Source organism: Perognathus longimembris, chromosome 6, assembly GCF_023159225.1.
Source record: "Perognathus longimembris pacificus isolate PPM17 chromosome 6, ASM2315922v1, whole genome shotgun sequence".
Lineage (NCBI taxonomy): Eukaryota > Metazoa > Chordata > Mammalia > Rodentia > Heteromyidae > Perognathus > Perognathus longimembris.
This window is the reverse complement of record NC_063166.1, coordinates 907,397-1,029,292: the sequence shown is the minus strand read 5'-3', so window position 1 is coordinate 1,029,292 and position 121,896 is coordinate 907,397. Positions and strand designations below refer to the sequence as shown.

Sequence of the window (121,896 nt, the reverse complement as noted above, 5' to 3'; positions counted from 1 at the left end):
CCCTTAGCTTTTTCAAGGCTGACTGGCACTCTTCCATTTGAGCCACATGTCCACTCTGGCCTTTTGCCAGTTGACTGGGAATAACAATAACAGCTGGATTGGAACTAGGATTACAAGCATGAGCCACCGGCGCCCAGCCGCTATTTTATTTTTTAAAAGAAATCACATATTTTTCAATTTCTAGTTCTACATTGATGATACACATTACACATAATTCTACCTTAAAATGCATTTATTTTTGGATTGGCAATCTTCACTGAAATTTTAATCAAATAGTATATTTTAAATTAAGCTTGAGGGCATAACTACAACTGAATACAAATACAAGTGGCTCATGCAGTTTTACAAACACATTTATTCGTAATAAAAAATATAGATAGGGTTCAGTTTTTCATTTAATGCACAGTTTTTGTTTTTAAGATTCTGTTTACCAATATCCTACCATAGACCCTTCAAGGGAGAAGAAAGGAATGTGAGCTAGTAAATAGGTGAATCTTGGTCACGGGAGGGGGGGTTATGTTTGCAAATTCACATGTACGCTAGGTTTACAAGTTTTACGGGTAAGACTTTTATGAAGTATGGCAGGCACATGGGACAGTGAGTTGGGCCCAGTGGCCATCCACCCGGGCCCAGCCTCGCAGGGTTTCGGGGGAGGGTGCCCGGCGGCCCAGTGCCGCCCACTTGAGCGAGGCATGAGGCTCAAGATCTTCAGAGCAGACCCCAGTCCTCAGCCACAGGCTTGGGGGTTCATCTCACAAGTCCCCGACTCCTGCCTCTGGGCCACAACGCACAGTTGTGCACCCTCTTTTTGGTCATTTTGGCTTTATTTTGAAGTGCTACATAGGTGCTCAACTGGGGCAGTTAAAGGAAACCATTTAGCCTGAGTCTGTTGAGCTGTCTTGCTTTATTATGGGCTGTTTTGTATACTATTTAATTCATGGGCAGTGAACAAAGAAAGAAAACCCGAGGAACTTTGAGATGTGGCAATTATTCCATAGCTATAGCTATGCTTAAAAAAAAAAAAAAGTAGTGATAGCATCAAGTAGACCAGACACAAATGCACAATGCTCTGTGCTCTTTGGAAAAGTTTTTCTTTAGTATCTATAGTTACATTAGAAATTATAAAGTTATTTTAAAAGCTTGAGGATCAGAAAGGAAAAAAATAATTTGAATTTTGAAGGTTTTAGAATTTACTAAATTGAGAAACTAACATCACTTGTGACTGATTTTCAGACCTACTTAATGACTGGTTCGGTGTGAAATATCGCAAAGTAAAAGTTCGAATGTGTAACAAAAATCTCTATAGTTCTTAAAAAAAGAAAAAGATAAAACCAGGCACATAAAATTATATTTCAATTTTTAAGGGAACTGCAACCATCATCAGGGATTACATTTTTATAGAAAAGTAGCACATATTTTTACTCACATACATTTAATCATTATGAAATAGAGCAACATTACATAACAAATGACTTTCCTGCTAATAAAGGCTGTTAGATTATTTGCCACAAAATTCACTTTGTGCAGGCATTAAAGCAATTGTATTTCAATGGTGTAGAAAAGATGACTCGCTAGCAGGGGCCCATCACCAGGAGGTGTGTCGTTCCTCTCCTCTCCGCCCTCCCCCTCCCTCCCCACCACCAGCAATGGGAGTGGGAACAACTTGTGACAAAATAAATCTGTGTGCTACTCAGGAACAAGGTGCTGGACCATCGCGGTACCTCAAAGGAGCCATCTGTGCTCAATACCAAGGACAAACAGGGAATGCTGCTCTGTTCTCAACCTCCCTCTGGGCAAGAAGGTGAGGGTGGTACAGACAGGAGACTTACAGCAATAAGAAGATAAAACAAGGAAAATACAAAAACACTTGTATTTTAGTACAAAAATGTAAAGTGACATCTTGACATTTTCCAAGAAAACATGTTTTTACATATTTTGAAGTCTTGTAAAAATGAGAAGGTATCCATTACAAGATTCACTACACCTAACTACCTGTACCAGCCTCCGCAGTTGCCTTTGGAAGGCTGCTGTCCCAAGCCACATCAGCTGTGCCGACTGTGTGCGGCCCCTCCATCTTGGCCGCATCGTCAGCTGGACAGAGGGTCTTGCTGTGGCTCTGGTGGGGCCGCAGAGACCATCCTGGGCGATCATGGGATGGCAGCAGAGTTCCTGAGAAGTTGCTACACAGACCAAAGGCTGTAGAAATTCTTAAATGAGAAAATAGTGTACAAAAATGTGTGAAGAGAAGGGTGTTTTAGCATTGCAAGGCATTATAAAGTCCACAACTTGGATTAGGACTGAAGTTCATCTTTTGTGAACTTTCAAAAATGGCTACTATACTCTGAAAGTCTCCGGCTGGATTCTGCCAGCAGCAAATCGTGCGAGCCTCCCAGTACCCGGCCCTAGGCCTCCTTCCCAGGAGACGGCTGGGACCTGGCTGAGCTGGTGGGTGGCCCAAGCTCACGGCCCGCACCTCGGCACACAGGTTCTGCAGCCAGTGCCCATGGAGAAGCTGCAGCGGCTGCCTGCCCTGTCAGAGAAGAGAACTGCTTTTGAAGAAATTCTGAGAGTAAAGCACTTTAAGAATTGATTTTTTTTTTTTGGCCAAAAGCACTTTTTTTAAGTCCAAGCTCATTTTGTAAAATGTATGTCTAGAGTTTCTCATTTAAAAACAAAAAGACACAAGTAAATGATTTCATGAATGAATCTGAATCTGATTTCCTTACACTCTGCATGCGTTCGGTGTGTTGAGGCCCCGCTGGCAGCGTGCCTTCCTCCAGTCTCCGCTGCACCAGTGCTGCGCGAGAACACCAACGCCAGCTGGCAGGCCTCTCCCAAGCATTCAGGTTAAATACTATTTTCCAGAAAAGGAAGATGACTAATTTCAGAAAAAATGCTTACTGTCTTAAAATTGCTTATAATTAGGCATTCATGTTTTCCAGCATTAAAATTCAGCACAACCTGTTTTTGACATCTTTATAGCATTTTTTTTTCAAAAACAGGAGAAACTTCGTCTAAAGTAGAAATATGGAAATGAGCTCACGGGGCAGCGTTTCCACCACAGGACCCAACATGCCGAAGCACTGCAGAGCAGGGCTTAACTCTGAGCCGTCAGGGAGCCAGAGGGCAAAGGCTGCTACGATGCTTGTGAAATATGGCAGTGACTGCAGAGGTCTCTCAGTGAATTGCACAACATACTTCATCCTTGCTCCTCCTAGAACATCTTAGAGCATGCTACAGCTACTAAAGGGATTTCGGGATTTCTTGGTCCTCTGTTTGTTAGGTCTGAGATTGATGATGTCTCCGCCATTAAGAGTACTGGAATTCTGGCCCAAGTGACTTCCTCCAGATGTACCAAAGACACCTGTACAGACAAGGGAAAACAGACTGAGAGTGAAACACACCAGTTACATGTAGCATGCAGGTTATTAGTAGAACCAGAGATTTTCAAGTAACTCCATTCCACCGATCCCACCCCAGTCCCACCCTCAGCTTCTGGCAGCAATCCCAGTGCTTTGTCCTATTCTCTGCCTTTTTTCATTTTGCAGAATATATTCGATTCATTCGGGTTTTAGCGTGTTGTAGAAGTTCCTGAACTTCGTAAGAACAATATTTCATCGAGTGTACCATATTCTGTAGGTCCATTCATGTATCAATGGACTGTTCAGTACATTTCAAACTTGTTTTTGTCAGGTTTACTTTTTTCTTTCTTTTGGTGGTACTTGGAGTTAAAATTAGGGCTTAACACTTGGGATTTGTGACCCCCACCTTCCACAGTCAAGACTTTCCAAACTTCCTGGCTTGCCTTCAACTGTAATTCTTCTGTCTCCACCTCCAGAGTTGCTGGATTATAGGCATAAGCCACCACACCGAGCTCTTTCTTATTTTTAACAGTTACCACAAGACAAACATAGTGGCCAAGTGCCTGTAATCCCAGATACTCAGGAGACGGAGAAAGACACTAAGTTCAGGACCAGCCTCGGCAGCATAGTGAAGACCAAGTGAAGGTCAAGAATAAACGGATGCACTTTCTTTAGGTACCGAAGAGGTCACAGTGAAGTCTCCTTTTCACCAAATTTCCCCTGCCCCCCCCCCCCCCCGCGCCCCCGGGCAAGGCATCCTCCCAAAGGCAGGCACATTGCACATTTTCCTGTGTGTCTTCCAGGGACAAGTTCTGCACATGCAGGAAAATGCATCTTCACTCTTCCCCCTCCATTCCCACTCAAATCATGGGGTACCATACATTATGTTCTGTGGATTTCCAATAATCTACCTCGAGTTTTGGAATGTGTGTTTTTAATTACTTCTTTACATCATATAACCACCTCAAAATACTTGATTTATAGTAGACACAATAATATTTGTGACATTCTAGTGTTGCATATGCAAAAGCTGGCAGTATACGAGTTTTTCCTATTTAGTCTGAAACAATAAAAGTGATCTATGGGTAAAAGTGACTGATGAAAGTACTAAAAAATATATTGGTACTAAACATATCTAAAAATTTAATTATTTGAACGGTGCTGTTCACAAAATGTACTTTAATTTATGAACTATCTACCAAACACCATACATGGAACTCTAGGCAGAGACTACAAGGATACAATGATGTCTAGGGCCAATTCTTGCCCACACCGACATTTACAATCTAACAAGTGTGGTGAGACCTTCTATGTTGGATTTATAGGTAGGTCAAAGGAGGGACCAATGATAGTTATTTCCTACAACAGGAAACCCTATGTGGAGAGTGTGCAGTGGACTTCTGCTGGTGCCCTAGACTATGATTTCTGTCTGCCAGAAGAAAACACAAATGGCGGTAGAGTGTCAACATGCAAGTGAGAGACCCTGAGTTCAAACCTCAGTTCCTTCAAAAAAAGAAAGAAAAGGAAGTGTGGAGGCTGAGTCTTCCACTGGGTCTGTAGTCTGTAGCTGAGAGAACAGGAAGAATAAACACCCTGACACAAGATGGGCAAGTGTGTCTCCCACAGATGCACGTGTGCCCGTCAGCTAGCTCTGGGTCCATGTGGGAACCAGGAAACCAGATCTGTATGAAATAGTGGGGGTGAGGATGCACACAGGACAAAGACTTAAGTAAATACCAGAATGAAGAAGCCTTTTGGAGGACTCTGGGAAGTCAAGAGTGGCCCCAGAGAGAGCAGCAGGCAGAGGCTTACTGCACATGCTTTGTGTCTACAAAATACATGCAGCACAAGCTAAGGAGGAAAATCCACATAGACAATGAGTGTGCTTATGTACACACAGCAAGGGGGATGGGATGAAGATTTAAGTGCCCCAGAGAACACAGCCTCACAACCAGCAGCTTGGGCTCTTGAGTTCGTGAAGGCTGACGCACTGTGGCAGAGGTGCGTTTATCGTGTAGAAGCAAAGACTGGCCACAGAGAGGTGTGGACGAGCCTGCCTACAGCTCCTCCAGGTAAGGAGCAGGCCCTCATAACAGTACTTTGCTCTGTTTACAACAGCAAACACATGGAGGAAATTCAGTGGTAAGAAAACACTTAACTGGAAATACTGGTGCCAATCATCATAAGTCACATTTCTTAAGAGAAACGTACACATTCCATAAGAAAAAGCAAAGCAATGATATTGGAGAACAGGTAGCACTATTCTTTGTACTCACCGATTTTGTTACTACTTGAATGTATCAGTTCTGGGTCCTCGGGGACTTGTTTGAGTTTTTGAAGATATTTCTCAGCCAAATATTTAAAAACTAGAATAGACACAGTCAATTTGACTACAGTAAGTTATTTCATATTACTTGCACTATTTGTACTAACCCTTGCTTAAAAAAATTAAACTTCAAAAATTATTTAGCAATCATCTGATAAGTACTAAATAGTATTTAGTTAGTAAGGAAATGATACTTGTACACATTGTTAGAATAATGATTACCATTTAGCAATGCTAAATTGACTCACTTGAAAAAGTGTCTCTCTAGATTAGTTGAAGAAAACTATCCAAAATAAATACTCAAGTGACAATCTAGTTGCAATCCAATAAATGGCAGTTCTGAAGTGAGAAGTCACAGTCTACCTCCAATCTCATATAAAGAAGTTAATGTCATGACCACTACCTCATTGTTCACTGCTATGGAATACTGAAACAATGCAATCATGCTGAAGACATATGCATAGAAACATAGATGGAGTTCAAACTTGGAAAACTAAGACAAGCAAAAAGCCTAAAATCTGAAATCCTGCACGAATGCACATACACTCAACATGTTTTTGGAAACATTTTACCTTCTGTCACATTTAGGTCTTCTTTTACAGAGGTTCTGTAGAATCTCAACTTCAACCTCTTTGCCAGGGCCTCAGCTTCCTCCCTGCACAAGGATTCACACACACAGGCTCAGGAAGGATTTCTGACAGCTTGTTCTTCTTAACAGAGGAGGGCGGGGTGGTGAATAAGTTCCTCTTTTTTTTTTTTTTTTTGATGAATTAGACAAATTTTATTTCCAAGCTCTTCAAAGATTATTACTGAAAGTCTCCTTCTAAAAGTACCCCCAAACTAAATGAAAGGCACATCTTCCAAGTAAAACCCTTGTAACATGAAGAATTCCTTTGGTTGTATTATTTTCACATTACTTAGGTTTGTTTTTTTGTTTTTTTTTTTGGCCAGTCCTGGGCCTTGGACTCAGGGCCTGAGCACTGTCCCTGGCTTCCTTTTGCTCAAAGCTAGCACTCTGCCACTTGAGCCACAGCGCCACTTCTGGCCGTTTTCTGTATATGTGGTGCTGGGGAATCGAACCCAGGGCCTCATGTATACGAGGCAAGCTCTCTTGCCACTAGGCCATATCCCCAGCCCACATTACTTAGTTTTTAACCATTTGAAAAGTTCTGGTTGTTGGTAACAATTTAAGCATTTTTAAAGACAAAATAAGTATTGTTTTTTTTAGGTACCACCACAACTGTAAAGTATAAGAACTTAAGCCTTCATGTACAGATGGGGAAACTAATACACATCATTAACATTAATAATTTCAAGTTTACAGAGATACATCTCCCAAGTTTAGTGTTTAAAACAAATTACACTCTCATTTAAAAGTGAAAATCCTTTCATGTAAAGGAAAAAAGACTTTTTGGTTAGTAAAGCCTATTTATTCCTCTAAGTTCCTCATTTCTTTTGAAGGAAGCTTGATGTCCTATAGATTAAGATCTGCTAAAAGCTATGCTCTCATTTCATGCCTGAATGGAAACCTTAGGATTCACTATTCTTGGGGTAAGCACTGTCATACTGTTATACTGTAGTTATAAACACAGCACTGTTCTAGCCACAAAATATGTTAGTGTCAGTACATTTATGTGGTATTTTCTCTCTTTATGAACACTTGAATTCATTATACTCTGAAAAGTCTTATAATGAGAACTTAACTGACCACCAAACAACCTCGCTGTCAAAAGCCAAAGCTAGCCTATTACCAGCTGCGTCTACAAAGGCAGACTCTTAATGTTAGTTTCATTAGGAACCCTGATTGTAGTAGTCTTGCCTTGCTACAAAAGCGTGCCCCACCCCACCTCCCAATCAAGGCCGGTCTGTGTGTCCCACGGAGCACATGATTCCTAGCACATGGCAAGAAGCCTTGTCTTCGGCTTTGCTCTCCCGAGTCACCTCTCTGAGAGAAGTGCCATGCCACAGGAAGTCAAGCAGCGTTCCCACAGGACGCAGGGGCGAGGGCCTCCGGACTCTTCCACACTGTGTGGTGTAGCAGAGCACACCTATAATCCCAGCATTGGGGAGGCAGAGGCTAGTGTGAGAGTAGCCTGGGCTGTGTAGGTGAAACCCAATCTCATTTGAAAGAAAAAAAAGTGGGGCGAGAAGGGCGCTTTAGCAGCAGTCAGGGTTCAGCATCGCAACTGCAGCCTAAGTAGAGCCACCTGCCGAGCCACACCCAACTTTCCAGCTCTCAGAAACTGAAAAAAATGCTTTAAACTACTAGATTGTAGCCTAATTTGTTATGTACAACAGATAACAGAAGAACACATTTAAAAAATAAGGTAAAAACAAAGCCAAGAGCCAGATTAGGCACTGCTTAAACTTCAAATTTCAGATTTCAAACATACTAACTTGGTTCAAAAATAATATTTTCAATCCAGGCACTGGTGGCTCATGCCTGTAATCCTAGGTACTCAGGAGGCTGAGATCTGAGGACTGTGGTTTGAAGCCAGCCCAGGCAGGTAAGCCTGAGATTCTAGTCATCCATCAACCACTCAGAAAAATCCAGAAGTCGGGGCTGGTAATATGGCCTAGTGGCAAGCGTGCTTGCCTTGTATACATGAAGCCCTACGTTCGATTCCTTAGCACCACATATATAGAAAAGGCCAGAAGTGGTGCTGTGGCTTAAGTTGGCAGTGTGCTAGCCTTGAGCAAAAAAGAAGCCAGGGACAGTGCTCAGGTCCTGAGTTCAGCCCCAGGACTGGCAAAAAAAAAAAAAAAAGCCAGAAGTGCTGGGGTAGAATGCTAGCCTTGAGCAACAGAAGCTCAAAGATTATCCAGACCTTGAGTTGAAGCCCCAGGATTGGCAAAAAGAAAAAAAAGTGAAGGGTTTTGAAAACCAGTAAAGATATTAATAATGTAAAGAGTACATACTTTCAGATAAAAAGTATCTGGATGCTAAACTTTGTTCAATAGTTTTAAACTATAATGGTTCTGAATATACGAAACAAAATGGAGGCTGGGAATATGGCCTAGTGGCAAGAGAGCTCGCCTCACATACATGAAGCCCTGGGTTCAATTCCCCAGCACCACATATATAGAAAACAGCCAGAAGTGGCGCTATGGCTCGAGTGGCAGAGTGCTAGCCTTGAGCAAAAAGAAGCCAGGGACAGTGCTCAGGCCCCGAGTCCAAGGCCCAGGACTGGCCAAAACAAAAAAAACAAAACCAAAATGGACCCTAGTTCTTAAATTTGTGAACATAGGATAGCTACTTACTATGCATAGTAAAACAAAAACAAAAAGAAAAAACCTCTACCTTTGTAATATTTAAATCTGGCTAGACATTTCTAATGCCTGCCATGTCCATCGTTTCTTTAGGGTAAACACTGAATACACTTTCTTGTACCTTTCTGGAATGTAGTTAGGTACTGTGACTTGTTGCCTGCCACCCACTGTGCTCTGTCATCTAAACAAGTCACAGAAAATCTAAGTAATGCCTTTAAGAAAATAAAATCCTTACAAATGAAGTAAATATATTATAGCTTTCCTAAGTTTTGAAAGTCTAAGCACAATTTATAATGCTGCATTTGTATAGGACTGCAAACCCCCTACCCCTGAAAGTAGCTTACTTCTTTATACAAGAATCATCCAGGAGGTCGATCTTATTTTGTACGAGCACAGTTGGTATGTCTCCAACTTCAGCTACTACTTTTTCTCTCCAGCTGGAAACGGCTTCAAAAGACTCCCTGTCCACAGTGGAGAAGACAAGCACACAGGCCTGGGCTCCTGTAAGGACGAAACGAGCAGACTGAATATCAGTGCAGCAACCCTGCACCAGGCAGGGCAACTGTCTACCACGCACAACCTTCCTAGGACTCAACTCCACCTCTTGGTAACATTCGCTTGTATTTCAATATATAACCTTATTTTCAAAGTCAAAGAACCATTTTTTAGTAAGTGCTTTTCAAATGTAATGCATTAGATACATGTATAATATATACAATTATATTACATCTGCCTATAAAATACTATTATGCATATATGTTATCTATAATACATATATAAGGGGGTGTAGTTTTAGCTTGCTTAATGATACAATTCCCATACTATATTGACAATATTGAAATCATCAACTGTTATGTTGTGAATAATATCTAAGATTAAAAATAACTAGCAACGTCCACGAGACAGCTGTGTGTAAATCACTGCCTGTTGATTTAGCTGGTGTGTGTGGTGACAAGGGTGCACATGACAAAGCAGGAGGCCTTGCTAGGATCCAGGCGTGGTTTCTTCTTCAGAACCACCCAGACTAAAGCATGCCTGTACTACCTAAAATAAAAAAATCAGTTTGTTATTAATGTAAAAGCAGAAGTTTCTATAGGTAAATCCTTAGACAAGCTGTCAATGCATTAATTACACAAAATATAAACACACACAGAGGAGAATGAAAAGTAGAGAGGGAAGGAGAAAACTGATCCTCAGACCTCAAGATATAAGGAAAAATTAAACTGAAGATCACATATTAGTGTTTTGATAAATAAATGTATATTTACTTGAGTTCTAGTATTTAGCAAAACTACAAATAAGACAGTATAATCGTTTTAACTTAAATCATTTTATAATCATATCTTTATTATAGAACTCTATTTGTTATCCTGAACCTAAGAATTATAGATGCAATCAGCTGCCATTTAAAGTCAAGGGCCTAATACTACATTCTCTAGTGTATAAGATCTGACTCTGAAAAACAAAACAATCTTAGAGGATAGTTTAAGAATAAGACAAAGAATAAAAGAAAAAATATCTATAGTCGCTCCAATTATTTAGTAAAGAATGGAACGGGCAAAGAACAACAGGAATGACAGAGTGCTTGTCTGGAGAAGAGGAGAGTGTCATGTTGTCCACACACGCGTAAACAAGCAGGGGAAGTACACCATGTGCGGAGCCCGTGGACCAGTTCTTCCTGCAGACAGAACTTTCACAAACAAATGCTGCAGGGAATGCTCCACTTTTCTGCCCCCTGGTTTTTCCTGGGCTGCTCAGCGCATCCCTCAGGAGAACTGGTGCCTCCTGGGCCACGGCCTCCTGAGACATCTTTGCACCGTCCTTGAGAGGAACTGACCCCTTGTTACCTGCCCAGCCTGAGTCACAGGTACCCACAAGGGGAAGGGGAGTAGGGAGATGATCAAACGAAGGGAAGGGTCTTCCGTGCGGCTGCCGTGGAATACAGGAGATGGTGTGACAGCCTTTGGACCCCTCCTTCTCACTTCTCTTCCTAACCCTCTTTTCCCTTCCTATTCTTTCATTCTCTTTAATTAATGTATACATGTAGCAGAAACTGACTACCTAGCCAGCATCCCTTCCCAGGAATGCCTTTCCTGGATTTTATAGCCGCAGATGTTTGGGGGACACTGACTGTCCCCTGCTGGAGGTGGGGTGTTGTGAGTGGGTGTGGGAGATCAAGGTACACGTCAGCAGGGGCTTGTCACATTGACCCCAAACAACTACATGCATTCCCCTCTTCACCACTGTCAGGTCCAGTGTCCAGATGCCTTCTCCCCAACCGATATATACAGGGCCTGTGGCTTGTCACTGCTGATGACAGCAATCTTGAAACCCAGAGGAAAACTAGCAGGAGGACTCCACACAGGGAGATGGCAAGGCCAGGAGATCAGGAAGATTACAGTCTCAACAAACACCTTCCTCTTTTCCAGGAAAATAATTCTGTATACCTTGTGTGCAAAGCCAGCCTGAAAAGGATTCTGTTTCTGTGTTTTGCAACCCAAATCCGGGACCCACAAAAGAATGTTCAGTATGGTATTCCTCAAGCACATTCAATTTGTATTGTAAGTACTCATCTTTACAGTTTAGAAAAAGAAAGCCTGACTTGTTTCCCTTCCTCCACTATTATAATGTAACTGGCTAAAAAAATTGCTGTTGTTGTTGTTGTTGTTTGGGGGGAGCTGGGGTTTCAACTCAGGGCCTCTAACTCACTTGGCTTGCTTGTTTGGGCCAGTGGAACAAATCTCATGAGGGACTTTTAAGGTGGCCAGCTCTGGAAGAAACAACAGAGAACATCTTGTGGTCCTGGAGAACATGGGAGTGTAGGCTAGAAGGAAGCCTCTGCTAAAGGAAAAGGAGGTGGGGGGCGGGGGGCAGCGTGTCTTAAGGAATCAAGTTCTCATTACCACAAGAAGGGGGGAGGGGCTGGGAGTATGACCTAGTGGCAAGAGTGCTTGACTTGTATACATGAAACCCTAGGTTCAATTCCTCAGCACCACATATATGGAAAACGGCCAGAAGGGGCGCTGTGGCTCAAGTGGCAGGGTGCTAGCCTTGAGCAAAAAGAAGCCAGGGACAGTGCTCAGGCCCTGAGTCCAAGGCCCAGGACTGGCAAGAAAGAAAAGAAAACAAAGAAGACAGAGGGTTCAGACAGAGAAGACCCTAGAATGGGTTACCATGCCAACTGTACATTTCTATCTCTGATGGCATCTGGGAAATCGAGTGAATTATTGAAAATCATTTGGCACCAGCAGCCATGAAGCTGTGTGATGGTAAGCCAAGCTTCCAGTGCTGTTTGTCTGTGACTTCAATCCCCATGGGCAGAAAACTGGAGTGACAATGGAAACATTATTGAAATTGGAGGCCCAGAAGAAAATGGCAATGGGGCTGGGAATGTGGCTTAGCAGTAGAGCACCTGCCTGGCCTGCTGCAAGCCGGGGTTCCATTCCTCAACACCGCAGACGCAGAAAAGGCCATAGTGGTGTTGTGGCTGAGCTCAAGCCCCAGGACTGGCAAAACAAAGGAAGAGGAAGGGAGAGAGGGAAGAAGGGAGGGAGGGAGGGAAGGAGAAGGGAGGGAGGGAGGGAGGGAAGAAGGGAGGGAGGGAGGGAGGGAAGAAGGGAGGGAGGGAGGGAGGGAGGGAAGAAGGGAGGGAGGGAGGGAGGGAGGGAAGAAGGGAGGGAGGGAGGGAAGAAGGGAGGGAGGGAAGAAGGGAGGGAGGGAGGGAGGAAGGAAGGGGGGAGGGGAGGAAGGGAAGGAAGGAAGGACGGCCGGCCGGCGTGGGCGTGGGTGTGGGCCCTTTGCCCACGGACGCCCTCCTCCCCGCGGGAGGGCACACCCGGCCTGGCCGGCGGCCCCGTGGGTGGTGTGGACTCCCCAAGCCAGTGAGGCGGAGCCAGGCGGGCCCACACGAGGTGCGGTGATTTCCACCAGCACGCCCAGCGCAGCGCGCAGCCCCAGGGCTGGCGTCCTTCCCGCGCTTCCACACGCGCACAGCCGGCCAATCACAGGCCCGGCCTACTGAAGGCCTCGGGCGGGCCCCCCTCGTCCTCGCCCGGCTGCCCGCGGGGGCCCGGCGCCCCCAGGGTGAGCGCCCCCTGGATCCCACCCCCAGCAGGGCTTCCGTGGAAGCGCAGTGAGCGCCTAAACCGCGCCTCCCACTTCCCAGCATCCTTAGAATGAGGACCTGGGGTTTCCCAGACACTTTGCAATTCTTTTAACTTTTATTTCGCTGCTGGGGACCAAACCTAGAGCCTCGTGCCCCCTAGGGAAGGGCTCTACCTCTGACCTACAGGAAACCTTTACATCGGAGAGAAAGCAACGGTTATTACTTAGCCGGAGGAGAAATCAGGCCACACTTTACCTCGATAGTAGGCTTTTGTTATTGCATCAAATTCTTCTTGACCTGCAGTATCCCATAACATGAGTCTGACATCTTCATCATTAACTCTGAAAGAGATGGGTTTATTCCATAAGTAATGTTTTATAACATTTTGTGCATATTTTTGTTTTTCAAATCGAAAAGTATTAAAGCTACCTTGTGAGCTTCCCTGTGGAACGTCCAAGCTCAGGCCCTGTAAATGTTGGACTAGTTGCAGCAGTGCAAGTAGATTAGCGGTGCACGCCAACCAATTTTTATTTAACACTGTTCACGTGGCACTAATGGCTCTGAGAGCAGCAGCACTGGAAAGGGGGGACCCTTTAGGCCCATGCTTTCCTTTCCTACCCATTCCAGTGGGCTCTGCTGCCTTGGAGACAGATAAGACTATGGGCAAAAGCGTCACTGCCCTCTAACTAGACATATATATAGTTATATATATAGTTATATATTTGGGGGGGCAGTCCTGGGGCTTTAACTCAGGGCCTGAGCACTGTCCCTGGCTTTTTTTTTTACTCAAGGCTAGCACTCTGCCAACCTGAGCCACCGCGCCACTTCTGGCCGTTTTCTATATATGTGGTGCTGGGGAATCAAACCTAGGGCTTCATGTATACGAGCCAAGCACTCTTGCCACTAGGCCATATTCCCAGCCCCCTAACTAGAAAATTTATTCTGTCATAAAGTTGGCTCATTATTCAAAGCAGCTGTGTCCCAGGTGGCACTATGTCATGAGTTGTTTGTGTTTTTCTGGTTTCAAACCTAGGTCCTTATGTGTGCTAGGCAAGTATTCTACCACTGAGCTCCATCCCCTGTTTTTTAGTGTCGAATTAGCAAATACTGAACTATAGACTGCATTAGATTCTTAGAACAGATGTGATGGCTATAATCCCAGTACTGGGGAGCAGAGGATTGCAAGTTCAAAGTCAGCTTGGTATGTGTGCATATGGTATGTCTGCATATCAGCATAGTATGTCTGAGCCCAAACTGAGCTTCATCAAACAATGTTTCTGCCTTGAAAAAGGGAAAAAACCCTTTATAATTTTCGAACTGCTCAATACCTAACCTTGATTTATGTATATTTGTTTAAAGACACCTTATTAATATAACTGTTAATTAGCACTAAATTCATGCCCAACAGCACTATAGTTCAATACCACTGTAAGTCCTGTCTGAACAAACCTTATCTAACCCAAGTATTTTCTCTATAGGAAAATACTACATAGCCTTCTTGCACTTAGGAACGTAGATAGCACTTCACTACTATACTGGAGGGCAATTCCAAAAAGCACAAACGTGAAAAATGTGACACTACGCAGAACACTACAGAAAGGACACGTTTACTGTGTAAGAGCTGAAGTGGGAAGACTAAGCTTGATCTCAACTGGAAAAGGGTATGTTGGGCAACTCAAATGTTTTCTAGTCCTATATCTATCCATAAATGACCACCTAAACATTACAAATGGACAGATTCCAGCAAGTAGCTGAACAGTCAGAATCAACTATATGCTAACTATATACTGTTTATTATTTGATTTCAGGTAGTAAGTACAAAAACATTATCAAGACTTACGAGGCTTCTTAAAGTATGCTTGGAGAAAGGAAGCAAATAAAAAGTATAAAAAACGTAATACAGATTAGAAATTAATCTTTGAAATGACGAAGACAGATTGTCTTTGTGTGATATTAGTATCTAGGCCAGTAAAATCACACTTGTGATTTTATGTTTCTTACGTCTATAATACATTTGTTTTTTCACAATCTATAAAAGAGTCCTGAAAGTTTCTCAAGACTAATGACAAAAGGCATTAGTCTAAGGGTTTTAAAATCCAATTAGATTTCCTTAAATAAGAGTTTCTTTTCATAGGCATATTATCCTCCCAAATATGTTTCTTTTTTTTCTTTTTCTTCTTCTTTATTGTCCAAGAGGGGTTACAGTTTCATATGTAAGGCAAGTACATTTTTTATCCAACTTGTTACCTCCTCCTGTATCCCTCCCCCCTATGAGTTGTACAGTTGGTTTATACCAATTGGTTTTGTAAGTATCACTATTGCAATGGTTTGTCTTTTTATCCTTTGTCTCTCCATTTTGGTATTCCCTTTCCTTCCCCTAGTTCCAATACACACACACACACACACACACACACACACAGTATCTTATTTCTTTAGAATAAAAGCAAATTATCCATTCTCCTACTTCTCTTTGTACTCTTGCCCAGTTTAACAAAGAGAGGAAACATTATGAGAAGTGGAAACTGTCTTTAGAGACATGGATAACTTTTCTTCTAAATAAAATAGCAAATAGAAATATCAACCAGAGTTGAGCATCAGTCTGTGTTTAAGAAGTACCAAAGTGTAACTAATAAACAGAAAATAGATATATGAGGAAAAAAGGAAGAAAAGGGTGATGGGTAAAAGGCAAAAGAAAAAAAAATAGAGAAGGGGGCGTTTGAAAACTAAGCCAGGCACTGGTGGCTTACATCTACAATCCTAGCTACTTAGGAAGCTGAGATTTGAGGACTCATGAGACGCTTATCTCTAATTAACCACTCAGAAACCAGAAGTGAGCTATGGCTCAAAGTGGCAGAGCACAAGCCTTGAACAAAAAGAGCACAGGGACAGTGCCCAGGCCAAGTGCAAGCCCATGACCGACAAAAAAAAAAAAAGAAAAGAAAGAAAAAGAAAAAGAAAACTAAAGAGCAAGAAATAGGATAGCGATGTTCATGGTGAAGCCTAGCTTTGGGGCCCACGCCTGTAACCCTGGCACTCAAGAAGAGGCAGTTGGGCCATGCCTGTAATCCTAGCCACTGTGGGGCTAAGATCTGAGGATCCTGGTTCGAAGCCAGCCTAGTCTGTGAGACTCTTTATCTCTAATAAACTACTCAGAAAATGCTGCAAGTGGCACTGTGGCAGAGCACTAGCCTAGAGTCAAGAAGCAGCTCAGGGACAGAGCCCAGGTCCTGAGTTCAAGCCCCAGGACTGGCAAAGAAAAAAGAAAAAAAATAGGCAGAAGGATCATGAGTTTCATACTAGGCTGAGCCACACAGGAAGACTGTTAGAAAAGACCAAAAAAAAAGCATGAGCTACTGAACTAGCTGTGAACATGACTGTACTGTACTTATTTGCTATTGTTCCAATGAGCGTCTTAAACACAGTTTAATCTAAGCAAATGAATGAAATAGCCAAGTACATACTGGATCTGTCGCTCCAAAAAGTCCACTCCGATGGTTTTCTTGTAGTCTTTTGTGAAGACGCCTTTGCAGTACCTCTGAATCATGCTCGACTTTCCCACGGCCCCGTTCCCCACCACCACCAGCTTGATGGCCACCTCCATGTCCTCCTCCAGCATCCTGAAGCTTTCACGCTAGTCCAGGGGACCAGACCTTCCCTCCACGCCGTGGTTTAAAATGGAAATTCCTGTAACACAACATGCAGGGCACTACAGTTACTTCACTGGCCCCAGTTGTGCGGCCAGCTCCCCTTTCCTGGAGAGATCAGAGAAGAGCAACGGAGGGAGCCAGCACTGCAGCTCCGGGAAGTGAACGAAGGGGAGACTCAGCTCAAGTCCCTTTAGGTACAGGACGCTTCTTCATCTTACACCATCCCCGACTACTCTCCCTCCTTCTCCTTCCCCAAAGAGGCCCTGTTCCACGTTCACATGTGTGTATGGAGAATTTTGTCTAAATTCACCCTTCTACCCCTCCTCATTGGTCTGCCCCTCCCACGAGCGCCTGTCACCAAGACTAACTTTCAGAAGAAAGATTTGAGACGGTTGCACCCTGGAGTTTGGAAGGTTCTTAGATATGCTCAAAGACATAGTAGACTAATCAATGGACTAGGCTTCATCAACATGAAAAACCTTTGCTTTGGGAAAGACCTTAATGACAAGACAAGCCACAGACTGGGGAAAACATGTGCAAATCACATCTGGTTTGCAAACAAGATGTAATGAACCTGAGGTTTTAAAAAGGTACACAAAAGGCCTGGCCAGATACATCACCCAGAGTACACAGGACCAATAAGCGCATGAGACATTTGACATCGCTGACCCCGGTTCAGGCCCAGTGTGGTGGTTCATGCCTGTAATCTAGGTATTTGGGAGGCCTAGCTAGTGGCCAGGCAGGACTGGAGAACGAGACCCTGTTACAGAAGCACGACGACATGCCCTGCATCACCCACCTCGCAGAACGGCCGACGCGGTGCTGGAGGATGTGGAGGTGTGGAGGAATGGCCACCTGTTGCCGGGGCAGGCGGGAGGCCTGGAAGGCAGCGGTTCTGTGAGCTGTGAGCGCGGGTCTCGGCAGGGCGGGGAGGGCACGCGGGCCCCAGCGCCCCGGGGCGGTGGACTGGCCCAGAAGGGGCCGCGCGGACGAGCCTGCGGGGGAGGCACAAACGGGCCGATCCAGGCGGCGCCTCCTCCCGGAGGGACGCACCGGCGGCGGGCCGGGCTGGCGGGGCTCCGCGCGCGGCCGGGGCGCGGACAGCACCTCCCGCCCGTGCGACCCCCGGACCGCAGCCACCGCGGCGCCGGGACGGCGGGGCGGGCCCCCGGGCCCGGCGGCACGCACGCCTTCCCCCCGGGCACCCGGAGGCCGCGTTCCGGACGCCGGCACGTGCAGGGGCGCCGACGGCCCCCGCGGGCTCCGGCCTCGCCGCAGCCCGGCGCCTGCGGGGCCCCGGGGGCGCGGGCTCCGTGACCGGGCGCGGGCGCGCCGGCCGGGCGGAGCCCGCGCGGCCCCCGGGGGACCCGGCCCGGGACCTCCGCCCCCGGGGACTCGGGCTCCGCCCCGGCGCCGCCCCGGCCGGCCCGGGCCTCCCCTCCCCACCTCCCCGCCGACCCGGGCCGCGGCTCACCCTCCGTCCCGGCCGCCGCGCCGCCGCCACCGCCACCCTCGCAGCCCCGGGCTTCCCGGCGGGCCCGCGCCGCCCGCTCCCCGGGGCAACGGCGGTGATGGGGCTTCCGGCTCCGCACTGGGCTCGGGCCGAGCGGCCGGCGGCGGGGCCCGCGGGGGCCGAGCTGGACGCGGTCTCCTCGCCAGCGAACCGACGCGCTTCGGCGCATGCGCCGGGTCGGCGCCGGGCTCGCTCGGCGCACGCGCGCCGCCGCCCGGTCAAGCCCCGCCCCGCGCGACCCCGCCCCGCGCGACACGCCCCCTCCTGGAGCCGCCGGCGCGCGGTGATTGGGCCCCGGAGGTTCGCACCTTCCCGGCGGCCCGCGTGCGGGCGGAGGCCCGAGGCGAGGCGAGCGACGAGGGCGGTCTCCCGGAGCGCAGCGGGCCGAGGGCTCGGGCGGGCCTCCCTTCCCACGGAGCAGGCTTCCGGGGCTGGCGGGGTCCGAGCCCGGGTGAGGACCGGAGGGGCACAAACGCTCCCGGACGCCGGGCCGCAGCGCGCGGCGCTGGGAGACCCGGCCCAGCCGCCAGGCCCCGCGAGGGGGACGAGCGTCCGCCCGACGGTCTCCGCGGCCCGGCCCGAAGTCCACCCAGCGCCGCGTAGGTGAGCACTGTGGAGAGAGCGGCAAGCGCCTCCCCACGGGGCCTCCCCGACGGCAGCGCGGGCCTCCCCCACCGCAGCGCCGGCCTCCCCCACCGCAGCGCCGGCCTCCCCCACCGCAGCGCAGGCCTCCCCCACCGCAGCGCGGGCCTCCCCCACCTCAGCGCGGGCCTCCCCCACCGCAGCGCCGGCCTCCCCCACCGCAGCGCCGGCCTCCCCCACCGCAGCGCGGGCCTCCCCCACCTCAGCGCGGGCCTCCCCCACCGCAGCGCGGGCCTCCCCCACCTCAGCGCGGGCCTCCCCCACCGCAGCGCCGGCCTCCCCCACCGCAGCGCCGGCCTCCCCCACCGCAGCGCGGGCCTCCCCCACCTCAGCGCGGGCCTCCCCCACCGCAGCGCCGGCCTCCCCCACCTCAGCGCCGGCCTCCCCCACCGCAGCGCCGGCCTCCCCCACCGCAGCGCGGGCTTCACCCCACCTCAGCGCGGGCCTCCCCCACCGCAGCGCCGGCCTCCCCGACGGCAGCGCGGGCCTCCCCGACGGCAGCGCGGGCCTCCCCGACGGCAGCGCGGGCCTCCCCGACGGCAGCGCGGGCCTCACCCCACCGCCACGCCGGCCTCCCCCACCGCAGCGCGGGCCTCCCCGACGGCAGCGCCGGCCTCCCCCACCGCAGCGCGGGCCTCCCCCACCTCAGCGCGGGCCTCCCCCACCGCAGCGCGGGCCTCCCCCACCGCCACGCCGGCCTCCCCCACCGCAGCGCGGGCCTCCCCGACGGCAGCGCCGGCCTCCCCCACCGCAGCGCGGGCCTCCCCCACCTCAGCGCGGGCCTCCCCCACCGCAGCGCCGGCCTCCCCCACCGCAGCGCCGGCCTCCCCCACCGCAGCGCGGGCCTCCCCCACCTCAGCGCGGGCCTCCCCCACCGCAGCGCGGGCCTCCCCCACCGCAGCGCCGGCCTCCCCGACGGCAGCGCGGGCCTCCCCGACGGCAGCGCCGGCCTCCCCCACCGCAGCGCGGGCCTCCCCCACCGCAGCGCCGGCCTCCCCGACGGCAGCGCGGGCCTCCCCGACGGCAGCGCGGGCCTCACCCCACCGCAGCGCCGGCCTCCCCGACGGCAGCGCGGGCCTCACCCCACCGCAGCGCGGGCCTCCCCGACGGCAGCGCGGGCCTCACCCCACCGCAGCGCCGGCCTCCCCCACCGCAGCGCCGGCCTCCCCCACCGCAGCGCCGGCCTCACCCCACCGCAGCGCCGGCCTCCCCCACCGCAGCGCGGGCCTCCCCGACGGCAGCGCGGATCCCTAACCACAGCGCGGGCCTCCCCCACCGCAGCGCGGGCCCCCGACCACAGCAGCACGTGTGCAGGTCTGAAAAGCTGTGTGGGGACGGGAAGGAGCTTCTGCCTCTGGGAGACACGGGGCACTGGGTTCGGTGCCCTTTGCCTGGCAAGTGAGTGGATAAGAAGCCTGTCTAGCGTGCACTCACAGGCACACACTCCATTGCTTTGGGGGCATGGCCCTAAACTACCAAGCCTCGTGGGAAAAATCATGTTCTTCCTAGAACAATGCATTTTTACTTCATGGGCATGACTGATCGGATTTTGTTGCTCATAGAGAAGGAAATTCGGGAGAGATGCTTTTACTCGTGTAGGTTAGGGCTTTCCCTCTCTATATCCATTTTGAAATATTTAAAGTCAGGTAGGTTCATTTTTATTCCGCGATTTCCATTTTCTGAAATGTTAAGGTCTTTATTTCAGGGAAGAACATTAACTTTTGGGCATGATTAACAATCAGTCGAATTGGAATGAAATCTTGGCATAATAAATAGGACCATATTTACACCTACTCCAGTTCCCCCGAGTCAGCCAATGGCGAGAAAATATTTTGATCAGGAAATCAGAGTGAAAACACGTCTTCTGTAGAACGTTACATCATGAGGCATATGAGCATCCAGGCCCAGCTGGAATTAGGGGTAGATAGAAAAGTTTAATTCAGTTCAGCAGAGCGCTGCGAAGTGTCTGGCCTGTGCCAGGGACTAGGGTAAAAGAAGAGGGGCAAAACGGTAGTAAAGAGCACCTGGATTTCAAGGAGCTCATCACCTACTAACCAGTCTCATATTAAAAATCCAAACACTGGGAGTAATTTGAGCCAAGATCTTGTTGAATGAATGTGAAATGACCAATTCATTTTAGAAGTTCTTGTTTCAATTTATATGGCCAGTGCACTGGAAAATTCCATCAACTATAAAACAAAGTAAAACTATATTTATGGGTACTTCCTTAATTGTTTAGATTTTAAATCTTTTCCTCAAATAAAGTTCTTAAAACACAAGCTGTATTGTTCTAATTAGCTCGCGCAGCGGATTTTAGTTCAGTTTAAATTTAAATAGAGCAAGAATAGCAAGGGACATTCTATTAAATTAGTAAGCACCAAGTTGGGCTGTACGCTTACTAAAATATTCCTTCCTTATAATATTTAGGCTTTATAAACTGCGAGGAATGATTAGTAATGTAATAAGATACATTTTAGAAAAGTTAATCTGACACAGGACAAGGGAATGTGGAAAATTCTGATACATAGGGCAATTGTCTATAAGTGGTGGTCATAGATATCAGATGTAGTTAAAGTTGTTACCACATGATTATGTTCGGAGTTTTTCAATGACAAGGTTCTTTTTTTTAAATAATGTGTATTTTATTATTATTATTATCATTTTTTGCCAGTCCTTGGGCTTGGACAGACTCAGGGCCCTGGCTGTCCCTGGCTTCTTTGTGCTCAAGGCTAGCACTCTGCCACTTGAGCCACAGCGCCACACCTGGTCGTTTTCTGTATATGTGGTGCTGGGGAATCGAACCCAGGGCTTCATGTATATGAGGCAAGCACTCTTTGCCACTAGGCCATATCCCCAGCCCCTGTTCGGAGTTTTTATTGTGTGAATAAATGACTATTCATTTGTCCTGACCATGGTTCATTTCCAGTGTGTTGCTATTTTGATGCCATCCATATTTTTGTCAACTTTTTTAGTTTCTTTGTATGGTGGTGCTGAGGTTTGAACTCAGGGCCTTGCACGTGCTATGCAGGCAGCTCGACTATTTGAGCCACAGCTCCAGTCCTCTTGTTAATGTTTTGATATATGTGCACAAAAATTTCTGTGGACAATCCATAGTCCATATACACAGATGAGAGCCTGGCACTGGGACAAGAGGCCACACCCCTTCAGGCTTGCCAGGCCCCGCCACGCTGTTTGTGAAGTATCTGCATCAGTACGTCTAGCTACAGTGAGAGCTCCTTTGCCAACACTTGGTCTCACACTTGAAGATTTTGCCCATCTGCCATGTACAGTGTTACCCATCTACTGATGGCTTCTTCATGTATCCATTGGCCATCTTCTCTTGTGATATGCCTGCTCAATTTTTTCCATCTTTTTATTGTTATTTTTTCCTTATTATATTCTGAAGCAAATCCTGCGCTATCTCACTTCCTGTTTTGTGGATATTAATAATAGTGTTCCTGTGCATGTTTTAAAGTTAAGTCCTGCAGTGTACGGGCGGCTCACACCTGTAATTCCAGTTACTCAGGTGGCTGAGATCTGAAGATGGTGATGTGAAGCAAGCCTCAGATAGAAAAGTCTGTGACTCATCTCAAGTGGTAGAGGCCGGCCTTGAGAGCAAAAGCCAAAAGTGCCCTGGCCCTGAGTTCAAGCTCATCATCTTCTTATGACGTACACTTCAGTGATACTAAGGTCACTCAAATTATGCAGCAATCCCCTCTGCTTCTTTTCAGTTTGATGGGGCCTTGCTGCCACTTTGCCCACAGTGGTCTCACTCGGAGGCTCAAGTGTCCTCCTGTTCTAGACTGAAGCGTGGAGCGGCAGGTTCACTTGGCCTCCCTCCGATTGCCAGTACTAGGATTGAACTCAGGGTTTCTGGTATGTTATTCAAGGAATTCTTTGCTACAGCTGAAACATAAAGACCATGCAGACATTTGTTGCAAAGTCTTAATTTCGTGCTTTCTGGAGTTAGCCTTTGACCACCTGGAATTCATTTGTTTACAGCAAGAGATAGAGAACAAAGTGGGGGAGGGGGGCATGCACACAGCCAGGTTCCCAGCATCACAGAATTTTCCACTCATCATTTGTGCAGATTATTTGTAACATATACTAGGCTTTTTTCCCCCCTTAAAGTAAGTATGGGCCCACTTTATGAGTCCTCTGTTCTGTTCACTGATTTATTTCTGCTCCGTTATACTCGTGTGTTAAACCCTGAGATGATAATGCATGCACTGCGAGCCTCCTGTTAACCTCTCTGCAGTTCTGAAGTTACACATGATCAGATCTCTAATCTTCCTTTGGCCTCTGCTTCACGGTCACAGTCTTCATGGCCATTCTTCCTCAGATTTCAATGCTTCTCCCCAAAACTTACATCCTTCTCTGATCGATGCTTTTCAGTTCAGCAGCTAGACCTTGCATATTAGTGCATATTTATCTTGTGTTTCATCTCTCTTTCCCACTGAGGACACACAGTTGAAGAGGCTCTTCACTTGTGTACATAGAGAAAATACTTCCAGGAACTTAGTGGGTGCTTAAATTCTGGGGTTTTTTGGTGACACTCTGGAGATAAATCAATGCTGATTGTTAGAAGGGTAATTCCTCTTCCCTGAAGCGTATGCTTAATGTCCTCCCATTTAAGGATACCCTCTGTAGCTCCCTTACCTCTTCGTGCTGGACTAATGAAAACAGTCCAAAGAAAGAGAAGAAGCCAGATGGCTGTCGTGGGCCAGCACAGAGAGGTGACCAGGGAAGCAGGGAAGGTGGCCAAGCTGGTGCAGTTCTGACCATCAGCTTTCTGCTGGAAATGCTGCCTGTTCCTTTCCTTGGCCTGGCGTTTGGGGTGTGCTCACTAAGTGAGCACCCTTGCTTTTGGGGGCGGCACGCCCTGCACTGGGGAGAAGGATGCGCCAGTGGATTTTCCCAGCCTGGGAAGCAAACCTCAGCTGTGAGGCGCTCTCGCTGGGCAGAGGTCCTGGGCTGCGCCTCGGTGAGAGCCACGAGGGGCAGACATGCCTGCAGCTGGTAGGGCCCAGCCGGCCGGAATGGAGCCATGCGGACTCACGGGAAGCCTGCCAGAAAAGGTACTCTGGGCTTTCTCGGGATAAACTGGGGCGCTAAGTCACTCTGGAAGGAATGTGTTTAAATTTTTTGGATGAAGACTTGAAGTTTTGTTTTATTCTGGTTAGAGTCACATTTGACTCCAACCATCTGCGTGACATGAGGTCGACTCCAGAGTCATCTTCACACCTCCCCAGCGCTCACCCCAGCTCTCTCAAGCGCCTCCCGCGGTACTCATGCCCTCGGCTTTACACACATCTGTGCAAGGCTCTGGGAGTGCCAGTCACCCCTGTGTGTGAGCTGCTGCTGCGGGCCTCATGGAAGCAGACTTGTGCTGAGGTGCATTTTTGTCCCCTGGACTGCAAAGTCAGTGTCTACTTCTAAGAATCGTGGCTGCCAGGCTTGAGCATTGTAGCAACCTGGCTTCTTTGTTTTGTTTTTTGCTGGTAAAATGAATGCATGAAAGAGCTTGGCGATTTACCCAAAATGGTGGCTGATATGTACAACATTATTGTGTATTATTGTTGCGGATACTGTAGATTCACATCACAGTCGCCTCTGGATACAGAAAACACTCTTCACAGTGAGAAAGTGACCAAATCTGAGGCATTAGAAAACAGATGCTAGAGGGCTGGGAATATGGCCTAGTGGTATACTTGAAGCCCTGGGTTTGATTCCCCAGCACCACATATACAGAAAATGGCCAGAAGTAGTGCTGTGGCTCAAGTGGCAGAGTGCTTGACCAAAAAGAAGCCAGGGAGTCCCAAGCCCAGGACTGGCAAAAAAAAACCAGATAGTAGAAAAGATAGCAGACACTGGTTATTTTTTTCCTCTGAGATTTAAGACAGGGTTTTAATATTATATAAAGGCAGTTACTGTGTGATGTGATATAATTTTGAAAATGTAAAATATGAACATATTTTTCTTTTTTTAAGCAGACCCTAAAAGTATCACTAGCTAATTCATCTCTTAATTCAGCTCACATAGTAAAAATCCAGTAGCGCCAGTATTCTGAACTAGATGAATGTAATGGCCCTGAGCCTTGGAAATAAAGAGTGCAGGGCATACTTATCTGATGCCATAAAATCATCCAGTGTTACATAGCCCCATGATTAAGACCCTCTATGGTGATCATAAAGAACTTTGGAGATTTCAATGAACAGTGCAGGTAGCAACACTGAACTTTTTTTTTTTTTTTGGCCAATCCTGGGCCTTGAACTCAGGGCCTGAGCACTGTCCCTGGCTTCTTTTTGCTCAAGGCTAGCACTCTGCCACTTGAGCCACAGCGCCCCTTCTGGCCGTTTTCTATATATGTGGTGCTGGGGAATCAAACCCAGGGCTTCATGTATGCAAGGCAAGCACTCTTGCCACTAGGCCACATTCCCAGCCCCTGTATCACAATTTTTTTTTTTTTTTTTGGCCAGTCCTGGGCCTTGGACTTAGGGCTTCTTCCCGCTCAAGGCTAGCACTCCGCCACTTGAGCCACAGCGCGGCTTCTGGCCTTTTTCCGTATATGTGGTGCTGGGGAATCGAACCTAGGGCCTCGTGTATCCGAGGCAGGCACTCTTGCCACTAGGCTATATCCCCAGCCCTGTATCACAATTTTTTGATCCATTCATCTACCAAAGGGCATCTGGGTTGATTCCATATTTTAGCTATGTAATAATGCTATGATTATGGTTGTGCAGCTTTAGTTTGGCCTTGTTTGTGATCCTTTGGGTAAATGCCCAGAAGTGGGGTTGCTGGGTCATAGGGGAGCTCTATGTTTAGCTTTCTGAGGAACCTCCACACTGATTTCAGAGCAGTTGGACAAGTTTACACTCCCACCAACAAACAGTGAACATTTTTACTGTGAAGTCTTTACCAGTTTTACAAGGCAGTTTCTTCACTGCCTGTCACAAACATTTTCCATACTTGATAATTAATTGCTTTGTCTATGAGTTAAGCTCTTTCCCCATCTTTCAATTTGTGCCTTAGAATTTTTCTCTAATAACTTGACACATGTTCATTGTATCTTGGTATTATTAATCTTGATGCTGTTTTTTAAATTTATTTATTAATTGAACACAAATTTTTTGACAAGGTGCTGTGCAAAAAGGGTACAGTTACATAGTAGGGCAGTGTATACATTTCTTGTGATATCTTACGTCCTGTTTTTCTTTCCCTTCTCTAGGTCAGGTAGACATATATACAATATACAATGTATCAAGAACATAAACAGTAGCCACGTGGCCAAGCCCAAGAAAGTTCACCTAGGGCTTTAAATGTAATGTGGATATTAGACCATATGTCGACAGTAGTCTTATATGAACGTACATACCTAGCTTTTGAGCTGTTGTATTCCCCTGAGAGGTCAATTTTTGACCTTTAAATGTTGAGTAGTTGTTTGGTTTTAGTTACATACTGTTGGGTCGCTGCCCCAATCCTGTGGGGAATACTATTTGACAAGCAGTTTTTGGTTTCACAGACCTGGTCTCTACTGTCTCTCGTCTCCCTTTGTTAACTGTCATCATATTTGATGCTGTTTTTTTTGTTTGTTTGTTTGTTTTGTGTTTTTTTTTCAAACTCTCCTCCAAGGTAAATCTCCTGACTGTTACCACAGGAGAGCCACAGCCTGGCCTCACGGTCTGTCACAGCTCTTGTCACCTTTGATGCTGTTTTTGATACTTTGCATGAAAGCAACATAATTCTGTGACTTTAGATGCATAGTTATAGTTTCATGGTTAAATCTTTGATTTTTTCTTTGTAATTTCATTTGAATTCTTTATTATCCACAGATTTTCTCATGACCTGTGCTCCACTTTTTCCTTTAAAGGCAGGTGTTTTCTGTGGAGTGGACTCCTCTCTGGCACTGCCCTGGGTTGTGGGGGGGTTGGTCCCTCTCTCCCTCCCGGCCGGGGTCTCGGGGGTCCCGCGGTCCCTCCGTCCCTCCCGGCCGGGGTCCCTCTCTCCCTCCCGGCCGGGGTCTCGGGGGTCCCGGGGTCCCTCCCGGCCGGGGTCTCGGGGGTCCCGGGGTCCCTCCGTCCCTCCCGGCCGGGGTCTCGGGGGTCCCGGGGTCCCTCCGTTCCTCCCGGCCGGGGTCTCGGGGGTCCCGGGGTCCCTCTCTCCCTCCCGGCCGGGGTCTCGGGGGTCCCGGGGTCCCTCTCTCCCTCCCGGCCGGGGTCTCGGGGGTCCCGGGGTCCCTCTCTCCCTCCCGGCCGGGGTCCCGGGGGTCCCGGGGTCCCTCTCTCCTTCCCGGCCGGGGTCTCGGGGGTCCCGGGGTCCCTCTGTCCCTCCCGGCCGGGGTCCCGCGGTCCCTCCGTCCCTCCCGGCCGGGGTCCCGGGTCCCCCCCGTGCCTTCCCGGTGTCTGATCTTCAGATTGTGTGTATTTTCGTCTAGATCTCTGGCTCCTCCTCTCGACGCTACTTGCACTCAGAGGAGGCACCCCGCCACGTCCGAACCCCGGTTCTCTCGGGCGCCCCAACACCGATTCAGAAAGCGCCAAACCCGCGCCCAGCCAGAAACCGGGAGAGCGCCACCGCGCACGCGCAGCGGAGGGGCGGGCCTTCCCTGCCTTCGCTTCCGTTTCCGGAACCGCATGAAATCTCCCGCCACTGGCAAAGAGCAGCTGCCGGCGGCTGTGCTTTCCGCCGGCCCCCGAGTCTGGGGCCCGAGACCCCGCCTGGCGTCGGGCCGAGGCCGGTCCTGGGGTCCTGGGGTCGGGCGGGCGCGGGTCTGGGCCGGGCGGGGAGCCACGGGGCCGGGCCCTGAGGCCCGGCAGCCCTCGTGAACCGTTCCTAAGTCCTGGAGTGCAGAGAAGGGGAGCAGACCGGTGCCATCTCAGGTACTTGGGGTGCAGTCATAAGGATGGTGACCCCCAGGTCTGTGGGGAGGGAGGAAGGACAGTCATCCCCAGATCTATGGGGAGTAGCCACAGTGTTGTCTTAAGTCCTGGGTTCAGACATGAAAAACAGTGACCTCCCCCCCACCTCATTTGTAGGGAGCAGACAATAGCGTTTTCTTAAGTCTTGGGGTTCAGAGGTGAGGAATGTGCCCCAGACCCGCACCACCTGGCGCTCCCTTGTGTTTCCAGTCAGGCGGTTTTATGGGTTACAGGCTTGTCGAAAGCCTGGAGCTCCCAAGAACAGTGCCCAGGGGTCAGGGCATGCCTCAGCTTGATGTTTCTGTGTGTCAGGAATCGTACCTTTTATTTCCAGCCCCAGTTTTTTGTCGTTTTAACGTGTTTGTGATTTTTTTCCTTCCACAGGGGACCAAGATGGAGTTTTCTGGAAGCAAGCGCAGGAGGCTGAAGTTAGGGGGTGACCAGAAGAATGTCTCTTACCCTCATAGCCTTCAGTTTTACTTGCAGCCACCTTCTGAAAACATATCTTTGATTGAATTCGAAAACATGGCTATTGATAGAGTGAAATGTAAGTGATTCTTCAATTAGAATGCATGTATTCTTGAGAAGCTATGTTAGAATTTATGGGAGTGGATAAAAGTGGTTTAATTCATCTAAGAGTCTGTTCAACAAACATTTGTTACTCTATTGTAACGTGTGTATTTATTAGATACTGTTATGTTCTAGGTAGCAAGGACTTTGAGATAACGTTTTTGTTTAAGTTGTATTCTGGTACTTGGAGACAGGTATCTCGAGTAATAGTAATAAAGCAGTTTCATTATTGCTCTAGTAGAAGTAAGCTCTGGGGTCCTGGAACATAGAATTGGAAGTAACTGTGACCACCTAGGTATGGCTTCTTAGAGAAGTGTGGTCTAGACCTTGGGGGCCGAGTAGACAATGTGTAACAGAAGAAATGAAGGGATTTTGCACACTGCCGTCTGTCCAGGATGCTTCCTCTGGATGAAGAAATGGCCTGTGTCTCAGGGCTGTGTTCCCTCCGCTTCATCAAGAGAGAAAGGCCTGATCCCCTTTTTGTTGGTACTGCGATTTGGAAGTTAAAGTACCCGAGGCAGGTACTCTACCCCTTGGGCTACACCCCGACCTTACTTTTGCTTTGGCAGAAGATAAGGTTTTGAGTTTTTGTTTATGCTGGTCTTCAGACTGTGAACTTCTGTCTGTGGCCTCCCATGTAGCTGGGATCACAGGTATGTACCACCATGCCCAGCCTACTGGTTGAGATAGGGTCTTGCTAATCTTTTGCCTGGTCTCAAAACTGTGATCCTCCCAATCTCTACCTCCCCAGTGGGCGGATTACAGGGATCACCTATTGTACCTGGAAAAATTAAAGTTTTTGTTTTGGGTTTTCTGTGGTACTGGGATTTGAACTCACTCACTCAGGGCCTGTGCAAAAGTATTGTATCTTGAGCTAAGCTCTCACCCCTCTGTTATGATTATGCTGGTTATTTTTAATCCAGAGTCACAGACTGCCTGCCAGGCAGCTCCAGAGGAAGAGCACATTGGGTTTATGTTTGTTTCTTGCACTGGCATGGCAGTTCCCCAGACTGGGGGTTCGGGGAGCCGCGGTGGCGTGCCGTTCCTTCCCTCCACCGTCGGCTTTAGACGCTGCTCTGGGAAGTGAATGTCCTCCGCAGGAGGAGGTCATGGACACCAGCAGGAAGGAAGACGCTCACTGCCATATTCTGAAAACAACGGGGAATTGCTGTCTGTAGATTTTTGTCCTGGATTTCGGCTTTTATATTTAGAATACTTCCTTGGTATACTCATGTGTAGTCTTTTCTTCTTTGTTTTCATTTAGTGCTAAAAGCAGTGGAAAATCTAGGGGTGAGCTATGTGAAAGGAACGGAGCAGTACCAGAGTAAGTTGGAGAATGAGATTCGCAAGCTCAAGTTTTCCTACAGAGTAAGTGAAAGAGAAGCAAATAGCTCCTTGGTTTGTGTGTGTTCTGTTAGTGTTGAGTTACAAAAAGGTCTCTTGTTAGGCACAGGGCTTTGACTTTGCTTCTCCTACTCTCAGCCAATAGCTACCTAAGATAATGGGTGTGAGTTACTGGCACCTTGCTTATTTATTTTATTTTAAGTCAAGGTCTTTCTATGTGAACCAGGCTGGCCTTGAACTCAGTCCTTCTGCCTCAGCCTCTCATGTGCTGAGATTATAGGCAAGTACCACCATATCTGGCTTGGAATTGCATCTTGACAGATGTGATCATATTTTTGTCCTTGGAGGAAGACTACAAACAGCAAATTAATGTGGCTATGTCTGATGAGTGGGAACAGGCCTGGAAATGGTAGGAATAAGTAAATTAGAGAAGGGCATGAATGGAAGGGATGTTAAGAATGTAGAATCGAAAATAATTTGACTTATTACTGGGGAAAGTAGAGAGGAAGTTATGAATGAACTCAGGACTTGGTTAGGGCAATGAGGTAGATGTGTTGTGGTGTACAGGAGGGAAAACAAGTCTTGGGACTAAGATGCTAGTTTTTTTTTGTTTTTTTTTTTGCCATCCCTGGAGCTTGCCTCAGGGCCTGAGCACTGTCCCTGGCTTCTTTTTGCTCAAGGCTAGCACTCTGCCACTTGAGCCACAGCGCCACTTCTGGCTGTTTTCTATCTATGTGGTGCTGGGGAATCAAACCCGTGGCTTCATGTATACAAGGCAAGCACTCTTGCCACTAGGCAATATTCCCAGCCCAAGATGCTGTGTTCCAGCAAGATGCTCCATCACTTGGAGGTGTCTGTGGAGATGTCTGGAGGAGACACATAGGCGAGTGTGGACCTGAAGGCCTCCGTCGTGGGCGTGTACTTTTGAGGGGAGGTGGGAATCTTCAGGAAGGAAGAACATCCTAGGAGAATAGCTCGAAGAGGAGATGATGGAGAATAGGACATGAGGAATACCACATTTAAGGTGAAGAAGCGTGGGGGGAGTGTGGGAAGTAGGCAGAGAAGGAGCTCCTGGAGAACGAGGCGATAATCTGGACACTGGTGGCCCAGAAGTCTAGGAGGGTGGAGTCCCCCTGACAGTGGCCTTACTAACAGTGTCAGCATGAACAACAGCAGACATTTGGGTTATACTTAGTACGTACTGGGTTTTGTTCTAAGTGCATCCATATCTTATGTGGTGGGTTGTACTTAATTCCTATTTACAGACAAGGAAACTTCTATTTACTGATAGTCAAGCTCCGAAGATGGGACATCTAGGCATTTATTTCTGTGGTGATGCATCCAGCAGCCTCAGAAACTTGGGGCAGGTCCTGTAAAATGGATTTTACAGTGTCCACTGGATTTTGCTGCTGATGAGGGCTCTGATAGATAGGGGCAGAAACCAGAACAGTCATCGTGGTTGAGGAAGAGAGGTATGTATGGAATACGCACTGTTTTCAGTGGTTTAACTGAAATAACAGGAGAGATGGGCAGAACGAGGTGTGGGGGAAGGAGATACACATGCACATACATAGCTGGTGACGCTGAAGTTCGAAGGAAGAAGAAGGCAGCTTGGAGACACTTTTAGGAGAGCCTTGGACATAGCGAGTGCTTCAGGGGCAAGAACACATGAGTTCTGGAGGAGTCCAGAGAGGGGATTGGCCATGTGGACAAGGAAGGAGGAGTCATGTCCATGGAGATGGAAAGCAGAGCATCACACTGTGGATGCACAGGGGAGCCCAAGGATCTCTCGGCCTGGTGGCCCTTGTTTTCTGTAAAATAGCCGAAGTCCATGGGTAAAGGCCAAAACAGCTTTTCTGTGCCCTAGAGGGGACCCAGTAATTGCATGTCACATCCCAGCTCTGCTGCCCCCTGGCTTTGTCCTGTCCTTTGGACCTGGAGTGTCCTCGGTAGGCCTGGTCTTTGCCTTAGTGCTCTGGAAAGCGGTGGGTCCTTGCAGAGGTGGTCTCACCCTGGTGGGAGGTCTTGGGTACGAGGGTGGCCCTGGAGCATGGCGGGAGATCTAAGTTACTGAAGAAGCCCTGGAACACGGAGGGAGGTCTCCGTGACCGGGTACACCCTTGTGGAGCATGGTGGGACCTTGGTCTCTCCCCCTCCTTTCCTTCTCTGCTCCATGAGGTGAGAAGCGCTGGGCTTCAGCAGCAGAGCCAAAACCTATGAGCCAGAAGTGAATCTTGGGCAGTGCCGGGGATTGAACTCAGAGCCTTATGCCCTCTAGGCTGATGCGGTGCCACTTGAGCCTTATCTGTAGCCTCTAACCTTTCCTTTTGTAGCTTGATTATCCTGAATATTTAGTTATAATAAGAGAAAAGTGATACACTTTGTAACTGGGTAAGTTTTTGACCTCTCAGAGCCTCAGTTTCCTCATCTTAAAATGAAGGCATTTCAGTGCTTTTATCATAGACATTTGTACAGGATTAAATAAATGTCTTGTGTTAAGAATGCTCAGAACAGTGCCTGGTACCAACTTAGTACTTTTTTTTTTTAACAGAAGACCTTGGCATTTTGGGAATAAGATTATAGAATTTAGCTCTAGGTTAATTTAGAATATTGGTTCTGCCAAATGATGAATGAAGCTGAGGAATAGTGGAAGAAATGGCTTAAATGGTACTGGCTGGATAAGACTCTGAAGACGATTGCTAGGAGGCAAATTGTTGGGTCTGATCTGAACCCAGGAGCAGTTGATTAAATGAGGTCAGGTCAAATCTCAGTTTCACCTGATTATAACAAGTAAAATGAGAATTACCTAGCAAGGCAATAGGAAACATATTTTGCCACTTTTACTTTAGCGTTGACTTAGGCTGACTCAGTGTTTCTTGTTCAAAGGCTATTCTAATCCTATTCTACTCATGTGCTGTTCTTTTTAAGGAAAACTTGGGCAATGAATATGAACCACGAAGAAAAGATCACATTTCTCATTTTATTTTGCGCCTTGCGTATTGCCAGTCGTGAGTATGCATTTATTTATATCTTCACAGTCAAACTTGATGTCTTGGTTATAAATGGGTCCATGGGAACTTGATGTGTTACACTGAATGTGCTGTGCTGAATTCAGAAAAACTTCAGGAGCCTGTGTTTCCTGGGTTGAATGTTCAAATGAATCTTTTGAAACAAATTGTTCTTACTTAAAATATACTGAAAAAATTTATTGTAAAATTTACTTAATGAGCTGCTTTTTAGCTTTATGGGAGAGACTATGATTACAATGAGAAGGGTGAAGCTGGCCACTAGTCGCTCACACCTGCGATCCTAGCTGCTAAGGAGGCTGAGATCTGAGGATTGTGGTTTGAAGCCAGCCTAGGCAGAAAAAGTCTATGAGTCTCTTTTAGTCAATAAACTACTCAGCAAAAGCCAGAAGTGGCACTGTGGCTTAAGTGGTAGAGTGCTAGCCATTAGCAAAAGAAGCTCAGGGACAGCACCTAGGCCCTTAGTTTAAGACCCAGTCTAGGCACAAAAACTAAAATAAATAAATAAATTAGAAGGGTTTTTATTAGGAAGGATTTTAAATACCTTTTCACTAAAATAATTCAGAAGGAAAAGGAATTGCACACATACTTGAACTTGATACATAGCTTTACAATTTGAGGTGTCTGTACTAGATTTTAGTTTCTTAAGTCAGTGGTGCCATCCAGAATGAGAATGAGTTAGTTGCTTTTTCAAAAGTCTTGTGTTTTTTTCTCTCCTTTATTATGCCAAATTATATAGTTATGATGTTTGTTCTTAGTAGTAGGCTAATCAGGTGAGAATCTTCAATTGTTTACTCTCCCAAGATTATGACTGAGAGATTACTTATCAGTTTTAGCTCTAGAGTTTTCTTTTTATGAAAGAGGGTATGTAATTTATGTAGTAAATGGATTTCTTACAATGTGTAAAAAATCAACTAAAAAAGCCAGGCACTGGTGACTCCCATCTATAATCCTAGTTATTCAGGAGGCTGCGACCTGAGGATCACAATTCAAAGGCAGCCAGGTAGAAAAGTCCATGAGACTCTTATCTCCAGTTAACCACCAAAAAACCAGACAGAAGTGGAGCTGTGGCTCTAAGTGGTAGAGCTCTAGCCTTGAGCAGAGGAGCTCAGGTACAGTGCCCAGGCCCTGAGTTCAAACCCTGGGACCAAAAAAGTCCTCTAAAAAGTAAAGTTGTGTTTTATATACAGTACAATGATTATTTAGTAATGTTACAATGTCAATTATTTATCCTAGAGATGAATGTATTATTATATTTGAAATATTGAAGTATATTGAACATATTACATTTTGTGAAATTATAAGGTGTAAAGCTTATAACTTGGTACGGTTTACTGATCTTAATTTATTTGGAGATAAAATTACCTTTAAAAAATTGGTTGTTTATGTGGCCTTGATGAAATCACCTCAGAGAATGGAATACCCCTTCTTTCCAATGTAGTGATTCACATTAATGAACTTTCTAAATTTTATATCTAGCAGATTCCTAGAAAATTGTATTTGAGGTGTTCGTATTCTCTTACCACAATACAGCACATATCTTCTTCTAGTTGCAGTCTTTTGGCATCCTGATTGTCTTCCAATATTGTCTCATAACAATTTCTGGACTTAATAATCATTGGGTTTTAAATCTGTGCTTACAATTTCTTGTCTCTGTTTCAGAGAAGACCTTAGACGGTGGTTCATTCAACAAGAAATGGATCTCCTCCGATTTCGCTTTAGTATTTTACCTAGGGACAAAATTCAAAGTTTCTTACAGGACAGCCATTTGCACTTTGAGGATGTAAGTATAATTTTATAGATTTCCAGTTGTTCTTAGTGCTCCTTTTTGCTAATAATAAAATAGAGAGTTCATTCTCTGTATATTTCTGCTATTGAGCACCTGCCTAAAAAAGTTGTGAGTGGTTTTGCATCTGAATGACATTTACGGCAGTGACGTTCAGAGGGGGGAGTGCTTTTATTTTGGAAGTCACTTATTGGTAAAATCCACCCCTGGCCTCTCAAAACTCAAGGCCATAGTGGAATCACACTACAGGTTGTCTTCTCTGTATTTGTGGATTCATCTGCAGATTCTACCTACTGTGGATCAAAATACTTGAAAAAATACTTGTTAGTACTGGACATATAGAAACTGTTCTTATCTTTATTCCCTAAACAGTATAGTCACATAGCTACTGACATGGCACGTGTGTATTAGTTATTACCCGAAATCTAGAAGTGACGTAAGGTGTGTAGGGTGTGTACAGGTCATGAGCACCTTTTAGGGAAGGGACTGAGCTGCTGAAAGTGGTGTCTGGAGGTGCGAGGTGGGGGAGGGGGGTGTCTGGGAACAATTCCCTGCAGATGCCAATAGAAAACTGTACGATAATTCCGAAGTTGTCTCATTCCTGAGTCTCATCGGAGACTGAAGGCAGACTTAAAATTAAAACCAGTTATCTTCTTCCAAAAGAGAGACACAGACTGAAGACAAAAGTAACTGGGCCAAAGAAAATTCAGACATTCCAGGGCTGGGACTATGGCCTAGTGGCAAGAGTGCTCGCCTTGTATACATGAAGCCCTGAGTTCGATTCCTCAGCACCACATATACAGAAAATGGCCAGAAGTGGCGCTGTAGCTCAAGTGGCAGAGTGCTAGCCTTGAGCAAAAAAAAAAAGAAAAGAAAATTCAGACATTCCATCTTGGCACTTCTGTTCTTCTGGTACTGGGATCTGTGCTTGTGTTTGCTTGGCTAGTGCTCCGCCCCCTTCCTAAGCCCAGCATTACCTCTACTGAATGCTACGCTTCCCTTCCATGTGCACATGGGGCACAGGGGCCACAGGCTCAGCTCACGAGGCCCCAGGCATCCCTGACCCAGGGCCCTGCCGGGCACAGCCAGTGGGGCTGCCTTTGTGGGTGGGGGTTCACACTGGTTCCTGTGGCTTTTCCAGGTTGGTGTTGCCTGCTGCTGGGCAGTTCTGGGGTCCGGGGCTTGGCTCTACTATCATGGCTACCCTAGGCTCTGCCCCTTGTTGCCCCCACCCCCTTTTCTTTTACCATTATGGTCATGACCACAAATTATAGGTCAGTGATTTCAAATTCTACTTGGGTTCAGTGATTCTGGGCAGGGGATAGAACATAGAAGGACTCCTCTGAAAGATACATCTGGGAGACTGGTGTTTCCTCCCAGTGGACATAGGCCCCATGCTTTGGAAATGCAAAGTGTGGAATGTAACAATTGATGCAGTGTTTGTGACTGGGGTGACTCGTGGTAGGCAGAGTGAGAAAGTACGGCAGGGGTCCTGGCAGAAAACCACTCATTCCTGTGGTAGACTTCAGTCACTCTCCTGACAGGCCTCTGGCTGTTCTTGTACTCTTCTCTCAGGGCTCTTCATACTGGCAGTTAAGGCACTAGAACTCAGGTGTTGATTAGATTTGCCCTGAGGTCACTGTAACCTCTTCCTGTTTCATTAATATAAACATGCACATTTTCTTTGCTTTCTTATGACTATTTGGCTTACATTTAAAAACCATTACACCCAAATAGATGTTAGCGAGGATTCAGGGAAGGGTGTGAGTGTTTGTCGTGTGGGATGCTGTCTGGCCTGTGGTCTGCCTCGTCCGGCAGAAGGAGGTGACTGAGGGTGGGAGCCACAGGACCATCTTGTCTCTGTGTCACAGAAGCTGGAGTTTGGCCTAGGTCTTAGAGTCTACCTGGATGTATGTGCTGTTTTGTGTAAAATAAATATACTGCACATTTGGAGCAGGTATAATAATATGAATTGCATTGTGTGTACATGAAAAGGAATGTTTCTTTACATAGATTTTTCCCCTAAATTTGTTTTGGTTAAGATTGCAGTGGGTTTAATTGTGTTATATAAAAATCAGAATAGGGCTGGGGATATACCCTAGTGGCAAGAGTGCCTGCCTCGGATACACGAGGCCCTAGGTTCGATTCCCCAGCACCACATATACAGAAAACGGCCAGAAGCGGCGCTGTGGCTCAAGTGGCAGAGTGCTAGCCTTGAGCGGGAAGAAGCCAGGGACAGTGCTCAGGCCCTGAGTCCAAGGCCCAGGACTGGCCAAAAAAAAAAAAAAAAAAAAAAATCAGAATAAACAGGGACCCTTATCCTATCTGTAACTTCTACTTTTGACTTGGTTAAATTTTTTTTGGAGGGTGTCTGGATTTGCATTTCTAGTGGTAGTAGACCCTTGAAGGCTCAAATTAAATATGCACACATCTTCAAGCTAACTTTTGGAAGTCATCTGCTTTTTTGTTTGTTTTTTTTTGCCAGTCCTAGGGCTTGGACTCAGGGCCTGAGCACTGTCCCTGGCTTCTTTTTGCTCAATAGCACTCTCCCTCTTGAACCACATTGCCACTTCTGGCTTTTTCTTTATATGTGGTGCTGAGGAATTGAACCCGGGGGGGTTCATGTATACAAGGCAAGTACTCTTGCCACTAGGCCATATTCCCAGCCCTGGAAGTCATCTGCTTTTTCATGAAAGCTTTACAAAAAATTATCAACTGCTGATTTCTTTACATTTGCATTGTTTGATTACTATTCCTGACTTTGCCCTTGAAAAAAATGTGACTTTAAATGAGCTCAAGTTCTCATATATGGAGCTATGTCCTAAATGCCGTATAATGTTATACAAGCACGTGCATATCTACATATACATTATCAAAATAACCTTACTGAATAACATTTCTGGTGTTAAATATTAAACCTACTGGGAAGCCTTACTCATGTTTCCTGATGGTCTTCTAAAAAGGTACAGAGCTTTCCTAGGAATACAGTATTTTTTCATTCTATGTTCTAATATTTTTCTTTCCCTCAAGTTCTCTGAAAAAATCCAATCCTTTTTGGTTGAGGTCCTGGACTGTCGATGAGTTTGAGGCGTAGGCTAGATTGCCTTAGCCTTGATTTGTTTGGATTAGAGTAAGAATGTGGCATGTGGTGGGCTAATGGAGTTGTGAAGATAATGCCACTGTGGTCGCCAAGTGGCTAAGTCTGAGTCACGAAGGACAGAGGAGTGGTGGCGACACCAGTTTTCTAGCTGGCTGAGCCCTGTGACTATGTCTGTCCTGCTCTCCCCACTTTTCTGAAGGCACACTGAGAACAGACGGTTCATGCCTTGTTCTGGACTTAGCCTTTCAGTGCCTTTCCCGCTGCTGTGTTAGGTCTCCAGCTGTTGACAGTTGCTTCTGCTGCTTTGATTCTTTTCATTTCTGACCATTCCAGTGTCCCAAGCGGCTGTGAGTCAAGAGAACCCTTCTGTCATCCCTCATGGCACCCGACAACCACCTCTATTCCGAATCGTCTTTCATCGTTCACTCACAGAGTAAGGGCTGAAGGAGCACTAGAAAACCCAGAGTGCTACTTGAAAACTTACATGAGGTCCTTGCTAGAAAAGCACTATTAAGGTCTGGATCTGCTGGGTGATGTGAGGAGACAGGAGAGAAGTTATTCACTAAGAGCTGACATTGGTGTTTATCCAGTGCCAAGCACTTTGCCTCATGCTTTATGTGGATTATATAATTTAATCCTTACAGCAGCAGCTGAAGAACATGGGGGTTAAGTAACCTCCCTGCCAACAAGACTTGAGATGTATTGAGAAGTATAAATTACAAAGCCTGTTACTAAATACACGAGTGGGTTTCTTCACAGCTTGTCCTTAACTAGCATTGAAATGGAGTGGAATCCATGCTGACATTCAGGGTGACAGGGCTCATCAAAAGGCTACCTAAACACAGGTGTGAGTTTAGAGATTTACATTAATGTAGGAAATTAAAGCATTAACTGTAATTTTCCTAAGATGTTTTACTTCAACTGACAGTCCTTGGCAGAACTGGAAACTAAATATATTAAATATATCACAAGTCATTTCCCTAAACATGATGCATGTGCTGTCTCTCGAGAAAACATTATGAGCCTGCAGCTCAGTTGTTGAAAAATTCATTATCAAACTTGTGGCTGTTTTATATAGTTGTTGTTGTTTTTTGCTTTTCTTCTTTGGTACCATTTACCCTTTTGAAAACACGAAAACTATTTTTAAATGTTATTTAAAACATTCTGTCTACTTTTTTCTTAGATGCTGGGGATTGAACCCAGGGCCTTGTGCATGCTAGGCAAGTGCTGTACTATTTAGATCCTACGCCTGAAAAGTAGCTGTCTCACAGACATATTCTGCAACTAATGTCATATTTAGAGGTTTTCTTATGTCTTGTGTATTACATACTGTCACTTCCTGTAAGAATGCATGAACACAGCAGATAAAGAAGGACCAAAGGCAGCCTGACAGTACTTCCCACTAGTTCTCTTCATGACAGTCTAAAGAACTTGTTGCTTGAGCGTTTCCCCACGCCAGTGAAACAGAGCAGGCAGACTCCTCAGACAGGAGGGACTGGGACAAGCTGCTGCTCACAAATCCTTCTGCTCCTTCCCTTGGAGCAGGTAGTGAGGAGGTCAGACTTCTGGGATTGAGCTTTCTGGTCTTTGGTATCACATTTGTACAGGTTCCTAAAAATCCTCCATTTATGATTCTGACTTAAAACGCACAGTCTTAGAAAATTCGAATACACATTTCAGAATTTAACTTACATTTTAGTGGACGACGATGATGATAGTGATGGGTAATATAGGAGAGTTTCAGGCATCGTAAACTGTTGAGAGACTTTGCCTTTGGACTGCCGGTCTTCTGAAATTTTACTTGTCTGTAAGCCCTGAAAATGAACCGTGGTGGGCCTGAGGTGGGCGCGTTACAGTGATCTCTTTCTCTGGCTCCTCTGAGAAGCCGATGACTAGCTGGTGGCACAGACCCTAGTTCTTTCCTTTTTTTTTTTTTTCTTCTAGAAGAAGTTCTCTATGAATGTAGTGCTTTTTCTTTCTTTTCTAGTCATGGGCCCTTGTACCATGTTTTTCTCAGCATAGTATCTCTTAAGTACTATCCTGGGGTCTCCTAGATGTTAAATAGTTTGCTTATTTAAGATTATTTTGATATTATCTCTTTTATTTAAAGGAATACGTTTATGTGCTTTTTATGCTAATCTAGGTTTTGAGTTTGCCCTTAAACATTTTTTTTTGGTTGGTTGTGGGTCTTAAAGTCGGGGCCTGGGCACTTCCTGAGCTCTTTTGTGCGAGGCTAGCACTCTACCACTTGGAGCCACAGCTCCACTTCCGGTTTGAGTGGTTAATTGGAGAAAAGAGTCTCACAGGGACTTTTCTGCCCGGGCTGGCTTCAAACCGCAATTCCTCAGATCTTAACCTCCCGAGTAGCTAGGATTACAGGCGTGAGCCACTAACACCGGCAGTGGGTTTGCACTTTTATGACGAGGAAGTCTGTCATTAAATTATGGTAGCTAGTAAAAGATAAGCCTAAGCAAGCCAGGAGAAGGGCAGCAGGGGAGGGTGGCTTGAAGGTTTCTGAGGAATGATGTGTTATAATTTCCTGTGGTATAAATAACCGTAACCGTTGAATAAGGAAGTGGAGAGCTGAGATGTACAGTGGGACGCGAGGCGCCTGCCAGACAGGGCCTTCAGGAAGTCTCCTGGGTATCTGTGTTCATGGTGAGGTGAATGAAGGGCCAAATGGAAGACTGAGTGAGGGCTTGAGCTATAGTAGTGGCTGTGGGAATTGGGAGAAATTGGTGGGCATGATAGACTGTGGAAGTAGCCTACAGAAGAACAACTAATGGAATCTAACTGAGGATGATTTCACACCATCTGGCACAGAGGGTAAGAGTAGTGGAATGTTAGTGATGGTAGGGCATATAACAAGAAGACAGTGCATTTGCTTGTGGAAGTGTTACTGTGAGTACTGGTGGACCCGTGGAGATAGGGAGTAGATAATCCAGAGCGTTTGGTTAGGTCAGGAGGCTATAGCTGAAATGACATCATCAGAATAGTACATGAAATAGCCTGTTGCTGTGTAAAAGAAGGCTGCCCGGGGAGTGAGTGTGAGGGAACGGCTCTGGGAATACTAATTGCCTAGTGGATATTGTAAGGTTCTCCAAAAGGGGACTGCCACATGGTTCAGTCAGAAAAGCGTTTATTGGGGGCAGAGCACACTGCCAGCCTCCATCAGATGGAGGCAGAGAGAGGATAGGAGAGGGGGGTGGATGGGAGAGGAGAGAGGAAGGAAGGGCGGAAGGGGAGGGGAGAAGAGGGGAGGAGACAGGGAGGGAGAGGGGATGGGAGAGGGAGAGGAAGGGAATTTAGGATTGACAGAGATTACGTAGGGAAAGGCAGGGAGATATGACCACAGCTGAGCCTTGACTGGGAGGTGGTTCAGGAAGTGACCTCAGTCTGGGGGTCCTTTGCTGACTCATAGCCACCGGACAGGTGATTTCTGGTAAGCTCCTTGGTGTCCTTCAGGAAGAGGGAGGGGGAGGGGACTATTCTCTGGGACAGTCCTAACAGATATCTCAGACCCTGGGTAAATTACCTAGCCTTTCAGTTCTTCATTTCCTTTTTCCATAAGATGGGAAAATCTTGCGTGTCTTTGTTGTGAGATTGAACAGACGATCTGTGTAGGCTGCACAGAGCTCTGCACACTTGCAAGGCCTGCTTACTTTTGCTATCTTCGTTCTTACTAAGAAAGAACTTTCTTATGCATAGGCAAGCTGAATGACTCTGATACTTCTAGTTCTGGAAGTTCTTGAAAATGCTTAATATTAAACTAGTGATCTTATTATAGTGATTTGTTTCATTGTTTTCTTTCTTTCTTTTTTTTGGCCAGTCCTGGGGCTTGGACTCAGGGCCTGAGCACTGTCCCTGGCTTCTTCCCGCTCAAGGCTAGCACTCTGCCACTTGAGCCACAGCGCCACTTCTGGCCGTTTTCTGTATATGTGGTGCTGGGGAATCGAACCCAGGGCCTCATGTATATGAGGCAAGCACTCTACCACTAGGCCATATTCCCAGCCTGATTTATCTCATTTCTTAAATTAGAACTTTGGGGTTTTGAATATATGACTTGATTCAGTCTTGGTAGCATTTTTTTTGGTATAACTGTATAATTAACTTTAGTTATTTTTATATACAACCAACACTTTGCTTGATATTTAATATCTCCTGAGCACTGTCCCTGGCTTCTTTTATGCTCAAGGCAAGCACTCTGCCACTTGAGCCACAGCACCACTTCTGGCCGTTTTCTATATATGTGGTGCTGAGGAATCGAACCCAGGGCTTCATCTGTACAAGGCAAGCACTCTTGCCACTAGGCCATATTCCCAGCCCTGTAATCGGGTTCTTGACAGACTTGTTCCCGGGAGGCTGCAAGGAACCTGCTTGCTTTTGGAATCCGTTTCTTTCCTGTGGCAAGATTATGCTCTAGAAGTACCATTTGGGGGTGCCAAAGCACTGCTTTTGCTTTCAGTGATCCATGTGGTGGAGAAGGGAGCTGCAGTGAAATGATGTTCCTTTCCCAGCTGCTTGTGTGCAGCTTCCTTCTGCATAGAAGCGGGTGGTTAGGGGGTTCATTCAGTTATAAGTTATAATTGAATAAGAGGAAGTATATATGCACATAGCGTTTTACACTTGAGTAAGAGGGAAGTGGAGCTGATTGGTTGATGGGTGGACACCCCAGCTGTGCTGGGCTCTCTCCATAAGGTTGCTCACGGGTGTAACAAGAGCTGCATAGAAAAAGAAGGGAATTTGGACTTAGATAAGAGGATCTTACTTTACCGCTCTCTCAGTTTGGATTTAGTTTGTTGTATATTATATTGTCCTCGTATTGCTTTTCAGTGTACCCATTTTTTTTTTCTTTTCACCATTCCTCTTCTAACATAGTTTGGGTAAATTTATAGCAGGTTAAAGACCTGATTTATTACGGTGTTTAGTAGGTTGCTACCTGTAGTCATGAGAAAAGTTTATTTTTGAATTTTCTACATGTTTATTTTTTCTGAGAGGGGCTTATATTCTATAATGGAGGAGTTGTCTCCAAAATAATATATTTATTAGAAACTGGGGTTTAGTATGTATTGGAAGTGATGATGCTTTCTCCACTCTCCCTTAAGCTTTGCTGTCTGTTACTTGGCTTTGTCTCTCAAACCCAGTGTTGTTTACATGTGGTTTGTTAGTGTGCAGGGAGGTTCTGCGTGGGCTGAGGGGCGACGGTGTGAGGAATGTTAACTTCTCTAGAGAAAGGAGTTAATTAGCTTGATGTGGTATAATGGCTGTCTTACTCCTTCCTTATCCTCTGCTTTCTCTCTTTTTGTCTAAGGAAGAAAATTGGCAGGCTCTCTCCTTACTTAGTAGAGGGCATCCAGCCCCTGCTGCTCCAGTGGCAAAAGAAGAAAGAGGCTTCTCTCTCCTTCCTTCTTTCCTTTTCTTTAAAAAATGCTGTTTGATTTTTAATATGGTGAAGTTGGCCTCTGGGGAGTAGATAAAAACCAAAATAAAGTATTTTCTTCTCTTCTGAGTTTTGCATTTAATTGCCCCAAATGACAGAATTGACCCAGATGTGAAATGCTAGGTTTCAGGAAATGAAGATGAAATTAGTGTGTACTTCTTTATTTTTACCGTATGTGTGGTAAAATTAGATAATTAAGGCATTAAAAAAACCTAGCTGATATATTTACCTGTTCACCTTCTTAAACCTAAGAAGCATAATTGGCCTAAATTATGCAAAATGCAAATTAAAGGGTTTAATTTACTAATCTCTGTTTGATTGGAGGTAGATGCTGATTATCTACACAAGTCTAAATGGACCTTTCAGAGAAGGCGTTCATTATTTAAAACCAACTTTTCAAACTTAATTAAGACCTAAACTTAAGGCCTAACAAACACCAGTAGTTGTCCATGTATTTTCAGTGTAATGCAGGGCAGAGTACCAAGGACTTGCTGTAGACACAGTGTCATTTTGAAGTTTAGTCTCAGAGTTTAAGAGTTGACTGAGTTCAATAGAATCTCTAGTCTGTCATGGTGCTGTGGGGCTTTGATTTTTTTCTCTCTTTCTGCTATGAGTCAAGGCAGCACAGGGGGCACAGGGACGGTCTTATTCATGCACATTCAAACATGCACAGAAACAGGCAGAATGTATCAGAGAAGTACGCAGTCCTTCCCTTACAGATGACCAAATCTTACACTCTTAAAAGGTAAGAGGTGGCATGAAATGAACTGTAAGACATAGGTTGGTGTTAGTATAAGCAAGGGAGAGAGCAAGAAGTTGGATTCATGCACCCAGCCTTTGTATTCACCCTGAGGTAGAACACTAGCATTAGCATTTAGTAGTTGTTTTTCTCTCTGATTTTTTCATTTGCAAAACAGAACAATGGTACTGGCTTATGTGGCTGAAAGTCTTAAGAAGTTAATACATATTATTCAGCATTTAGAAGGGTATAAGGCCTGTTGTAAGCCAAAAATAATGTGAACTATTGCAATGATTAGTTAACATTCCAGTTTTTGCATGAACTTTGGTGTATATATGTGGAGAACAGTGGTTGTAAACCATTACTCACTTGAGTCATTTTAAGTTTGTTACAAATGTGTGAATGAGAATAAGAATTTCAATGCATATGGTAATATAATTGGTGTTAATGGCTTACTGAAATAAATGAGCACTGATTATAGTGCACATCTTGCTTTTGCCCACGTGGCACAAAGGATTAGGGATATATAGTCAAATGCTAGATTAACAACTGGACAATGTAGACTCAGAGATCCTGATGATTACATTCAAGTCATTTCAATTCATTTAAGTTCAGCTACTTTCCAATTGTTATTAGGTTAAGAGGACTTACTGTGGAATAAGAGGGCAGTGTTGCACTTCTGATTCTCATCCTGGCTCAGAGGGATAGTAGTTAGTTCTATGAATGTCTCTTCACTGTGAATCTCATCACTACTTTCATGCTATTATAGCATGGACTACCATGATTTCCTGCCAGCCCATTGTTTATGCTTGAAGCAAGAGTGCAGATACATTATGTACAAATGTACACAATACGTATATACATAATGTGGAAGTAGCCCCCTCCAGTCCTTCACCAATTTCTAATTAGCATAATGATAATGTTCTAAGTCATCGGTAAGTCACCTCTAGCTCTCATCCTTGCTTGCTTTGCTCGCCTCATCTCCTGACCATCTCTTTCTATCAACTCTGTTTAAGTCACAATGAACTGCTTTAGTTTTGGAAAACACACTTTGTGCCCTTGATCTTAAAGGTTCTTCCATCTATTTCACCTAGTTCTGACTCACAATCATATCCCAGTTTCAGTGTGTTTTCTTTTATTAGCTCTTTATCTGACAGCTATCACTAGCCATTCTGGAAGTGAGCACTTAGTCTCTCCTGAGAGGGGTGGACCCGGAATGTCTGTTCACTGTCAATCGCATTGTCTAGTCCATAGGAGGTACTTAATATATGTTAGTTGGATGAAAGAGTAAAAAACGGAATGAGCCAGTTGTAGGTTTTTTCTTAGAAGACATAATACTGTTGGGTCCTTAAATACTGTTGTGTGTTTTGGATGCTTATTGAAAGGTTTAAATTCTCAGTAGTTGGTTCTTCACATCCTGGTTTGCCAATAGCTACGTGAAATGGGTGGGTCAAGTAATAGTGTGCAATTAGCAAATGAGGTTCCGTATCTCAGGTCCGGAGAGTTCCATGTTCATGTGTGCCATATGTCAAGTCCAGAGAGTTCCAGGTTCTCCTGTCCCATATGTCAAATCCAGAAGCCCTCTGAAGTAGTGAGTTTATTTATTCAGAGCAGGAGCAATGTTTCTGTCTCATAACTAGTCCACCTGCACACTAGATTGTCTGGAATTTGCCAAGTAGGTTGTACAATTTTAGCTCATCTGGAAGCTTTATATGGCTGTAACAATTTCTGTGATTGGAGTAAATATAGATAAAATTGCTGATTATTTTTGAAGTGTTAAGAATGAAAAGCAGAAAAATGTTTTCTTCAGTACTAGGGTTCATACTCAGAACTTCCTGTTTGCTAGGCAGGTGCTTGGAAAGAAGAATTTCTGTTCCTAAAGAAGAATGTGGTAAAGCCTATATTCTGTATCAGTAGTGTGGTGAAACTTAACCTGGCAACCAAGTATGATTCAGATAATAAGGACTCTTAGGCATGTAGTACTGCTGCCAGCTGAGGAACACCTTGCCTTCTGTGAGCTAATTGTAGCTGGCGTGGCAGATGAAGGCGGTCACAAATTGGGCTCAGTGGTTAGTGGTATACTGAGTCTCCAGCCTCAGCTCTCACCACAAAAAAAAAACAAAAGAAAAAAAAAGAACAGCATCAAATTATGTGATATTTTCTCATTAAGAGGTGGGATCGATGGTTCCTCCCCTTGAATCTGTTTTTGCTTTCATGTTGTGGTTAAATGTACATATTTAATGTGTATCATCTTAACAAGTTTTCAGCTTCCCCTTGCTATAGGCAGGTACTCTGATAGGAGTATGCTATGTCCCCACATACATCAGCCTTTTTGGGGGGGTTAAATTAACATGCGTTAGTTATACAAGAAGAATTTAATTGTGGCATTTCATACATGTATACAATGTACCCCATTGCCCTTACTTCCTCTGTTGCCCTCCTTATCTCTCTCTCTCTCTCTCTTTTATAAAATAATTTCCACTGATTTCTTTGTTCTGTTTTCATATGTGTATTAAAGCTATTGGTTACAAAACTGCGCACTTGATCATAGGCTATTGTGTAGAAGAGTAGAAGGAGGGCTGTCCATCGTTGGGTAGAGAAAAGTCGGCACTGGGCAGTGCAGATCATGCTGCTGTTCACCACCTTAGTGTTGCTATACCTGAAGACCCAATGGAGTAACACTGCCTCTTCTGAGGAGCATCATAGATTCTTCCATCATGCATTACTCCCCTCCCTTCCTCCCTCTTTCTCTACTTCCCCCCTCGCGCTTTTATTTTTGCTAGTCCTGAGGTTTGATGAACTCAGGGCCTCCTGCTTGTTTGGTTGCTTGCTTACCTTATTAATCACCATTTGCTCTACCACAAGCAAAAAGTTTCTCTTTTTAGTTTTACAGTATTGAGGTTTAGGCCTTATGCTTATAAGTAGATATTCTACCACTGAGACACATTCCAGTTGAATCTATATTTTATGTGCAAAAGAAGCACTGAAGCATTCTAAGGGACAGTGCTATAATTTGGGTCAGAGTAAGCATTGTAGGACTGTAAGTAGGGATAGTGCTGTAATTTGAAGAGCTTCTGGGGCTTTTTACCTCCATACCCACCCAGCAACATCATGAAGGAGGCCGAAGAGCTCCAGAGAGCAGAAGCTGTGGAGAGCTGAGACTGGAAGGGCAGCGGCTAAAAAGAGCCTGAAAGCGGAAGCTGGCAAGCCCTGCTCCCTTAAACATCTCCCCAAAGCCACCAAAGGCCTAGAGCCAAGGGCTTTGGAACTGCCTCACTAGCTGCTGTCTGGGCTGCTGGCATTTTGAGGTTCCTGAAAAAAGCCTCTGACTCGAGCACCAGAGCTGTAAGTCTCTGGCTTTGAAAGCTTGGAGCAATAAGCCTTCGCTTATCAGGGCCATAAGCTTCTGGCTTTGAAAGCCCAGGACTTGCTGTGACCTGGTACCTGGATCTTTATATCCATAGCTTTCCCAACCTGAAGCTGTAAGTCTCTGCTATTGGGGTTTGGAGATTTAAGCCCCGGGCTGGCCTGTAAGCTCAGGACTGCCAGCACTAAGGGACCTGGTCCCTGGCTGTTCGCAGTGGGTATCTGAGTACAGCGGAAGGGCACAAGCCAGCCCCTGAAGTCGCTTGGTTTCAGTGATCAAGATGCTACATAGTTTAAAAACCTCCAACCAAGTAAAATTGGACCTTTCTACTGGGCTGTATTGTAAAAGTGAGGAAAGAAAATTGCTTTCTCTTGTTTATTTGGAAGACATTTGCCAGTTGGAGCCTCAAAGAAGATTGAGTTTGGTAGACCTTTAATTGTGCACCAAAAGGGTTACTGCAGAGGATAACATACGGTGAATGTCATAAAGGAGAAAATTTGAAGCTCAGTTGCAGAAAACTGGAAAAACAGGCATTCTGCCAATTAACTGAGTGCTTGAAATAAATAGTTTAGATTTAAAGAAACAGTTGTAGATTTCAAGGTCTTGATTAACTTAGTTTGTGGGAAGTGGATGGGGAATAAACTTCATGTTGCTTGTAGAAAATACATGAATAAACATTCATTAAAATTTTGTTTTAAATTACTTATAAGGCTCAGCAGTGCAAAAGTAGAGGATTTACTAATCTAATATTTTATAGTAAGACATTTAAATAAAATGGATAAGAATGAATTCTGTTTGTAGGATTCGGTCTTCAGCTATTCTCGTAGTGATCACAAACTATTTCTGCACCTTGGGAAAGCGTAGTGGTAGGAGGGTAGGAGGCTGTCTCACATGGTCCGTGGTCCACTGCCACGAGTGTTCTCGTCTACTTGAAGAACCACGACAGTTACGTAACTAACTCAGCAGCAATATAAAAACGTGTTTATGAGAATAAAGGAGGTGTGCAGGAAGGACCAAGTGCTCATCTTTCCACAAGCATTCAGCTGTTCATTAGTTTGGTGCATTTTTATTACATTGCCTATTTTTTTTTTTTAATGAAAAAGCCCTCTACCCAAATAATAACCAAGAGAAGGGTTTGGAGGTTTCATTCTTTATTGGAAGCTATATTTGCTGGATATAGGATTCTGTGTTGACACAGCCATTCTGCTGTCTTTGGCTTTCACTTTTGCCACTGAGCAATCAATCAACTGTTAGTCTTAACCATAACTGCTCTCATGGAACACTCCTGGCACTGAGCTCCTTTTAAGATGCTGTTTCTGTTGTATTTGAACTTTTTTGCTGAGGAGTGGGATTCTTTTGATTTATCCCACTTCAGTTTCACAGACTTCTTCAATGTATAGATGACTGTCTTTCATTAGTTCTGAGAATTTCTTGTGTTTTTTTTTCTTTTTTACTTTTCTCTCTCTTTTTTTTTTCTTTTTTGCTGATCCTGGTACTTGAACTCAGGACCTGGGTGCTGTCCCTGGCCTCTCTGTCCTCAAGGCCAGCGGTGCTCAGGGTCTCTGTGGCTTGGAAGTGAGCCTGGGGAGGCTGAGCGCCGTCTCTGGGCTTCAGGAGTGGTGACCACTTAGCGCAGAGTGCGTGTTGTGTGAAGCACAGCACACTTGGTTGTGAGTTGTGATCACCTTGCTTGCTGTCATTAGTGATGGAACACCTCCTGAAGACCAGGAACTCTTTCTGTGTAGCTAGTAATGTGACAAGGTCATGGAATTGGGCTTGCTTCAGTGAATCAGTGTGGCACTGAGTAAACATCTCAGAGCCACCAAAAACCAAAACACTTGTGAAGATCCACCTGCATTCTACAATTTACATTTTACTGTAGGGTTTATTTTGTCACACATTATTCCTTCATCCGCTCAGCAGGCATGGTAAGTTGCAGAAATCAGTGTACCTCCCAGGAAATCTTACAGCATGCATACCATTAGCTCAGTATTTGTTAACAGTTCCCTTTTTCCACTTAAGGTAAGTATGACCACATACATCTTTTTGGAGTCAAATATTTTCTCTTTTCTGGGTATTAGAAACTGACAAATAGTTGAACAGAGAGGCTATCCCTTATACTCTCCCATCCATGGTGTGAGAATCCTTGTTCCTCCACCCACACAGACGCCATTTTCCAGTGACTTTGCAGCAGTGCCACAGGGCCAGCCTTTCACACGTGGTAAAGTATCTTTTCATTTAGATAAGCGATGAAGAGAAGAGTCCCCGAGAACAGGACATCATTGCCTCATCGCCTGGTGGGCTGAAGCTGGACCTGGAGTCAGTGTATAAGGTAGGTAAACATTTATAACATTTCCTAGGATTTGTTTCACACCAACTACAGAGCTTTAGATGCATCTGTAGTTCACTCTTCCGAACAGCCTGCCCCCACCAGCGCTATTCCTTTTCCTGCACACACCCTGTCCTTGCCGTGTCCTTGTGGGACACTCTGACATTCACCCTCCTAACCACTGTGGGCCATTCTGCTAAAGAAACACCCCTCCGTTCAGTGTTGTGTCCCACAGAGCACCATCCCATAGAGCTGCTTGCTTTTCTGTAGGTGTCTCTCTTGCTCTTCTCAACTAAACAATAAACTTCCTGGGGACAGAGACTGTGTTGTAGTTACAGAAGTCAGTGCATGTAGTAAAAGCTATCTGTTTAAAAGATATGTGATATACTTATAGTGTGAAATGACATGTACAAAGAATCATGGGCATTTAGAACTCACTCTTCCCTAAAGCTTGGATTAATAGCCAATTTAGGGATCAGCTTTCACCTAATTTTTAACCTTATCTGAAAAAGCAGAACGGCAACCTTTAGAGTAAGGATCATTTTCACAGTTAGCTGATAAATTCTGATCATGTGTTACATTTTGTTTAGTATGGTTCACAGTTCTTAAAATTTTGTATGTATTTTTTTAAAAAGAAATAGTATATAAATATTTATTTTAATAAGATTAAATGTTTATTATTTCTTAGGGTGGAGATTAGCTTTTCCACTATATTTCTCTAGGGAAGGAATGGAAACAGTGAAGGAATTTGGAGTTACTTTGCTTCCAAGTAATTCTCAGCACTGAGAATGTTGTATTCAAATTAGAATTCTGTCTTATGCACGAGGCAAATTTAACATGCTTAGAAATTTTGAAAAAAAAAGTTTGAAATCCTGGGCATTCTCATTTGTAAATTCATAAATTAAGAATCAAAAGAAAGCATTCTAATTTGTCTGTTTATTATTAGTGTGCTGGTCCTGGGGTTTGAACTCAGAGCAAGGATGCTGTCCCTGAACTTTTCTGCTCAAGGCTAGTGCTATACCACTTGAGTCACAGTTCTACTTCTGGCCTTTTTGGTGTTAAATTTGAGTTAAGAGTCTCCCAGCTTTTCCTGCCTGGTCTGTTCTTGAACTGTGATCCTCAGATCTCAGCCTCCAGGGTAGCTAATGGTGCCAGTGGTGTGAGCCACTGGTACTTGTCTTATTGTTGATTTTGAAACATCTCAAATTAATTCTTGTTGCTACTCTTTTCTACTTGCTCATTGTTAGTTTTTAGAGATAAAACGATCTTTTACCTTTATTTTGGATCTGAACTTCCTTGTCTAGATCTGAATCCTCGGGGCTGGGGATATGGCCTAGTGGCAAGAGTGCCTGCCTCGTATACATGAGGCCCTGGGTTCGATTCCCCAGCACAACATATACAGAAAACGGTCAGAAGTGGCGCTGTGGCTCAAGTGGCAGAGTGCTAGCCTTGAGCAAAAAGAAGCCAGGGACAGTGCTCAGGCCCTGAGTCCAAGGCCCAGGACTGGCCAAAAAAAAAATAGATCTGAATCCTATGAGGATTTCAGAGGATTTCCTCCTGACAGGAACTGATGTATTTCCTGTTTCTCTCTGAACTCAGGTCCCTTTTGCTGATGCTCTGGAATTGTTTCGCGGGAGGAAGGTCTACTTGGAAGATGGCTTTGCTTACGTGCTATCTAAGGACATTGTGGCCCTCGTCCTGAATGAGTTTAGAGCCAAATTATCCAAGGCGTTGGCAGTAAGTTTTGCAGTTTATTTTTATATTCCATGTGTTCATATTTTAAATGATATTTGTGCTTCTTTTAGGGGATATGTTAACTTAATTTTCATAATGATTTTTAGATTGTTCATGATGTTGCGCAGTTCATTTTAGAATCATTAGGTTCTTTTCTCCTAATACTAATAATCTAATGAGGAACCGAACCATTTTTGCGGGTGGACTCTGTGGATTTCTTTGTCATATCTTTTTACTTGGAGATTGGTTTCTTGTATGCATCTTAACAGTCATGTGGACATGACCCCTAGTTTTCTGTCCTGAATTAATATTTTGCAATATAGAAGAATGTCTTCATTTTTTAAATTCTGTTTTACTTATTTTTTGGAGGGTCAGAGCCTCATGCACAGTAGGAAAGCAGTCTACCACCGAACTTTATCTTCAGTCCAAGGAGGAAGTCTTTAAAGTGGTATACACTAGGATAAACTAGTGTTCCAATAAACCACCCAGTACTGAGTGAAATCGGAGGTAGCTGCACTGAACAGATAATAGAATCAGTGCATTTTAAGTAGCTTGTTGGAAGTATAACTCTTGAGTTCTGATATCTTAAACCTATGCAGTTTGCATTGTTATCTTTTAATCGAGGTCTAGTTTTTTTTTTTTTTTGGCCAGTCCTGGGCCTTGGACTCAGGGCCTGAGCACTGTCCCTGGCTTCTTCCCGCTCAAGGCTAGCACTCTGCCACTTGAGCCACAGCGCCGCTTCTGGCCGTTTTCTGTATATGTGGTGCTGGGGAATCGAACCTAGGGCCTCGTGTATCTGAGGCAGGCACTCTTGCCACTAGGCTATATCCCCAGCCCCGAGGTCTAGTTTTTAAAAAGTGATTTTCTGTACTTAATGTGGAAATATAATGATGTAGTTTTTTTTAAACCTGTACTGGTTATTGTATAAGCATATGCCAAGCTTTCCTTTTGAATTAAAAGTTGTAATATTTTCTGGTGTAAAACTGCTGACGGCATGTGATAACACTGAAGCTGAAGGCAGAGTTACAGACCATGGAAAGAGTGAGTCCCTACTGATGTCACTTAAGTGCTGAATTTGCCAACCCTGGCACCTCTATGACTTCTTATTAGATGGGATAAGGAAGTTTCAATATCTTTAAGAAACTAATTTATAAACTTATGCTTAAGTAGAATTGTTTCTAGTAGCAGACAGCATCCTGATACCGAGCTCATGGTCAGCACTGGAACAGTAAGTGGAGTCTGCTAACTCACATCCAAAGAAGTATGAGCGTTACACATGCTCTCTGCAGTGTCCACTCCCTGTCTGTGATTAACTTCTGGTAGCAAAGTCGCTGCCCCTGGGTTGGTTTTACACCCAAACAGCTTGCCATCCAAGAGCCTGCTCTTTTCCCTCAGAATTTCTCTTCTTGGTCTTAATATTTATGGTGCTTGAAATGACTCAGGTCACATGCTGTATTGGTTTCCTAGGACTGCCATAGCAAAGTATCCCAAACGGAGAGACACTCCACATACATAAGTCAGCCTCCTTGCTCCCTCTGAAGGTGCCAGAGAAGGCTCTGCTCCGAGAACATGACTCCATGCTGTTTGCACTTGGAGTTCTCTTGTGGGTACCAGATTCCCATTTTTTTTTTTTTTTTTTGGCCAGTCCTGGGCCTTGGACTCAGGGCCTGAGCACTGTCCCTGGCTTCTTTTTTGCTCAAGGCTAGCACTCTGCCACTTGAGCCACAGCGCCCCTTCTGGCCATTTTCTGTATATGTGGTGCTGAGGAATCGAACCCAGGGCCTCATGTATATGAGGCAAGCACTCTTGCCACTAGGCCATATCCCCAGCCCCAGATTCCCATTTTTTATAAAGATGCCAGTCAGACTGTGTCAGTCACATGCTTCTCCTGTATGACTTCATTTTTAACTAAATATATATGCAGTGACCCTGTTTCCAGATCAGTTTACATTCTGAGGTGCTAAGGGTTCAACATATTAAAACTTTGGGGGGACATAATTCAAACTGTAAAACTACTCAGTTGTGGTCGGAAGAATTGTGTAGCCTGAGGTCATGTGTCTACTCCTTTACTTGGCGAATCATAAGATCTAAGAACCAGAGCAGTCATGAAACTCTAGTCTCCTCAATCAAAATGGACTGTTGGGAGTAGAAAGCGGGGTGATGGTGCAGTTAGGGGTAGAGAGTGGGTAGGTGGCAGAGGCAAACCACAGGAGTCTGCCAGGGAGGGGCATTCTTACTTCTTTCTAAGTGTAAGGAGACTTGGGCTTTGTCATTCCTTTTCAGGGCACCTTGGTTTTCTTACCTGAGCTGGCCCCAAGCCCTGATGTGCCAGACCTTGGCCTCCTGAGTAGCTAGGGTTATAGGCATAGGTCACCATCACCTGGCTTCAGTGCCTTCTTTCCTGAGCTTTACGAAACTTCTGTCAGGCCTCTTCGTTTGCTTCTGAATGTTCAGCCCTAGAAAAGCCAGTGGCTTACCAAAACAGTTCTTCACCATTCATATGTAACTTGACTGTAGTTTGCTGCCTCTCCGTGGGTCCAGGCAGATTCGATTGCCCTGTACTACCTATTGGGATCGCCCTCAAGTGGGTGTTTCCATTGCACAGAAAGACTTCTACAGTTCTAGGTGGAGACTGTGCCATGACTAGTCATGTCCTAGTCATGACTGACGCCTAGGGCAGGGTGCTGAGAAGCTGGCTGTTCAGTAACTGATGGTGTGGCTGTGAGAGCCACATGTTTGTGCTCTCCCAACTCTTGACAAGCGTCAGGGGTGTGCACCCCAGCGTACTAGCCATCCAAGGAAAGACCAAACCGTCCGACAGTATGCTACAGCACGTGCTGTACATGCAGAACAGTGCAGACGTCTCCACTGCGAACATCTATAAACATCTACGACAAGAGTACTTCCAAAGAACTACTGAAGTTGGCTGAAAAAGTTAAAATTGTTACTCTTCTGACAGTTTTTCTCTGGAGTATAAAAGGTGTGAATGTTATATTTTGCTTTGAAACTTCTGATGCAGTGTAAACTTGTTTAAGTGGTAGCTGTGCTGGGAAGGCGGCTTCATTGTTCAGGCCTGGACTCTAGTGCCGCTCAGGTTTCTGCTTCCCTGATCACCTGTGGGGTTTTCCTCCATCACTCTCAGCAATGGTCAGATCTCTCCCAATTCTTTTGAATGCACTGTATACATCCTATTCCAAGATCACTTACCATATTCAAGACTTACAATTTAAAACCTCAGCCTAAACTGGCTAGAAAATGCCTTAGTTTTATGTTATTTATACTTCATTTCTTTTAACTGAGCTTGGCTATTTTCATTTTCTCTTGAGTTGCACTGAAACACAGATTTTATCCCAGTTGCCTAGTTGTCAAGAGAAAATATCAGAGATTCAGTTGCTAGGAAACAGTTGAATACTGAACTACTGTGTGAGGGACACTTGTAAATTCAATTCTTTGGCAGATCTACTCTCATAGAGCAAAAATTTATTCAGGTGCTACAAAGGAAGATATATCAGCCGTTATTTTTCCAATTTAAAAATTGGAGATATAGGAGTACAAAAAATGTTCTAGGATTAAGTGCTGAGAGTGTAATTTTTTAAACAGAGACCAAGCAATCATGTATGTACATGCATTTTGGGTGTCTGCTTCATCCTAATGAGAGAAAGAACAAGAACCAGAGAGAACTCACTCACATACTCAGGACACTTAGGAATTTAAGTCAAAGAAAGCACCATGCTACTTAAATCAGCTTTACCTTATTGTGTACCTACTTGTATGAAATCACTCACATTTGTTCATTTATTTACAGAAGCTTTGTGTCAGCTGTGACCTGGTATTGCAAGACTCTTTTGTGGATTTAGCCTATCAATTAACCTTGTCTCTTTTTGAGGGTTAGTGAGCAGAGAGTGAGTTTTCTTCTTGCCCACACTCTGTACTGCCAGAACCTGACCATTCATCTTCTTATCCTCCTTTCAATTGGGTGGTATCATTCACATACTAGTTTCTAATTTTGGATCTTCATATTTCACTGCTTATCTCTTCTCAGTTGCTTATACACGTTTAGGAATTTGTTGGGGAGTATAGAATCTGTCTTCCAATTTACATGCACTGAGGATTTTGTGTCTCAGAAATAAAAGTTCCATTGAAACTTTGTCTTTACCCAAGTAACAGAATTCTGTGAACCTAAGTAGGCCTTTTTATTAGGACTAGCTAGAGTGATGCAAGAAATGTTGTCTACAATGTTCTCAAGGTATAATTTCATAATAAAACAAGAAACAAGCATTGAAAATTAAAACTAGTTGGCTCCAAAAAGAATCAAGTAATAGTAGAACTCAGAATAACTAAATGCACAGTCTTGATTCCTCTAAAATTTATAGGGACCTTAAAAGTAGAAATAATGTTTTATGAGACTCCTGCTGTGCTATATAAAGTCTTTTCCTAATTTTGTATCTGAGGATATGTCTTAAAACAAGGTATTAGGTTACAGTGCTTAGTGTTTTAAGCCTTGTTTAAAAATGGAAGCTTATCATACAGCTAGGAGAATTTATAAATTAAATCTTTTAATCAAATAAGCCTTGGTTAAAATTTTATGATTGTTCTTTGTGAGGCTAGGGTTTTGTTCATTTACTAAATTTAATGACTCACAAAATACCCAGGTGAACAATGGCCCATGGGCTTATTACATTGAGGAGTGAATGGAGTAATAATCTAGAAAGAGAGGATGGAATTTGGAAGAAGATATAGAAGACAGAGTATTTACTAATAAATTTGGAGTAGGAGTCAGTTAACTTCCATATGCATTCTGTCACAAATGCTGTAGCTACTGGATTGACTATTAAGGACTAAAATAATGCAAAACTAAATAACATTCAGTCTTGGAGGGAAAACCGAACTAATCCCAGAGAAAGAAAATAAAAATTTGCATTATGGTCTTTTTCTTTCAAGTAGTTCAGAGCCTCATAATCATGTTTTTATTAGTCCTGCAGCTTACTTTCAGACTTACAGACTTACTTCAGTCTGGCCTAGGTCAACTAAAAAATACAGTAGCACAGGGCTGGGAATATGGCCTAGTGGCAAGAGCACTTGCCTCGTATACATGAGGCCCTGGGTTCGATTCCCCAGCACTATGTATATAGAAAAAGCCAGAAGTGGCGCTGTGGCTCAAGTGGCAGAGTGCTAGCCTTGAGCAAAAAGAAGCCAGGGACAGTGCTCAGGCCCTGAGTCCAAGGCCCAGGGCTGGGAAAAGAAAAAAATACAGTAGCACATGAAGACAAGGCCTCATCAGATTGAAGACTGCTGGTGGGTGTTGCTGAGTCAAGTTGGGACCTCAAATCCAAGGGGACGTGATGTCACTTGGTATTCTGGGATGAACTAGAGGAGAACTGCCATGGCAGGACTGTTGGGATGGTGGGTGTATAGACCAATGTTTTTGGCTTGGACATGTTTAATTTGAGGTGCCACAGAATTATTTGTTTCATCCACAATTGGAAATGCAGTTGTAATGCTCAGCAAAGAGTCTGGGGATAGAGGAGTGATGAAGTTGGATGGGAGTCATAAAGTAACATCATGGAATGGGAGAGAGGAGATCTAGCAGATGGAGGGGGAGGAGAGAGTAACGAATGGAAAGGAATCCTGTGGAAGGATGAAGAGACAATGGCCTATCGTTTGAGATGATCAAAGAGAGTGGAAGGTTCCAAGGAGCCATTTGCCAGGCATGTGGAATCCTACAGAGATTTGTGAGGCTGAAAAAGGGCCATTGAATTTTTGTAACCTTGGAGAAAGGCCACAAAAATAGAATACAGTTTCCAAGTGGGAGGGCAGATGACTGAAGAAATATCTAATTGGAGAATTATTCCAGTGAAACTTTAGTAGACATCCCTGAAGGCTCAGTCATAAGGTCTGGCACCAGAGACACAACCCTCTCTTTTTCCTTAAGATTTTTATCAGGCCAGCTGTTATATTTGCCTGTTTGAGTAACTGCAGTGATATATCATATTCTTTTGTTTTACTAGTACAACAGCTCTCCAGTGTAGAAAACTTGAGAAAATATTTTGCTTTAGCATTTTAGTGTTCATTAAACATTATTATGTAAGCTGTAAGCAAGTGGTAGAGAATTCAGTCGTTTGTGACATCTGTGATTTTTATTGTGAATTTGTTTTCTCTTGTATTATAACGATTATTGCTAATAGTTTGACCTTGCTTTACATTTTTTGCTAGACTATGCAATAATAGATCATTTGAATACTGGAGTTCCTTCCTTTTAGTTCAGCCTTTCCTATCAGTAGCAGTTTCATTATTGCTTAAGGAGAAGCTTAGCTACTTGGTGGTTAGAGCTCCTGCCACTCAAGATTTTCATTTTTCGGCATTTTGAAGTGCTGTCATTTTACATTTTCATTTTCTCTATTTAAAGAGCCGTCTCTTTACATTTGGTATGCTGATAGAACTTATCTATTCCAAATGAAAGTCTGTGCTCTGTGAATTTTGCCTTCAAAATAATCATCCAAAGCAGATACAAGCTACCAGGGCAATGTGAAAGATGCAAAGATGCTAGTCTTAATTTACAAATGTTTATTACCAACAAGTGGACCTTGACTTATACCAGTCATCAAACATACAGCTTACATGGACAGAACCCTAGTTTTACACCAATTTGTATAGCCAAATAGATACTGAATTCCAAATATGTTGCTTTAAAAAAGGTTCATTTTTTCTGACATTATTTTTGTGCGTTTTTAAATCAATTGCATTTCTACCTTTAATTCATAGAAGATCTGAATATTATTACATATAATGTGGTTTCTATGTAAGCCTTCTTCACTGGTCATCTTATTTAGAACCTGACCCGTGAATTGCTCTTGTATGCGAACAGAGGTTTATAGCGTTTTCAGATGTTAGCTTTGTCTATGACATGATTCCAGGTGGCATTTCTGCCCCCTTCCTTCCAGTGATGGACAGTTAGGTATCCCATCCTTGACCCAAAGATGAAGGAACAAGGCTCAGGTTAGCTGCCTTCTTGTCGACATCTCGTGAAGAAACAATGCATTTTGAGAATTTAGAATTCCTAACCTGACCTCCCTCCCTCCCTCCCTCCCTCCCTCCCTCCCTCCCTTCCTTCTCCCATTTATTCCTTATTTTTTATTGTGCTGTACTAGAGCTTGAACTCAGGGTGTCATGTTTTCACTTCGCCTTGTCAGCTCACAGCTGGTGCTCTGTATACTTGAGCCACACCTCCTAATCCCTTTATTTTGTTTCAGTAAACAATTTTGACAGAAGTGTCTACAAGATGACTCATCTAGTCTGTAAACATTGAATCTTTTTCTTATGTTTTTATTCCAAATAGCTATCTACTTTGACTACTGAAATTTAGAACCTACAGATCGAGTTACAATATAAAAACGACTTTAGGATAATTTTATTAGAATTGAGAGGACATAACAATACCGTTCACATTGTTTTCTAGATGGGATGATTTCTCCTCTATTGTATGGCTAGTATACATTTGGAGTGTTTTATGCTAACAGGATTTTCCCTGGGTGCAACAGAATTCTCTCCTGTGACCTTTCAGAATAAATTAGCAAGTGTGTCAGGTGCTGGGAGGGATGGAAAAATGTATCTTGCAGGTGAATCTTTGGGATGCTCCATTTACTTGAAATTTTAAACAATGAGATGAAAGACCAAATGTTGAAGCATGACTGCTTCCGAATGATGATTAATGAGGAGCTCGTCACTTGGGATTCACTTCGGGTATGATGTTTTCAGCTAGCCCAGAGTAGTTCCTTGTAACACAAATGGATGATTTTTATAATGTGCACACACAGTATGGTAATAACTTGGCCTTGAAATAAAGATGAGTGTTCTTTTTTCACTTTAAAGTTGACTTGTTAACCCATCAGAAGGCCTATTTACGTTTTTTATTCGTATTTTACCTTTGAGTTTTTATTTTGATAACTTGCACCCCTAAAACAACCTCTGGTTTAGGACTGTGCTTTCAGAGAGTTGATTTTATTTTCCATCACGTTTCACGCAAGCCTGTGTCTAATTTGCCTGTGGGGCTGGTGCCCTGTACAGCCGGAGCGATGGCAGGCGTGGACAGGCTGTGGTGGTCCTGATGCCGCAGGACCCTAGGTGTCCGCAGGACCCCCAGCAGGACTGAAGGTAGCCGACACCGCCTAATTCAGTGACGCCCCACGTCTGGAGCTTGGTACTCTGAAGAAGTAGACTGGGATTGCGGTGTGGAAAGCCAAGGGGAGCGGGCATCTGGCCTCCATAAGCTTTCTTGCTAATCTAGCCTGGAAGGACCCAGGGTGGTGTGGCAGACAGAACCCTTGCAGTGGCCTTGCCACGAGTGAGTGTTGGCTGGTTTCATCTCTGGCTCCCCGTCCCCACAGCAAGCGCTTCTTCCGGCAGGAGTTTTAGGGTCCATGTCTGGAAGTGGAGTCACTTCTTTTGAGCATATCTGAATGTCCTTGCGTGTGCGTGCTCGCAGGTGCACGTCTGTGAGCCAGTGTGTGTGCCACACAGGACTGGAGCCCAGTCAGCGGATGGGGGCTAGTTTCGGAGCGTTTCTTTTCTTTTCCTCCTCCTCCCTCCCCTCTCCCTCTCTGGCTCCCATCCCTGCCCTCCCCCCCCCCCAGCCCAATAAAAGAATAAACAGTTAAACAAAAAGAGAATTTTTTTAAACTTAGAATAATTTCCACCCACTCCTGTACCAGTAATTTGTTCCTCTTTGTTTCTGAGTAGCACTCTACTGTGTGGTGTGTTTGCACTCCTCACAGCACATGTGGGTTTTATCTTGTTTTTGTCTGTCATGAGTAGGTTGGCCATCAGTATTTAACTTGCAGGCAGGTCTTGGTTTATTTTTCTAGGAAAAACACCGGAGATAAGATTGCTGAGTCATGTGGAAGTAAGGAATGGTGAAGGCTGACGGGGAGCGGCGGAACCCTCCACCTTCCGCAGGGGGCGAGCGTCCACTCGTTCTGTAATTCCTTCCTGCACGTGGTGTTTTCATTATAGACGTATCTAATAGTGATGGCATCTCATCGTGGCTCTAATTTGCATTTCCCTAATGGCGAATGCTTTTGAACAGCTTTTCATTTGCTCACTTGCTGTCTCTGTATCCTTACTACTGGAGTAATCATTTCTTATTGTAGTACAGATTTAGAGCACTGCTAGCCTTGAGCCCAGTACCAGCAATTGAAATGGGGTAGGGATAAAGGTCATTTAGCAGTCAGAGAGGCAGGAAACTTACCGGGTGACTACAGCCCCGAGTAGCCATTGAATGGAGTTTTACAATAAGGGTCTTCCTTGGGGTTGTGCTTTCTGTTGTTTTGGGGAAAAAAATGGTGTTTGACCAAGAAAATGAATCTTGGCAAATGGTTGAAATGCGTAAGAATCCTCAGGAAGGATAATGGATGAACTGATTTCTCCACCTTTACATAGCAAATAGCTATGGAAATCAGATTAAAGTCTGAGTCTATAAATAAGTAATGGAAAATTGAAAGCAATTTAAAAGGAAGTGTTAATTTTGGCCACAAATTTTGGAAAAAAAAGAAGCCAGGGGATAACATACATTTTTTTTCAGTCCTGGAGCTTGGACTCAGGGCCTGAGCACTGTCCCTGGCTTCTTTTTGCTCAAGGCTAGCACTCTGCCACTTGAGCCACAGCACCACTTCTGGCTTTCTTTGTTTATGTGGTGCTGAGGAATCAAACCCAGGGCTTCGTGCATGCTAGGCAGGCACTTTACCACTAAGCCACATTCCCAGCCGATAACATACATAATTAAAGATATCAACATAGATTTGTAGATTAGTGAGTAACTTTTAAGAATATCTTCTGATTTTAGACATTTTCCTCAAATGAAACCTAGTTGTTGTTTGTTTGTTTGTTTTTTCTTAGTACTGGCCAGTACCAGGGCTTGAACTCAGGACCTAGTGCCCTCACTGGACTGACTTGCTCACAATTGTGAGTGTTCTACCACTTGAGTCATGCCTCTAGTCAAGCATTTTGCTGTTAATTGGAGATGGCATCTTGCAAACTTTTCTACCTGGGCTGGTTTTGAACTGTGATTCTCCAGGTGTGTGCCTCCTGAGAAGCTAAGCTTATAAGCACGAGTCCTTAGAGCCTGGCTGGCCATCTTTATCTTAGTTTTAATAGGACAGCTTGTGAAAAACAAGACAAAGGCTTTTGCATATCTTAAAAGATGTACCACCCTTTCTTATTAGGTCACTTTTCCACATAAGATTCATAACTGAATTTATAGTTAATAGTTGGGAGAAAATTTTAAGAGCAAATATGTGCAAGGCCACCGGCAGGCAGTTCTCCTTCTGTCCTGCTGGCTTTCCTGCCCTCTGTTCCTTGCTTGCTTTCTTCACGTGTCCACCTAGAGACATGGAGCAATGGGGAACACATGCACGTAGGCATGGGCTTGTCTCTGAGGCCACATAACCCAACTATACTTTGGATAAAAACAGCTGGGAACTGCTAGCCAAGCTGCCTTGAGACCTCAGTGTCTCCTAACATATTTTAAGCAACTCATATTTTAAGCAACCTACCTATGGATGGTTTAGCTTTCATGCAGTGAACTGCACGTCCTTAGGCTGCTGCACAGTGTGTTGGCGCTGTGGTCCAGATGTGGCATTGATGATCTGTCTCCCTGCACTCACCTCTCCTCCTTGATCCCTGACTGTAACATTGCTACACTACACTTGTGCATGCTAAGATCTAGTAACGCACCCACATGTACCACATGCATGTGAACGTGTGCACCCATGGGCACACACGCATGCTGAATATTCTCTATCCCAAGTGATTGGAATCATTATTGCTTTACATTTCAGTTTTGGGGTTTTGAAATATTTCTTTTCTTCTTCCTGAGAGTTCCTTCTTTATTTTGAGTTACTCTGTCCTTTTTAATTCCCCGCCTAAGCTTTTACACTGAGCCAACCCTGTCAAAGTAGCCTGCTGGGGGCTGGGCGGCACTCGGGGAAGGGAGCAAGCCTAGCTAGCACATGCCAGACCCTGGATTTGACCCTCTGCACCAAGCAAAAACCAAACCGCAACGAATGCAGCACGGTCATTCTAAAACACCAGTAGAAATGGAGGATGCCTTTGCCATGTGGACTTCTCCCTTGGGAAGGGCTGAGGAGGTTCATCCCTCTGGGCACCTGAACCCCACAGTCAAGTCTTCTCCACATCCTTACTCATTGCCGCGCAATGGTCATCTACTGCCAAAGACAACCAGATAGGTACTGGTGGCAGCCTTGAGATGGTGAGGAAGAGCCGCGCTCGGCTCTCGCTTATCCCCTACGGTTTGGACATCTTCATGCTTCATAGGCTGTGTTGTATTCTCCAGTGTAGTTATTGATCATTCTGAAGTTCAGCGTCCTTTGATGGCTCCGATAGACCCTTCTGGCGAGCAGTTGGAAAAACACATTTGGATTCTAGCAAACTTAAGTCATCCTCTTTTCATGAATAAAATCAGTCCTACTGCTCAGCTTGCGTATGCTCACTGCTTTTCCTCCTATCCTCTTTGTGTTCTGGGCTAGAATTCACCAGCCTGTGCTGAATTTGCCAAGAGTGGTATTGAGGAAGCCAAGGGGACAGCTTTATTTCTGTCAAGGAAGATTTGTATGAGTAAAGGTGTGATCTTTTAAGTCCTTCTAAAATCCCTAAGTCTCTTCTAGAACATAATGTAATTAATCAGTTGTCACCCTTTGTGAGCTGCAGATGTCATTAATCATGAGAGAGAAAAAGGTTGGTCATTCGTCTTTAGAAAATGTGATTTTTCACCTTTGGAGTCACAAGATTCCCACTGTCAGGTCAGTCCTGACCTCGCAAGCATTTGTGAGACCCAGGCCGGTGTGGCTGGGGTCAGAGGCTGCTGAGGCGGCCCTCAGGGCCTTCCCGGGGCTTCCAGACCTGCACTTCATGTGCCAGCTAAGCCCTTTGCTGTGGGCACAGATTGATTTTGCTATTGGCCAAGAACTTGAAAAACAGGAATGTATTTAACCAAATTGCAAAAGTCCTACAAGACCTGTGGACGTATTATTATTTGTGGATTAGTATTGAATTACATTAAGACTTTGTGTTTCTTGTTGCTTCCATGTTTATAGAAATGACTAGATGCCTTATAAAGACCAGGCTTGTTGGCAGTAAGATTTAGTGCTGCGTCTTTATTTCCTCCTACTTTCGTCTGCTCATTCTTTATCCTTTTTCATTACCTTCTATTTACCTAGGTGACTATATACATTTCTGTTCAAGATTTTTTCCAAGAAACTTGTGCTAGAATGGCAGATGTACAAAAATGGCCAAGTGACAGAGCTGTGAAAAGAATGGGGGGGGGGGCAGAAGGATAATACCTAGATTTTGTTTTCTAGATAGAATTGTATGGAATGAAGTGATTGAAGGAGATAACTTATACACTAGCAACTAGCAAAAATCCTTGGGAAGTTTTTGTTGTTGCTTTTTGTTTTGTTTGCATTTCTACCCACCACTGAATATTAGGGAGAGTTTTAAGTACCATCTTCTCCTGATTCCACCCCGTTTATGCTGCATTTCAGTCACTAAAAGAACTAAGAGTTCTCCTAACATTTTAAAATTGGCTGACAAAGTCAGCTTTCAACTTTGAAATATTTGTCTTTCATATAGCCATTTACTTAAAGAGTCATTCAATATTCCATTAGTTATTTTTCTCAAATGTGTGATTTGTTCTTTTAGGTTATTTCCCAAATCCCAAAGAGTTGAAGATTCACTTTTCAGTGGAGGATCAGGGATGAGTTTTCTCTGCACAAGTACTCAGCTTCCCGGACTCTGATTCTTTTTTTTTTTTTTTTTTTTTGCCAGTCCTGGGGCTTGGACTCAGGGCCTGAGCACTGTCCCTGGCTTCTTTTTGCTCAAGGCTAGCACTCTGCCACTTGAGCCACAGCGCCACTTCTGGCCGTTTTCTATATATGTGGTTCTGGGGAATCGAACCCAGGGTTTCATGTACACAAAGCAAGCACTCTTGCCACTAGGCCATATCCCCAGCCCTCTGGACTCTGATTCTTTAGAAGGAAAAGTACTTAAAGAAGGATGTTATTTGAGGCTGGATTCAAACTCTTGAATCTTAGAAACTGTATGAAGGGAAATTGTTGGTGCAAAGAACATTGCAAGTGTTTTTGCAGGCTCTTATAACCACAGTAAGGAGATGACAGCGTCTAACATTACCAGCTCCATGAATGTGAGCTTATGTGAGCATGTTCAAAATCATCCTGGTTCTAGCTATTGGTACATAGGCGTTATTATTACCTAAGTGTTAATGAAGACGGAAATACATTTAAGTAGTCCAGGAGGTAATTAGTGTAAAATGATGGGTTTCTGAAGTGTGCAGTTTTAGCTGGCAGTGTTTATCTCCAGGCCTACCTAGTGATCCCAGCTTTCTTCTACTTTCAGGGAGGGCATCATCATGAACTTAGTGAACAGTGCATGTTGCTCTTGAACAATCCTCACATCTCAGCCTCCTGAGTAGCTAGGATTACAGGTGTGAGCCATCAGCACCAGCTTGTTTTGAGTTTTCTTTAGCATAAAAATCACTCAGTCTCGGTTAGTTCTTAAATGAATTCAGAAGCCATAACTTGAATTTATTATATTGTTTAGATGAGATTCATTTTTATTGTTTGAAAGATTTTTGGCATGACCACTTTGGCTTTAGATTTGTGGTTTAAGAGAACAAAATAGTTTTTAAAAACCCAGTTTCAATTATACAAATCTATTTCTTAGAGTTTTCTCCATCTAGTATTCTGACCTATTTTTATTTCCTTTTGTCTTACACTAGAGTTGTCATGAACTTTGAATACAGATACTCCTTTTTTTCTTGTGATAGCATATTCTATCATTTTGAGTGTGTTTTATTTCAGATTATGTAAAGTAAGTATAAAGCAAATACTAAAATTATACATTTCATACCTTAAACATTGGAATTGGCACCCAGAAGTTTTGAAACTTGTTTTAAAAAAAGCTGATAACTAGGTTATCAATTCAAAATTCAAGCTAGTTTCCTAAGTTATTTTAAAGTAGAAGACATTTTAGTGTTTGCTACTCTTTTGACAATAGTGTATGTAAATGCATGTGTGTGTATATATATATATACACATACATATGTATATATACATATATATATAGAGAGAGAGAGAAGAAGAATACATGTTCCCTTTGGAAATTTCAGAAAATCCAAAAAAAAGAGAAACAACTTAGAGTCCTGTCACATAGAAATAATCATAGCTCATGTTCTGGGAGATAGCATCCTATTGCTTTCTTAGTTCAGAGTATACCTGGTCTTGAGGAGGATCTTATACACCCACCTTTCCACCCAAGGATCCTGAAAATAGTCTTGGTTATTTGTTGGCAGCAGGAAAAATAACGCAAGGAAAGACTTTAGAGATAGGCACTTGGTTTTTGGGTTGTATTCCCCTTTAAATTCCTTCTTGAAAAAAATAATTGTACTTGTCTGCAGACACTGATTTACCATGAAGTGTATACCTGTGCACAGTGCTCTGTGACCACCATTTCCTCTGGGCTTGAGGATGTCGGTATGCTGTCTAACACAGTCTTCGCCACATGTGGAAGGAATTCAAAGGGAATGCCTCTGAAAGATTCCATCAACTATCAAAGGTTTATCACAACTGTATCTGTGGACTATATCAAATTGCTACCTGGGCTGACTTCAAACTGCAATCCTCAGATCTCGGCTTCCTGAGTAGCTCGTATTACAGGCGTGAGCCACTAGTGCCTGGCTATAGTAAGGCTTTTGATTTTTTATTTAAAGCCAAATCCAAGCAACATCCCTTTGCAAGAGAACTATAACAAAGAAAAAGAAAAGACATAGTATTGTTGTGCATAAACGGTCGGGCAGCATCAGGAGATACTGCACCTCCGACTTAGCTTCTCTCTGAGAGCTTTGGAGTAGGCATTACTGTTTATCCTCTCCTGAAACCAGGGCCTTGTGTGTTGTGTAGTAAGAGCCTGTGAGGCTGTGCTCATTCTGGCCGTCTGGGTTCCTCTGCTCTCAGTTCATGTGTTTGTGTGGGCTTTTTTGCAATCTGTGCCTTCTTTTCATCTCAAGCATAATTGAACAAGAAACCATCAGGAAAAGGGGTCCTGCCAGCTGCCAGAGACGGAGCTGCCTGTGAGCCGGTCCCTTCTGACAGGTGTGATGATTACTGGTTTTTCCCCTAGCATTTCCATGCCTGCTAGAGAAACTGTAGCCAGCCCAGCCAGTTCGGAACATTCTTCCCTCTTCACACTGAACAGGTCCTTCCCAGGAAAGTGTGGTATATGGTATGATCTGTAAGGCAGCTTACAGATCACTTTGATTCTTACCAGTATTGTGTTTGAACTAAGCAATTAATAAACCTGTTGAATAAATAGAGCCACTGTGATTCTGTCTAGGCTAGCTGGGGCTCCCTAGTGAGACCCTGTCTCAGCACAAAGTGCGGAGTGACCTGCACCGGGTCCTGTGCTTAGAGAGCATGCCTTTACCTCCCCGTGGAAGACCTGGTATGATGTGCCTAGCACTCTTCACGCCTTCACATGTACAATGATATAAACAAGAAAAACAGACATTATGTTTTCCTCTACAAACAAGAAAGGAAAAAGGTTAGTGGAGATGATGGATAAAAAGAAGTTAAATTTGGGACTGGGAATATGCCTTAGCAGTAGAGTGCTTGCCTAGCATGCACGAAGCCTTGGGTTAAATTCCTCAGTACCATATAAACAAAAGGCTGGAAGTGGTGCTGTGGCTCAAGTGGCAGAGTGCTAGCTAGCCCTGAGCAAGAGAAGCTCAGGGACAGTGCCTGGGCACTGAGTTCAAGCCCCAGGACTGGCAAAAGAAAAAAAGTTAACCTTTGGCAATGTTTCATGCAAAAAGCAAACAAATTTGATATTCTTGCCTGTTTTTCCTGGTCTGTAGTGTAGGTGCTGTTGAATTCATGACCCAAGGCCTGTGTTTGTCTCTCAGTTGAGTGGAATGAATTCTTAGCTAGAACTATGATCCAGCTAGCACGTAAAGGCTGACTTAGTCATTTTATATTTTGGTTTGTTGTGTGATACAACTCTGGTATGAGACACCTTTAGCATTAAAAGTATGGGAAATGGCATATAATCTCACTGATAATGCTAAGTAAACTTGAATTTTCTCTGATGTAGAATCATAGGCTTTGAAAAAGGACTTTTGGGAAACAGCCCAGAGAGAGGAGAGTGACTTCTCAGGGTAATTCTGGGAAGAGTGAGAGAAACAGCCTGTGCTGGGTACTTAACAAGCAGCACTGTGGTCTGTTTAATGCATGCATAATTGTGAAGAAGCACAGCACTTAGAGAACTGTAATCCTCATTTAATAGCCTGAGCCTATTGTCTTCATAAGTATGCGCAAGCTATTTAAACTCCAAAAAGATAATACACAGTCTCTATTCTTGAAGGGTTTAAGACTTAGCTGAAGAGACTGAATTCCATTGTTTTCTTTCAATACAGGGAAAGATATTTAGAGTATTCAGAAAGTGATTAATGGGAGTAAATGCGGTGGGAATTTACAAGTGGAAGCTCTGTGGGGTGAAGATTAGATGAAAGTTATTAGCTGTGCACTGTGGCGCACACGTGGTAGGGGCGTGAGGGGTGAGGACTAGAGGGAGGAAGCATTTTTCTTTTTTCCAGGAAAGTTTTGGGTAGTCCCAAGCTCTCTCTTGCCCCTCATTAATCCTGGTGGTATCATTTGGTTTTGCCATTGGTGGTGCTACCAAAAGATAATTAAAACTGCATTTTGGTTCTATCACATACACTTAGAGATCTGGAGTGACCCGGACTCCCTGTCAGAGTGTAGCCACTGTTGTGGTTGGCACGTGGTCTCACCTACTCCTGTCTAGTTATGTAGTAGGCAGCTACTCAAACAGGAATTGCCTTTAAAAAAAATCACTGGGCAAAATAAGAATTACGGTGTTGTGGTGATTAATGATAAGTTTGTTTCTGTTATTTGTAGTAGTAGTAAAGTTGTAAAATTGCAGAAAGGCTAATTTTACATGCACATGTTATAAGGACTTTTTTTTTTTTTTGCCAGTCCTGTGGCTTGAACTCATGCCTGGCCTGAGCACTGTCCCTGGCTTTGTTTTGCTCAAGGCTAGCACTCTGCCAACTTTGAGCCACAGCGCCCATTTCTGGCTTTTTCTATGTATGTGGTACTGAGGAATCGAACCCAGGGCTTCATATATACGAAGCAAGCACTCTACCACTAGGCCATGTTCCCAGCCCCCTGGCTTTTCTCTTTTCTGCTCTCCAGCCATGGTCTCATGTGCTTCCCTGCCTAGGACCACAGATGACATTCTCCTCTGCTGCAGGAGAACGCTTGCCTCAGGATAGTTAATCCCCAAGTTTTGAGGGTGGGGTAGCCCGATGGGCTGGAGGAGGGGGAGGAGGGGGAAGAGGATGGGCATGAGGAAGAAGGGGGAACAGGAGGATGGGCATGTGGAGGTGGAAGAGGAGGAGGGGGAAGGGGTAGGAGGAGGATGGGCACGAGGAGGAGGAAGGGGATGCAGAGGAAAGCACTTGTCTCGATACCTCCACAGAAATATGTGAAAAGTTTTACTTATCTGTGAATCAACTGAAGTTTATGTGCTCCTTTGGGTGCACAGGGACCGGCCTGGTGGTGACCAGTAGTGAGCTGGTGCCCTGTAAACTTCTTGCCTAGAGAGATCTGTTTAGCTCTAGGTGCTGAATTTATGTTAGAGAATTATGGCCAAATAATTTCTCATTAAATTGGCAAACACTTGCCAAGAAATGTCTTTAAACAGTCATCTTGAACAATTAAAATTACTTTATTGCTGTTCTTATGTCTGATTCTAAACTTCAGAACTGAAATCTCATTGCAAGGACAATAAAATGACAAGATGTGTCAGTTAGAATTATTCAATTATTTTATGTAAATAAAACCTCATTTACTTTAAAGAGACCCATCATACCTTTTAAAATGAGATCTGTCAAACCCTTTGTTAGAATTGCTTTCATACAGCTAATGAATAGATATTTTTTATTCATGAAATATTGCATTTTTATTCTCCTTATTGATGGCCCTTGCAGTGTATGAGGCGATAAATCACTGGGCTGAGGCAGTCCTAAGTGCCTTTCAAAAGCATTTAAGGGCTATAATCACTAAACAGAGGAGCACTGTAGATTAAGTGTGTTGTAAACTACACATGGAAGCAGTGTCTTTTTATTGTGTGTAACTCTAATGGGAGGAAAATGTTAATTGAGGGTAATGAAATAGACCTCCAAGTATGATCCGTGAATAGACCACTAGGCTAATTAAAGCAAGGACACGTGTCATCTTTGGGTGGGACTGCCACTGTGAAGAAGACAGGTTCATTTAGATCCTGAATAGTGAAATTCAGGGTGTCACTCCTAAGCCCGATTTACTGCAGGAAGAACAAGATTGATGACCAGGGTAATTTGGTTTTCCTTTATTTTTACCTGTTCCTTTCCTTGTCATTCTAGTAGAGAGCCTATCACTTAAAGGTGAATACTTATCAATCTTAAAAATCAATGAAGTGTAAATTTTGTAACTTTCCATCTGCCCTTCATCTCAGTTGGATTTACTACAAAGCAGAATTAAACAGTTGAGAAATAGGCAGAATTTGTAAACTTGATATTTAAAAGCTTAGTAACTTGAAAACTGCAGAAATTCAACTTTTGCAAAAATTCAGTGGAAGTGACCATGACACCTTCTTATTTATTAGTTGTTTTCTCTAACACAAACCTATTGGAAACTAATTCTGTAGTTGTCTGCTTGGCCAAGTTATTATTCAAATTTACTAAATAATTCAGTGTCTACTACAGTATATAGTTTAGAAAAGACACTTTGTGAGTCCTCTTTGACTCTGTGAATGTAACTGTTCCCCAAGTACTTTCTGAATTGATGAAAAAGGCCTGGACTGTATTTAAACTGCTCTTAAATTCAATACATTGATGAACTTTTCATTTTCTCCCAGCTATGTCTAAGTTAAGCATTAATTTCTATCCAGATTTTAGAACTAAAGCATTTGGCCTAATAGCCAACCAGTCTAATATTCACTGTTCCCTTTTGGTCTGTCTTTTGAAGTTTGAATGCTGTACTAAGTGATTTATAAAACAAATTATGCTAAACCTTGTGATTTCCATGCTTAGCCCATCAACAAAGTGTTTATTGACTCGCACTGAAGGCTCGCTCCTTCGCGTCCTCCAGGCTTCCACCGCGAGGATGGACATCAGTCTCTAAAATGGTAGGCTTTGCAGAACTACAAATAGGAAGCTGTTTTGGAAGGTAATAGTCTCTTCTTTTAGCCCCTTAGTTTGGGCGTATCTTTTCTTCTTCTTGCCTTACTTGGCCTGATATTTACCCAGATGGTAATTTTGATGGTAAGTTAACATTACCTTAACTAAATTTGATAAGGTAAAATTTAATGCTTTGTACTAAACAGAGGTTCTTCACTCTGTAGTAGGGTTCACTATAAAATTTTCCTAAATCATTGACCTGGCATATTTGGCAGATCTAATTTTGTTCCACTTTTTCCATGTAGAACTCATTCAGTCTCTATGGGAAGAGAAGGAATTGTAAAGCTCTGTTCAGCCTGAGCCAAGTCCAGGAGGTGTGGCCACCAAGCTTCAGTGTCTTGGTGCACCTGCTTTTTTCTTTCTTTTTTTTTTTTTTTCACTTTCTGAGTGGCCTTTATTGCTTTTTTCTTTATATATGCTTTCTTATTTTGTACACATATGCTGCCTTCTTGCATTTTTTGTTCTGTCTCCTAGCTTCTGTTTGCTCAGAATTTAGTTTTGGATTTGCACAAACAGTATTAGTTTCAACGTTATTACCTGTCATCTATTTATTGTTACCCGGTTCTTTCTCTTTATTAGTTCCTATTTCTTAGGAAGTGAATATGACCAATTTTTAGATTATTCATAATAAGCTAAATTATGTTGAAGTTATCAGTAGTGAATCGCACAGTTGTTTCTCACTTATGCTGTACTACGTATCTACCATGCGTGGGTTGGGGGCTGGGTTCCATACTTCATTCTAGAACACAGACTGCAGTCATCATTTGATGCTGGGAAAACAAAGCTGTCCAGTCGTGTGCTGGCTTGTACAGCTTTTGCCCAGAAATGGCATAGCCGGTAGGCTCGTATTTCATTGGCCAAGGCAAGTACGTGGTTTAACATGGGGTGGGTGGGATGAAAGCCAGTGGCTGCTGGTGCGCTCCGTAAAACCATCGAAGGGATTTGTGTTGACCGTGTTTTAGTGAGCTGCTGCTTTGAGAACTTGTACAGATGGCAACGCCCCTGTAGACCGTCCAGGATATGTATAAATAATTCTGTTGTAATACTTGTGAGGCTCTGTGTTCTTTAATGGGTCACATATGATAGCTCTTGCGTTGTACACCCATTAGTTGTTTAAATGCCTTTTTACATTGAACTTTAAGGTTGACTTCTAGGTATAACTTCTGAAATCTCTTTATGGATTTAATTTACTACGAAAGTAATAGTAATTTTACAAGACTGTCTCTAAGCTATGTTTTTCTTGTACTTGAATTTTCCTTATGAAAATCGAAGAAGGACTCTTAAACCAAGTTTTATTGGGGTAAGATCAATTTTATGAAGCCTGACAACTTACTCTGAATTTTACCAGAGCAATGTTTCAGCTTCACTGAATCACTCATAATATTGAGTGACTCTTTCATCAGCTCTTTTATTGATTAATGACACAGATAAGAAAGATGTACCTTGTTGCTGGGGGATTAAAGTCAAAGAAGCTAAGTCCCTCATCTCATTTTAAGACAGCTGAAAGTCTGTATTTAAGGATGACATGGTCCATGAGAGAAAAGGAAAAGTCAGAGTTTAGGCAACGCTGAGAGGAGGAAAAGGCCGAGAGGAAGGAGGGAAGCAGAGGAGAGGGAAGGGAAGGAGAAAGAGAGGGAAGAGGAGGAGGAGAGGGGGTGGGGACCACGCTTGTGCACAGACACCTTTTGAAAACAAGTTGTGGAAAATGGAGAAGCAGCCATCTGGGTAGCGCTGGCCCCCGGTGGCTGGGCTGACATGGTGGGAAGAGCAGGCTTTACTGGTTGTCTCATTGTTTATCTGCCAGGAAGATTGTGCGGGCTCCCACACCTGTCCTTACGTGCCGCCTCACCTGTGCCATCTTCCTGAGACGGGTAAACATGCAGCTCAGGACCGTCAAGGGCACCGCAGCTAGCACGGAGTCACCTCCGCTGACAGGCTCTGGCAGCTGAGGTGCTGCATTGTGCAGTGTGTCTGAGTCTGAACCCCAAACGCCAGGCTCTAGCTGGGCAGTGACTCTCCACAGAGAATTCAGTGTGAGGCAGCTTGCAGGGGAGGGGAGAGCTGCTAGAAACCAGGGAGGGCTGTTTTTGTTTATCTGTTTTTTTAATCATGGTCATCTTTGGTTCACTTAAGGGAACGATGAATAAGGTGACAGGGAAGTCATGTTCTTGAAATTCCACAAAGAGTTTGTAGCATATGAAGCATTGTCTTCTTTGTGTGACAGTCACCCCACATGCCAGAGAAGTTTTTATGCCTTCTGATGATTTGTAAACAAGAAACTGATACCATTTCCTTTTCTCTTTTTATCATTTTCTCTTGAAGGTGGCATTTTTAATCTGCCTCCTCCCCCCCCCCCGTCCCCCCCCCCCCTCCCCTCAGGTTTCTAGTTAATCAAGATTTAACTGTTTTGGAGACCAGCTGATGGCCCAGGAGCCTGACTCCCCTGCTACAGTGTTGCTCTTTGGTGTCTGCTTTATTATGTTCCCTGTTAGTCAAGATGTGCCTCCACTTCCTAAAGTTCTTTGTGTTTCACTGCATGTTAATTATTCATGGTTTGACCATGGCATCCATCCCTGCATAGACCATGCTTCAGTGTGATGGACGATGGACATACTTAGCATGATCCTGGGTGACTTTCCATACAGACGTGTGTTGTAGGTATAACATTCACATATGAGAGATCATGGGATCCTTCTTACACTGGCTTACTTGGCTTAATCTGATATTTTTCGATTCATCCATTTCCCTGAACATTACTTAAATTTATTTTTCTTTATGGCTGAGTAATATTCCCCCCTCCTGTCTGACTTTATCCTGATCCATTCTTCAGTATTGGGCATCTGGGCTATGGTGAACAGTGCAGAAGTGAACATGGCGTGCAAGGGCCCATGTTGTGTCCTTATTTGTATTCCTTTGCGGAATTGGCCAGAGGTGTTGGTGCTGGATTGTACAGTATAGTTCTGTCTATTTTGTTTGAAGAACCTCCAGAATGATGTTTGAGTACTGTGGCATTTTATCAGAACTGTTTCAATTTTTGCTTTATTTCTTCAGCTACGGCTGAAGAATGTTTGGAAATCTGTATTTCTTCATCCTCAATGAGCTCTTATCCTGTGATCTGCTTTTCTCTTTGTGACCTGTAGCTGGCTCTTCATTTGAATTACAGCACAGATTAGTAGTTGGATTAGGTTTTTGGTAGGCTAGCACTTTTAAGTAAAACTATAGGACAAACATTTTGCGCCCCCCTCCCCCCAAGCTTTAGGCAATTTCTGGCCATGCTTAAAGTGGAGCATTGCTGCTTTGGAGAACATTGTTCAGAGAGGAAGGAATAGGGGCCTTCATACTTCATCGTCACTTTAGAGACCTGAAATCTCAGAGTTCTTCTCCAGTGTATGAGTGCCATTGGTAGTTTTACTGAAGATTAATTGTTCAATAAATGTGTGTGTCATTTGGACAGCAGAGATCAACTCTGATGAAATTAATACAAGATTGTCTTCTGAAAACCCTGGTAGATTTCAGTTATATCCTGTTATTTGTATTTCTATGACTGTGGTGGCAAAAGTGCCTGGGTTGTAGAGTTTCATGGAAAACACACGTTATTCTCCGTGTTTGCATATCACACTACCCTCTCTTCAGAGATTAAATAGAAAGCCGGTGTGAATTCCAGGAGTAGATGGTAAGGCACAGCTTTGAACATGTAATGTCCTGGGATCAGAATCTAATTCTGCTCTGCTTCTGAGAAAGTATGTAATATAGCAATCTCTGAGTTGGTCCCATATGAAACAGATTTGTAGTGCTGAGGACTACAGATTTTAGTCTCTCCACTCCGTCTTGTTTTCTAGCCCCTTGCAATTTGAGAGCCGCCTTTTTCCAAGTAGCACTTAGTTTGGGAAGGGTACACAGGCGGTGAGCTGTATGTAGTAAGAGCTTGTGGTGTGGACAGAGGCCAGGCCGGCCCCTGAGTCTACAGGGGAGCTCTGTGGCCCAGGCAGCGCTTCCCGCAGGAAGACCTGAGGAGGAGTGAGGGCGAGGAGAGGGAAAAGCAAGGTTGGTGGAGAAGTTAGCATAGAGAGGAGCCATGGAGAGGCGACGGAGAGAGAATCATTGTGCTCAGAAAATAGAAGAATTCAGTCAGTATGAAATTGTGAAATGTTCAAATCTCAGAGTAAGGGAGTATATAATAGGCAAATGTGAAATTTTGGTTGTACAGTTCTACTAGATTGACTATAAAAAGGACAGCTGAGGACTGGGGATATGGCCTAGTGGCAAGAGCACTTGCCTCCTATACATGAAGAACTGGGTTCGATTCCCCAGCACCACATATACAAAAATGGCCAGAAGTGGCGCTGTGACTCAAGTGGCAGAGTGCTAGCCTTGAGCAAAAGGAAGCCAGGGACAGTGCTCAGGCCCTGAGTCCAAGCCCAGGACTGGCAAAAAAAACCCAAAAAAGCAAAAATAAAAAGGACAGCTGAAAATATTATTTTTCTTATAACAAAAGCATTCTTTAAATTTTTTTTCTTTGGAGAACAGAAAGCATTTGTACTGTAAGTAGGTGCAGTTATCTGCATTCTGTTCCAGCCTCTTTGGGACCCAGTTTCCTTTCTCCAGGAAAGGCAGTGATGTGAGAGAGCCACTCTTGGTGAAATGGCTGTGTGTTGCATGCATTGCCTTCTGCACACCTGAAATCAGAGATGGAGTCCCATGATTCATAGTGCCCATTCATTACAGCTTTGTCTTAAAGGCTTTTCGTTTTCTGCTTCGGCACTCCTAAATTCTGCCCTTGAAGAGTTGCTTACTCTGGGTATCAGGCTCACTGGTGAGTCCCATCTTTCAGAGTTTTGTCAAAGGCCCTTGGCGCAGCCAAAACTGAGTTGTATCTGGATGTGCTCTGCAAACGTTATTAACATGGTGTGGTGCCAAGGTGGTGGGGCAGTTCAGCCCAGTGATGACAGTACAGCCCAGCCAGGGCTGGAGCACCGGAGAGCATTTACCCGCCAGACAATTGACATCCTGTGTGCAGCGCACTGGCCTCCCTGCTGACCCACCCTGCCGGTCCATCTTTCGTACCAGCTGTAAAGAGTCTTTTCAAGTAACGAGATGGCCACATATGTACTAAAGAGTAGGTCGTAGCTGTCAGCAGGCAGTGACATTGTTTTACACAGGGTGACAGAGTGAAGAAGACTAGCATACTCTAGAGACTTATGCAAAGTTTGTAGACACTTAAAGATAACTACAGGAGGTGTAAAGGAAGATCATGTATCTGCTTAGGATTTTGTGAGGATTAGCGTCTACAGTGAACTCTTAACAGAGCCCCCAAATGCAGTAAAAATGCTGGAAAAGCTAGCTGGGCTGCTGTGTCTGCTTTGTAAGAAGACTACTTTATGGGTTTTAATTGAGACCACAGAAAAGTGACAGTTCAGTCTCTTCCTTGCCAACATGGAAAACAAAACCCGCATTCCACATGACAGATTTTTTTTTTAAGTCCAATTGTGAAATACATGTAGTAGCTTAAGAATTCAGGTCCACAGTATTCTAGAAGTAAAATGATTTTTTTCTGTGAGTTTTGCACTGAGGAGAAAATGTAGTGGTTCCTATGCATTTGCTACTGCTTATCTCATCATACGTTCCTGGCTTAAGTTTTGTTTTACACTTTACAGTTCTCAATGAGCATCAGTGAGGCGCTTAGGTCAGCTTTGAACAGCAAGCTTTTCACACCATAGGTTTCATGATCAAGTCTGAGCACCTGCTTGCACCATCCCCAGGCTTGCTTCCGTTAGCTCTTCTTATCATCTAGCCCCCTGAACTGGAAATATCTTATTAACTCTCCACTGTTTAATATTCTTTGAACATTAAACTACTTGGCATGTTTAGAGTTCAAATAAAATCTGTATATTTTGCTTCATAAAGTCATGGCTGAAAATCATGCTGTGACCAGCTGATAGAGAAATTTCTATGTGCTGAACCACTGTACTGAGGAAACCACCTCTGCTGTGCAGATTAAGTGATCATGTATGCAGAAGCCCATTGAAAACACCTGCCCACCAGATGGAGAAGAAGGAGAGCAGGAAATGGCTACAGACTTGCAAGTGTAAAGTGGAGTTTCACATGTTAAGGCTTGTAATTGGGATCTGTTGCTATTATAAGAAGACATGGTTCAAAAAGACTCAGGATTCTCTATTGTTAAAATCAATAAAGTTAAAAGAGCAGCAGCAGCTGCTGCTGCTTCTTCTTCTTCCTCCTCCTCCTCCTCCTCCTCCTCCTCCTCCTCCCCTCCTCCTCCTCCTGGCCTGAGCACTGTCCCTGGCTTCTTTTTGCTCAAGGCTAGCACTCTGCCACTTGAGCCACAGCGCCACTTCTGGCCATTTTCCATATATGTGGTGCTGGGGAATCGAACCCAGGGCCTCATGTATACAAGGCAAGCACTCTTGCCACTAGGCTCTATCCCCAGCTAGAGCAGCTTCTTGTAAAAGTTAATTTTATTTAGCATCTGACTTGGCCCCAGCAACAAAAGTGATAGTTCTATTGGACAACCTGTTCATTCTGCAGCTACCTCTCTTTGTGACTGTGAAATCTGTTTTAAAACTGTTGCCTTTTCTTTCAAAACTTTTACGTTGCTGTGTGCCGGTGGCTCACACCTGCAATCCTAACTACAGAGGAGCCTGAGACTTGAGCATCAGGGTTGAAAGCCAGCCTTGGGCAGGAAAGTTTGTGAGGTGCTTTTTTCCAATTAACTGTGAAAAAGCCAGAAGTAGAGCTTGTGGCTCAAGTGGTAGAGAATAGGCTTGAGCAAAAAAGCTCATAGAAAGCACCTAGACCCTGAGTTCAATCCTCAGGGTCAGCACACATGCACAGAAATTACACATAAATCATGTACCTTTTATTTTATTTTATTTTTTTTCCATTCCTGGGGCTTGGACTCAGGGCCTGAGCACTGTCCCTGGCTTCTTTTTGCTCGAGGCTAGCACTCTACCACTTGAGCCACAGCGCCACTTCCAGCCTTTTCTATATATGTGGTGCTGAGGAATCGAACCCAGGACTTCATGTATATGAGGCAAGCACCCTACTGCTAGGCCATATTCCCAGCCCTCATGTACCTTTTAGAATACTCATATAACCATGTTCTATCCATTTTTAATTTAGTAGAAAAGGTTTGGCATTCTAGATTTTGAGATAATGTTCTTAGGAAGGACAGTAGGCCTCCCTAGGTCTTGTATGAAATGAGAACAATGTAAAGATTTTTTTTTGACCAGTCCTGGAGCTTGAACTCAGGGCCTGAGCACTGCCCCTGGCTTCTTTTTGCTCAAGGGCTAACACTCTACTACATGAGCCGCAGTGCTACTTCTGGCCTTTTCAGTGTATGTGGTGCTGAGCAATGGAACCCAGGGCTTAATGCATGCTAGGTAAGCACTCTACCAGTAAGCCACATTCCCAGCCCTGTAAAGATTTTTTTTTTTTTGGCCAGTCCTAGGGCTTGGACTCAGGGCCTGAGCACTGTCCCTGGCTTCTTTTAGCTCAAGGCTAGCACTCTGCCACTTGAGCCACAGCACCACTTCTGGCCGTTTTCTGTATATGTGGTGCTGGGGAATTGAACCCAGGGCCTCATGTATACAGGACAAGCACTCTTGCCACTAGGCCATATCCCCAGCCCACATTCCCAGCCCTGTAAAGATTTTTTTTTTTTTTTTTTTTTTTTTTTTGGCCAGCCCTGTGCCTTGGACTCAGGGCCTAAGCACTATCCCTGGCTTCTTCCCGCTCAAGGCTAACACTCTGCCACCTGAGCCACAGCGCCGCTTCTGGCCATTTTCCATATATGTGGTGCTGGGGAATCGAACCAAGAGCTTCATGTGTAGGAGGCAACCATTCTTGCCACTATGCCATATTCCCAGCCCCTGTAAAGATTTTTTGAAAAATATTTTTACCTAAAATTTAAGTTTCATTCCCTATTGTTTGTAATGCACATAAATGCCACTGCTGGAATACTTTTGAGAGAGAATATTATTTTGCTGGTCTGAGCAGATAATATCATGGGAAAAGGAAGGACCTAACTTTGTTCATTACCTACCTGGCTTTCCTTTAAGGCTCAACTTTGATGTTAGCAGATGTGATTAATCCTCTTGAGCTTTGTAAGGAAGTTGAAGGAGCGAGGGAGGCTAAAAACACCAGAGAACAAAATTGAGCAATATTTTCCAAGTGAATATTGTTTTCCTGTCACTTTTATGAGTTTTAATTTAGCCAGTGTTGGGTGAACAGTTCAGGGAAAAGGGACTTATTATTTTTAAAAGAAGCCACCTTCTTCTCCATTTTCAAGGGCTTGAGCCACTTTTGTCTTCAGAATATCTCGTGACTCTAAGAACCGCTTGCCTGTGTACTTAGCTCCCCATCTATGCTTGTTCCCTTTGTGCCTATCATTTGGAAACGAAAATCAGAAAAAGATGTCTTCTTTCGTCAGGCTCCTTCCTTTATCAACCCTTTAAAAACAATTGTGCTGCAAAATTCTTTTGTCCTGACAGCAAAGTTTCCTTCAGGGTTTGAAGAATACAGTCAGCTTCGTAGCTGCAGCCAGAATGCTTTCCTCAGAGAATATCATCTCATAAAGTAAAATTCATTTATTCTCAGGAAAAAAAAGCATTTTGCATCTAGAAAACTGTGGTTTTTTAATTCATTCCAAATGTGCAACAAGGGGTGTTGTTTGTTTTCTTCTGCCATTAAATTTGTAGTTGCTTGTGATCAGTGTTACAAAACCTTAAAGTCTATTGACAAAACTCTTCTTGCTCCAAGTGAGGACAGCAAATGCCTGGCAGATATCCCTAATATCTCTAGCTGCAGATTCTCTGTGCGGAGAAGACATTCAAGTCAATATGGTGCTGTTTCTGGTGATTGGCATACAGAGAGGAACCGTGCACACATTTCCTTGCTGCGTGGCTCATCCCCTTGGCTTACGGGGACCTGTCTCTGTGGGAGCCTTCGCTTCCGAAGGCTCTGGTGCCTGTACATAACATGTACACTGACAGTCAATAGACATGTGCTCTTACGGTGTTCATCTGACTGGCTGTAGTGATCTCAGACAGAAGTTGCGGTGGGAGGGAAGGCCATATTCTTGCCCCCAGAATGAACCTTACCATGGAGGTCTAATGAGCTATCCCTAGGGTAGCTATCCTTGGCATTGAACCTAGGAAGTCTGTGTGCAAGGCAAGGCGCTCTACTGCAGACCTGCGTCCTCTGCCCCCAAGTGACACTTTTAGAGGGGTTTAACATTAATGACTACATGATGCATTCAAATATTAAAACATTTTGCTTCTAAAGCTTGCTAACCTTTATAAGCTTTTCGTGAAACAGTAGACTTAACATTTCTCATAGGTACTGAACCTCTGTGGGTGGTACTTAAGATTCCACGGTGCTAATTGTTGCATGGCATTATATTTTAAATTGATGAATTATTGATATGTTAACTCTTACAGGAAGTTGGTACAGTTTTCCATTACTGCTAGGTATAATTTAATAAAACGACTTCATGGTTCTTTCTCCCCTCCCCCACTTTTTTTGTTGTTGTTCAAGGCTGGGACTTGAGCTCAGTATTTGATGCTTTTACTCATTGGTTGGCGTTCTGCACCTGAGCCATGCCGCCAGTCCCTCACATGTGACATTTTAGTGCATTTCTTAATAAACATAGTAAAAGCTTGAAAGTTTTCTGGGATTTGCACAAAGTAAAAGCTACATCTGAAAATTGAATGCCTGTTTCCTGTTTTCAGGATCTCTTGATAGGTGAACAAATAAGAGTGAAGAGGACCTATTTAATACTGGAGGACACCTTTCAGTCTGCCCCTTGTCTTTGGGTTTTCTTCTGTGAAGTATCAGATGAGTCGTTAGTAGAGTACAAGGACGATTTTGATCATAACTGAATTCAGAAGAAAATTTGTCTTTCATTGTTATTGTTTAAAGTTTTTTTTTTAAGCTATTTGATTACTTTGGATGGAAGTCTTTAATTTCTTTCAGGCAAATACTTATGGGAGAACATTCTCTTAAGAACAAAAGGCAAATTTCAGACAAATAGAAATAGAGGTCTGGGAGTATGTCTCAGATAGTAGAGTGCTTGCTCAGGAAGCATGAAGCCCTGCATTTGGAGTTCATACTCAAGTACCACAAGAGGAAAAAGATAAAGGAAAAATTATTTTTGTAACAAAATAAATTAGAAGGCTCTGGCCTTCACTTTTAACTTCCTGGATCACCTTCAGTCCATCTTTCCATCGTAAGTGCTTTCAGGTCTTTTTGCATACATCAAAGATGTTCTTGGTTCCTTACAGTACTATAAAATGAAGGACATGGTGTGTGCGCGCGTGCACACACACCCCTTGAAGTAACTAGATCTACAGTGGCTCTGGCATAAGTGAAGTCCTTGCCCTGGGTCTCATCATTGTCTAGGACACTGCACTGAAGGTGGCTGTCAGACGTAGTGTTGCTCACAAGTGCTCCTTTGACTTACATTTGTGTCCTTAGAACCAAGCTTTAATCTCGTAAGTCCTTGATTTAAAAAAGAGAGGCATCTCCCTTCATTTTGAATACTGCCTCCCTGACTGTTCCCTGCGCCTGGCTTGGTTTTGAATTCAGCATTCATGTCTCTTTAGTGTTTGGTTCTTGCTGTATTTACCAGCTCTTCTCTCTCCTTTCAGTTAACCGCCAGGTCCTTGCCCACTGTGCAGTCAGACGAGAGACTCCAGCCTCTGCTCAACCACCTCAGGTAATAGAAAGGCACACCTTGTTAGAGTTTAAACACTAGTGTGTTTACATGACTAAAATGCCTTCAAGTAAAGAAAAGCTTTTTTTCATATTGAATTCTATTACTCAATTTTAAGTTCTTAGTATAGCACTGCTTGTTACCCTTGATGTTTGGATGATACAGAATGCCTGTCCACTCAACAGCAGGGTATAAAATTGCTCCCTAAGTTCAAGCAAAACTTTATGGTATGCATGGCATTTAAGCCATTTCCAGTTCTTCACCCTACAGTAAGTAATGCAATCCTTTGTCTGTATTTTAGAGCATTTCTTAGGGGTAGATTTTTCAGAAGTGTAATTCTGATGTCAAGGAGCATGAGCATTTTAAAGATTTAAGGATACACACACACACACACACACACACACACACACTTCAAAACCTTGTTCTACTTAGGTTCCATATCATACCTGACTTCCTAGATTAAGAAAAGACACCCAAATAGTTGCTAATGCAGTAGATTAATCACATTGTGATCACATGCATTTCAGTAATGATGAATGACTTGTGGACACTTGGATATTTCTGTTCTGGAGTGAGAGTAACACCTATTCTTAGCTCCTCCTGTATTAATGGCATCCCCAGATTTTATTTAATTTCATGCACTTCAGATATGAAGGGTAGTAACTTTTTGTTTCATTTGCTGCAGACTATATGTGTGTGTGTGTGTGTGTGTATGTGTGTGTGTGTGATACATAGCTTGCATTTTCAAGTTTTATGTAGTAAGGCACCAATAATGAACCCCTGTGGCTTCTTTGAAGCTCTAGCTTACTGCTGCTTATTCCGAAATTTGGATAGATTGACTTCGTTACCTTTATTCTCTTTTCTCTTTTTTCTTCCTTTCTCTTCCTTCACTTCCTTTTTTTTTCTTCTATCTGGTTAACTTTTCCTTTCCAGACCATACTTTTTAACCATTGTACAATTATTTTGTCTTTACCCATACCTGTCCTAGGGATGTCAGTTGGACCTGAATCTGAAATGTCTTATCGAGTCTCTTGCCCTACTCCCCTTTCCTTCCCATCTGGATCTTCTGATTTTATCTCCTAATACATGTAGTAGCCTCTTTTCTCTTCTCCTTGCCCTCTGCTTTGCTCTTTTTGATGGAGTTCACCTCATTGCTATCTGTTATTTTTATGTTGTTCTTAGCTTGAAACCCTTCTCCGCTTCACTAACTTCATTCTGCATAAAGCTTGAACGAACTCCTTAGTCTGGTATGTGAAGCCTAAGGGTAGGGGCCTGACCTATCTATCTCTTTGAACTCTTTGAGCACTGAGAACCCAGAATCTAGTTAGCACATACCACGGAATTCCTCCAGTATAACCTGTTAAGACTTGCTTTTCTCTATGCCCTTGCAAATACAGAGATTTTAAGTGTATATAATCGTGTGTGTGTGTGTGTGTGTGTGTGTGTTTATATAGACATGTAAACATTTGTGCTTTCCTCTTCCTCCACATCTATCATTTGGCCAACTATTGCTTGTCCTCCCTGTATGTATGCATGTGTTTTCATAGCATTGCACGTCTACCTTGGGAGCACAAAGTTTGATGTCCTTACTGTCTGTTTTCTGTCTGATTTCCCCACTGTAGCGTGAGCTGCTAGAGAGCCTGTAAACTCATTTTTATATTTCCAATAGCTGAAGTAATGCCTGTCACATGGTAGCTATTTAGTATGGGGCTTTGTTAAGTGAAATGTAAGTTATGTCAGTGATGTTTTATTGTTTTTATACATAAAATTGTATGTTTTATAAATCATACTGTGAAAAATTTTGCCCCTAAGTATCCACTGGTTCAGCTATAAATCTTGACGGTCAAATCTTGCCTGTAGTTAATATTGATTCTGTGCATTAATGATGGATTCTCTTTCCTGCATCTCAGTATGGTGATTGTCAACTAGGATTTAGATTAACTACTGACACATCTTTTTGAGCCCTTGAAGCTTGCGCAAACTATACCTTCCTTTAGGGCTTTTATTCTCTGTGGAGTTCACTCACAATTGGTTGCTAGGCAACCAGGAATAGATGCTACATGTAATATGCACCAACTGATGTGGCTCTTTTATTATCATTAAACCAAGGGTTTCTCATTCCCGTGTCAGACATCTGTCTGTTTGCAAGGTGGCAGCTGATGTGTGTCATTGACACTTCTTCTTCTTTTTTTGGCCAGTCCTGGGCCTTGGACTCAGGGCCTGAGCACTGTCCCTGGCTTCTTTTTGCTCAAGGCCAGCACTCTGCCACTTGAGCCACAGCGCCACTTCTGGCTGTTTTCTGTATATGTGGTGCTGGGGAAATCGAACTCAGGGCTTCATGTACGCAAGGCAAGCACTCTTGCCACTAGGCCATATTCCCAGCCCCTCATTGACACTTCTTATTCTACAAAGCTAGGGATGTCTTTCCAGTGTATTGAATTGTCTTTTTTGGCTGTCCAAATGTTATGTTTTTCTTTTTTCTTTTAGGTTGAGATAGGAAAGATTATTATTTGGCTTGAGAGACTCTAATGATAGTCTTGCTAGGAAAAAATAATTCTAATTGATTTGTATGAACTGTGTGATTTAAGAACTACCTAGAGGGGTTAGACTCTAGAAGGTGGAGAAAGACTTCATCATTAGGTGTGCTCTTGTTTAGTGCCTCTAATGGTCAAAAAGGAATGATGAATAGCATTTTAATTAAATTTATCAGTAAAACTAATTTGGAGTGATAGAAATGCCTGTAAAAATGGAAGTGACAAAGTAGAAAGTTCTTAGAGTATTATATAGGACATAGGCACTAGAATTAGTGTCATATTTTGCCATACCGATACTCTAGATGTTGCTTACTAATGAATGTTTTTGAGACTGGAGAATGGATAGTCCACCTTTTTTTTTTAAGTTCAATCCAGTTCTCCAGTTAAAAGTTCAATTAAGCACAGAAAGAACATTTTGCTACAATGTCTTATGGAAATAGATGTTTGTTTTTCTTTATCACTAGCATGTGTCCATGCGCTAGTTACTGGATGTTCATGTGTATCCCTAATAGAAACAGGACACCGTCTTCTGACCTGAGATTGGGCCTTCAGCAAGTCAGTCATCAAACACCAAGAACATCATTTTATTAAATAATTTTTCCTTATAACGGGGCCATGGCTTACTTGTTTTGCTTCTGTACTTATTGGCTCACATTAGAGGCTCACATTGAACCAAACTTGAATCTCACTTGGGGAATGTCATCTTTGGCTGAGAAAATGAATTAAAGAAAAGAGCAAGAGCTGGGAATGAGGGTGGTTGCTGAGTTGATTGGTTCAATAATTTCAGACATTTTTCAACTTGAAATGCCCAGGGGACTTAAGTGGGGGGGGGGGGACATTTGGGAGTGACTGATCAGAGAGTTTGCTGTCATCCCTGAATAGGTGGTTGGAGTCGGGGGAAGTATATACTTTGACGTGATTAAAAGTGTTATACAAATCCTGTTTTAATAATTTCTTTCTTTCTCTCTCTCTCTCTCTCTCAGCCATTCTTACACTGGCAAAGATTACAGTGCCCAGGGGACCACAGGGAAGATTTCTTTAGACCAGATTGATTCGGTAAGCAACAGTCATATTCAATTTGAGTTTTGTAAATGGTGGAAGTTCTGGAAGAACTTCGGGTGGGAAGATGGGAGAGAATGTTGCCTCTTTTGGTCACTGTTAAAACCTCATGTCCTCTGTTTCCTGTACTAATGGACAGCCCTCAGCAGGGACCACCATCTTTTGTTGCTGTGCTAACAGACGGCTCATTTCAACTTTATTTCACAAGTAGTTCCATAATAGAATGAAAGAATATCACCCTTGCTTTGTTTTCATTTTTAGAATTTTCTTGATACATAATAGAACTTACATCACAAAAAACAAGCCAGCATAACTAATCTTTATGTAGATAATTACCAATTTATTCACAATAATTAGAAACATAAGGAGATTTTGGCTGGACCTGATGGCTCATGGCTATAATCCCAGCTCCTTGGGAGGTGGAGATTTGGAAGATAAAAATTCAAGGCCAACCTGTCCAAAAAGCCCGAGACCTACTCTCCAGCCACAAGGAGCTGGATGCAGGGCCCCTCCCCCACCGCTGCCCCTCTCTCCCCATTTCCCCCGTGGCTCTGTATCACACGAGTGGTTGGAAGGAACTTTGTGCCTAACTCTAGTCAAGTGCTTTCCCATTCACAAACTTGTTTGGGTGCTAGGAGTTGTGATCCCTGATTCACGTGGTGGTGAATTTATAGTGAGCCTGTCAATTGTGCACCAACCATTGAGTTGTGGGTACAGATGTGAATAAACAGAATGTTGTTACTCTCCTGGACCTCACTTTGGGGGAGCTGGGTGCTGAGGTGGTGGGGTCCCCTGTGCTGAGTGATACCTGGGTATCTTTCTTGGGCTTCTTCCCTCCTCACTGTCGCGGCAGCGTTCCCTTAGTGGATGCTAGGGGAGAATTTCTTCACCAGCTGTTACCTCTAGGTTCTTCTACCTGAAACCTGACTCCATCAGCGATGCTCCCTTCCTGCTTTTCTTCCCCTGTGCAGGGTGGGGAGTTGGGCCCGGTCTGTGGGGCCTTTGCTCTGCCCTGTGCGTACGGCTGTCCCTTCTCACTGAACCCCTCTGCCTCTCCATTTGCACGGTTGTTTTGTCATCTCATCACGACGACCGCCAGCCTCGGTTCCATCCCTGGTGTGTTTCATCGCTGCGCTGCTGTCAGGGGTCTCGGTTTTTTCATGCTGCGTCTTTCTGCACCAAAGGAAGTCTGTTACTGTGTAACAGCCAGAGTTCTCTACACTATCAGAAGACTGATCAGATCCTCTACTGGATTCCTGTCATATTATACAAAAGCCCATAAAACGATGTCTACTCATTCCTGTACTCTTCTCCATTTTACCTCAACTCTTGTGCTCCAGCCACCGGGAACTTTGCCGTCCCAGCACACCAGGTTCCTCCAGCTTCAGTGTCTTTGCTTTCTTTTCATTTTTTTAAATTTTAATTTAATTTTATTTTTTTGCCAGTCCTGGGGCTTTTGACCTGAGGGCCTGGGCACTGCCCGGAGGTTCTTTTGCTCAAGGTTAGCACTCCACCACTTGAGCCATTTCCAGCTTTTTCTGTTCATGGGGCACTGAGGAATCAAACCCAGGGCTTCATGCATGCTAAGCAAGCTTTCTTCTCCCACTAAGCCACCTTCCCAGCCCGAGCTTTCATTTTTTAATAGGGCTTTTCCCATGACCTGAGGCTGAGCTGACGTGCCATCTCCCTACGAGGCCTCACTGGCCAAAGTGAAGACATCGCTCTGTGATCCCACAGCCCTCCGGCACTCGCAAAGCCAGCCATTGCCTTTTCTGTGTCCATGTCCATTTCCCGTCTGCTCCACACAAGAAGTATACTGTTTGAAGATAGTAATCTGAGGTCATTTCTCACAGATGGGTCTCCAGTGCTATCCACATAATATATGCTCAATAAATACCTGGGTATGGAGTAAGAAGGCGTTAGGACTGAGGTTGAATGGTGGCCTGGGGTTGGAATGGGCAGCAGGCAGGGCCTGCAGAGTGCGCGGAGTGACTATGGGGACAGTGAAGGAGCAGCCGGAGCAGGGACTCCCACTGTGCGGACACGGCCGGCCCCACCCTGCGCAGCACCTCCAAGGCCTGGGGTCTGTGCCAGTGGGCGCTGGAGGCCCCTGAGGAGCTCACCTGCGCCTGACTTGTGAGTCAGCGAATACAGCAGTGCCGGGCCCTGTGCTGAGTCAAGGGGGAAATTATGTTTTGCGTATCTTCTTGTTTTCTGCAATACTAAATAAATGTTCTCTTATATGGAATCAAAAAGTAATTAGTTACCAAGCGTTGAAGCTAGAATGATGCTAAATATTTATTGATTTTTTTAAACTTAAGGGAATACTCAGCAGTGTGAAGCAGCGACGCCGTGGTGTGAAAGTGAGCACCACGGCCTGCGGGGCTCTACGGGAGGGCGCAGGCCCGGGAGCCAGCCGGGGGGCTCTACGGGAGGGCGCAGGCCCGGGAGCCAGCCGGGGAGGGGGGGGGGGCTCTACGGGAGGGCGCAGGCCCGGGAGCCAGCCGGGGGGCTCTACGGGAGGGCGCAGGCCCGGGAGCCAGCCGGGGGGGGCTCTACGGGAGGGCGCAGGCCCGGGAGCCAGCCGGGGGGCTCTACGGGAGGGCGCAGGCCCGGGAGCCAGCCGGGGGGCTCTACGGGAGGGCGCAGGCCCGGGAGCCAGCCGGGGGGCTCTACAGGAGGGCGCAGGCCCGGGAGCCAGCTGGGGGGCTCTACGGGAGGGCGCAGGCCCGGGAGCCAGCTGGGGGTGGCAAGCTGCCAGGAACCGGCGGCCACTGGAGAAAGTGGCAGGGTCACAGGAGACCCGCCCTTCCTCCCGAGGGCGCAGGATTGAGGAGTCAAACACAAAACAACATCATTTGAACTAAACGTGTTCACTGGATTTCACTCTCTATACTGAAGAGTAGATGTTCACTTTTCTTAAACTACTGATTTCTTTAGCACATTTGTTTAACATTTCCCATTGAAAATCATTTATTTTCATATTCTACTTTTATATATGATTTATCTTGCAAATTCATCTGCCGGTCAGCAATTGTACTCTTGGTAATTTACCTCAGGGAAATGGAATGTTATGTTCCCAGAAGAACCTCTGTAAGAATGTCCATAAAAGCTTTACTTGAAGTTAATATCTGGGGAACAATCTGTGTTGTTCATTGAGCAAATTAAATCACGGTGTGTCCATGTGATGGAATACTACTTGACAGTAGAAAAGATGAGCGCGTAGGTAGATGTGAGAGTTTCAATGACCTGCAAGGGAATTAGGCTGAACTCAAAGACAGTCTTATCCCTAGCACTGTTGAAATGGCCAGGTTGCCAACAGAGAACAGATTTGTTGTTGCCGAGGGTGAGGGCAGACGCAGAAGGCGGGTGGTGGAGCAAGGGCACGGTTGCAGGGGTGGAGTGGGAGGGGGTAACTTGGGGAAGGAAACCTGAGGGAACCTGTCTGGGCGGCGTGGTGGCTGCCTGTGCAGGCGCGGTGTGGCGCGATGCGGAAGAGGGAGGCCAGGTCGGCAGAGGAGGAAGCGCAGTGCGTGCACGTGAACATCAGTATTTCCGACAGCGTCCTATAGTTTTGCAAGGTTTTATCTTTGAGGCAAACTGGGAATGCAATATCTCTATTTCTTATAATGGCATACGTGTCTAAGTTATCTAACCTAGTGATAGGATATTATTATTATTATAATCGGCGTGCAGCTAATATAAAACATTAACTACAAACATGCTTCCGTGAAGGGCGTTTTTTATTCCAGTCCGACTGCCTCTGCCTCCCGAGTGCATGGAGCTCTGGACTGCCCTTGGCCTGAGCAAACCTGTGTTCTTTCCTAGCTCGCCGCCAGGTCCTTCCCGCCCTGCATGCACCAGCTGCACCGAGTCCTGCGCGAGAACCACCACCTGCGGCACGGCGGCCGCATGCAGTACGGCCTCTTCCTGAAGGGCATCGGCCTCACCCTGGAGCAGGCCCTGCACTTCTGGAAGCAGGAGTTTGTCAAGGGAAAGATGGATCCGGAAAAGGTAATTCGAAAGGCCAGGGCAGTAAGGAAAAGTCACTGTAGTCCAAAAAGTAATAGGTCTGCTGGTTTTAAATACGCTTGCTGAAATAGAGTTGAAAGTTCTAGATGAAAGTGTGTCAGTAACTTAGTTTAGGTTAAAAAAAACAAACCCAAGTTTTCATCTACTCTGTGCTCAATGAAAAATGGGCAGCGCTGTCTTCTTTGTAGGGTTGCTGCCATAGTAATCACAAGGCAGAAATGACGGCAGGAATGTGTATCTGTGCACTTACTAGGGTACACGTGCACACACATGTACATGGGTGCACACATATACAGTGCACACATGCATGTGCACACAGTATCACCTTGAGGACCAGGTGATACTCTGAACAAATTAAATGAAAGTCGTTTTGGTGTGTTCTGTTGTGTTTTACAGAAGCTTTCCTGCAGCGTTGTTGGGTAGCATTCGCTGTAAGCCTACCTTTAACCCTATGCAGAGCACCGAAATGCTCACTCCTGCTCCCTGTTTATTTTTACTACTGCCAGCTAGTAACTTTTAACTGAAAATATACCCTTACCTCTTTTATGCCATGTGCCATGATATGAAGTAAAGTGTTTTATTTATTGGTTTGCTTGCTTCTTCCTGACAAAAGAGTAATTATGGAGTTGACACTATTCAACAGGTAAGTTTGTAAGTTGATTGTGTCTTGTATTAGATTTCTGGGGTTCCCATAGCAAAATACCAAAGACTGGTCACTTAAACAACAGAAGTTCCAAAGTCAAGGTGTTGGCAGTGGGGGACCTCGCCAGCTGGCAAAGTGCCGTGTCCACGCGGCCTTTCCTCCGGGTCCCCCTGGCGGGCGTGCCGTGTCCACGCGGCCTTTCCTCCGGGTCCCGCTGGCAAAGTGCCGTGTCCACGCGGTCTTTCCTCCGGGTCCCCCTGGCGGGTGTGCCGTGTCCACGCGGCCTTTCCTCCGGGTCCCGCTGGCGGGTGTGCCGTGTCCACGCGGCCTTTCCTCCGGGTCCCCCTGGCGGGTGTGCCGTGTCCACGCGGCCTTTCCTCCGGGTCCCGCTGGCGGGTGTGCCGTGTCCACGTGATCTTTCCTCCGGGTCCCCCTGGCGGGTGTGCCGTGTCCACGCGGCCTTTCCTCCGGGTCCCGCTGGCGGGTGTGCCGTGTCCACGCGGCCTTTCCTCCGGGTCCCGCTGGCAAAGTGCCGTGTCCACACAGCCTTTCCTCCGGGTCCCCCTGGCGGGTGTGCCGTGTCCACGCGGCCTTTCCTCCGGGTCCCCCTGGCGGGTGTGCCGTGTCCACGCGGCCTTTCCTCCGGGTCCCCCTGGCGGGTGTGCCGTGTCCACGCGGCCTTTCCTCCGGGTCCCCCTGGCGGGTGTGCCGTGTCCATGCGGCCTTTCCTCTGGGTCCCCCTGGCGGGTGTGCCGTGTCCATGTGATCTTTCCTCCAGGTCCCCCTGGCGGGTGTGCCGTGTCCACGTGGCCTTTCCTCCGGGTCCTGCTGGCGGGTGTGCCGTGTCCACGCGGTCTTTTTCTCTCTGAGTTCCCCTTGGTTCTGCCACTGGTGCCTACAGGGACACTGACCCTGTGCTGTCATTCAGTCGGAACTCCTCTTAAACACCCTTCCTCTGAGTACAGACGTGCTGGCTCCCAGGGCCGTCAATTTGCAGACCGTCCTAGGATTGCCGGCCTTCTCAGCTATGTGAGCCCAAAATACATTCGTAGAAAGACGTACATCCAAAACATACCTTAAAAAATTTCTTTTGGTCAGTCAGTCCTGGGGCTTGAGCTTAGGGCCTGGTTGCTGTCCTCTGGGCTTTTTTTTGGCTCAAGTCTAGCACCTCTACCACTTGAGCCACAGCGCTACTTCTGGCTGTTTGGGTGTTAACTGGAGGTCAAGAGTCTCATGGACTTTTCTGTCCAGGCTGGCTTCGAATCACAACCCTCAGCTCTCAGCTTCCTGAATAGCTAGGCTTACAGGCATGAGCCACCGGTGCCCAGCGTAGCTCATTTTTATTAGCTTATTGGCAGGTGGCATTCACTGACAGGTTGGTCTCACTCAAAAGGCGATGCACTTCCTGTTCACCATCTCATGTCCTCATGCTCACCCTCAGCTCATCACTTCTGTGACTGCTTGAGGATCGGCCCCGCCCTCTGCAGCGACGGGCGCGGGGTCCTCCGTCCTTGGCACTCAGCTCCCTCCCGTTCTGGCCCTCCTCCTTGCACAGCCTGCTTGGCACATAGGCATTCAGGTGTGTGTGTGTGTGTGTGTGTGTGTGTGTGTGCATTCGGTGTGTATGTGTGTGTATTTTATTGTTTCCAAATCCTTACTGCAAAGAACTGGAGTCAAGATGCTTTCCAGAAAGTACCTTACGTAAGCCACTTTCTGTCTCTTACTATTAGGCAATTTATGGCTCTCCTAGGAATATTACAAAAAAAAAACCCTCTCTCTTTATTAATGGGTCCTTTCTGACAAGTCAAAGAAACATTATTTTAGTACAATTTTTATGGTGATTATTATCTGCTACAGTTTTATGTATTTTAATTATTAACTTACTGATTGTATCTTGAGGCCTTTTACACAAAGGATGCAATTTGAATAATGCTGTGGTAAAGCTATTTAATCTGTTTACAGCTGTCTTATGTCTTATTCCAGCCAGCAGCAGCTCCTTTCTCTGCATAGCAGGGCATGCATTTTTGTGTAAATATTGTTTTTGAAAGTCATATTTTATTCCAGTTAGATTTTCATATCCAAGGTCATTTATTGAATCTTGTGTATTTTAAGGATAATTTTTACCTACTCTATAGTATGTATGAAGTTATTACCTAGGGGAAAAAAAGGAGAATGCAAGAAGAGGGTAGGGCTAAGGGGAGGGAGGGTAGAGGAACGAAGAGGAGGTGGGAGAGAGAGAAGGCAGTCAGGAATCCACTGCATATCCCACAAAACTGAGAGTAAGGGAAGGGCTGAGTTGAAGGGGATAAGAACGGTGAGAACATTGATCAAGTACACTGTATTCAGAAACTTCTTTGTTAAATGGCCACTCCTTTGCTATAGCTCTCAGATTTCATAAGCCTATTTGTCCAGTAAAGGAAAAAGGTATGTAAAAACTTTATGCTTAGAAACTCTTAAGGGAATAATGAACAGGGAGAGCCTATGAGGGAATAAGATTGGAGAGCTGTCGAGGCCCTGAGTGCTGTGTCTGCCCAGGCCTTTGCTGCAGCTGGGCTGGCCACGCGCAGTGCTGGGAAGGGCACTGAGCCCAAGGCCACTGGCCACAGGCTTTTGGGTCTGCCTTGGGGAGCTCTGAGGTCTGTAATTCAGAGCAGCCCCTTAATGTGTCAGATCACAGGACAGTGTTGCGGGATGGGTGAAATATTGTAGGTATATGTTAGCAACACTGACTTAACTTTTCATCTGTGTTACAATGCATTCTTCTCTCAATTAGTACAGTCTACATGGGATATGTGACTGGTGTCTGCCCTTCAGTCTGAGAAAATAGAAAACATAATAATTCTTGGGAAATATTGTCCAGTGCTGCTTAAGCTTCAAAGTTCATATTTTTAACATATTAATTTGGTTTAAAAATAATATCTTCAAGCCAGGCACTGGTGGCTCATGGCTGTTATACTCGCTTCTCAGGAGGCTGAGATCTGAGGATCATGTTCAAAGCCAATGTGGGCAGGAAAGTCTGTGAGACCCTTATCTCCAATTAACCACCAAATAGCGGGAAGTGAAACTGTGGCTCGAGTGGTGTGAGCACTGGCCTTGAGCACCAAAGCTCATGAACAATACCCCGGCCCTGATCTCTAGCCCCAGAGTGGACACAAAAAGTTCATATACATTGCATGTTCAGGTCTGGAACTCTGGGGCCACTCACAGGGGAATTCAATCTCCCTTTGCTACTGACTGGCAGTGCAGGTTTCTTGGAGCAAGTCAGCTCATTCCCTGAGCCTTGATTCTGTTATCTATAAAATACTGCTTGTTTAGTATTCAAGGACTAAAGCAGAACAAAAATATACAAAGCAGTGATACTCTTTGTGCAGCATGTGGAACACAGTAAGTGCTCAGTAAATAATTATTATGGTTAGAAAATCACTGCAGGAAATAAGCCACAGGTTTTGAGCTGTGGATTCAGAGTTGCAGTGAGGGTTGCACACTGCTGGCGCCCAGTTGTGACTGGTAAGTGCTCATTGCTTTTCGGTGAGATGCAAAGAACTTGTGTGTCAAGTTCCTCCATCCCCAGCTTGGAGGCAGGAGAGCACCCTGCCAGTCATCATCCATTTGCTGCCCCTAAGGAAATGCCCGTCCAGGGACAAGCTGTGTCTGCTGGGGGCGAGGGGCAGTGTGGCCTTGGGTGCATAATTGAATGAAGGGGATGGACTCCTGCAAGGAAGGAAGTGAGGCCATGTGCACAGTCTTCCCTTGTCCCTGTCCTCAGAGATAAGCACGTTCCCTCCCTCCCTCCCTCCCTCCCTCCTTCCCTCAAGTTTCACTCATCAGATACAATGATAAAACAATAAAGTGCCTGTGTTCCCTTGCATTAAGGTATCAAAAGTATAAATCAAAAATACATGAAAAGCAGTTCCTCACATTTTTACCTTTGAGTCATTTCCCTTTAGAATACCTGTCCTTTCTGGTAAGAGATTCTGCATACATTTAGAATTTTATTTAACTAGCATTTTGACTTTCAAGATGGCAACATTAGGAATGACACATCTTTAAATTATCATTGAAGCTGAACTTGATATGTGTCAACCTGGTAATGAACAGGACTGGCGTGTCTGTGCGCCTGTGTGACTAACGGGACAAAGCGCTGAGCGAGGAGCAGCACAGGCAGCCTCGCCAAGCCACGTGTGCTTGAAGGTCCAGCAGATCTGGGAAATTGGTTATTACTCATTGGGTTTGTGGTATCTGAAGTCTTGGGTTCATAACCCTGACTTCTGTAGCGTCTGATTCGCTGGCCATTGATAGAAAAGTGTGCATTTTAATGCACTGTCAGTGACCACTGGAGGGCAGCTGGGGTAAGTTACCACTTACCACCTGCTGTTCTCTTCCAAGACGTTTTGACCTGAGTCTGCTGGAGAAGCTGCGGCAGATTCCAGCAGGTCTCGTGACATCATGCAAAGTGCAGTACAGGCAGGAAAGACTCAAACGTGACAGTTGTTTCTCTATGTGGTAAGAGCACAGTGCTCTTATACAAGGTTGGTCTAGAGCTCTTTGCGCCTAGAAGCGTGCGTGCCACTGAAACAGCAGTAATGCTTGCATGAAATGCGATGCCCCACAATTATAGGGATTTTAGGGATTGTTTGTTACAGTTACCTCAGTGACTTGCCAAAACTTTAGACTTATACATAAACTTTCCCTAGATTGTAAGTAGTACAAGGAAGAAATGTTCCGGTTTTCCACCCAGTACTAGATTCACGTCTAAGGCCCTGTGAAACACACATTTACTCAATGTAAATTCTGTGTGACAGACAATGCATGCCCAGAAAGAAGCTGTGTCTGCGGGGGGCGGGGGGGCGGGGCCTTGGATGCATAATCTAACGAAGGGGATGGACTCCTGCAGGTAAGGTAGCAAGGCCATGTGTTCTTCTTCCTCCGGTCTCTGTCTTCCAAGATAAGCACATGCCCTGACTCTCTCCCTCCCTCCAGGCGGAGGGTCAGCTGCTCTGGAGAGAAAGTCTCCCTCACCAGGAGGGGAGAACATGACTTCCAGATCTCTGTCATGTTTATAGGCAATAGCGACAGCACGGATTCCTCAGATGCCACCGTGCCACATTAGGGCAGCATGCCCTAACCACATCAGTAATGTCATAAGACATCCTTTTGATAATCGAGGTAGATTTTTATGGAAATACTCACTGTGGGTTAAACTGGTCAGATAAGCAAACTATGAAGGGAAATGGATTGAAAATTAACCTGGGAAATAAATAATTAGGGTGAAGCTGATCTAGCAGAAGTGAAATAAACGTATATCTAATTCTTAAAAATATTTACTTAAATCACAGTTCCTGCATCTGTGAATAGGAGAGCCTCTGCTTAGAGACTGGAGGCCCACTCAGATCAGCCAACCTGTTCAGCCTCTGCTTAGAGACTGGAGGCCCACTCAGATCAGCCAACCTGCTGTTCAGCCTCTGCTTAGAGACTGGAGGCCCACTCAGGTCAGCCAACCTGCTGTTCAGCCTCTGCTTAGAGACTGGAGGCCCACTCAGATCAGCCAACCTGTTCAGCCTCTGCTTAGAGACTGGAGGCCCACTCAGATCAGCCAACCTGCTGTTCAGCCTCTGCTTAGAGACTGGAGGCCCACTCAGATCAGCCAACCTGCTGTTCAGCCTCTGCTTAGAGACTGGAGGCCCACTCAGATCAGCCAACCTGTTCAGCCTCTGCTTAGGGACTGGAGGCCCACTCAGATCAGCCAACCTGCTGTTCAGCCTCTGCTTAGAGACTGGAGGCCCACTCAGATCAGCCAACCTGTTCAGCTTCTGCTTAGGGACTGGAGGCCCACTCAGATCAGCCAACCTGCTGTTCAGCCTCTGCTTAGGGACTGGAGGCCCACTCAGATCAGCCAACCTGGGAGCAGCCTCTGTTGTAAACTTGGCTAAGGCTTTCATCTTGCTTCTCCTGTTTCTGTGAATGAAAAGACCAGCTTATCACACCGCACTGACTCATCTTGGACCAGACTTTTCACATATTTGTTTTATGATGGCTTTTTTTCCACCAGTGAGGTAGAAGGTGACACCTCTTACAGTCTGAGAAGTATAGAGCTTTGAGGCGGTTGTATGTCATTCCATGAACGGTCCACTTCAGTGGTTTCAAGTTTGGAAAGTCATAGTTGGAATATTCCTCTGTCATTCCTGTGGCATTCCTAACAAGAATAAGAAAGACTTTTCTAAAACAGAAGTACCACGAGTCAAGAAGTTCACCTTCGATCTGTCCCTTCCTAACTCCAGGCACACTTGACTATCAGCCATAAAAATGACCACACAGCCCCAAAACCTAAGGCCATTTTCCCTAGGTTGAATTCCTGGAGAGCTTTATTTAAACAGGATGCTATGTTATCGTATTCACTTTTAGGAATTTGCTTTATCCTTTTCGTTAACAGAGAATTAAACCTTAAGACTGAATTTTCAGCCCTCTGATATATCAATCTATATTTTAAACATATATCACAAAAGAAATTCTCAAAACTCACGCCAAGCTGGGATGCAGCTGGGTGGGGTGCAAGTAAGCGGACACTTATAGATGGGTTGCAGCCACTGGGGCCGCCCCCTGGCAAGGGTGAGCCCTGGCTCTCCCTAGTCCTGCACGTAATGGTGATTTAAAAGGTGTTCACCCAGTGAACATTCACTGAGCAAGTGTTAATGTGCCACAGTCCCGGAAGCTAGGTCGTGTAGCTTAATGCTGCCCTGGATGACAGATGCATTCCAGCTCTCAGATTCGGGTTCCCAGTGGTGAAGAAGCTAACTTTCCTAAGGCCCCAGATCCCATTAATTAGTTAGTGCGCAATGATGTGATTTCCTGTTTGCCTTTGACAAGAACTGAGAACGTTTTCAGGAGTGGAGATGGAGAGTGTGTGTGCTGCTTGTCCACATGGAACTTTTAGGGTCTGCAGTTAACACTTCTTAAAAAAGAACTGCTGGGAGTATAGTCAGATATATGTCATTGGAAAATATAACCTATTGCACAATTTCACCTTTTTGATTTTACACAAACTAATTTGCATAGGTTGTATACATATCATTGCAGTATATGATCGTAATATTACAGTATTTTACAGTTAACACTTAGTTGGAATTGATGGGTTCCAGGGTCTTTATTGATAGTGCAGAATCAGGAAAAGAAAATGAGCTTTGGAATCATACTTAGCTATGTGTGGTTTTCAACTCTGCCATTTATTTAATTGCTGGATTATGTTGAATAGCCTCATTCTTTTGAACTTCTGTTTTTTTCGTGTAACCTCAGAGGAGAGCTGTGATGATTTAAATGATTAGGATTACACCAAGCAAAACGCTTGGTGGCACCTCCATGCCTTTCATTGAATGTTGGTTCCCTTCTCTGCCTTACTTCACTCATTTCAAAGTTCCTCTGTTGGCTTATTTTGTGGGCAGGGAGGCAAAGAATGGCTTCCAAAAGAAGGCCGTTGGGGTAGTTCATTTGTTCACCGAACATCTGCTGACAGCTTGTTTGTAGGGTGGAAGCAAGGGAAACATTAACTATTGTAAGAGGTATTTGAGAAATGGAGGGTGGGATGTGGAAGTTAATGGCAGCTAGGGGAAGGAGGTAACGAGTTAACCTGATTTCCATCTAGTGTAATTTCTGAAAATAATTAAAGGCAAATGGGGTATTCTTTCTTGGAAAGGATTATTCTTAAATATTAGCAGTTGGCCTTCCTTCTCTGTAGGTTTGTATCCATAGCATCAACCAACCTTGGATCTGTACTGCCCCTCCCTTGCCACTGTTCCCTGAGCAGCACTGAGTCAGCTGCCGCTGTGGTATTGTCATTGCGTGCGGCCAGGTCACCCGGAGTTGATGCGGGGTTCCTGGGGAACACGAGGCTCGGGGCAAGCACTGAGCCTTGTCTGTGGACTGCTCCAGCACCAAGTGGCAGATTCTGGGCTCTGCTGGGGTCTTGGCACCAGTTTTCCAGGATGCCCAGGGACCTGGAGATTCTGAAAACATTGTTTCCTGTAAGCTTTGTATCTTCCTTAAAAAAAATTTATTTGTATCACATAGACCCCAGTGGTATGAAGGATGTGAATGTATATTCTCCAAGGTACACTGAGTTGTAGAAAATTCCACTGCATTCTTCTTTCTAACTGGCAACACCAGTGCCTATTGGGTAACTGTGCCTCTCTTTCTCTCAATCAGTTTGATAAAGGTTACTCTTACAATATCCGCCATAGCTTTGGAAAGGAAGGCAAGAGGACAGACTACACTCCTTTCAGTTGTATGAAGATCATCCTCACCAACCCGCCAGGCCCAGGGGATTATCATGGTAAGTGGTACTCCTTCCAGAGGCCCAGCTCTGCCCAGAAAACGGACACTGTAATGGCCTTTGCATTACTGGCAGGACCCACTGTGGCTCCTGTCAGCCATCAGTGTCAAGCTGATCACTGGTACTCTAATGGTGATTTGTTATGTTACTGAAGTAGGTCAGGCAAGAGAGGCTCATTCAGCTGCACTGCAGTTTGTGCTGGACTCAGTTCCTCAGCTTTCGGTTCCCCTGGTTGTCTGCTCCTCTGTCTTTCCTGTGTTCTGCAAGGGTCCTAGAAGGCAAATACAGGATTTTCAAAGCTTCTTAAAACGGACCACTTTTTTTTTTTTTTTGGCCAGTCCTGGGGCTTGGACTCAGGGCCTGAGCACTGTCCCTGGCTTCTTTTTGCTCAAGGCTAGCACTCTGCCACTTGAGCCACAGCGCCACTTCTGGCCGCTTTCTGTATATGTGGTGCTGGGGAATTGAACCCAGGGCCTCATGTATACGAGGCAAGCACTCTTGCCACTAGGCCATATCCCCAGCCCGTGGGACCACTTTTTTTTTTTTGGCAGTTGGAGGGCTTGAACTCTGGGCTCTGTCCCTGAGCTCCTTTGCTCAAAGCTTGTGCTCCACGTCTGGTTTTCTGATGGCTAAGTGGAGATTAGACTTTCCTGCCTGGGCTGGCTTTGAACTATGATCCTCAGATCCCAGCCTCTTATACGTAGCTAGGATTACAGGCATGAGGCACCAGTACCCAGCCAACCACGCTAGTTTTGGTTCACTTCCAGTTAACAATCAAATAATTGCAAACGTTATTTTTAGAAAGATACTCCAGGTATCCAGAGTGTTCAACAAATTACATAATCATTGATGTAACTAAAGAAATTCAGACTCAATGAAATTCGAAGTGAAGGAAATGTTTCAATATCACTGCAGTCTCTTAGATCTAAGATTTCTGTGGAAGTGTCCTGTTTTTCCATCTCATTTTCCTCTACAACTCTCCCCAATGTATGGGTTTTGGTCCACACTGAAGAAGCATTCAGTGCATACTTGAAAGTAGAGTGTGTTACATTTCTCAGAGTTTGCACATTTTTGTTTTCTTGCATATTCTCTGCTATAGGCCTTTTGTGTAATTTTTACAGTAGAAAACCATGAGCTTTTGTAGTTTCTTAGGTAAACTGTAGAATCACTCTGTGGCTCTCTGTTGGCAAACGTAAAGCTGTTTTTCTCTTCCTGGTGAGCGGACTCCTTAGCCTGGAGCCTGTGGTAGCCTAATAACCACACAGCCACGCTGTCATTTAGATAAAGAAAGAAAGCACTTGCACCCATGGGCAATTAGCTTCCTTATTAATAAGCTGTTGAGCAATTCCGGGGAGTTAGGCAGTCTCTGGAGTGTGGCAGCGTGCTGGGTCTTGGGTAAGTAACCATGTTGGTGTGCTGCATGTTTTCTCTTGCCAGGGTGCCCTTTTCGTCACAGCGACCCCGAGCTGCTGAAGCAGAAGTTGCAGTCATACAAGATTTCTCCCACGGGCATAAGCCAGGTAGGTCAGAAGGTGCTATGTCCTCCATCAAGAACTAGGGAAGGGAAAGAGAATATTAACATCGAGAGGTAAAGGATAAAAAGACAGACGACTCCAAAAGCAATACTTACAAAACCATTTGGTGTAAACCAACTGAACAACTCATGGGGGGAGAGGGAAAAGGGGGTTAGAATGAGGGAGGAGGTCACAAGTTGAACAAGAATTGTACCCACTGCCTTACGTATGAAACTGTAACCCCTCTGTACATCACTTTGACAATAAATAATTATAAAAAAAAAAAAAAAAGAGGGCAGGAGTGCCGCCCGTGTAAGCCAGCATCGTGCGGTGTCAGGCCTCACTGCAGAACTGTCGTCCGCATGAATGAAGAAGCTAAAGCCTCCACTCCAACTTGGGGGTTGGACTCTGGAAATTCCATGTTTTCTGTTGGCTATGTTGCATTTTTATTTTTCTTGGTAGGAAGATAAGCTAGCGTCCCTTCCCCAAGCGTCAGTTGGTGAATTCAGTGGTAGGTTTTAAGATTCACTTCTCTTTCTAGTCAATAGTATGTCTAGGAGATGTGACTATTTCTTCTGTAATTACTAAACCAGCACAAATGTTTTTCATCATTTTGTAAAGATCATCAGGCGTGGTGATTCTGAGCTGGTTTGCTTTCACCAGGTGAAAACCCTCAAGTATGCCAAGCACAGGAAGAATTAGTGCCAGCGCCGGGAGCTGGAGTTTGGGGCTCCCCCTTCCTTCTGCCTGCTCTGTCCTCTCTCTTCCCCAGAAGCTCAGTTCTTTAACCCAAAATGTTGGTATTAATATGTACTGACAAATCCAATATTTGAGGTAGAAATTTAAATTACTTCATAAGAACCTTTTTTCTGGTACCTGCTTTACTCTCCTAAATCATGGTGAGTGCTTTGATAAAAACAGTACATCAGCCAGGCGCCGGTGGCTCATGTCTGTAACCGCAGCTACTCAGGAGGCTGAGATCTGAGGATCGAGGTTCAAAGCCAGCTAGGGCACAAAAGTCCCCAGGAGACTCTTGTCTCCAATTAACCACTCAGAGAAAGAAAAACCCAGAAGTAATGCTGTGGCTCAAAGTGTTAGAGCACTGGCCTTGAGAAAAATAGCTTAGGGACAGCTCCTAGGCCCTGGGTGTAAGCAAAAGCTAGCAGCAGTCACTCGACATAGCAACCCCTGGGAGACAGCTGAACTCCATTGTTCAAGACAGTCCCGCGGGGATGAGCGGACCATCGGGGGAGAGGACGTGGCCTTGGGACACGGGCCTGGCACGAGGCTGACAGGAGGCTAGTGTCGTCATGCAGTACAGTTGTCAGTGTATGTCCTGGCACTCCCACTCTGTAGACAAACAACCCTGACAAGCCTGCCCTCAAGAAGGTGGGGCAATTCCAGGTTACAGTGTAGGCCAGTGGTAGCACACTTTTCTATCATGTGCAAGACCATGAACAATTCTGGATTAAACCAAATGAAACAACATAATAGACAAGAGACGCCCCATCCCTAGGACTTAGCTAAAGTGTCAAGAGTATGTTGTGGGCAAGGCTGGAGCAGACTCGAGAGCCCCAAGACCAGATGGGTGGGAGCTGGGTTGTCAAGCACACGGAGGGCCAGCAATGCCAGGGCCCAGTGTGCTTTTCGCAGTTATTCTGCTGGTGATGTGGGAGCTGTTGGGAGTAAGTGGAAGATAAAGAGCCGTGCAGAGTAAGCGGAACGCGAGGTCTGTGCAGTGGAGAGGACTGTAGACAATGAGCTCTTCAGAAGAGAAGCGCGGGCCCCACTGCCAGTAGTGAAGGTCACTGCACAGCGGTCATGAGCTGTGTGTGCGAGTAGCAGAGGCACAGTGATGTCCATGTGCTCCCGTCCTGACATCCCTACCTCACTGACCTTTCACTCCTGAAAGAAGGGACAGTGGGAAATGAAATGTGGACAGGCTGCGTTTTAGGACGGGGCAGCGCTGTTGCACTGTTAGAGAACCCAGGATCTGGCCGTGAGTGGATATGGGTTGCCTGGGGTCTCACTGGTGACACCAGCTGTGCCGCCACCGCCAGCCAGGCTGGGCAGGTGTCGGCCTTCTGCTGCCGGAATCAACCATCTGAGCCTCGCTGACCGCCACTGAGGCAGAGGACAGGAAATACTGAGAAAGAGGCCATGGTAATTGTGTATCTGCTTATTTCTTGTTAGTGTGTACAGCGTTTCCTGTCAATGTTGATGAACACACATGTTCGTTGACTGGTGGTGGTCAACTGGATAGATGGTAGCCAGTCGAGTTAGAAATGTCATCACTGTTCCTCAACTGCAAAGGTATCTTGGCCAGCCAGTTCATTAGATCCTCCAGGCACTCCAGAGGCTCCGGCAGGAGCACTGTGAGTCTGGGTACACAGCCAAACAGTATCTCTGTGGTGTGGTGATAGAAATAGAAATCTCTTCAAGCAAAACACGAAACAACAAATTGCCCCAAAGATAAAATATAATTTATGCTTTCAACTTAGTAAATACAAGTTGTGACCTTCTTTGTGAAAATGAAAAACTGCATTGTTTTACTTTTTAAAAATCTAATATTTTTCTTAGTGGCCTCTAATAATCTGGTAGAGAGGAGCTAAAATGTCTAGAGAGAGACGTTTTTTAACTTTTTTTCTTGTGAATTCATTTTCTCTCTAGGTAATTCATGGTATCATTTTGATCATAAATTTGTGTTTAAGTTTTTACTTCTTTAAAATGGCAATTCACAGATATGGGTGTTAGCCAGTAATTATTTGAAGTTCATCTCAACACAATTTGAATATTTGCGGGGGAAAACCTTAAAGTTGAGCTTAATATGTTACATTAAGCATAAAGTGTTACAAATTTAGTGTTCATGTACCTGGAGAATTGCCACTTCGTGTTTTTGCTCAATTTAAATTGAATTTTAATTTTTCTCTAATAATTCCACAAAAGGAATAGACCCATAGGCAGAGACAGTTGATGCGCATCCACGCCGCTCTTTCCTGTAGACCAGATGCAGGAGGCGGAAGTTGAGGAGTGCGGCCGGCCTCTGGGCACGCTCAGTGTCGACTCTGGGACGCCCAGGTGCCCCTGCCATCCCCGTGCTTCCGTGACCAGACGGGACGGGACGGCAGGAAGTTGAGCAGTGCGGCCGGCCTCTGGGCACGCTCAGTGTCGACTCTGGGACGCCCAGGTGCCCCTGCCATCCCCGTGCTTCCGTGACCAGACGGGACGGGACGGCAGGAAGTTGAGCAGTGCGGCCGGCCTCTGGGCACGCTCAGTGTCGACTCTGGGGCGCCCAGGTGCCCCTGCCATCCCCGCGCTTCCGTGACCAGACGGGACGGGACGGCAGCGACTCGCCTCTGTTCATTCCTGTGTGTGACGGGGCTCAGGCTTTGGAAATGTGGTAGAAATGAACTTTCTTCCAGAGTTAGGCTTCCCTTCATTTGAAGTCATCTCCTGTCTCCAGCATTTTACCATGTTGACCAGTGGGCCACATGTACATTTTATTTACTTGGAGTTGGGCGGAGGTGAAGAAACGCGCTGCAGTCTGCTGCTTGGGGTGGGACTGCCCACCCCGGGGAGACTGTGTGGGTGGGGCTGGGAAGCACACTGTTCACCACAGATCACGGCCCTGCGGAGCGGTGACCACCGTCACACTGGGCTGAGCTGCGGGCTCCCTGCACTCTGACGAGCCAGAGCTGACCGGCAGCGAGGTCTGCAAGGCAGCACACAGCCTGGCGTGCCGCATCTATATCAACAGGCAATGTGGGCATTACACTCTAAGTGGCGTACGTGACTGCTTCCTGCTGCACCCATTAGGTGACTAGAGGGATCTGAACGCACTGTAGACGAGGGGCAGCCATGGCACATTCCAGCCGTCACTGCCAGTTGAGTTCCAGGATCTGTTTCTGTCTTGCTCTCGGGCGAGGTTATTACCATTCACAGGTGGCAGGTCAGGAAGATCACCTCCTCTCTCCTATCCTCTGCAGACTAACGCAGCTGCTCTGTACTGTCAGACGGTCATGGAGGCCAGCCACAGAGGGATAGTGTGTTCACCACGCAGAGCGTGCCACACACGCAACACATGCAATGCGCCCCACACACGATAAGGTGCAGCATGCTCGCATATGTGCTGTATACAACACATCACACATACAGCGTATGCAGTGCACCACACACAGTATGTGCAGCACCCCCCATAGTATGTACAACATGCCACACGCACAGTATGTGCAATGCACACACACACATACAATACGTACACCACACCACACATATCTACAGTACGCCACACTATGTGCAACACCCATGCACATACAGTATGTACAACATCCCATATACACACACCACACATACACAAAACATGTGCAGTACCCCATACACATGTAATACGTATAACCCCCCACACAGCATGCCCCCCACGATACATACAACACACCACATGGTTGATTGTGTGTCTTGTTTGGGGTGAGCACAGTGAAAGGCCAGTGGTGATGATTTAGAAGAAACTTAACTTTTAGTTTTTCTTTCTTCTGTTCTTATTTATTTTAGATTTTGGACTTGGTAAAGGGATCTCACTACCAGGTAGCCTGTCAGAAGTACTTTGAGGTGATACATAAAGTAAGTAAAATTTTTAACGTCCTTCCTAATCCTGTCCTTTGTTATCTTGTGTTTCATTTAAGGTTTTTACTTATAGCCATGGGAACCACTCTCCCTGTTTTCAGCAAAAAAGAGATTTCAGTTGATAGACGGGACAGAATAATTGCGTGGATGCGCAGAGCCCCAAGCACTGCAGGTCGGAGGCTGCAGCACGAGAAAGGCTTGCTTCCCCGCTCCCCGCGTCTGTGCCATCCAACCCAGGGACAAGCTCGAAGGCTGCTAGTCGTTTTCGTAGAGACAGATTATAGTTGGGCGCCAATGACTCGCCTGTAATCCTGGCTACTCAGGAGGCTGAGATCTTAGGATTGTAGTTTGAAACTAGCCAGGCCAGGAAAAGTCCATGAGACGAGTCGCCAACTCACCAGCCAAAAACAAAAGCGCCCAAAGTGAAGCCGAAGCTGCAAGTGGTAGAGCACCAGCCTTGAGCAAAAAAGCCAGGGAGTAGCCCTCGGGCCCTGAGTTCAAACCCCAGTACTGGCAGTTCACAGCAAAAAGAACAAGGTGCAGGCAGCAGCGGAGGCAGCAGCATGTTGTCACCGTGTCCGGGCTCAGGAGGGAGGAGGCATTGGCGGGGTAGCCCCGAGGCCTTAGTTACCGGCCCTGGAAGCTTTCCCATTGTGCACGCACAAAGTTCAGTCTACTTGTTACTCGGATCTGCCTCAGATCTGTGCGACCAAAGGCTCATCTTAGGGGTGGAGCTTGTGTCGGCGTGGGGTGGAGCTTGTGTCGGCGTGGGGTGTCACCGTGGTCACTGTAGACCCCTGGATGCGAGGGAGTCAGGTGACTGGCGTGGTGCTCAGTGGCTTGGTCATGCCAGCGTGAGCCATGGTGTGGAGAGCAAGGGCGGGGGATTGCCTGTAGGGATTGGAACCAAAGTACTGTGAAAGCGCAAGCTGCACGGGCAGGACCATCTGCAGCTCTCGTTCCATCCCACTGGGCAGAGCAGGAGTCCCACCCGGGAGACATGGCCAGAACCAGCGCTGGGGTCCCCTCTGCAGCTCCCATTCACCCCACTGGGCAGAGCAGGACTCCCACCCGGGAGACATGGCCAGAACCAGCGCTGGGGTCCCCTCTGCAGCTCCCATTCACCCCACTGGGCAGAGCAGGACTCCCACCCGGGAGACATGGCCAGAACCAGCGCTGGGGTCCCCTCTGCAGCTCCCATTCACCCCACTGGGCAGAGCAGGACTCCCACCCGGGAGACATGGCCAGAACCAGCGCTGGGGTCCCCTCTGCAGCTCCCATTCACCCCACTGGGCAGAGCAGGACTCCCACCCGGGAGACATGGCCAGAACCAGCGCTGGAGTCCCCTCTCCTCTGGGTGCCGCACACCTTCTGGTGGAGTTTTTGGTAATTACCAGGCTCACAGGGCTTCATGTCCCTCCCAAACGCCATCCTGCACTTACCAAACACACCGTCGCTGTTTGTTTACAAGTACTTTCTCTCCTGCCTCATGGTAAGAGTTCACGGGGAAAATATCTTATACGTGATTACAACAATTCATAGAACCCTAACATTTGTAGAGACTTGCCCCTCTTTTCTTTTGCTCTGTAGTACAAGCTGGCCTTGAACTAGAGACCCTTCCCTGAAGAACCCTAATGCGAGCCAGGCACAGTGGGGTTGCTAGGCTACATCAGCACGTTTACCTGTGCCGTAGCTCGTTTGGTCTGTAGTCTCCCTGATGAACAGAGCAGAGCTGAGCATCCACGGTCACCCCACCTCTCCCAAAGCCTGTCAGCCTAACCTTGCTGTTCACCACTCCTGTGCCAGATTTGTCATACGGGCAGCTGGGGCCTGATTAGCATCGTCCTACTGAGAATCATAGAATAATAACTGGAGGGACTGTCAAGGTCATCTGACCCAAGCCACCAGACCTGGTTAGAAGAGGGCTAGAACGAGAGCCCAGTCTGTTGTGGGTCCAGTTCTCTTTCTTCTACACCTAGATTTGGAAATTTAATATTGCTCTTATTTGGAAGCAGCTTGCGTTTTACAAAATTTTTAACCTCAAAACCAGTAAGCAGCAGCAGATTTCTCTGGCATAGGAACTCTGTGGGATGGCCAGCCCGGCTTGCTCCTTACAGACTGCAGCTCTCCCTGAGTTCCAACTCCACGGGGCCTCACTGAAAACTAAGGAATAGAGGCTTTTTGTAGTTGCTGTTCCAAGTCTGCTTTTGTAGTGTCTCTCCTATTGATTATTCTAACAGAAGTACTGCTACTATTGCCAGATTTTAAAAGTTGCCTTACATTAATGAAGATATTGAAAAGATGGGCATCTAGATCCTCTCACAAACAAAAGTTTAAGTAACTAAATCAATGAAATAAACCAAGGCATTTGTAGTCACTAGATTTCCTACTATAAATTTTTACATGTGAATATCTTCCATTTATTTTTGTAACTTAAAAAATAGAATCTACATTTGCTGGCAGATTTCTGCCACCCCCTTCTCCAGTAAACCTTTAGGTTTAATTTCCTGAGGCCTCTGATGAAATTCCCTTCAAGGAACGTGTGGAAAGCGAAGCCTCTAATGGATGCCATTTGCAGCAGCACAGTGATAGTTCCATATGGCTCTTTTTTTGCTAAGACCCGCTGCCTCATTCTAAGCTGTCATTGCAAACCTCTTGATTAAAACCCAAATGCCTCACAGATAAACAGAACCGCTTCCACTCCTCCAGAGCTGTGTGAGCTGAGGCGGGCGAGTGACGAGGGTGCTGGTGGGGAGGCCCCGTGTGCCCCGCACGCCCTCCGCCAGGCCGCAAGAGCCAGCTCACAGCCTGCGCGGCACACCTGCCGGGGCCACGTGGGCAGCCAGGGCACACGTTCACTATTCTTCACTTCCTGCCTCTCCACATGGAAGGGGAGCCCTGGACCTGGTGGACAGGGGTATCTGAAATAGATCATTAACCCGGAGGTAGACTTGTGTGGACATCCAGTAATCCCAGTAACGAGCAAGCTTTTTTCCCTGTTAAACAAATCTCTACAGAAGTCTTAGTAAAACCTATCACACCTTTCCTGCAGTGTCGCAGAGGATATGGGAAGAACACGCAAGTCTTTATGTAATGATGCACTAACAGCACCTCTATCCTCACAAACCTGTTCCCATCCTCCTCCTCCTCCTCCTCCACACACCCCCCTCCTCCACATACACACCCGCCCCCTCCTCCACACACACACACCCTCCTCCACATACACACCCACCCCCTCCTCCACACACACACCCGCCCCCTCCTCCACACACCCGCCCCCTCCTCCACACACACACCCGCCCCCTCCTCCACACACACACCCCCTCCTCCACATACACACCCGCCCCCTCCTCCACATACACACCCACTCCCTCCTCCACACACCCACTCCCTCCTCCACACACCCGCCCCCTCCTCCACATACACACCCACTCCCTCCTCCACACACCCGCCCCCTCCTCCACACACACACACCCTCCTCCACATACACACCCGCCCCCTCCTCCACATACACACCCACTCCCTCCTCCACACACCCGCCCCCTCCTCCACACACCCGCCCCCTCCTCCACACACCCACCCCCTCCTCCACATACACACCCGCCCCCTCCTCCACATACACACCCGCTCCCTCCTCCACACACCCGCCCCCTCCTCCACACACCCGCCCCCTCCACACACCCACCCCCTTCTCCACCCACCCCCCTCCTCCACACACCCGCCCCCCTCCTCCACACACCCGCCCCCTCCTCCACACACCCGCCCCCTCCACACACCCACCCCCTCCTCCACACACCCCACTCCCGTCCTCCTCTGAATATCTGCTGGAGTGCTGCTGAAGTGACTAACAGCTCAGTGGGCATCAGGTTCTTATACGTGGTGGGTGTTCAACTTAGCAGCTCTCCACAGTGCTTTCATCTCTCATTTTCTCTGTTTATAAAACATAAAGCCTTCTGATTGAAATGTTGTCAGGCAATAAACTTCTTGTGAAGTATTTTGCAAATGCACCATTTATCTGGGATCTCCCACTGTTAAATGAGTTGGGTAAAATCAGATATAAGAAGGCTCACAAATGGATATTAATAAAAAAGGTAGATATATCATAAAACATCCAGGAAACATTGTAACGTTAAGCAGCCAAATTAAAGGTGTCTTTTTTGTAGTGACCTTAGTAATAAGTCATATATCATGTCTGTCTTCAATGTCTTACACAGTGAAGCAGCTGTGAATTATTAGCCCAGTGTTTGTTCACAACTGACCCCCCCCCCAAATCAGAGTACCCTGGGGTTCCTGCTGGTCCCGTGTCAGGAGGATCTGCTCTGAACCCCGCTTTGCTGCAGTCCAGTCCACGTCTTTACACGGCGGTGCCTTTCCCCAGCCACACCACTGTGCCACCTTCAGTTGGGGTCTAACACTTACCTGGCTTCAAGGCTCTCCTAGGCCTGGTCTTTGCCCAATTCTCCAGCCTCACTTTTTATTATTTCTTTTTTTGTACCCTTCACACCAGGCTGTGGGGGGGCTGCTTGCTTTTCTGGAACTCAAGAAACCACACAGATGGACAAAAAGTAAATGGTTTCTGTTTCCCAGAATAACAAAAACACCACCTTAAAACAACAGCCAAGTAATCTACTCAAGCAGAGCAGTATTACGTAGTCAAAATGTGGAAATGGCATTGCTTGTTGAAAGTTTGACTGAACCTCATAGATTCTTACTGAGTAGTCAAGGGACAGAGTGATGAGTGATTTGAGATGATGTTCAAACCTAAAGATGGAGGATTATTGTTGAGACAAGGAAGACCTGAGAGTATGAGTTTGGATATGCTTCCATTCATCCGCGGAAATTACAGAAGAAGTGTCTACAGAAAGAACATGAAATGCCCAGTTCCTGCCTTTCACGGACCTGGGTGGTCTTCTCAGTTTGTGAAGAAGCGGAAGAGATTACACGTGCCAGACATAGATGGGAGTGATGATGGGGACCAGGAGCAAGGGTCAAAGTGATCAGAGGTGCTTTTAAGATCACTTAGGAAAGCCCTTTCCCAGCCGAGCCTTTTCCTGGCCCCGGGGTCCTCCCCCGCAGTGCGCATCAGCAGGGCCTGGCACCGGCTTAGATGCCGTTGGAACTGAGGACCCGAGTCGGCAGGAGGCGGGGCTCAGGGAGAGTCCTCAGCCGTGAGCCCAGCAGGCTGAGGAGGGAAAGGGGAGTTTCATGTTGAGTTCGAGCCACCTTCCAGGCCTCTGAGACGTAGGACTGGCGCCGAGTGGGGACCTGGAGTGGGATGGGAGCTGGGGCCGAGTGCCGGGGCTTGGGCTGAAGCCATGGCCGCGGGCGAGGCTGCGGTTCCGCCGCGGGGCTGGTGGAGCCCCGAGCCCGCCGCCTTCCCCGGCATTAACACATGCAATTCTGCCTCCCTGAACAGGTGGACGATTGCGGCTTTTCTTTGAATCATCCGAATCAGTTCTTCTTTGAGAGCCAGCGGATGCTCACTGGCGGTAAAGACCCCAAGAGGGAATCCAGCCTGCCGGAAACCCCGCAGTCCAAGCCGGGCGTCCCCAAAGCCAGGGGTGCGGCCTCGGCCCTCGCCTCAGAGCCCCCGCCACCCAAGCCGGGCGTCCCCAAAGCCAGGGGTGCGGCCTCGGCCCCGGCCTCGCTGAACTCCTCCGTGGAGATGGACCTGGACGGGCTGGAGGACTACTTCAGCTCATGATGGGGCACGCGGGGCACGCCTTCCTCTTTGCTCTCTTTGTTTAATTTTGAGTTTTTCCTTTTTAACTTTTTTCTTCAACTTCTTCCTCCATCTCATTCCAGTCTATGTGCTTACATTTATAAGGAAAATAGGCTTTCAGGCAAAAACAGACTCCCACATAGATTGCTTTGCTACAAGGAAGAAGGAAAAGTTCCTGTTGAAACCTCTCCGTTGAATCTTATGTTTGAAGCCCTGTTTTAGGAAATGAAAATAGCCTCTGGACTACTCAAAACAGCTTTACCGTAACTCTCGTTACATTTTGTCATTTGGCCCAGCCCTTTCCAGACCATATTTTTGCTAATAAATGTCCAGTGTGTTCTTGGCGTCATGTACGGGCCCTGCTTCCTCCTAGGGTGGGCGCCGCCTCCGTGTCTAAGGTGGTGGTTAGAACACCCAGCACCGTTTGCAGTCCCTGAGAGAGGGCTCTGTGGTAGCGTGCTGTGGCTGTTGTACATCAGCTAGGATGTGGGTGCCCCCTACCCTGCCAGACCCCATTGATCAGATTGCGACTTCAGAGGTAAGACGCAGCAGTCTGCGTAGCTCTTCACAACAACAGTGGCCCTCGATGTCTGCCGTTAGCTTCCTTCACCGTGGGTGGGGTCTGTTCATGGGGAACAGCTTTCATACCTCGCTGTTTTCATTAGCCTTCCTGATGAAGATTCCAGCATTAGTCCCCTGCTCTCATGCAAGCAGTGGATTTAGCAAAACTGGCTGGTGACCTGCACCCAGGACTGGCCGGGCCCTCTTGTGCCAGCTGTGGGAGAGGGCGGAGGGCGTGGCGGGCACCCCTGGCTCTTCCTCCATCCCGGAGCCCCTTCCCCAGCGTCTCCACTCACCCAGAGGCCCTGCCGGCTCGAAGGGGATCCGGTTTGCACAGACTCTCCACCTGTTACCCAGGATTGCGTGAACAATGGTAATTTATATTCGTCCTCTTCTCTTGAATCAAATACTAGCTCAATTGAAATGAGGTCAATGGATGGAGAACACTGAGATGTCAGCAGCCCCCCATTTTTAATCTTGAGATAAAGTACAGCAGCAAGAAAGTGATTCAAACGGGATCAGATCACCAGAACCTAAAAGAGTCAGCTGATAAGGTTTTTGTTTGAGACTCCCGAGTGAAAGATGTCTTGGAATATTCTGTAGCATAATTAAATGAGATATTACCTGAACTGTTACTTGTCTTGATGAATTATTACCTATTTCAAAAATAGCATTATTCCTCTACAAATTACCTCTATAAATCTCTTCCTTCCAAAACCGTCTGCTATACCTTCATCATTTATAGTTCGCCACAGGAATCTAGTGGCTGCCTGCCAATCTACCCGTGAACTGCAAACCGCGTTTTAATATGAGGAACAGGTGCTTCACAGAGTGGTTATTGCCGCAGAATTAAGTTCGCTTTAGAAAGCGGAGTGTAGAAAGGTAGGTCTCCTGAGCTAAAAGAAGAGGAATATTAGAAACAGTCTCATTGCTGTAGTTCAACAAGAAGCCCTAGGACAGGGCACTTGGTCTCTGACAGCACTTTGCAAAGCTGTCTTTTTCTCCTGCCTTGTGTAACTGCTTCCCACCTGAAAGGACAGTAATTACTGCAAGGTGGCTGCGTCTTTGTGGGCCACTCACAGCTTACTGGCAGCTCCCAGAATGTGTGTCATTCTTAAATGCTGTGTGTGTGTGTTTTCAAACTCCAAAATAACATGAGTTTAAATATTAGTTGTGTAACAGGCTCAACTCCTTAGTAATAGGGTTCGTTCTCCTGTCAGTTCTTACACAGAAGAATACACAAACATTCTGTGAGGACTACAGATTAGAGGATAGGGCTTTGAGGCTTAAATAAAAAGATAGGAATTAGTGCTTTTCTGCTGCTTTTCGGAGGTGGAAAAGCAATTTATTTTTTATGCTTCACAGGTCTTGACAGTTTTGATTTGTTTTCTTTGAAGACAGCCCTGTTTGAATTGGATGATGTAGGAAGAACCCAAAGGAAAAATCAAAACACAGCAACCCCTTCAAATCAGTAGCAAGTAGAAGAGAGCACGAGGCCTCCTGATCTTTCGACTGCTAGTCTTCCATTACCAGAGAAGGTACGTGATTATCAAGATGCAAGGAAGGACCAGCAGAGGAAAGACTCTCGGTTGGAAACTGTAGTTGTTTGAATCAATGCTGTTGTGTGTTGACAGTCTGTTTCTTTCATGTTTCTTCATATTTTTCCTTGCCCGTACAGTACAATACCCATTACCATGTACATAAAAGGACATGAGGAAGGTAAGTAAACCTTTTAGGACTTAAAATATCCTGGAGCCATAAAAGTCAATAGCGATTTGGAATGAGGCATGGACAGATGGCTAACTCACAAGGACTTGCATTGTAATGGTTTGACCGTGTCTTCTCGCCCAAGCTTGTGGGTGTTTTGCCTGTTATACTTTCACTGAAGCTCAGAGCCTTTGCACCGAAACTTCTGTAGCCTTACTTTACAAGAAGAAAAGAAGACTTTGGGGACTTAGGCTTGAGAGGCGAGGTGAGATGACTGTAAAGTTCCAGTTCTGTTAGCGTCTGCCGCTTGCAAATTTAATCAAGGTCTCGCACAGGCGTCAGCTCGACGTGAAGTTGAAGTGCCCACCAAAGCGAGACTTTGACAGCACTGTGAGTGTGCAGCTCAGCCCGAGACTTCACAGCTGCCAGGGGAGAGAGTGTTGACACGCTTCAACCCACGGTGGTAATTATATCCATTCTGGAAGTGCTGTAATGTCGGCAGTGGAAGGGGAAGGGAAGATTGACAGGCTGGAGCCGGGACGTCAGGCCAGAGCCCCCTCCAGAACCTGGGGCGAGGATGGGGAAGGGGCGGGCGAGGACGAGCCTGTGTGCTGCCAACAGTGCTGCTGGAGGGACGGCGAGAGCACGGTTCCAGCACGCGGTGCCGAGGCGAGGCTGCGCCCTGGGCAGGTGCTGGAGGGACGGCGAGAGCACGGTTCCAGCACGCGGTGCCGCGGTGCTGAGGCTGCGTCCTGGGCAGGTGCTGGAGGGACGGCGAGAGCACGGTTCCGGCACGCAGTGCCGCGGTGCTGAGGCTGCGTCCTGGGCAGGTGCTGGAGGGACGGCGAGAGCACGGTTCCAGCACGCGGTGCCGAGGCGAGGCTGCGTCCTGGGCAGGTGCTGGAGGGACGGCGAGAGCACGGTTCCAGCACGCGGTGCCAAGGCGAGGCTGCGTCCTGGGCAGGTGCTGGAGGGATGGCGAGAGCACGGTTCCGGCACGCGGTGCCGCGGTGCTGAGGCGAGGCTGCGTCCTGGGCAGGTGTGCTGTGTTGGCTGTCGGGCTCTTTGGACGTCACGGCGACACAACCCCATGGGAACCAGGCCTCTTGGCTCTCAGTGCATTGATGGCCCCAACAGCCAGTGTTTGCTGCCAGGTGCCTGGCCTGCACTCCCTACCCAGAGCATCTGGCCTGTTTCTCAATGTTGAGGCCTTTGTTTGATTTTTTAGCACATCTTGACCCTCATTTAATGCTTCTCACCACACTTGGCATGGTAGGAAAGAAGCTTTGTGAGACAGAATTCTCCCATCCCGGGCCCAGCCGCTGTGCCCCCCACACTCAGTCATCTGCTCCTCCCTCCTTCCCCCCCCCCCCCGCACCGTCAGTCAGCGTGGGTTCATGTCCCGTTTAGGCCATGTGGATAGTATGCAGCCATACATCAGGCAAAATAGGTTTTACACCCCAAAACGGTGGAAGAAGCCGGCACTGGTGGTGCATCTCTGTCATCCTCGGGAGGCTGAGATAGGGAGGATTGTAGTTCAAAGTCAGCCTTTGCAGAACAGTCTGCTTGACTCAGCTCCACAATAACCAGTAACAAGGCAGGCTGGGGGCGTGATTTGAGTGGTAGAGTGCCGGCCAAGTAAACAAGGCTCTGAATTTGAGCCCCAGTACCACCAAAGAGAGAGAAATGGCAAAAGACACAAAGTCAAGTAAGTTGCTGTAATGACACAGAGGCCAACCCAGAAGAAATAAGGTCTTTGGAGGCGCTCATCGTCGGGGGGCACACATACCCACAGACAGACAGGGACAGACAGGCCTGCGTACGGTGGCGGTGGGGGACGCTTCTCACGCGGGGAAGGCTGCGCAGCGCGCACCTCCACAAAGGAAAGCCAAACCGAGATGGGTACAGCTGCATTTTGAGGCGGAAAGTGGCCGCTTCTTTTTTTGTTTTTTTTTTTTTTTTTTTGCCAGTCCTGGGGCTTGAACTCAGGGCCTGAGCACTGTCCCTGGCTTCTGTTTGCTCAGGGCTAGCACTCTACCTCTTGAGCCACAACGCCACTTCCGGCTTTTTCTATAGATGTGGTGCTGAGAAATCGAACCCAGGGCTTCTTGTGTATGAGGCAAGCAGTTTACCACGAGGCCATGTTCCCAGCCCTGGTGGCCGCTTCTTAAGGTGAATGACGGGTACAAGACTAGACAGGACAAAGGGCAAACCAATGCAACAGCCATACAAGTAGACAATATGTTGGAAATGAACTGCACAACTTGGGGGTGGGGGGATTGGGGAAAGGGAAAAGGAGAAACACGAGGGAGGGGGTAACAAGTTTGACATACCTTATATATGTAACTGTAATCCCTCTGTACATCACCTTGACAGTAAAATTTTAAAAATTAAACTAAAAAATATACTCCAAGAAATGGGGAAAAATATCCGATTCCAACAACAGCATAGAACGAGAAACAGGAAGAATATTGCTTCTACTTGGAATTTTTGTGGCAAAAATAACTGACATAGATGACTTACGGAGGCAAGATTCATGTCAGCCCCTTCTAGTCAAAAGTCCTTGGGCCTTTGGTGAGGGCAAGGCACCCCGTGGGGTTGGGGTGGGGCGGGACAGGGAAAGGGCCCTCAGGATTGAGCAGTAGGGGCTCTGATACAGTTGGATGAGCTGGGAAGTTCTGGGGAGTTACCACCCAGCAGGCTGACTAGACAGCACCAGTACACTGTAGATTACAGGAGAAAGAAAGGATAAACGAGCCAGGTGTGGTGAGATCGGCCCGCCGCCCCAGCTTCTCGGAGGTAGAGCGGAAGTGAGGGCCAGCCGGGCCAGGTTACTGGACGGCGAGGCTGAGGGCGGGGCGGGGCTCCAGTGATAGAGCTTTTGCTGGCGAGCATGAGGCAGGGGGTCCAGTCCTCAGTGCCAGGAAAAGAAAGAGAAATGGCTGTGGATCTGTTTAATTTGCTGTAAACACCATTCAGAGTGTGTATGCATCAAAATACGGTGTATCCGTTGACAATAAATTTGAAATAGACAAACATGTCAGAAAATTAAAACGGACCCTCGGCACCCTGCGGCTGCTTGTGAATGATCCCACCGGACTACTGGCCTCTTAGTGGCTGCAAAGTGAGTTGTTACACAGAGTCTAGTGGCACAATGGGGTCTTCAGTTAAACCAGGGAGCATTCCATAAGACCTCCAGCTTTAACTCAGAATAAATTATCTGAGAAACTCATAGCTTAACAGCCCATGAACATCTTCATAAGCCCTTCAGGAATGGCAGGGGCCTTATGGTAATGAGCTGTCTGTCAGAGCCCAATGCAAACGATGGAGCTTCTTTCTGGAAAGAGCAGTGGCACTCTGGACTACTGATGAGCTCAGAGAGGGGGCCGTGCTCTCCGGAGCGCACACTGTGACAGTCTCCCCTGCATTATGTCCCTGAGGTAGTCCCTGCTTGCTTGCACCTGCCATTAAGGCCCTCAAGGAAAAATGAAGAAAACCAGAACTGGGGGCAGCCTTTGGGAAGATGGCTGTGCTGTAGTTGCTTTGGTCATCAGGGACAAGACTCCTAAAATTTACTTTCCTGGGAGACATTATTCAGGAAGGTGGGGAGTATCTTTATCCCTCACAGAGCAGTGAACTGGAGGATTGTATGGTAGGCAAAGCATTTATTAGAGCATTCTTGCAGGAGTCAGGTTAAGTAAGATGTACTAACATATAACTACACAAAGAGGCTGGGCTTGGTAACTCATTCTGTAATCCTGTCTACTCCAGTTCAACCAAGAGGATTGCAGTTTGAAGCTAGCCTAGGCAGAAAACTCCAAGAGATTGTATCTCCAATTAACCAGCAAAATGCCAGCGTGGAGATGTGGTTCAAATGTAGAGCACCAGCCTTGAACAAGAAAGCTGAGTGAGAATGTAAAGCCCTGAATTCAAGTTCCACGTGATCTATCTATCTGTATACCTACCTATCTACATTTCTGCTATCAAATAGATAAATAAAAATCTTTGGGACCATCCATTTCCTCCTGCCACATTGTACATTCATGGCTCTGAATATCATGTCTCTGCCATTGATATTGGCATCCACATAGCACATACAGCTAGGCCACTGGCCCAATTCTCTGGCCCATGAACGCAGGCAGACTTTCTTGCTCACGCTCCCTGCTTCTCCCCCCCCCACCCCCAAGGACGGGGGCCAGGAGCTGAGTGAAGCCAAAAGCCTTGCAAATCAGGCTCAATTCCTCTAGAAATGCTGAGTGGTGGTGAGAGGGAGAGGAGGGCAGGGACCCCTGGGTTTCTTGAGGCCCTGCCAGGAGGTCAGCTCAGAGCTGTGCTGGGGGTGGCGTTGCCTTCCTGCAGTGGCTGAACAGCTTCTTCCTCAACCCTCTGTTGTCTCATTACCTGGGTGGAAGTGGGTCTCCAGCTGTACATAGACAGTCCTCCCTCCCTCTATTCCTTCCATATTGGCTAAGGTAAATGCCAGTTAGGGTGATAATTAGTATGCACATTGTGCTCATTACTACCACCTTGGAAAATAATTTTGCAAGAATAATTATAGTCAAATCTGACAAGCTAGAAAATGACCAAACCTAACCAATTTTCTAGGATGCTTTCTGTAGGACATTATTCAAAACTTGAGTATGCTAAAGCCTTCCTACCCATTGTAGGTGAAACCATTTAATTACTTCTTAGAGGTAGTACAAATGTATATATTTAGGAAGTTAAATTTGCTGTTTGTCCAAATGCTGTCAGTATGTGAAACCATTTGGGAAAGACCAGAAATACATCTATATATCATGATTTTAGTTAAGCCTTGTTAAAACTCCATTGTTCTTTGCAGATCATATATCATTATTCATCTTCCAGTTTTTAAAAAGTGACCTTCAGACTAGGCCTTAAAAATTATATCTTTTCTTTCAACCATGGCATACAGAGCTCAGTACATCATATTGCACCTGTCCTAAATATGTAAATTTATGTAAAGACTGCTCCCTCTTGAACATACTGTACCATCTCTGCTCAGCTTTCCAGTTATAGGTATGTGCAGAATTTAAAAATGTTTCTCTCCAAAGGTCTTTATTGTCTGAGGTCTCTATTATTTTAACATAACATTTATTTTTAGAAATATACTAAAAGCATATATTTCATCATGGTTACAGAATTAAAATATATATCTACTTCTTTCTCCCTGATGGGGAGCCACGTCCACTACTGTGATAGTAAATCTGTTTTGTATGAAATCATATAAGGTAAATTACTGATTTTCAATGAAAATTCAGTTTTCTGAATGCCTGAGTTGTCTGCCTCGAATGGTACTGTTATATATACAGTCTATGTAAGTACACTTCAGCACGTCTGTAAGTATGTGAAAGTGTTTTGGATTTCGTTTCCAGTGTGTTTCTCTCTGGTGTGACCCGCCCCTCCGCTGCGTCAGGAGCAGGTGGACTCCATGTATGGGCTTGGCTCCTTCTGCCGCCACTTGGGGGGCTGAGGCGTAATGGGTCACAGTAACCTAGTTAGGTGGTAATTGGATGGCTCCCTCCCAGGCTCCAACGTCGCTCCTCCTGGCTTCTGCGTTGTTCTTCAGCTTTGCTTGGAAGCTCTCAGCCGAGCTGCAGAGGGGCCGTCACGGGGTGGTGTCTCGTTTCGCTGTGAGAGTTGACCTTGGGCGGCCGCTGGAAACATCTCTCCTTTCTTTTGTCAGGGTGAGGAATGAGCACAGCAATGCGGCTGCTTCACCGGAGGCCGCAGTGAATTTCACCGTGGTGCCTGCAGCGAGGTCCAGGCCAGGGGGTTGGGGCTGCGGAGCCGGAGGCCCAGGTGGCCAGCAGCCAGGCTCTCGGCTTTCTCTTTGCCCCGATGGGGCTCCCTGTGTGTACGTAATGGATTCGTTTGGTTAGCGCTAGAAATGATACTTCTAACCAGATAATGTACCTAGCTGTTTAGAATTCAGATAGGGCTGGCCTCAGAAGGTGGGGGCAAAGTGGAGGAGGAGGAGGAAGAGGGAGGAGGGAGAGGAAGGAGAGGGGAGGGGAGGAGGAGGAAGAGGAACGAGGGAGAGTGAGAGGAAGGGGAGGAGGAAGAAGAGGAAGGGGGAGAGGGAGAGGAAGGGGGAGAGGAAGAGGAAGGGGGAGAGGAAGAGGAAGAGGAAGGGGGAGAGGAAGGGGAGGAGGAAGAGGCATTCCGGAAGGTTTCACCATGCATGGGGGTTCTAACGGGCAGGGTGGCATAGCAAGAGTTTCTAGAAGGAATTCTGCTGTTTTAAAATGGTCCCGTTGGCCTAGAACGCCCTCCTGGGAAGTCCACCTGCACCGGGAATCCACTGCTGCCAGGAGTCGAAGGGCCTAACAGGATGACACACCCTTACGTACCCTTGAACCCCATCCTGCGCGTGGTGGCAGCCGGGACCGCCCTCGGGCCGCTTCCCCTTCAGTCAGCCTGGCCTCTGGCTTTTGGCTTTTGCGGCCTCTGTGCTGCTGCCAGCACATTCGCCTCCGGGAAACAACTCCAAGTCTCCATTCCCTCCCCCACCCCTCCTGCCCTCTGCACTTGGTTTACAGCCTCAGCAGAGCTCACCCCATTTATTCCTGGCCATGGTCATTCGAGGCCCTTCATTCCAGCTTCAGGAAGTTTTTCTTTCTTTACACAGCAGCGCCCTTTACCCATTCATGGTTAAATTGTGGATAATGCTGTGCCTTTGCTCAAAGCGATCCCTCCACCCCAGAACACTCTGCCATGCTCACCTGTGAACACATCTCTCTTCCTGCACCCAGACATGGTGCTGCCTCTCCTGGAGCCGCCCGCCCTTTGCTCTCCCAGCCCTCTGTGTGCAGCTCTGCCCCTCACAGGATCACAGCTTCCCTGTGCTTCAGAGGGTGGGGGCCCTGCCTTTCCTGTCTCCCCAATTCTGATTCTAGGTTCAGCCAATGGCTATGATACAGTTCAGGCTTGCAAGTCACAGGCACGCTCCATGCTATTTCCAACACCGAGCTTGAGCAGACCGAGCTTGGGCAGACCCCCATAGCACCGAGCTTGGGCAGACCCCCATAACACCGAGCTTGGGCAGACCCCCCATAACACCGAGCTTGGGCAGACCCCCATAGCACCGAGCTTGGGCAGACCCCCATAGCACCGAGCTTGGGCAGACCCCCATAGCACCGAGCTTGGGCAGATCTTTGATGAGGAGAGCGCTTTGGGGGAGGTCCCAGCTACCATTAGCTGTTTCTGCCACACTTCTAATGGACTTGCCTTTCGCTCAGTGTCATGTGATATCATGTGTGTTAGGCAAAGCTGTGGCCAAGAGCTGCTTAGCAATGGCAATGGAAGGGAGTTGGAGTTGGGAAGGCCTGATAGCAGTCCAGACGCAGTCTCAGATGTGCAGAGGGGACAGGGAGGCTAGATTGGACGGTGCTCATGGAGATGCCTACCAGTGTCAGAACTGGACTTAGACCTGGTTACACACACACATGCACACACACACACACACACACACAGACACAGACACACACACACCAGCCTCAGCACCAGGCTGGGGATTCTTCTGTGCAGCCTCATTCTCTATGGCCCTTTCTCTGCAGCAGAGCAGGCGTGGGACTAGTATTAAAGGAGATGGACATAGTAAAGTTCTCCAGCTTCAAATGGGAGCAATTGGATATGGAAGAATATGTCTTCCAAACCGTGGCATTATTACATCAGCCTGATTCCTCTTTATTTCTCTTGCATGAGAAGCTTTGATCATTTCCATCCCTGGAAGGGCCTGTGGGGACTCAGGATCTCCCGTGCTCTTACTCTTCGGTTGTAATCAGAATCCTGCATGTGGCTTTAATGGTTTAGCTTTTGCTTTTTCTCTGTCCCGTGCCAGGGCTTGCTCCTCCAGCCTCTGAGCATCTCAGGATCATGTAGTTAAAGAGTTGAAAAGAAATGATTTGGAAGCACTTATAAATCGCATCTTAAAACCATCCAGCAGAAGAATGAGAATAGATCAAAGGTCTTATGAGATTTTGGGGACAGCATAAATATTCAACACGTATCAGAAGAGGGAGAGAAATAGGTGAAAGTATATTTAATGAAATAAATATATTTAATGAAATATATATTTAATTTAATATATAGTTAATATATTTAATGAAATCTAGGGGAAGATATAGGTATTCATGTAAGCCAAGATAAAAGTCTACATTCAGATTAAATACAAACAAGACATCACCAAGGCATACTATCATCAAACCATCAAAAATAAAGGACAAAGAGAATTGGAAAGTAGCAGGAGGAGTTTTAAAAAAAAAAATCACATGCCTGGGAATGCTAGGGGCCAACAGGAAATTTCTCAGCAGAAATCTTCAGGCCAGAGGAGAATAGGATGATATGTTCAAAGCACTGAAGAAAAAAAAAATACTTGATAAAGCTGTCCTTCCAGACAGATAATCACAGAAATGTACCTATCACAAAAGAAGTCATAACAGGTCGATGGGAAGGAAGAAAACAACGGACAAAGTAGCAATACTACGCCCTTATCAATAATTGCCTTGAAGGTAAGTGGTTACATTCTCTGACCAAAAGTACCTGGTGGCAGAATGGATTTTAAAACAAAACAGAATAAAGATGATGCAGCTATAGGCTGCTAGCAAGAGGCTCATTTTACCTCTTAAGACACAACAGTAAGCACATGGATGGAAAAGATGGTGCATGAAAATGCAATCTGAGGGATCCTGGGAGACTCTTCTTACCAGACCATCTAGACCGAGCGGATGCCACAGAAAATGGCAATGACCATTTCATAATGAAAATGGGGGCAATTCCATAACAGAATGTAACAGTATCTCTTCAGATATAATTTTGTCGCATAAAAACATACCGACACAACATCAATACAGTATGAACAGATGTGCATGACATCTCCAGAACCAGGGTCAGCAGACATTTTCTGTGAAGGCCACAGGGCAGGTACATATAATGTCTTCTTGGCCACATGGTTTCCTTCACAACTGATTAGATGCCAGTACAATGCTGAAGTGGTACGTGCTCTCTCTCACTCGCTCGCTCTCCCATTTTTTATTATCAAAGTGATGTACAGAGGGGTTACAGTTTCATAGTAAGGCAGTAACCCTACTTGTTACCTCCTCCCTCATAATCCTAGCTCCTCAGGAGGCTGAGATCTGAGAAATGTGGCTCCAGGCAGATTAATCTGAAAGATGCTTATCTCCAACTTGCCAGAAGAAACCCAGAAGTGGATGTGTGGCCCAAATAATAGCCACCCGCCATAGGAAGAAAGCCAATGGAGAGCTCGGAGCCCCACTCCAAGCCCCAGAAGAAAGCCAATGGAGAGCTCGGAGCCCCACTCCAAGCCCCAGAAGTGGGCAGGGTGGGTGGAAGCCATGGGACTTCACTACCATACTTTCAGCAATGTATGTATCATTAAAAAATCAAGATCATAATTAAAATAGCTTAGCTCAAATAAACGTAACCCATATCCAGAACATTTTATGCAACTGCAGATTTAACGTGTCTGTAAGACAGACATCCCATCATTATAAACATTACAGGTATGCGTAATATTTAAACCTAGAAATTATTAAAGTTGCCATTGAGATAGATAGTTCAGGTTTTCTAATTAATTATGCACTGTAGAAAAATATGACATTGCTAGGATGAGAAGATTGAGCATTAAGTATATTCCTATTTTAATGTATGCTAAATGACACGTGCTGTTTATGTAGTAAATTGAAGAAAATTGAGTAACATTGTTTAATTCTTAGGAGCTCTTCTAAGTTATATACTGTAAGTCACACTGATAAAATTACATTTAAATAGCTAATGTTCACTGTCACAACCCCATTTAATTTTGTTCAAGGTAAAAAATACAGTTGACTATCCAATTTTTACCTTTCCTTCAAATCATCACCTCTCATTT

The 121,896-nt window shown here is 45.6% G+C and overlaps 3 protein-coding genes across 3 annotated transcripts; 2 read left to right on the top strand and 1 right to left on the bottom strand.

The window, feature by feature from the left end:
- Positions 1-335: 335 nt before the first annotated feature.
- Positions 336-17,650, bottom strand: Rab23 (RAB23, member RAS oncogene family). The gene is made up of 7 exons (XM_048347562.1): positions 17,510-17,650; positions 16,525-16,747; positions 13,319-13,404; positions 9,303-9,459; positions 6,261-6,343; positions 5,639-5,728; positions 336-3,364 (listed from the first exon to the last, which is right to left on the bottom strand). The coding sequence occupies exons 2-7, from the start codon at positions 16,677-16,679 to the stop codon at positions 3,225-3,227; spliced, it is 711 nt and encodes a 236-aa protein (XP_048203519.1). The 5' UTR covers positions 16,680-16,747; positions 17,510-17,650; the 3' UTR covers positions 336-3,224.
- LOC125352436 (basic proline-rich protein-like) lies at positions 17,181-20,267 on the top strand. Its single transcript, XM_048347526.1, has 4 exons — positions 17,181-17,275; positions 17,517-17,607; positions 17,847-18,826; positions 19,325-20,267. The coding sequence occupies exons 1-4, from the start codon at positions 17,181-17,183 to the stop codon at positions 20,265-20,267; spliced, it is 2,109 nt and encodes a 702-aa protein (XP_048203483.1).
- Positions 20,268-27,703: 7,436 nt separating this feature from the next.
- On the top strand, positions 27,704-110,257 carry Prim2 (DNA primase subunit 2). Its single transcript, XM_048347561.1, has 14 exons — positions 27,704-27,744; positions 28,168-28,330; positions 29,618-29,721; positions 32,626-32,705; positions 34,386-34,506; positions 49,398-49,487; positions 51,084-51,221; positions 81,207-81,274; positions 84,789-84,861; positions 88,693-88,878; positions 97,736-97,862; positions 99,300-99,382; positions 103,925-103,993; positions 109,413-110,257. The coding sequence occupies exons 2-14, from the start codon at positions 28,177-28,179 to the stop codon at positions 109,698-109,700; spliced, it is 1,581 nt and encodes a 526-aa protein (XP_048203518.1). The 5' UTR covers positions 27,704-27,744; positions 28,168-28,176; the 3' UTR covers positions 109,701-110,257.
- The last annotated feature ends 11,639 nt before the right edge of the window (positions 110,258-121,896 follow it).

What these genes read in the sequence shown, in the direction of transcription:
- LOC125352436 (XM_048347526.1), top strand. Translation starts at nt 17,181, where the DNA reads ATGAAAAACCTTTGCTTTGGGAAAGACCTTAATGACAAGACAAGCCAC. An exon ending in GCCTGGAAGGCAGCGGTTCT is followed by an intron (nt 17,608 to 17,846) that starts GTGAGCTGTGAG and finishes CCCGGACCGCAG; the next exon opens with CCACCGCGGCGCCGGGACGG. An exon ending in GTCCACCCAGCGCCGCGTAG is followed by an intron (nt 18,827 to 19,324) that starts GTGAGCACTGTG and finishes CCCCCACCGCAG; the next exon opens with CGCCGGCCTCCCCGACGGCA.
- Rab23 (XM_048347562.1), bottom strand. Translation starts at nt 16,679, where the DNA reads ATGCTGGAGGAGGACATGGAGGTGGCCATCAAGCTGGTGGTGGTGGGG. An exon ending in TTTTTGGAGCGACAGATCCA is followed by an intron (nt 13,405 to 16,524) that starts GTATGTACTTGG and finishes CATCTCTTTCAG; the next exon opens with AGTTAATGATGAAGATGTCA. An exon ending in GATGATTCTTGTATAAAGAA is followed by an intron (nt 6,344 to 9,302) that starts GTAAGCTACTTT and finishes ATCCTTGTGCAG; the next exon opens with GGAGGAAGCTGAGGCCCTGG.
- Prim2 (XM_048347561.1), top strand. Translation starts at nt 28,177, where the DNA reads ATGGAGTTTTCTGGAAGCAAGCGCAGGAGGCTGAAGTTAGGGGGTGAC. An exon ending in GGCTATTGATAGAGTGAAAT is followed by an intron (nt 28,331 to 29,617) that starts GTAAGTGATTCT and finishes GTTTTCATTTAG; the next exon opens with TGCTAAAAGCAGTGGAAAAT. An exon ending in AGGCCCAGGGGATTATCATG is followed by an intron (nt 97,863 to 99,299) that starts GTAAGTGGTACT and finishes TTCTCTTGCCAG; the next exon opens with GGTGCCCTTTTCGTCACAGC.